The sequence below is a fragment of the Microcebus murinus genome, chromosome 19, assembly GCF_040939455.1.
Source record: "Microcebus murinus isolate Inina chromosome 19, M.murinus_Inina_mat1.0, whole genome shotgun sequence".
NCBI lineage: Eukaryota > Metazoa > Chordata > Mammalia > Primates > Cheirogaleidae > Microcebus > Microcebus murinus.
Window position 1 is genome coordinate 30141596 of NC_134122.1, and position 109229 is coordinate 30250824.

The following is a 109229-nucleotide window of genomic DNA, read 5'->3' on the forward strand; positions in this document are numbered from 1 at the left end:
TCACTCCTCCAAGCTTGGGCTTTTTCTGAGGCCTGGTTGGTGAGAGGGTGGGCAGGGAGGGCCTCTGCCAAGTCCAGTGTGAGGATCTGCTGCATGCGGGCCCTTCACCTAGCCTGGAGACGCATACCCCAGGGGTGGCCCAGGGAAGCCCAGGCTGAAGGCTCCTTCCCCACCTTCTGGTGTCTGCCTTAGGCCCCTTGTCCACCCCCAGTCTTGGGAGGCTCATTTCCTCCTCCAGAGGCAGCTGGGGCAAAGCAGGGCCCTCCACCCTGCCGAGCCTCCAGAGTGGCCCCTGGGGCCCAAACCATGGCTGATCTCCCCAGAATAGTACAACTGGCATGCTACGCCCTCCCCCCAGAGTCTTTAGCCTACCGTGCTCTGAGCCAGGCTCCCCTCCCCTGCCACAGGTTCTAGACCCCACACTGACCTGGTCACCTGCCCTTCTAGAGTGTAGTTCCCAGAGTGTACCCTACCCTGTACTCAGGGCTGCACAAAGTAGACGTAAACCAAATTCTCCCTTCTCCTGAGCATTAGAGTCTGAATGATGGCCACCCCCCCACGCCCCCACCCCCCACCTCCCCGCTTTGCTGGGCCACACTTCCCTGGGTTTTGGCTCCAAGAAGCCAATCAGCTCTGAATAAACACCAAAGGGTTCATTAGATGGCTATCGGGTGTGTCACCAATTCTCTGGAAGGGCCAGATAACCAGGCCCAAAGGCTGTATGTAGCCAAGAACAACGCCCCAAATCCTGTTCTACAAATGGCTTGGTGCAGGCGCCCCCACTGCTGGTGGCCCTGGCCCCAGGACCCCATGTCACACGAGTGCTGGACACCGGATGCTCGTGCTGCAGGTGCTGTACTCTGCATCCCACGCTGCACTGAGGCTGGGACAGCGGAGATGGGCTGTCAGCATCTGTGCTGGGAGGGGGAGCAGAGAGGCCCCCTGGACGGAGGAAGGGGTTCCTCTGCTGGGCAGCCCACAGAGTGACAGTATTCACTGCAGGATCTGGAATTTGTGCATGTCATACCCCAGATGACAGCCTTTAGCACCCACTAGATGTCACCTGGACTCTGGGCACCCACATAGTTTCTCATTTGATTCTCATGACAACCTGCGCAGTAGGTACCATCACCCTGTTTCCTTGAGATTCCTTGGCATGCCCGGACTCCTGCAGCTCGCTCCCCTGCAGGAGGAAGAGGGAGGCTCCATGCCTGGGGGCTGCCTGGCAGTTTTTCCCACTGCCTTTGGCTCCTGCCATTCTGCCAGTCCCTCTCTGCCCTTGCTGACAGTTGCCCTTCCCTGGGCATTGCCCCTGTGGCTTGGGAGCACAGCCTGTGGGACTCCTGGGGCAGAATATCATCAACACAGGATCCAGCCAGGGAGGTGAGCCAAGCTCTCAGCACATTCCCAGAAACTGGTCTCTGGGGAGGGGGTGAGTCAGAGGGTGGGGAAGGAGCAGGAGCTCGGCCCTGGCTCTGCCATTCCGTCCAGACCCTCCTTCTCTGGTGGGCCACAGAGGAGACAGACCACTGCCCTCATTTGCTGTTTCCCTTCTTCATTCATTCATTCACTCAGCATTGCTTGAGCACCTACTGTGTGCCATGCTTCATGCACCAGCCATGGTCCCTGCCCTGAATGGGGTTCATGGTTGAACTTGAACGGAAGGAAGGATGGATATGACAGGGTGGGTGAGTGCTACTGCAGGGAAATAAATGGGAATGTAGAGGAGGAAGGGGACTTCAGGACTCTTAAAAGAGGAAGTGCCATTGGAGCTGGGTCAGGAAGGATTGGAGCTGTGCACGATGGGGAGAGAATGCACAACATGAGGAAAGTGTGCAGGCATGATGGCAGCTGAGGTGTTCTGGAAACATCCAAGAGGCAGGTGCAGGGGGCACACGGAACATGAGAATGGAGAAGCAGACAGGACCCAGCCAGTGGTGGACTTGGCTGCCAGGGCGAGCTTGGCCTCTCCCAGGAAAGGGTTTGGAGCAGAGGAGGGATGTGGGGGTCTTGGGTTTGGGAACTGCAGTGGGTGGCACGTTGTGATGTGTTGCCATGTGTCTCTCCGTCCCACCCCCAACTTCCTGTGCCCCTCACCCATGTGGGCAGTTGACTGGAGTATCTCTGCCCACATATTTTTACAGCTCCACAAAAGCATTTTAATTTCTCTTAGGATCAGAAGGAAAAAAATAAATATAATTGTAATGACTATATAATAATGAATCCAGCCTGACTAGTATCTGTTTTTATACCAAAGCAACCATAAAATATAAATTCGAATATCTTGACACACGCAGGTCGTAAGTGCTTAGGGCTCACAAAAGTCACAGTGCACTCAGGGCACAGGACAGGGGCTAGCTCTTGGGTTTCCATGCATGCTTCTGAAATTCAAAGCAGACCAGTAACACTGAAAGAAAAAGTGTTTGACTTGCAAAGAGTTGGGGCTTTGAGCACCCCCCAGGAGAGCCCTGGAAGAACCTCCAGAACCAGCCCCCCACCCCCACCTGGGTCCTTTGGGGGAGCGACAAAGAGCCTTAGGCAATGGTGAGGGTGTGACTACAATTGAATTGAGTGGGTTTATATCCAAAAGAACTGAAAACAGGATCTTGAAGAGATATGTATATTTCCATGTTCATTACAGTGTTATCGCAATAGGCGAGAGGTGGAAGCGACCTAAATGTCCGACAGATGAATGAATCAACAACATGTGGTGTATATAGACACACAACGGAACATCATCCAGCCTTAAAAAGGAAGGAAGTTCTGACACATGCTACAACATGATGAGCCTTGAAGACATTATACTAAATGAAATAAGCCAGTCACAAAAAAAAAAAAAAACAAAAACGAACACTGCATGATCCCTACCGATGTCGGGTATCTGGAATAGTAAAATTCATAGCAGCAGAAGGTGGATTGGTGACTACCAGGGGCTGGAGGGAGGGAGAAAGGGAGTCGTTGTCCAAGGGGTGTAAGGTTTCAGTTTTGTGAGATGAAAACATTCAAGAAATCTGTTGCACAACAATGTCCATAAAATTAACATTACTATACACTTAAAAACTGTTATGATGGTAAATTTTATGTTATGTGGGGTTTTTTTTTTACCACAATAAAAAAATGCACTGATACCCCAACTTTCTCCATGTATTTTGACTGTAAAAATATTTGGAAAGAATTTTATAACATAGCTTTTGGAGCTATTTGGGGACAAGTAACTCATTTGCTTTGCTGCTGGCCTTGGTTTCTCTACAAACATCGTGCATTCCTGGGAATCTTGGGGATTCTTCCAGAGTGAGAAAATGTGACCTACAAATTGTTTTCCTGTGCAGTGAGGCGGTTTGAAATACTACATTGAACAGTGGCTGAAGTGGACATGATGTTACCTTTAGAAGACGTTTCAGTAAACATTTCCCAGTTTTTAATTTTGTGGTTTTAATATTTTGGTGCCAAGGCATTTTCCCTTCTTAGACCTCAAGGATTTTTAGGAGCCGGAGGCCTCGTGCCCACGGGGCCTGCTGGATACAACTGCCTGCTCCTGCCCGGAGGAAAGGCCTTCTCCACCTTTCCTTCTCCCTTATCAGGCTCCAACAGTGGCTCCTGGTGTCTGTCCTGCCTGTGCCAAGCCTTGGCCCAGGGCCCCCAGAGAGGATGTCAGGGAGGAGGCAGGATCTGGGAAGATGGGACCAGGGGCATTGCTGGGAAAGGGAAAGCCCAGAAGAGGGGATAAAAGAAGGAACAGGGGGCCGGGCGCGGTGGCTCACGCCTATAATCCTAGCTCTCTGGGAGGCCGAGGCGGGCGGATTGCTCGAGGTCAGGAGTTCGAAACCAGCCTGAGCAAGAGCGAGACCCCGTCTCTACTATAAATAGAAAGAAATTAATTGGCCAACTAATATATACAAAAAATTAGCTGGGCATGGTGGCACATGCCTGTAGTCCCAGCTACTTGGGAGGCTGAGGCAGGAGGATCCCTTGAGCCCAGGAGTTTGAGGTTGCTGTGAGCTAGGCTGACGCCACAGCACTCACTCTAGCCTGGGCAACAAAGCGAGACTCTGTCTCAAAAAAAAAAAAAAAAAAAAAAACATTAAAAAAAAAAAAAAAAAGGAAGGAACAGGGAATGGGGAGGAAGCTGGTTGACAGGTGCAGAAGGTGGGGGGGGGCACAGCCCCCTACAAAGACCACAGGGCGCCAGCTATGGGCCTGCAGATTCTGGGCACAGGGTTCTGGACTGGACCCAGGGGCACAGTGACCCCCAGCAGGCTCCGGGCTGAGTGACAGCCATGTCAAGAAGCCTGGGGAAGTCTGTGGGAAGTCTGGAGGGGCAGGCCAGGAGGCACTCACCAGCTGCAAGGGGCTGTCCCCGGCTTTCCGCTGACCCACCAATCGGGACTCCTGCCCCATTTAGACAGAGAGCAGTGAACACTGGTTTTAAAACCGAGGCCCACAGTGAAGAGTGTGGGCTCTGGAGCCAGACGACTGAGTTCACAGCCTGGCTCCACTACTATGACAGGACCTGCAGTGTGACTGTGGGCAAGTCACTCTCCCTCTCTGAGCCTCATTTGCCTAATCTGTAAAGTGGGGCAGTGGTGGCCGGGAACAGAGAGTGCCAGAGAGTGCCCTCTCCTCACAGGAGCAGAACTGCTGTCACCATCCCCTGCTCATGGATGTGGGAACCAGGGCTGAGCCCGACTCTGCGCCTGCCATACCTGGATGCCCTGGATCCTCACCAAGGACCCCGGAGCTAAATGCTGTCCCCTCCACTTCAGAGACAAGGAGCTGCAAAGTCACGTTGAGGAAGTCACCCAGTCCTAGCATGGCCCCCAACCTCCCTGGGAGGACAGACACAAAGACCCTGCTCAGAGAGAAAGACAGAGACACAGAGAGGGAAACAGAGGACAGTCAGGAGTAGAGACAGGAAGACAGAACGAGAAAATACAGAGACAGAGGTGGGGGCAGAGGGAAGGGAATATTGCCCCCAGTTCTCCCCAGGGACCCCTTGTGTGTAGGGGTGGCTGGTGGGAACAGGTCGTCTGTTCTCTGGGCATCCCCTGGGGTGGTGGAGAAGGGTCTTTAGCAGAGGCCAAGGTGGGCAGAGGCAGGCGCAAGGCAGGTGGCAGGTGTCACCTGAGGGGGTGCCCTGAGGAGCTGGGATCCCAAACGAGGGCAGGGTGTGGCTGGCAGGAGGAGCTCAGCCTTCCAGAAAGAGACATTTTCCGTGTGGTCTTGGGCTCTGACGCTGCTTTCTCTGAGGCCTCCCGGACCTGCAGTCCCTCAACCCCCTCAGCCCCAGCCCCTGTGGGTGGAAACTGCTGCTCCTTCCCAAAGTGGAAAACTGAGGCATGGAAAGGCAAGTAAAAAACCAGGAGTCCTGGGTGTTGCCTGTCAGCCCATGGCTGGGAATCTAAAGTCTTGAGTTTGGATCTCTGCCACAGTCTCTGGGTACAACCAAGGACACCTTCCTCCCACGGATGCTGGAGGTGCTCCCAGTGGGCTTCCTGGAGGAGGTGGTGCCAGTCCGGCTGGAAGGAGAAGGGCTGGTCTAGAAGTGGGGGCAGACGAGCCAGGCATGATTCTGAGGGCACTCCCTGAGCAGAGATGGCCCAGGACTGGGGGAGACAACATTGATTCCAAGGAGACCCTGGTGTCCAGCACCCCATGCGGGACCAGTCTTCATGGAGCCCTGGCCCGGCTTGTTCTGGCTCCACGGGAAGAAAAATGTGTGTGTGAGCTAGGGGACTTGGGACGGGGCCAGTAAGGCTGCTACAGCTGGAACATAAACCTGTCATGGCTGCTGGCGCCAAGGCCTCCCCCCAGCCTGTGACAGGGCCATGGCCTGGCTGACAGGAACCAGGAGTCAGGATGGAGCCATGGCGGGGCACGGGAGGGTGGAGGCAGTGGCTGCTGCCCAGAGAGCTCCCGTGCACTGTCACATCCAACAGCCCCTCTGGGCACACGCACTCCCCGCTGCTCCCACGGCTCCTGTGCACAGCAGTAACTGCGGCCCTGGCCTCTGGACGCTCCCAGCCCTCAGCTCACTGGGCCCCCTGCCCTAGCTGCCTCCATAGGACCTTCACTGTCCCCTGGCACCTCTGTCCCCGCTCTGCCCCCGACCTTCTGCACGGCTGTCACGGGACGCACGCTGGACGCCACCCAGTGCCTTGCTGACCGGCAGCTCTCTGGGCTGTTCCCCGATGCTTGCTGAGTACACACGGGCTCTGTTGCACACGCAACGTGCATGAGCCTCAAGTGAACAGCTCGAGGAAGTTTTACACATGCCTACACCTGGTCACCATTCGCAGATGACCACCCAGAACACGTCCAGGAGACTTCCTCATCCAATCGCCACCAACCCCAGGGATAGCCTCTCTCCTGACTTTACCATGGTTGAGAACTGTCACCTGCATTTGCTGTGTGTGTGGGAAGAGTCCTAGGGTGTACCTTCCTCTGTGCCTGGCTTCCTTACTCAACATCCATGCTGCCGTGTGTGTGGATAATCCACCCATTCTCCTTTGTGAAGCGTGTCCCACCGTGCGGGTGGAGGTCCCGCAGTTTCCTATCCATGCACCTGTGGATGGACGTTTGTGTTGTTTCCTGTTGGGGGCTGCTAGGAATGTTCTCGCATGTGTCTTTTGGGGGAGCTAAACACTCACTTCTCTCGGGGAATTGCTGGCTCGTAGGGCAGGCATAAGAACACCGAATCCTAAGCAGGCCAGCATTTCACACCTGTCCTTATCCCTTCCCCAGGGACCAACCAGGTCTCTCCTCCATCTCCCTCCAGGGTCCAGTAACAGAAACCCCAGATCCTTCAGCCTTTGTTTCGCAGAGCAGGGCAGCTTTCTGCCCCTGCCCCCGTGTGTCCTGGACATACCCCACAGCTGAAGGGCCTACTGGGTTGGCCAACAAGGAGGGAGACCTTTCCCCCAAGGGGACACAGAATGTAGGCCGAGGGCACCTCTAATGGCACTTCGGGACTGTCCACTTGGGGTCTATTCCTCTGTGGCCTGGCCACCCCGACCCCAGGACAGGAACTGTGGCCAAGCTCTTCTTGCACCCAGTGGCCACATGCAGCCTAGGACTCATGGAAAGGTGGGGTGGAGAGAACAGCTTAGGGACAAATGTCCCACTTTGGGGACTGAGTCTAGAGATGTAGGCTCAAAGTCCAGGCTCTCTGCTTGAGCCTGGGGCAGCTTTTAACTTCTTGCGACCTTAGCAGGGGCCTGGCATCTCTCCAGGCTCCAGGCGAGACTCAGGACCTGAGTCCATTCACCCTCCCATTCACCCTGGCCACCGAGCCTTGGAGCCAAGGCAGGTGAGTTGGGGATGACCAAGGCCACCTTGGCCACACCCACCCCTGCCCTGAGTGTCTACCTCCTGAGTGTTCTAAGCGGGAGAAGGGGCCTTCCACGCTGTTCGAGGCAGAGACGGCCCCGGTCGGTGTCTCTGACACTCACAGAGACCCCTCTGGGGTTGGTGGCTGGTCAGAGGGACCCGGGCAGGGCCTTGGGGCAGTGAGTGGACAGGCGCCATGGCCAGAGGTGCCATCCCCCACCCGCCCTTGGCCTTCAGCCCAGACCCAGGTTCCTCTCTTCCCAGAAGTTCGTCCCCCGGAATGGAGTTACGTGTTTTGCACTCGTTAACCTTCTGAACCTTCCAGAAAGGGAGTGGAAATGCCCTGCCTCCTCCTCCTGCTGAGGAAGCCGGGGGTAGGAGTGGGGAACAACAGGGGACCACCCAAAAATGCCGCGGGGAACCACAGATCTATGGGTCCCGGGCAGGGGGTGCTGTCCTGGGCAGGGGCTCAGTCCCCAGGGAGGCTCTGCAGGTCTGCATGGCAGAGTGGGAGAGGGCTGGACAGCTGGACCAGTCCCCTCCCCCCCATGGTTCTTCGGTCTGCTTTGCAAACTCCAAATGTGCACTCATGACTCACCTGCTTAAAGCCCCTTGGGGGCTCCCTGCAGCCTTCTGGGTACAGTCCTGGCCCCTAGACCCTTCCCATAGCGACCCCCACCTGTCCAGCCCCCTCCCTCCCCCACACCCAGGCTCCCGAGGGCTCTGGGACTTGTTCCTCAACAGCGTCCACGTGTCTGGGCTGCTCCTGCCACGCCCAGGTCTCTTCTCCATCTCCACTTGCTGGGCCCGAGACCCCCGAGACCCCTCAGCACCCAGCTGTGTTTCGTGTGTTCCCCACCCTGATGGCACTTATCCCCCTGGGTTTTGTCATCTGTGAAAGGAGGTTAATCATGAGATGGCCCCAAGGACTTCAGGGCTCACACATGGGGACTGCTCGGCCCAGGTCCTGCCTGCAGGAAGTGCTGTGCTGCGGTTGCCCAGGTCACCCTCACCTCCCTGGGCTCAGCTGAAGTTCCCAGGGTGGCTGGCAAAGGCGTCCAAGTCTCCATGTCTCTCTGTCTGCTGCTCCCAGTGTGTCTCCCTCAGTCCCTTCACCCCACCAGGGACAGATTTCAAGCCTGTGTCTTGGGCAACAGGAGACATTCTTAAAGTCGTGGTTCAGAGGAGGACAAACCACTTGAGATGGAAGGGTGGTGGGTGGGAGAAGAAGAGGGCTTTTCAGCTGGGCGTGGAGGGCGAGGAAGCTTGGGCTCCAAGTGAAGGGGGTGGCAGGTGGGTGGAGGGTGGCCCAGAATGGCCATCATCATGATGACACGGGAACCTTGGGTCTTGACTCCACACAGCTCAGACCTGCCCAGCAGGCAGGCATTTCAGCCCCTGCAACAGAGTCCCAGCATCCCTGAAAGTCCCCAGGGGGGTCCCAGGGACAGCCTGCATTTCACCCAGGGCTCACCAATGGGTCCTGGAAGGGGACCCCACAGCAGGGCGGTGAGACCCAGAGAGACCCCTCTCTCAGATCACTCCCCCTGCATCTTTGTGCCCCTGAGCTGGGGAACTGTCCCCAGGGAGGTCACTTTGATGGAGTCAGACCTGAAAGCACCCTGGTCCCTCTCCCTCACCCGGCAGCTCCCTGCCTGCCAGGCTTCTTCCTCCGCCCCTACCCCAGGCCTTCAGACCTCTGTGCGAGCCAGAGTTCCCAGACAGCCCCAGCTCCCATGCCAAAGACGGGGTGCAGTCCTGGCTGCTGCTCGGAGGAGTGGGGTGTCTGGAGAGAGGCTGAGGACAGGGACTGCAGGGGGAGGGGCTCCAGGGGTGACTCCCCCTCCACCCAGCTTCCGGGGACAGCTATGAATGGTTTCTGTTCCTGACACCTGTTCTTTCTCCCTTCTCATTCCTGCTTCATTTTGCCCCTTTCCCACCGTGCCCAACCCCAGAGCAGAGCAGCTTCCTGATTCTATTATGTCTTGTGTTTTTTGGAGACAATGGGTCGTGCCCGTGTCTGGGCCAGCTCAGACAGCTTCGCCCAGGATGTGAGACACGTTCCCATGGCTTGTCAAAGCTAAAAACAGGGACAAGAAAAGAGTGGGAGACATAGAGAGGGGACAGAGAGAGAGACAGACGGAAGTGCACCGGTCCCCCACCTTATTGTTTGTCCATTTATTAGACTGATGTCTGGTGACACATGGCACACTGAGTATCATTTCATGGCTCAAGTTCATATCCCTAAGTCTGTTTTCCCAGGTTTGTCCTGAGAATTTGAGAGTTGGAGTGCTGAGTGGGCTGGTGTGACCACTCCCTGTGGTCACCGGGAGGGAGCCAGTGTCACCCGCCAGCCCCTGCCACCCTGCAGTGCCCCCCACACCCCTCCACCTGTTGGCCTCTTACTCATCCTTCAAGACCACCCCTGTGTCCTTCCTCCAAGCAACCCCCACACAGGATCGGCAGACAGGGTGTGCCTCTCTGTCCCTTAAGGGCCCCCTATGCATATCTGGCTGTCACTGAGATGGGCTGGCCTTGAGGCCAGGACTACATGTGTCAGTGCCCAGCACGGCTGGCTGGAGTCAGTGACTGTCTGCTGAGTGTGGGGGGGGTGACTGAGTGAGTGAATGCCAAGGGACTGAGTGACCCGAGGGCCAGAGCTGGGCATCCTTTTCCCTCCGGTCCATCCTTTTCATGGGTGAGGAGGCTGAGGCCCAGGGCGGGCCAGGCAGGGCCAGGACTGGGGCCCGACATCCACCTTTCCTGGGAGCAGGTCCCACGACAGGGCTCCCTCCCTGCTCCATGGGGAAAATGGTTAGTGGCTTTAAGGGGCCTCGCACCCTGGCTCAGGCCTTTCCCTCCAGCCAGGTCTGGACTCCACACGCCCCACCTCGAAGTCCTGGAGCATGTGGGTAGGTTATACACAGGAGGGCTTCAGGCAGAAGGTGTTCTCAAGGGAGAGGCAGGGAAGTAGTGAAGGGGACATTTGGGGGCCCTATTCTCTGCAGCTGGCAAAATCACCCTGTCCTCTGAGACTCAGGGGTTGGCCCCTGCAGAGCCCCCTCTGCACGCCCCACCCAGGCTCTGCAGCCCTCTGTCTGCCCCCTCCAGTCTAGAGAGCAGAAGGCGGGAAGGGTCTGATTCCACGGGATTGGCACAAAGGCAGCCATCTCTCGCCCTTCTCTGTCCTGCTCTGTGCCCAGGGTACTGACCTCTATGCACAGCACCCCTCAGACCCCTGCCCTCTGGCCTCTGGCGAGGTATGGCTGGTGAAGGCCCCAGCCCGTGATCAGAGGCAGGAGGGCAGAGCCCTCGGGGGGCTTCATGCCTTTACCTATAGCCCCCGCTCCTGCCAGGGACTATCACCCAAGGCCACTGTTGGCTGGTTCTGGAAGCACCACTCCCTTCCTCCCCACAGCTCAGGGAGTGCTTATGGCCCCATTACAGCCAATCCTGGGTCACCATCTCTCCTTGGTTCCCCTGACGCTGCCCACACCCGTGCAGACGCTCTCGTTTGCCCAGCGAGACAGCGCGCCATCTGTTTCCTGCCAGGGCCTGACCCACACGGGGCGCGGGTGAAGGTTTGTGGAGTGCAGGATCTTATAGCTCACTCCACTCGACCTTTGGTGAGTTACCTGTCCAGGGACACCCAGGCCCAGAGTCAGGGCTCAGGAGTGCTCTGAAAAGGCTGTGGAGAAGCCACGGCTTAACTCATAGAAGCTGGAAGTCTGTTTGTCCCTGTCCCCTGCCTGCATCTCCCCACCTGGCTACCCCATGTGGTACTTGAGGATTTCCTCCAGGGCAGGAGCCGGATGTGTCTGCTCAGGATAATAAACCCATCAGGGCCATCTGCACCTCCCAGAGGCAGGCAGCTGGAACCCAGCCAGCACCCTCCTCCCCTGACCTTGTGCCCCAAAGGGCGAGGTCCCGCCTTGTGGCATGGGGTGCCTCCCAGCCTCTCTTCCATCCCTCACCCGCCCCAACCTGCCCACCAGCAACTTGTCGCTGTTTCTGCCTGGGCACCCTTCCCATGTCCACCCTGCCCAGGTGTCCTGCTCCTTCTCCAAAGCCACACCTGCCCAAGAAGCCCCCTCTGAAGCCCCAAACAGTCCAACCCTTTGGTGCCTGTTCCCTCCTCCCCTTGTACTGTCCTCCCCCTGCAGAGGTGGCACCTTGCCTCGGCCATCGTCAGGCCTGGCACGCAGCAGGGCTGTTGATCAACGCTGCGTGCCCTGCATTAGGTTTGGGGCTGGGGTCTGCTCAGGGCTGAGTCCAGGCTGCTCTTAGGAGCTGCAGCTTCACACATACTTCCTGCCCCCTCAGCCTGGGCTGCCCCACCCAGAAGCATGGACACATGTGTCGTGAGGTCTAGAAGCTGCACCTCTTGTGTGCTCCAGGGAGGAGTTGGAGGCAGGGGGGGCAGATGGCCAGAGTCCTCCAGCCAGGAGGAGGGGCCAGCTTGGGTGGGATGGACGACAAGTGCCAGACACGTGGCCTTTGGGTAAGAGGAGGCTGGCTGGGCAGGACAGGGGAGCACCTCTCACGGGTCTGTAGTCTTCACAGCTCCCAAGGCATGTCACCTTGGTTTAGCTTCAAGGCGTCCCAGGGGGCCAGGGTTACCATCTCATTTCAAAGACAGGGATATTGAAGCTCGCAGAGAGGCAGGTCCTGCCCCAGGTGGCTGCTGGCCTAGGATCCTGAGCCTTGTCCCTGGGCCTGCATCCCCTTGGGAACTCCCCAGGCTGGGGGCAGTGGCGCAGGAAGACTGCCCAGGTGTACAATGTCACACACAGGTGTTGGGGACATTTATTTCTAACAGGGACTGGCACAAACTTTGGGCTAAGGACACCTTCCCCCAACCTCATCTAGTAACAATCTTTCCCAGGGCTTCAGAAGCTTCAGGCTGTGTCCCAGTCCAGACTGCAGAGCCCGGGCCAGGGAGATGCTATGGGGTGGATGGCGCTCCTGGAGGCCCTCAGGAGCCCCCCACGGCGGGAGTGCTGAACGCATCATGGGTGGTGTATCTCCTCACACTCACTGTCTCTCTTGGGCCCGAGATGGGGGCGCTCCTGCAGCTGTCGAAGCTTATGTGGGGAGGAGAGGGGAGAGACATGGAGAGTGAAGGCAGGGCCGGGAAGAGGTCCTGCAGCCACTGCCTAGTTCCCCAGCCTGCTGCACAGGGGAAACTGAGGCTCCATGGGCCGGGCAGAATTAACCAAAGAGAGACCTTGCCAATCCCACCCCTCGCTTCCGGTCCACGGTCACGGCCAGGCCCCTACACTCTCTCCCTCTCCCCCAGAACCCCGGGATCCCTCTAAAACATTATCTGTCTCCCATGATCAAAACCCACCATTGGTTCACATAGGCTGCAGACACAGCCCAGTTCCTCACTGGGCACCCGGCCTCCCCAGCCTTGCCCGTCGGCTCTCCTGCCCAGGAGCCCCCACAGTTCCCCACCTCCCTGCCACTCCCTTCTTGGAACCGCCCCAAACCCCACTGGGGGCCAGGCTTCCCTTCTCCTCCTCCTTCCCTTCTCCATGGACACCGCTGTGCGCCAGGCCCCAGCACCTGAGCTCTGTCTGACGTCTTGCCGTAACACCTAGAGCTTGGCCTGAAAGCGGTTCACCTCCACCTGGGGCGTCCCTGCCCGCCCCCACGTGCGATCCCAGCTGCCGCCACCAGGGGGCGGGCGGTGTCCGCTTGGAAGCGGGGTGGGGGGGGAGGAGAGGGACAGGCGAGGGAAGGTTCATGGCCCTGCGGTCCCCACTCCCGACCCCCGCGGGCTCAGCCCTGACCACTCACCAGGTGTATATGAGCACAGCGAGGAGGGCGGTGAGGAGGAGAGCGAGGAGGATCGACAGGATGGCGATGATGACAACGGTGCCCGCGCTCTGGGCCCCCCGGACAACCTGGAGCTTCTGGGCTGAGGGGCGGTGATGGGGACCGCACAGCCAGGCAGGAAGAGATTTTATTTGATCCGAAAAGGGGACCTTGGGCAGCTTCCAGGCCAACGCCCTCCACCCCAGGCCAGGAGATGGGGTGGGGGCGAAGGGGTGCGGCTGGGTGGGGGGGCACCTGCAGATCCAGAATGGTCACGTGCCTCTGATTGACAGGCCGGTCTGTTCCCCCAGCCCACCGCAGTCCGCCGGCTCCCCTTGGGCCCCGCCCCCACTGTTCGACCCGAGCCACTGGCTCCCTACCTTGGGGCAGTTGGGTCTCCCGGGACCACTGTGTCTCAGCCACGGGTCCCCTGTCATTCATCACCAGGAACTTCACCCTGAACAGGACACCCAGCATTGGGGGTAGGATCCCCCAGATCCTGAAACCATCAGGCCCTGGTGCCTGTGGTCTGTCCCCTTGACTCCCAACACAAGGGGCTCAGGTGTGACATTTCCAGCTGTGTGACCTTGGGTGTATCCCTCACCCTCTCTGGGGCTTAGTGCCCTGATTTGGAAAATAGGGAGAGGGCATTAGACCTCCCTGCAGGGAACACAGTGAGTCAAGCACTTAGTGAGGGACACAGGGGCGGAGTCTAGTCACTGCCCAGGGGTTGGCCTAGTCTGGATGGGGACATTCCACCTGAGTGGTCCAGACAGCCATGGGGACTGCGGCTTGAGGTGGGGCCCTCTGCCCAAGAAAAATGAGACGATGAGCGAGGCCACCCGGCCCTGCCCCTCCTCACCCTCCCTTTGTCGAAGCTGGAACAGAACGGGGCGCCCTGCTTGGGCCGCTGGGAACCTCCTAGGAGCTGCTGCGGGTTTGGGTTTGAGTGCGGGCAGGAGCACCCCCACCTCCGCCAGGGCTTGGCAGAGCCTCTCACCTGTAGGGGCCCGAGTCGGGCAGGGGGCGGTTGCAGCCCCTAGTCGTCAGGGCACAGCGAGTGTCATTGCCCACACGGAGGACACGGAGCTGGCTGCTGGCCTGGCCCCCAGAGTAGAGCGCCCGGTGGGCCATCAGCGTGAGGTAGTAGCCACTCTGGGGGAAGTCGGCAGGGACAGGGCTGACCGCTACACTCTCTGGGGCCCTGAAGCTCTGGGTGGCTGAGGGTGGCACTGCAGTCAGACGGTGGGGGCCACGAGGGCAAGACCCCATCCTCACCCTACCAGGCCTGCCAGCCTTCCCGGGGCCCCAACCCCTACAGCACCGTCCCCTTCCCTGACTGCCCCCACTGCTGCCCCTCTCAGGCCTGTCTGCCCATTTCACAGAGGGAAGACCGAGGCCTGCCCCCAGCAGCACCCACCGTTGCTGCGGGCCACCACCAGCCAGATGGCGTCCTGGTCTGAGATGCTGGGGCTGCTGAACAGGCCCCGCGGCTGCTCCAGGGTGAAAGTGGACTGGGTGAGCCTCCCCGCCAGGGTGGCGCTCGAGAGCCGGGGCACATAATCGATGTGCTCTGTGGGGGTGGGAGGGAAGGGCAGAGGAAGAGGCTGAACAGGGCAACAAGCTCCCGCTGGGCCCCCAGCCCAGTCTGAGGGGGGAGACATAGAGCCGTCTTGGGAGCCCCAGTCTGAGGGAGGCGTTAGGGGAACTCCATGGGAAGTCGGGTCAGGCGTTGTCAGGACATCTTCCTGGCAACTCTGTGCCCCATGGGACATGGGTGGGTGGCCTGAGTCCAGCCCCTGGCCCCTTTCCTGGGAGACTGCTGGGGTGAGCACCATGTGAGGTCACAGGGAGGCCCTGCCCTGCTCCTCCATGTCACGGGGGTCTCCCAGGGAAGGGCAGGCATGGAGGCAAGGGAGGCTCCGCCCTGGTGGCAGGCACCTTCTTCTGGGACTTGCTGGGATGGGACTAGAATTTGGGGGGAACCTGTACCTTCTGCTGAACTCTGCCCCTAACATGCCCAGTGACCTTGGACTTGAGTCTCTCTGCCCCCCCCCCACCTATGTGAGGTTGGTTTGCTTAATGAGAGGAAAGAGCAGCTTGGGAGGGGTGCAGGGGATGTCACAGGAAGGTCCCCTGACTGAGACCCCAGGCCTGGACATGGACTGCCCAGAGGGGGCCGTGGGCTCTGGGGCCACCTCCCACCCCAGCCCCAAAGCATCTTCCCCTGCAGCGCCTGTCCCCTCTCAGGTCCTCACAGCCTCCCCTGGGAAAGGGTATGGGGCAGGGACAAGCACCGGGGGCCACATGCCACAGGGGAGTCATACCCCCTACCTGCTCCCTGAGCCCCCTGAGGGCAGAAACAGAGGCACAGTGTCCTCCTCTCCCCAGCCCCAATGCTGGGGCCGGGCACACTCTCCCCTTCAGTTCAGTCCAATTCATGCCTGTGGGCCATGGGTGGCTCAGACCTATCTCTGAGCCCCAGGACAGTCTGCATGCAGTAGGTACTCAATGTTTGGAAAGAGGAGGGGAGAGGCAGAAATGGGGGTGCTGTACTCTCAGCCCATCTAGTTTAAGAGCAGATGATGCCCGCAGCCCCACCACAGAGCTTCCTGGGCCAGCGCTGACCTCCGGCACTTCTTAACCCTCTCCTCAGGGACGAGAGGGGAGGGTGGGCAGCCATGTGTGTGAACTGGGGGTGAGAATCCCAAAGACACAGAGGCAGGACCATGGTGCCCAGTCTTGGTGGGGGATAGGTGTCTGTCTCATGGCAGCTTGTGGTGGGCTGTCCCTCTGACCCACCCTGGACCCGGTCCCCAGCCCTGTGCCAGTGCCCACCCGCACTCACCCAGGCCCTGCCGGGGCTGGACGAGGGTCAACAGCACCAACAGCAGCATGAGCAGCTGGGACTGTCCCCCGCTGTGTCCCATGGCCAGGCCAAGCACCCAGCAGTCTGTTGGTCGTCTAAGAGTCTGCAGTGTCCGCCGCCCTGGAGGCTCCTGCGCCTGTGCTGGGCTGGGGGAGGCCACTCCTGGCATCTCCCGGTGCCCCTCCCAGGTGCCCCCTCCTCCCAAACAACTGGTCCGACAGGTTTGGGGCAGAATCTGCAGGCCCGGGGATTCAGCATCACCAGGGAGGGTCTGAGCAGAACAATGGTTGCAAGATGAGCCCGACACTCCCACCCCCACCCAGGAGGGCCTGGCCAGGGAGGGGCTGAGGAAGGCAGAGGCTGCCCAGTGACAACGCTGCCACACCTACCCCCTCCAAGGCATCTCCTCATCCAAACAGTCCCCAACCTGGCAACCGGGGGCTCCTCGCAGCCCCCTGGGGGGAAGGGAGTTACCCCCACTTCCTAGCAAGGACAGGGAAGGGGGTCTTACCCAGAGCACACAGGCTGCCAGGGCAGAGCTGGGGATTAGATCACATGTAGTCCCCGCCCCTGGCTGTAGTGGCCTGGCCCTGGGAGGGGGCTCCCTTCCTCATCTCTCCCTGCTCCACCCCCAGACCCTGCCAGGGCAGGGCAGTCCCTCCTCCAGACAGAAAGTTACCAGATGGGGCCCAGGGCAGGTGGGCAGAGCATGGTGGTGGTAATGGCCTCTCACCTGGATTGCAGCACCTGCCCCCTCAGCCCAGCCCCCACACCTGGACAGAGCCACCCTCCTAATCACGCCGGGTGTCTCTCTGCTGAAAATCCAAGATTGTCATCACCCATGGCCCCCATTCCTGGGTGAAGAGGGGGCTTCCCCGAACAAGACACATCTCAGTTCCCCGGGAAGATGCAGATGTCCACCCCAACTCACAAGAAAAACTTCTGGAAGGAACTTCTGTTATAAGCAGGACACGCTGGAAACCTCAAGTGCATCACAGTGGAAAGAGGTTGAGAGTCACTGGCCCCCAGGTACTTAAAGTTCTAGATCTTCCCAATCAGGCTCCCTCCCTGCTCTTGGCTTCCTTCTCAGAGCACCCAGTGCTCCCTCACACCTCTGAGCCTTTGCATGTGCTGTTCCCCTGCCTGGGATCGCCTCCTCCCCAAGGAGAAAACTTCTACCACTACTGCAAAACCCAGCTCAACTATCGCCTCCTCCATAAAGTCTTCCCAGACACTCTTCCCAGCCTCTTCCCTTACCCCCAGAGTGACTCCCTTCTTTCTCAGTGTTGCTCTGGCCAGTGTCCTACCTGTTGCTCATGGACCAGCCAGCCATGCGCTGTCCACCCTTTTGGGGCCCAGCCTGCTCTGGGGCAGGTGGGAGGCTAATTGCCTTAGTCTATTCAGGCTGCTATAACAAAACACCATGCACTGCTTATAAATCAGAGATATTTTTTTCTCATAGCTCTGGAGGCTGAGACGTCACAGATCAAGATACTGGAAGATTTAGTGTCTAGTGAGGACCTGATTTCTGGCTCATAGATGGCACCTTCTTGCTGTGTCCTCACGCAGCAGAAGGGGCGAGGAAGCTGTCTGGGGTCTCGTGTGCAGGGGCACTAATCCCATGTATGACCTAAACACCTACGAAAAGCCCCGCCTCTTAATACTGTGACATTGGGGATTAGGTTTCAATGCATGGAATTGGTGGGGGGCACACAAACATTCAGGCCCTACTGCTGACCATTGTCAGAGAGTTGTCCTTGTCATAGGACCCAGGAGTCCTGTCTCATCCAAGGCCTGAGTTAGCGTAGAGAAGGCATCGTGGTTTCCAGACCTGAAGGCTGTTGCTCTTCATAGGAATGGACCATCCGTACCCCCGGCCTGGTTTCAAACATCACATGACACATCGTGACCAAGCTATTTACAACTAGGTGATCAAAGAGCCCTTCCCCATGGCAACAGTTCACAGTCCTTTTCTGGTTCACAAGCACCCATCGCCATGACAACACACATCCCAGGCCAAGCCAAGGGCATGTTCCGCAGAGAGCAACGCCATCTTCCTGTGTGACCAGGCTTTGAGGATCCCTCGAGCCCAGCCTCCCTCTGCACCTGCTCATCACCTGCCACACTTTCTGGCCTCGACACCATCTGTTTCCACCCTCAAGTCCCCTGGCTTGGGTCACAGGGTCTCATCAAGGTCACCAATGGCTCTGGTCCCCACACCCACGCCAGCTGAGCACCAACTCCCTCCTTTGGGGAGGCCTTTATTTTAAAATTTCCATACAACCATAAACGTTCTCTGATTGGTATAATGCATTTACGCTCTGTTTGATGGACAGCCCACACATGCTATTTTTCTTTCCAAAAATACTTGAGCTGTGCCAATTGTTTATTACAGTGAACTTCAAAAATGAAAAATACTGTATGTGAATCAACACGGCATAATTACCCAGTAGGTTTTTCATGACCAACTCTGTACTCAGACATGCTAGCTGAACGTTTCAGATTTTCCAAGTTTTAAGATGACTCTATTTCATCAGTGACAGACTCAGCCCCAAGGTACTAGAGGCTGAAACAAGGGCTGAGGCTCAGGAAGGCAGGTGAGGTCAGGGCTGGGGCTCCGGGGACATCGGATGGGGCAGGTGAGGCCTGGTGTGCCTGGGTGAGGCCCGGCCAGAGGCCACCAGACAGCCTGTCACAGTGCATGTGCTGCTTCTTGCACCTCTGTCCTCTGCCACTTTGCTATCCTTCAATACACGGCCACCTTTCCTCCTCCGGTTACGCCCCAGGAGGTGGCACTGCCAGAAATCATCCCCTAGTTGGCCTTTATGTCCACACCCTCAAATGCCCCCCAGCACCCAGCAGGCACCTCCAGCTCATGACTGTTGTAATGTGCTTGATGCATTTATTAATACAGCACATCCACCCCATGCACATCCAGTGTCTGCCCCTCCTCCAGCTGAAAGCTCCGTGAAGGCAGGAACCGGCCTTTCCAGCCTGGGGGCTCCCCAGATCTCACACAGGGCACCCCACAAAGTGGGTATTGCAGCACCCTGGCAGTCGCCGGCAGCTTCAGACACAGGACATCTGCAATCAGCATTTGGTCACAGGACACAAAGGTCAGATAGGCAGAATTTTAAGGGACTCAGTGGCCTCTGAGAGAGCAGAGCTCCTCAGCCCGGGCGCAGGCACGAAGGCAAAAAAGAGGGAGGACGTGAGTGTCAGTGGGTCTAGCTGGGGCAAGTCCAGGCCAGCCTGGGCCTTGCAAAGGCTTTCTTTCTAGCTCCTCGGCTTTTTATTCTACAAACACTCTTAGCTACAGAAAAGGCGAGAGACACGTGCACACCCAGATACAGCCTCCACTGGCTTCACAGCTGTTAACAGTTTGCTGTATTTGCTCTTTGGCCTCTCCTTCGTATATATAGATAAGACAGATAGATATATATATAATATTTCTGTGTGTGCATACACAGTCATGCGCCACATAACGACGTTTCAGCCAACATCAAGAATACTGCGGTGGTCGCATAAGATCAGAATGGAGCTGGAACATTCCTCTCGCCTAGTGGTTCATGTTACAGTCGCCTACAGGGTTCAGTGCAGTAACGCGCTGTGCAGGTTTGTAGCCCGGGAGCAATAGGCAGACCAGAGAGCCAGCGTGTGTAGGAGGCTACGCCGTGTAGGTTACAGTAAGTGCACCCTATGATGTGGTAACTGATGACAAAATCGCCTAACAATGCATTTCTCAGAATGTATCCCCGTTGTTAAGTAACACATGACTGTATATGTATACACACACACACACACACACATATATATATACAACGTACTTTTTTCCTTTCTCTCCTCCTTGAAAGGCAGTTGAAAGCAGATGCCGGGGAACATGGGAAGAGCTCGTTTCCCCTTTTGAAAGCACGTTCTTGCTCATCACTCATCGCCTCCATGGTCCTCAGACGTGGGCAGGGTGGGCACATGACTAATCTCATGCACACCAGAAAACTGTGCCCAGCAGTTCCAGAGAGGAACTTCCTGCAGCCCCATGGGGGTCAGTGGCAGAGCTGGGAATCAGCCCCAGGTCCCCTGACCAAAAGCAGGACTCTCTCTTTTCCTTTTTTCTAATCTCCATTGAATTTGGGATCTGCAGGAGCAAAGGATTCGTTTTATTTCTCAGTTTGTGGCACATTTCATGATTGCTCTGCACAAGCCCCCTCCCCACTCTGCACAAGGCCCTTCCTCCCTCCCTCCCTGACTTCCTTCTTTCTTTCCTCCCTCCCTCCCTTCCTTCCTTCCTTCCTTCCTTCCTTCCTTCCTTCCTTCCTTCCTTCCTTCCTTCCTTCCTTCCTTCCTTCCTTTCTTCCTTCCTTCCTTTTTCTCTTTCCAACATGGTCTCACTCTGTTGCCCAGGCTGGAGTACAGTGGCATCATCATAGCTCACTGCAGCTTCCAGCTCCTGGGCTCAAGTGATCCCCCTGCCTCAACCCTCCCCCCACCGCCCTGAGTAGCTGGAACTACAGGCAAGCATCACCATGCCTGGCTCATTTATTTAATTTTTTGTAGAGATGGAGTTCCTGCTAATTTGCCCAGGCTGGTCTTCAACCCCTAGCCTCAAATGATCCTCCTGCCTCAGCCTCTCAAAGTGCTGGAATTACAGGCATGAGCCATCGTACCCGGCCAGGATTTATTTTGTTTTTTGTCCTCATCTCCGTCCCACTCATGGTCTGTCCTCTAGGCACCTACTCCAGCCCACCTGGTGTATGTGTTTGTATCAGTCACCTGTGGCTGCATGACAAATTACCTCAGAACTGGCAGCTTAAAATAATACACATTTGTCATCTCAGTGACTCTGAGGGTCAGGAAGCTGGGGACAGTTTAGCTGGGTGGTCACTCAGGGGCTGTCACAAGGTTGCAGTCAAATAGTCGGCCAAGGCTGCAGTCATCTGAAGGCTCACCTGGGGCTGGAAGGGCCATTTCTATGATGGCTCACTCAAGTGGCTCTTGGCTGTCCGAGTGTCCACACGACATGGCAGCTGGCGTCCTCCAGAGTGAGTGATCCAAGAGAGAGAAAGCCGTGGAAGCATTGCATCTTTTATGATCCAGCCTTGGAAGCAACAAACCATCACTTCTGTGGAATTCTATTGGTCACTCAGACCACACCCCCCACACAGTGTGGGAGGGGCCTACCCCAGGGCGTGACTAGCAGGAACCAGGACAGGCAGGGTCACGTCAGAGGCTGGTTGCTACAGTTCTGGAATATGTGTGTCATCTTGCAAAATTGGTAAGGTTGTTTGGGTGTCTCTGGGTTTTGTGCTGCAGGCTTCATTCTGTTTTTTACGTTTTTCACTGAACACCATTTTTTTTTTTTTTTATTTGAGACAGAGTCTCGCTTTGTTGCCTAGGCTAGAGTGAGTGCCATGGCGTCAGCCTAGCTCACAGCAACCTCAAACTCCTGGGCTCAAGCGATCCTTCTGCCTCAGCCTCCCAAGTAGCTGGGACTACAGGCATGAACCACCATGCCCGGCTAATTTTTTCTATATATATTAGTTGGCCAATTAGTTTCTTTCTATTTATAGTAGAGACGGGGTCTCGCTCTTGCTCAGGCTGGTTTCGAACTCCCGACCTCGAGCAATTCGCCTGCCTCGGCCTCCCAGAGTGCTAGGATTACAGGCATGAGCCACCGCGCCCGGCCTCACTGAACACCATTTAAGCTCCATTGTGCATACATTGAATCAGTTGCTTCTCTGATAAAATTTCATACTGAACATGCTCCACATATCACAGTTCTATCCCCCGGGGATGTTCTCGTGTCCCTGTGCCACACACAGCCCTGCAGAAAGCATCTCCACGCAAGTCTCCTTAAGGACATGTAGAAAGATTTCTCTGGGACTTTTATCCAGGAGTAAGACAGCTAAGTGACCGGGCACATGCACACAGTCTTGCTAAATACTGCCAACCTGGTTTCTAGCAGGGAAGTACGAGGTTACCTCCCCAGCAGTAACACATACATGACAGTTCCTGTTTCCCCACCTCCTCCTCAGTACTATCATCCAACTTTCTAATTTCTACCAATCCAATGGAAATAAAGCAGTATCTTGTTTTTAGTTTTCATTTCTCAGCTTTCTAGGGAGATTAAACATCTCATGATATATGTGCCAAGCATTTGAGTTTATATTTCCATGACTTTTCTGTTCAGAACTATCTTTAAATGGGATTTTAGGCCTTTTTCTTATAGGAGTTCCCCGAGTCAGACTCACTGTGAAGCTTAAACCTCAGGTGTCCGGACCTGCGTGGGGCACAGAGCAGTGGGACAGGGCGAGGGTTGGAGACAGGCCTATTCGCGCATGAGAACGTCATACATAAAAGTGTCCCCGCAAGCAATGGAGGGGGGGCGTGGATTGTTAAACAGGACATGTAAAGCGGGACCCTTGCCCGACCCCTACAGGAGCACTGTCACTGTCTTTCTATGGTCATGCACGGTCCTTTACTTTCTTTCTCTTTCTAAAGCATTTTTAATTTTTTTTTTTTTTTTTTTTTTTTTGAGACAGAGTCTCACTTTGTTACCCAGGCTAGAGTGAGTGCCGTGGCATCAGCCTAGCTCACAGCAACCTCAAACTCCTGGGCTCAAGCGATTCTGCTGCCTCAGCCTCCCGAGTAGCTGGGACTACAGGCACGAGCCACCATGCCCGGCTAATTTTTTCTATATATATTAGTTGGCTAATTAATTTCTTTCTGTTTATAGTAGAGACGGGGTCTCGCTCTTGCTCAGGCTGGTTTCGAACTCCTGACCTTGAGCAATCCGCCCGCCTCCGCCTCCCAGAGAGCTGGGATTACAGGCGTGAGCCACCGCGCCCGGCCTAGCATTTTTAATTTTTTAAATTTCTTGTTAATTTTAATTTTTTGAGATAGTCTTGCTCTGTCTCCCCAGCTAGAGTGCAGTGGCGTCATCGTAGCTCACAGCAACTTTACAACGTGTTTTATTCTGTCACAATTGTAAGTCACTGGTTAATTTGTCATTCTTTGGACAAAGCCTCTTTTCTCCATGAAACTGTAACTTCACAGGGGCAGGAGTTGGGTCTGTTCACTTCCGACACTGTATCTCCAGCACTGGCCCTGGGTCAGCCACAATAGTTGTGCCCAACAGTAATGGTTTTTTTTTTTTTTTTTTTTGAGACAGAGTCTCACTTTTTGCCCAGCTAGAGTGAGTGCCATGGTGTCAGCCTAGCTCACAGCAACCTCAAACTCTTGGGCTCAAGCAATCACGCTGCCTCAGCCTCCCAAGTAGCTGGGACTACAGGCATGTGCCACCATGCCCGGCTAATTTTTTCTATATATATTAGTTGGTCAATTAATTTCTTTCTATTTATAGTAGAGATGGGATCTCGCTCTTGCTCAGGCTGGTTTCAAACTCCTAACCTTGAGCAATCCACCTGCCTAGGCCTCCCAGAGCGCTAGGATTACAGGCGTGAGCCACCGTGCCCGGCCCCAACAGTTATTTTTGACAGATATTAGGGACACCTCCTGCATGTCTGGCCAGGTGGCCCCTGGGTGCCACCTTGTCTCAGTATCAGGCTGAATGTCACAGCTTCCAGGCAGAAACCAGCTTCCCTGCTGGGTCCCATCTTCCTGACCCAGATGTCCCCGCCCAGCTCAGAAGTCCTAGCTTGAGAGAAGGACTCCATGGCTCTAAGTTTTCCTGCATTCCTGAAGCCTTCTGTGCTGAAGCCTAAGTCAGGGGACTGGGAGTGGAGCCCAAGTCCCACCAGGCACCCCAGTTCCCCAGCACCGACCCTGAGAGCAGCTGGGTGGGGTGTTCATGGGAGACACTGTCCCCCAAGGCCTGGCTTATGCCCACCTTGCCACTGAAGGTCTTCCTAAACCCAGTCTGTGGGTTTAGAATGTGCACCAATGCACATCCCTGCATTGCCCAGCTCCTTGGGGTGGCATTCAGGGCCTTCCACACTTTGCCCTACAGGTATGCCACCACACCCTGCTAATTTTTCTATTTTTTGTAGAGGCAGGGTCTCGCTCTTGCTTAGGCTGGTCTTGAATTCCTGAGCTCAAGGGATCCTCCCACCTCGGCCTCCTAGAGTGCTGGGATTATAGGCATGAGCCACCATGCCTGGCCAACTTCACCCTCTCGAACCCCAGTTCCATACCCCCTTCACCCCGGCCAGCTGAGCCACTTGATAAACTCTCTGTGCTGTCTGACTCACTTGCCTTCCTCTCCCCACCCTCAGCCCAGGCTGCAGCTCAGACGCCCTGTTGTCTCACCTGGGCTTCCCCAACCCGCCCACCTGTGTAGCCCCGTCATAGCTCCTCCCCCTGCACTGCACTTTCTAGGCCAGATCCCGCGCGGCCTCCAGCCTTGCCTGGCAGAGACCCCCCACCACCCTCCCATGGAAGAGGCACCCACAGAAGTCTGATGATCTCAGCCCCGAGGTTCCATGAAGCCTTCTTGGGGCCTTTGAGCCACTTGTGCTGGGGAAGGGAGGGCAGGGCAGGAGGAGGGAGGGAGAGGCCAGATGATTAATGGGATGATTAATGGGACAGTCTCTCTGTCCCTCAGGGGGACAAGTCAGGGGGAAGAATGGTTGTCAAGGGCAACACATTCTTTCCCATGGCTACCCTGGGGCTGCTTCACCCACAGGGAGGGGGTTCCGGGGAGGTTGGAGCACAGCGTGAGCCCAGAAATCTTCCCGGTTCAACATCTGCTTTGCTGAGGGGAAACTGAGACCAGGAAGACAGGCAGACAGCCTGGTGGGGCTCACACGGCAGATGAAGCTAAGGGAGGATCCTGGGCTCCCGGGAGTCAGGGACACCCAGGCCGGGAGCAGTAAGGGGGGTGGAAGGAGAGGGGCCCCTCTAGGACATGCAGGGAGGAGGCAGGGCGAGGAGGCCAGGGCCAGAGCGTAAGCAGGCTCCAGCCTGCACTGGCCCGAGTTCATCATGAAGCCCTCAACCTGCTCAGCTGTCACCCCAGGACCTGTTCTGCCTCTCAGCTTTTGTGCATCAGGTTCCTTCTGCCTGGAAGGTCCTGGCCCTCTTTGCCTGTGGCTGTCAGTTAACCACAGTTTCCATCACTGACACCTGCCCTGTCAGTGATCACTGACAGTGATCACCCGCCCTCCATGATCACTCATTCCCCCACAGGCTGTCATGGGGGTACATTAGTCAGCTGCGGCCACCATAGCAAAATACCACAGACGGGGTGGCTACAACAACAGACGTTTATGTCCTCCCAGGTCTGGAGGCGGGAGGTCCCAGATCAAGGTACCAGCAGGTCTGGTTCCTCCTGAGGCCAATCTCCTATGGTTGGTTTGTAGACAGCCACCCTCTTGCTGCCTCTACCCATGACCTTTCCTCTGTGCACGTGTGTCCGTGTCTCTTCTTACCAGGACCCCAGATTGGATGAGGACCCCCCACCCAGATGGCCTCATTTTAACTTGGTCACTGCTTCAAAGGCTGTCTCTAAACAATCACGTTCTGAGAGGTTCTGGGGTTAGGACTTTGACACAGGAGTTTTGAGGGGACAGGATTCAGGCTGTAATGGTGGGTATGCCTCCCCATGAGCAGGGTGCTCTCTAAGGACAGGGACAGGATCTGAGCCTTCTGCTGCTCCCATGGGGTCTCGGGGCGGGGGCTCCAGGCCTGCCATCCTGCCAGTAGTGGGTGCTGCAGGGGAGGGCACAGTCGCATGCGCAGAGGGAGTAGTCAGGTGTGGCCCTCGGCTCCTGTTTCCTGCCAGCTCCTCCCGAGAAGGTGGTGCCACCCGCCCTCAACCACAGGCCGGGCAGCTTCCCAGGACCCTGCGGGCAGGGATGAGAAGGGCTCCAGGGAGGCCACTGGCTGGGCTGTTGGTGTTCGCCACCTGGCAGGGTGGCCAGGAGCTGGAGACACCCACTCTGTGCTCTACCTGTGACCCCATATGGACAGTGAGGAGGGCTGAGCTCTCCTCAGCATAGAGGACAGAGCAAGTGCAAAGACCCTGTGGCAGGAGGGGTAAACAACAGTCTGTGTGGCTGGAATACAGAAGAGCAATGGGTAGATCATGGAAGGATCTAGATTCTGTTCTTGCAGCACGAAAGCCCTGCGAGTTGTGAGCAGAGGTGTGACTCGGTCAGGTTTATAACCTGGTCCCTCAGGATGAGAGTCAGGAACAGAAGGGGGGACCCAGTGAGAGGCAGCTGCTGCCATCCCAGCGAGAGACCAAGGCCATCAGCTTGGGGCTGCGTGGACGGTGGGGAGAAACAGTGGTCAGAGACACCGGGGAGCGGAAGTGAATGCAGAAGTGAGAGCAAAGGACGGGCGTTGCCAGCTGCCTGTTTCCACCTGCTGCCAACCTGATTCCGTCGATTTCTGCCCTGATGAATCATCCGCAAGTCATCACCCCACAACAGTGCTGCTTTTCCCTTTTAACAATGAACTTGTTTTTAACCGCAGAGCCATTATGTTGCAGGCCAATGGATTTCGTGGCACGTCCCCATTTACAGTCCTGGGGAAATTTTAAAACACCTTTTAATAAAAGATTCTTCACACAGTGATTCTACCCACGAGCTCTTCTCAGGACTGTCACGAGCCGGCCCATGTGGGGCTGGGGGCTGGCTGATGACTCTCTTGAGTGTGGCTGTGGGGCAGAACACCATGGCATGGGCCCAGTGTGCCCATGGCCGTGCAGGGCGGTGACTGTGGATTCTGTGACACCTTGGCGTGGTAGCCAGCACAGCCTAGGGCAGAAGCCACAGCCAGGCACCTCTCGAGGTGACTCCGGCTGACCCAGGGTAGGCTTCACAGAATATTAACAATTTGTTAACGTTCTGTGGAACACACCTGCTGTTAAGGTGATGTCCCCAGAACCCCTTTTCCTGGGGAGCTGCTATAAAGCAAGTGAGGTGGCACGCCCACTTGCATAGCATGGAGGGCCTGGATTTCACATTTCCACCCAGGCCTGCAGCAGAAGCCTCATCTCCCAACCCCACGGCCACCTCCCAGATATTTCTGGAACCCACCCCTTCCTCTCCCACCCCTGTTGTCTGCCCTGGTCCAGGCCTGGTTCCTCCCAGTCCCCTGGTCACCCATCGTGCCACCCAAAGCACTCAAGTACTGATGTTGGAGACATCTATCCATTGACTTAGGACTCGTACTTTCAACAGCAAGCTCAGCATATTCACTCCTTGCACCCCAACTGCACCCCATCTCAGCGGGAAGCAGCCAGATAGATCAACGCTCTGATTCCCCAAGATTGAGGAATGGACAAAGAAGGGAGAGTTGTAATCAGATCCATGAACAAACACAAAGTGGCCCCCGCCTATATATGTTCTCCTTGTAGCTTTCCTATGTTTGTAATTCCCAGGCCAGTAGGGGCTGTTGATCAGAACATTACAATCTTTCTGTTTAGCTAACCTTTTTACCTTTTGAGTTATTTCCAAGAATTGGCAAATTCTCCACAGGTAACAATGTTGAGAGTCGCCATTCATCACTAACTTGTGACTTCTGAATTAGACTCCTGAGCACCTTGATTTCAACACAACCTGCCCTAAAGCAAGGAGCTGCCTTCCTGAACCCATTATAAAAACCCTTACCCTCTAGGCTGGGCGCGGTGGCTCACACCTGTAATCTTAGTACTCTGGGAGGCCAAGGTAGGAGGATTGCTCGAGGCCAGGACTTTGAGACCAGCCTGAGCAAGAGCAAGACCCTGTCTCTACTAAAAATAGTAAAAATTAGCCGGGCATAGTGGCACGTGCCTGTAATCCCAGCTACTCGGGAAGCTGAGGCAGGAGGATCACTTGAGCCCAGGAGTTTGAGGTTGCAGTGAGCTATGATGGCACCACTGCACTCTAGCCAGGATGACAGAATGAGACTCTGTCTCAAAAAAGAAAGAAACAAAGAAAAGAAAAGACATCCCTATGCTCAGTTGGTCAGAGAGATGGATTTGAGGCATTCTCCCATCTTCTGGCTGGCGTCATCTGTAATAAATTCCCTTCCAATCTTGGCAATCCTCGTTGCCTCAGTAATTGGCTGTGTGGTGAGCAACCTGCCCTAGGCCAGAACCCCCTTGTGGGTTTGGTAACCAATCTTGGTGGCCCACATGGGGTTGGTTGCTTGTGGCTTAGTGGCCGGCCATGGTTAGCTTCCAGCAGGTCCCTGACTGCCTTGGAAGCATGAATTCCAGGGTCTTGGCATCTGCGTCCCGGTGGGCCAGTGCCATTTGGGGGCACTACACAACACCTCTCTCAATCTGGGGGACTCCAAGGTGATTCCTGTTGAATTTGGGGTTGGAAAAGCCCAATTGGTTGAAAGAGTGGGAACCGCTCTGACCATTTCCATCTAGCCCACCCCAGGCGCATGTGTTGGAACTGCGGCCCACTTGTTTGCCTTTTTGTGGGTGTCGAATGGTTGTGTGAGTGGTTGTGTGTGTGGCCGTGCCAAAACAGAATTCAATCCCTGAGGGTAGCCTTTTGGGCTGAATAGTTAGTAGCTCATGAAGAAAAAGAAAATGGTATTTTTCTGTAATGCTGTCTGGCCACAATACTCTCTTGGGTCTGGGGAAACTTAGTCCCATAATGGATCACTAAACTATAACATTGTTCTCCGCTGATATTTATTCTGTCACCGTGCTGGGAAATGCGACAAAGTCCCTTACGTACAGTCTTTTATGCTTCTTTATCCAAACAAGCAGGCCAGATTCAATGTGAGATTCTATTCTATTAATAGCACAGAGGACAGAAGACTTCAAAAAGGTTGGAGAGGCGTGGTGGCTCACGCCTGTAATCCTAGCACTCTGGAAGGCCGAGGCAGGTGGCTTGCTCAAGGTCAGGAGTTCGAAACCAGCATGAGCAAGAGCAAGACACTGTCTCTACTATAAATAGAAAGAAATTAATTGGCCAACTAATATATATAGAAAAAATTAGCTGGGCATGGTGGCGCATGCCTGTAGTCCCAGCTACTCGGGAGGCAGAGGCAGCAGGATCACTTGAGCCCAGGAGTTTGAGGTTGCTGCGAGCTAGGCTGACGCCACTGCACTCACTCTAGCCTGGGCAACAAAGCAAGACTCTGGAGGAGCATTCTTTTTTTTTTTTTTGAGACAGAGTCTCACTTTGTTGCCCAGGCTAGAGTGAGTGCCGTGGCGTCAGCCTAGCTCACAGCAACCTCAAACTCCTGGGCTCAAGCGATCCTTCTGCCTCAGCCTCCCGAGTAGCTGGGACTACAGGCATGCACCACCACGCCCGGCTAATTTTTTTGTATATATATTAGTTGGCCAATTAATTTGTTTCTATTTATAGTAGAGACGGGGTCTCGCTCTTGCTCAGGTTGGTTTCGAACTCCTGAACTCAAAGGATCCGCCCGCCTCGGCCTCCCAGAGAGCTAGGATTACAGGCGTGAGCCACCGCGCCCGGCCTGGAGGAGCATTCTTAATCTGAAGAGGCTGCTACCCGGCTCCAGCCCCAAGCACACCACTCCTTCCGGGAATCCCTCTCTTTTTTTTTCTTCTTTTTTTCTTTTTGAGATAGAGTCTCACTCTGTTGCCCAGGTTAGAGTGCTATGGCATCGGCCTAGCTCACAGCAACCTCAAACTCCTGGGCTCAAGTGATTCTCCTCAGCCTCCCGAGTAGCTGGGGCTACAGGCATGCGCCACCATGCCCGGCTAATTTTTTCTATATATTTTTAGGTGGCCAGCTAATTTCTTTCTATTTTTAGTAGAGACGGGGGTCTCACTCTTGCTCAGGCTGATCTCGAACTCCTGAGCTCAAAGGATCTGCCTGCCTCGGCCTCCCAGAGTGCTAGGATTATAGGCATGAGCCACCGCCCTCAGCCCAGGAATCCCTTTCTTATCTCTCCTGTGAGCGGGGACCCCTATTTCACCCTGTTGGCTCCTCCACCATCTCTTCTTAACTCTCCTTTTTCTGAGGACAGTCCTGGGAGGCATCACGACATAGTCTCTCCCTTGTGCACTGTTGGGGTACACAGTTTGGCCGGCTCCTCCCTCCCTCCCAGCAGGGAGATTTCCTCCAAGACAGGGTCCTCTAGGAGGACTGAATGAAAATGCACAACTGGGAGGATTGATGTGGGCTTCCAGCCCATCCACCCCTTCTGATTTATGGAGCTGGACACAGAAGAATCCTGCCCATAGGGACAACCTAAAGTGTACAAGTGATCTGTTTGGGTCTCTTTCCACCTCGCATGGCCCCACTGGGGCAGATGTCCTCCTTTGCTTGGAAGAACAGTTCATTAGTTTAAATCTCTCAGACCCTTGCTTTTTCTGCTAATCTACCCACATGCTGGATACACTACCTAAAATCCCAGTCAGTCCTACACCATCATGATCCCCTCACTCAATTGGTGTTTAACTTTTTCTGATGTCCCCAAATGTACCTTTGAACACGTCTGAAATAAAAAAATAATTGAATGCTGAGTAAGACTCACGTGGTCAACGACTGGGACTCAAAAGCCCCCTCATTTCTTCTTAGCCTCCTGATGGGGACATCTGGTCCCTACAAACCCTCGGAATCAGACTGATGGGAAACAAGTATATTTCCCTAATAGGGATCTGGATAACATGCCCTATAGCCAAAATGTTAGGCTCCTGGGACAGATCACCCCTAGAGGTCTGTGACTTGGCCACCCTAGACCCTTGGTTAGAAGAAATAGCTCTGCAAGCTTATCAGCCATGTGACTTTATAACTTGTGTCCTGAAGGGATATGTTTTTGTATGTCAACAAGGAGAGCCTTGGAGAGCCTTAAATGCACATGCATTAAAAAGGGAGATGATGGCCAATGTTTATTAAGCTATTCTACTGCTCCTTTCTCTGTACATGATGACTCAGATACCAACTGGGCCCCTTCTATAAAATTGTTTTCATGGGCTACTAGGGGAATTTTGGATGGAGAGTCCATCTGGGGAACACTAGGCCAGTATCTCCTGGGAAGGATCCTAGATGGGGATGGATATTTCTTTGGGTTTACCTTACTGCCATGGTGGGTGGTGGCTGATCAACAACCTATCCATAACCTTGATGACAATTGCTAATGAAACTGTAGCTATGATAGCTGCCCAGCAAAAATCATTAGACTAGGCGGGGCATAGTGGCTCACGCCTGTAATCCTAGCACTCTGGGAGGCCGAGGCGGAGGATTGCTCAAGGTCAAGAGTTCAAGACCAGCCTGAACAAGAACAAGACCCCGTCTCTCCTAAAAATAGAAAGAAATTAGTTGGACAACTAAAAATATACAGAAAAAATTAGCCTGGCATGGTGGGGCATGCCTGTAATCCCAGCTACTTGAGAAGCTGAGGCAGAAGGATTGCTTGAGCCCAGGAGTTTGAGGTTGCTGTGAGCTAGGCTGACACCATGGCACTCTAGCCCGGGCAACAGAGCAAGACTCTATCTCCAAAAAAAAAAAAAAAAAAAAAAAATCATTAGACATTTAGACTGAGTGGTTCTTGATAATTGCATAGCTCTTGCTTATATCTTAGCAGAACAAGGGGTGTTTGTGTTATAGGTAATTCCTCATGCTACAGGTATATAAATACTTCAGCAGAAGTAAAAGCACATACTGCTAAAATCAGACTGCAGGCTTCTTGGATGCAACACCCAGGAAAGGATAGAGTAGGGCTGGAAGTTTGGTTCTCAGAATCTGAGAATTCTCAGACTGTTCACTCAGATTCCTTAAGAACTTTGCTCTGTTCTTTCTGGGATCCTAAAATTTGTTCTCTCCCTTTACTAATTATTTTTCTAATTTACCTGGTAGCAAATATATCAATCCAATGTGAGTTAAAATGTTGCTATAAAACAATAGACGAAAGCACTATGATGATGTTGGAGACATCTAACCATCAACTTAGGACTTGTACTTTCAACAGCAGGCTCAGCATTTTCATTTCTCATACCCCAACTGCGCCCCATCTCAGCAGGAAGCAGACAGATTGATCAACGCTCTGATTCCTCAAGATTGAGGAAGGAATAAAAAGAAGGGGGCAGCTGTAATCAGATCCATGAACAAACACAAAGTGCCCCCTCCCCCTCCCAGGCATCTATGTTCTCCCTGTAGCTTTCTTGTGTTTGGGATTCCCAGGCCAGTAGGGCTGGATGACCAAAATGTTATAATCTTTCTGTTTAGCTGATCTGTTTACCTTGTGTTTTCTAGAAATGGCTTTTGGAATCCAGAAATGGATTCTTCACAGCTAACAGTGCTGAGACTCGCCATTCATCACTAACTTGTGACTTCTGGATCAGACTCCTGCACACCTTGATTTCAACACAACCTGCCCAAAGCATGTAGCTGCCTTCCTTAACCCATTATAAAAACTCTTGCCCAGGTTGAAAAGACAGATTTGAGGCAGTTCTTTTGTCTCCTGGCTGACATCAACCATACTAATTTCCCTTTCTTCCTTGGCAATCCCCACTGTCTCAGTAATTGATTTTCTGTGTGGTGAGCAAACAGACCTAGACCAGAACCCCTTTGTGGATATGGTAACACACGTGGTCTCTCTGAGGAGCTCCCTCTCCTGTCTCCTTCTTTCCTCCTCTGCTGACTGACTTCCACTTGCCCTTCCAGACTTAGCTTGGAAATCACCCCTAGGAAGCCCCCATGACCCTCAGTTGGGACCAGAAGCCTCCCCTAGGCCCCCATGGCCCCTGGGCTATGATTTAGTCTTGACCCCATAGTGTTGCCATGTCTATTTGGAGGCAGTTTCCAAGGTCAGGCCCCAGGCATCCCCAGGGGATGAAAGCAGCTCCCCAATGAGGTCAGGAGGCTGTGCCAAATGGAGTGACAGCCACAGGAGGAGCCACTGGGGCTGTACCTGGGAGCAGCATGGATTCTGGCACTAAGAGCAAGTACAGGAGGGACCTAGGTCACGAAAAAGTCTGTAGCAATGCCTGCTCCTAGCTGATCCTGGGCTCTGGAAACATTCATTTACATCTGCATTCAGCAAACACCAGGGGCCCCTCCTCCTCCCTGCCATACCCCTCCCTGGCCAGGCCCCTAGCTGGGTGTCTAGGGTGTGGACAAGACAGCATGAGATGACTCCGCTGGGGTAGCTTATGGGGGTGAGGATTTAACCCTCTCCCAATTCCAAGAGGCAGAAAGGGACCTGGGCTCCATAATGGAATTTAAAAGTGGCTGCCCAAAGGGCTGGCTCCCATGTCAGGATGTCCCCAGAGTATATGACTGAAACTGCTTCTGTCTACTCCTGCAAGGCGTATTTTGGCTGGGAGAGGCACAGGCAGGATCAGGGAGAGACCTCCAGGGAGGAGGGGTTTAAGGGCTTGAAGGTAAAGTGCTTGCCTGGGAGGGAGCACTGATGAATCCACATATACTGTGTTGGTAGTGGGCTTCCTGGCCCCAAGACATGTGAATGGGTCTCTCTGGGGCAGTTAGGAGATGGCGACACCCCAAAGTAGGCAGGGACACCAATCAAGAGACAGGCTCAGGGTAGCCCCAGAGCTGGGGGCAGAGGCCGAGCGGGGTGGCTGCGCTCCCGGGAGCAACGCCCCTGTCCTAGTGCGGGCACCACTCCGGGCACAGTGAAGGAGCCAGACCACCTTTATTCACCTCCAAAGAGGGCTGCAGCCCAAAGGCCACCATCGGGTGCTCCCCGCAGGCAGGGCCTGCATGCTGGCAGTGTGGTCAGACCAGAGGACCTGGGAGGGCGGCCCAGGGGGACACGGAGTCCAGTGGCAGGCGACAGAGTGCGGCAGGCAAGTCACCGAGCCTCAGTTTCTCCATCTAGAGAATCGCTGTGGCTGTATGGATTGGACGGCACATAGTTGGCTTTCAGGCGGGAGCATGACTCACGCCTCTGGCTCGGCAGAAGGCGGCCTGGAGTCCTGACTTCTGCAGACCTTGCGCAGCGGCGCCAGCTCCAGACTTCAAGTAGCCCGGGGTGGGAGGGGCCAGGAATAGGAGCGCGCATGCGCTCGGGCCGTGCGACGGCCTAACTGCGGTGCTCTGGCGCCTCCGTGTGGCGATGATGGGAACCACCAGCCCTGTGAACAGATGGAGCTTGGGGTTCTGGAATGTGTCCTTTCCGGTGACAGGGCCTCGGTGACAGGGGCTCGTGGGTCCCAGCGAGCACGAGCACATTGAGGTGACAGTCCAGGGTGCGACAGCCCCCCAACAACAGTAACAGGTCATATCTGGACATGCGGTCATCTGAGGTCCAGAGTGGTGAGCCACCCAAGGTCAGGACTAGCTATGCTTGAAGCCCCATGGCTAACACTGTGTGGCATACAGCAGGTGCTCAGTAAATGCTTGTGGAGTGGATAAGTGCATGAGCCATCCGTGTACATAAGGGGGTTAGAAGTGGTGGCCAGAATCAGTAGCAGACAGTCGTAACGTGCATCTGCACTGTCTGAGCTTCTGGCAGGTGGGTCCCCCTCATAAGGGGCTATGCCCAGGACAGAGGAGGTGCCTCTGAAGTCCTCACTCACTCAGCCTCAGCCACTGATGGGGACACAGGGACAGAAGGTGGCTCAGGCCTCATATGTCCCATGATAAGCCCAGCCCCCTGCATGGGACAGAGTAAGGTCCTCCACAAGCCTCCTCCTGGGGTCTGGAAGCTTCTATCCACTGCTCCAGCCTTGTTCGCAGGAGGTCAGGCAGAGCAGAGGTGGGGACAGCCCTCCCCCAAACTGTCCCACATGCAACCTTACAGGTGCTGGAGAGGGATAGAAACGGCCAAGCCAGAAGCCAGGCTGCTAAGGGGGATTGGGGCGGCCCCAGGCAGGACAAGGCTATGCTGGGGGAAGAGGCACACGGCTGGGGGACATGGGCGCAGGGCAGGGAATGAGGCTGTGCACTGGCTCCCCGCCTGCTGCCACCACCCCAGCCTCATGGGCCAGGCTAGGGGCTAAGGCTGGGCAGGGGGTCCAGGGCAGGCTCGCAGCCCACGGGCAGGGTAGCGGCCTCGCTGGGCGGGATGTGGTGCGTCATGTAGCGCTTCCCCATGAAGGAACCGATCCGCAGCTGCTCGGGGGCCTCCTCGGGCCACCACAGGCTGGAGCTAGACAGGGAGAGGAAGAAGAGGTGTGTGTCCCTGCCAGGTGGGGCAGCTGCCAGGTCAGGGCCTGCTCCCCTTCCCAGCTCCCTCATCTGCAGCCTCTGATCCCACCTTCCTCCCTTCTAGCACCAGCTGGAGGCCTGCCTCCTCCACGTGGCCACCCTAATTACGCTGGTGTCAGGTCACTAACTCGCCAGAGGGCCATGGGGAGAAGACAAGGCCCAGGAGGGAAGGGCCCTGGCCAAGGACACACGGAGGGACAGGCTGGATCGAGGCCACTCCTCCCTGAACCTGCTCTCAGGGGGCGCTGTGGGACCACCTCACTGACCCTGGAGGGGAGAGATACACAGTCCCTGGGAAGGGCACTGCTCAGCTCATATGGCAGTGTGAGTGGAGGGCTTCCAGGCTGGGGCCTGGGAGAGGGAAGGGGCTCTGTGTTGGCCAGGGGTTCTGGGGGCGTCACCACTCACAAGCGCACGGTGGAGGCTGCCAGGAAGGCCAAGAGCAGGAGGCCAGCCAGAGAAGAGAGGACGGAGGTGATGACGATCATGCCGCCACTTCGCCGCCCTGGCCACGTGTCGATGGAACCTGGGGCCTTCCCTGCACACACAGTGGCTGCTGGGAGACTGTCCCTGGACCCCAAGGCTGGCTGTCACCTCCTGCCCTCCCCCCCCACACTCATACCTCAAGGTCTGGCCAATTCGTGTCCCCAGACAGGCCCCTGAACCCACTCATCTGTCTGTCTCAGAACAGGATAGCATCTGTGCTCTGCCAGCCTGGCTGGTCTCACCTTCTAGGCTGTTCCCACCATGTGCTCACCCACCCGCTGCCAGCACGTGGCAGGCAGGGTGCTGCAGGCCTCAGGACTGAGTGGGGCACTGCCCGGCTCCCTGGAGGCCAATAGTCAAGGCCTTCAGATGACAAGAGCCCCACCCCACAGCCCAGGTCTGTCTCCCAGGCAACCCCCACATTGGACACCCGACACTAGGTACATGCAGTTTCCTCAGCCTGGTGACTCATGCTCACCTTTTGGGCTCTGCTCAGAGAAACCTCCAGAACCCGCTGTCTTCCCTGCCAGCCTGGACTCTGGCTTCCATGCCCTTCTCCTCCCAGCCAGCAGGGGCTGGCACAGGCTTGGCCCCCCATGTTTCACAACAGGACACCCAAGGGTTGGCGAGCACTGGGGATGGGCAGAGCTGGTGCCCCTGGCGATGGGGCTGGCCCATGACAGTTGTGCAGAGGGTTTCCGGCCGGAGAGGCAGGTGAGTCCACGGCCCATGGAAGCCAGGGCGCCCCTCCCCGCAGTGATACCTTGGTGGAGAGTGATGTCCTCCGACCACCTGGTCTGGGCCTTGGGTGAGCCCCTGGTGTCCATCAGGAGGAACTTCACGCTGGAGGCAGGAGGCAGTTGGGGAGGCGGGGTGAGGGTCAGACACTCAACTGCCCCAGGCAGGCAACCCCCTGTGGCCAGGCCCCAGGGAATGACCTGCCAGCCCTGCTCTGAAACCCTCGGAGACCCTTCCAGCCAGATGACCTGCACCAGAAGCCCCAGTCCACCAGGGCAGTCCCTCCTCAGACACTCAATCTGGGCTGGGCATGCTGGTTTAGTGGCCCTTTACTAAACGTCACGTATACAATGAGCAGGGTGAGGTAGCCCTGCAGGTCACATGGCGAGGAGGGGCCCCAGGTCTCCCAGACAAGCAGCACTGGCCAAGAGGGGTTTTTGAGACCACAGGAGAGTGAGCCCCCCCCCATGGGGAAGGACATGGCAAAGGGCCAGTGGGGAGTAGGGGACAGGGAGGGAGGCTGTGCTCAGTCACTGAGAGGCAGGGTCCCAGCACCAAGAACGTGGGAGGCAGGAGCCCTGGGAGGTGTGAGCACAGTGAGGGACACAGCAGGCTGGCACTGGTGCTGGTGGCTGCCAAGGACAGGGTAGGGCGGGGCTGGAACAGAGCCAGGGTGTAGCACAGGAGGGAGAGGGACGAGGAGGGTGGGTGAGAGGGCAGAGAGGGGCAGGGGCTCTGAGTTTCCAGCCACACCCACCCTGCATTCCTGCTCCCCCTAGGCCCTGACCCCTGAGGACACCTGGCCTCCTCCTGTGGCCAGACAGTTGTGATCTGGACACTGGGGAGACACCTGCTTTCCCCTCTCGGCTCCACCCCAACCTTGACAGGCCACTTGGCACTCTGTGACTCAGTTTCTCCATCTGTAAAAGGTGGTGGGAGCCATCTCTCCTGCTCTCTCTCTCACATCCCCTGGACTGGGTCTGCACCCAGCCCCCAGGCCATTTCCTGACTGCAGCTTTAAGTCCCCTCCCACCTTGACTAAGTTACCATCTCTCCTGGTACCCGCCCCCACCTCCTGGGCCTTGGGCCCCACTGACCCACCGGTAAGGTCCAGGGCTGGGAAGGGGGGCGTTGCAGTAGAGCGGCTGGTGGCAGCCATGGTCATTGCCCACCCGCAGCAGAGGGGCACCTCCACTGCCCCCCGTGGGGTCCTCACAGGGCAGCTGGTCCAGGGACAGGGGCAGCGTCATGTAGTAGCCGTCAGTCGGCAGCTGTGGGGAGGCCGGGATCTCAGCCAGGGTCTGCGGGTTCTGGAAGGCCCTGGAGGCTGCGGGACAGAGGAGCAGATAGATGGGTATGTAGCAGGGAGATGGGCCTTGTCATGCCGACTGGCTGCCTGTGTTCACCACCCTCCAGCCCTGACCCCCCTATCACCGGCTCTTTCGGGACCCCCCAGACACAGTCCGGACACAAATCAGACTTGGTCACCCTCTAAGAGTCCCATCGGGTTGGAGCCCAATCCACACCCACCCAGCAGACCTAACAACTACAGGTGCTAGTGAGAGACTCTAGGGCCACCGCGCCCCACATCCCCCATACTCACTGGGCCCTAGAGCAGCCCCTTACCATTGCTGAGGGCCACCACCAGCCAGACAGTGTCTCCGGCACTGGCATGTCCATCAAGAACACAGCGAGGCTGCTCCAGGGAGAAGGTGGTGGCCGTGACCTTCCCTTCCAGGTCCCAGGCTGTTATCTGCGGTGTGTAGGGGATCAGCTCTGTGGGCACAGGGCACAAGGGTGAGCGGTGGGGGCCTTGGAGACAGGTATGAGAGGCCGGCTGCTGCCCCTGGGACTGCCTCCCCCTGTCGCAGACGGCCCACTCCAGCAGGTGCCCCAGCCCCTTGGGTCTGGCCAGGCACATCCATCCTGGACCCCACTCACCTAGGCCCTGGCTGGGCCCAAGACAGCTCAGCACCACGAGGAGGACGAGGAGGAGCACCAGCCCCAGGACAGGCTGCCTCGGGAGGAGCCCCATGCCACCAGCCTGTATCCCTGAGGTCAGAGGCTGGTCTGTGCCTAGGGCTGCACCCCACCCCCAGCCTGGATGAGCTGGTTAGTCAGGCTGCCAGCTGGAAAGACCTGTAAAGCTCTCCCCACCCTCCCTGCAGTCCAGTCCAGCTAGTCACAGGGAGGGAGCTGGGTGGGCTCTGGTGTGGGGCAGGCCCGTGCCTGGCTCCACCACCAGGGCCAGGGCTGAGAGCCAGCAGCCACTGGACCCTCAGATGCCCACCAGGCCACTCCAGGGTCTAACATTGGGATTGGGGTCCTCTCAGCCTCCCATCCCTGGGGAGGACGCCCAGCCTCTGGAAACATGGGCTCAGGGCCACATGCCTGAGATTCTTGCCCCCCAGGTGCCAGGAGCCTCCCCCTGGCCTTCCCTCCCCACCCAGGGCAGCCCCACCTTCCTGGCTCCAGCCCTGCTGGCCCTGCCCTCACAAGGCCACATCGTCCCTGCTCACAGCCTGCTCCCTTGTACAAAGGAGGAACCTGGACTCGGAGGAAGGACTGCAGAGCCTGAGAGCCGACCAGCCCTCCACGCACACTAGCACTACGTGGACTTTTGAGATATAACTCACAGACCATAAAATTCACAGCTTAGAGGATTCTAGTACATCGTTGTGCAAACATCACCACTAATTGAACCTTTCCATCCCTCCAAAAGGAAACCCTGCACCCTTTAGTCACTCCCCATCCCTTGCACCCCCTCAGCAACTATACTGTCTCCATGGGTTTGCCTATAATGGGGGGGGGCATTTCGTAGAAAGGAATCACACAATGGAACATTTTGTGTCCGGCTTTTTACTGAGCACGTGTTCAAGGTGTGTCCATACTGTAGCTTCTGTCAGTGCTTCGTTCTCCTTAATGCCGGAGTAACATTCCACTGTGTGGACAGACCACACTTTTGAGCCATCAGCCAACAGATATTTGGGTGGTTTCCATCTTTTAGCTATGATGATGTCGCCATGAGCACCTCTGTACATGTGGTTTGCGAGTGGACAAGTTTCCAGTTTCCAGTTCTCTTGGGTCTATACCTAGGAGTGGAATTGCTGAGTCACATGCTATTTTCTAAAGAACTGTTTTCCAAAGCGGCTGCAGGCTGCATTTTACAGGGTCCAATTTCTCCACTTCCTCTCCACAGTGGTTATTTTATGATCGCTTGAAGCCAGTTCAAGGCTGCAGTCAGCTATGATGACATCACTGCACCCAAGCTGGGTGACAGTGAGAGCCTATCTCTAAAATATATACGTATGTTCTGGGTCCCATACCTTTACCTAGTATGTGACTTGTGAGCATTTTCTCCTATCCCGATTGTCAGTACCTCTTAATGGGGACACACCGAGGCCTGGGGGCCTAGAAGGGCAGCAGCCTCTCATGCTCAGAGGCTGTGTGAGCTGGCGGGCGAGTCTCAAATGTGGAAGCAAACAGGTGTAGGGGCCAGCCAAGCTAGGGTCCTCTATTAAGGCCTTACTGCCTTTTCCCCAGGACCAATTTAACACTAGACACAATGCCACAGGCCCACAATACTTGCAGGAGCCCATGAAAGTGTTTTTGCTTTAAGGTGAGAAGGAAAAAAGTGAACTTTTACATGAAAGAAAATGAAAATGTGTTTATCTCTTTTTTTGAGACAATCTCACTGTCACAGCTAAAACACATGGTGTTTTAGTGGTGTCATGATAGCTCACTGCAACCTCAAACTCCTCAGCTCCAGCTATCCTACATCAGCCTCCCAAGTAGCTGGGTCTACAAGTGTATGCCACCACACCTGGCTAATTTATCTATATTTTAGTAAAGACAGGGCCCCTAATTTGTCTATTTTTAGAAGAGACAGGTCCGTTCTTACTCATGCTGGCCTCCAACTCCTGAGCTCAAGCGATCCTCCCAATTCAGCATCCCAGAGTGCTAGGATGACAGGTGTGAGCCACCCCACCCAGCCCTATGTTTATCTTTATACCAACATATTATAAACAGAAGTTATTTTTAATGGAGAAATGGGCTCACAAAGGCAAAAGTGCCTCTGGCCATGACTGTCACACTGTGGCTCTGATCCCTCCTGCCCCAGGCCAGTACTCTACAGGGCAGGCAGCAAGGTCTTGACTGGGGGCAGAACTAGAACTTGGAGGGTTAGCATCAGACCAACCCTGCCCCAGATTCCAGCCCTGGCTCTACCACCTAATTAGCCTTGGACCCTCGGGCCACTCAACTGCACCTTTGAGCCTCAGTTTCCTTATCCATAAAACGGAGACAGCAGCACCCACCCTGTGTGTAAGGCATTTGGAAAGCAGAACCCTGGGGACACAAATGTAGGGGCTGCACTGGGATGTCAGGGTGGTGACTGCAGACTGCAGGAGAATCCGCATGAGGGCTCCTCAGCCCCACTGAGGCATGTTTCTGCATTCATCACATGGGGTGCAATGGGGCTTCCTGTTCTGATGCAGCCAGATGTGTGTGCTGCCTCTGCATAGGGGTCAGGTCACACACACTCAGCACTGCCGACACACCAGGGCCTTTTGGCTTTGGCTATAGAATATTTATTTTATTGCAAACAAAATCTGAGGTATGAGCAGCTGATCCAGAACCCACACCCGCCCAGGCTGGGGCAGTCTCCACTCACCCCACGCCAGGCCCTGGGTCCTATGGGCCCAAAACAGCCCCCTGGAAGACAGAAGGGCCCTGTGCACTGAGGTAGCTGCATCTTAAGCCCCCATGAGTACAACCCTCCAGGGCTGCCTGATTTCCACACGGATCAGTGCCCGATTCCCGTGCAGAGGGGAGGCAGGAGGCAGGCAGGACAGACCCAGGCTACAGGTGGCACACACCCCACCCTCTGCCCCAACAAACATTCTAGCCTCTCAGTATGGGCACCTTCCCACCTCCCACCTAGGGGCAGCCCAGCCAGCAAGGGCAGTGGGTGGCCACCAGAGGCAGGTGTGGGAGGCTAGCAGGTCACTGTTGCTCCAAGCAGTCCTCAGTCACCCCCTGGGCGGCCAGCTCAGCCAACACGTTGTGCAGGTAGTTGGGGTCAGGGTAGCCGTGGCCTGTCACGTTGCGGTCCATCTCCGTCTTGTGGTGGATCTCGTTCCATACCACCGTGTCGGTCTCACCGGTGGTGCTGGACGTTCCCACGGTGAAGATGAGGCGCCTCTTCCAGGCCACCTTCAGGAGTTCCAGGACCTGCCGGAAGGGGGAGGAAGAGGAGGGAGGTGGAAGGGGAGAGGAGGAGACAACAGAAGGAGGGAGAGGGAGGGGGTTGGGGAGGTAGGGAAGGCCCAGTGAGCAAGTGTGGACTCTCTCCTGGTGATCTCACCCAGCCCTGGTCCTCCATCCATGGGGACCCCAGCACTGCTGACCAGGCAGCCCAAAGATCCCACATGAGCCTGGCCCTGCCTCAGTGCCCAGTCGCTAGGCCAATACCCGGTATGTCCCTGAGTCCTCCTGCTTCCCAAGTTCATGCTGGGCGAGCTCCCTCCCTCCCTCCCTTCCTCCCTCCCTCCCTCCCTCCCTGCCTGGCCAGCTGCCAGCTGGGGCCTTTCCTCTCCATGGCAGCCATCCGAACCTCATGTCAGCAGCTCCACCCAGAAGGCTCCAGGAGTGCTCAGGTTCACCCCATTCCTAGGGTGGGCTTGCAGGCTGGCCCTGCCTTCACAAGCCCTCACTGCACAGCTTGTCCCTGACCTTCCCCCATAGCTGCAAAGTCCCTATCCGGTCTCAGTGTGGACATGACTCCACAGGCCATATTGGGTCACCTAGTCCCCCGATTCAAATCTCTGACTTTAAAGAGCTTATGACCCGGCCTAACAGGTTGCAGGGAGCCCTGTGCTATCCGGGCTTCTCTCCTTGCACCCATGGTGGGTCCTCAGGAAGGAGCAGGAAACACCAGCCCTTGTATCTTGTCCTCTCGCTGCACAGGCAGGGCTGAGTGTGGCCACCTGGCCTCCCACTGCCGGTCAGGGCCCTTCCCTGCCCTGAATGGGCGGAGGGAACTTTACCTTGCGGCCCTGGGTGTTGTCCGGAAGGTAGCACTGGCGGGGAAACCCTCTGGCGGTGAATGGCTTTCCAGGGTTGGGGTGCTCGGGGCCCTGCAAGGGGAACAGGCAGGAGGATGGGAGTGATCCAAGGGCCCACCGAGGCAGCCTCATCCCTCGGCCTTCCTGGCTGCAGTCCTTTCCTGTGCTGAAGTGACCAAATAAGTCCCGCACCCGCCCCCCAGACCTAAAGTGCACATGGCCCCCCAACCTACAACTGCCCTTCCTCAAACCTGTGCCACTCTGTCTGGTGTGAGACACCTGCTTTCTCCCCTGATGACACTGGGAACCCTTCAGAGACAGGGACAGACTCTCCTACTTCTTTGGCCTGAATGGAAGGACCTTGCTTGTGACCCCACACACACCACAAGTCACACCCTCTGCTCTCCTGTCGGGATGCACAGCCCGGAGAACCCTGAGAACAAGCTGGAGAGGCCCTGGGACAGCAGTGGCTCACTGGACAGGCGAGGGGCTGGAAGAGCCCATGGCCCCTGCTCTCTGCCCTCGGCCACTCAGGGACAGGTCTGTGTACAACTGGAAATTCTCCTCTGCCCTGAGGTGCTAGCCTGTCGGCAGTGTTTCTAAATTTCCCTGAGCCATGGAAGAGGGAACCAGGGGAAAGGCACGTCATTCAACAGGACAGACGGACCCCATCTGGCACCTGGTGCCCACTGCCCCCCGTCCTTCCCCCAGGCCCCAGGCACGGGACCCAGAGGATCAGGGCTCCTACCTCAGCCTCCACCGGGGGCCCTAGACCTGTGCTTCAGTTCCTGACACCCAGACCAGACCCTGCCGCTGCCAACCCAGGCCTGGGTCTCAAGAACAATGGTCCTGCCGGGCTCCTCAGCCCCTCCCACCCACACTCTGAATCCAAAGGGCTCCTCACTGCACATGCTGTCCAAGGGTCCCCAGATGCCCAGTGTCAGTCCAGCTCAGATGTCTCCTCCTCCAGGAAGGCTCCCTGGCTCCGGCAAGGGTTGAGGCCACCTCTTCATTTCCACAGCCTAAGAGCCTGCCCCAAGCCCCAGCACTACTGCCCCGGGTTCCCAGCCCTCCCAGCTCCGGCCTGAAGGGGAAAACTGGAAGCCTGAGTGTGGCAGCATAGGCGTCCTCACCCCCAATCCAGGGCGCAAACCGCTGAGAGAGGGGTGGGCTAGGAAAAGGAGTGCCTAGGAGTGACAAATTCCAGAAAGATCCCAGGAGGCTCCTCTTGTGCAGGGTCCCCCTTACCTGGATGCCGTGAGGAATGTTGTAAACGATGAGTATTGTCCCGCAGTCCTCATGGCCTGGGAGTGACATCTGGAACCTCATCACCTCCATCTTCCCCCGGGGCTGGGTCCCAGTTTTCTCTCCATAGATGGTTTTGCAGGAAGGACACTGCAAGCTTCCATCCTGGGATAAGGCAGATGCAACAGACTATGTCAGTGGCCCTTAGACAGTCACCTCCCTGTCTAGATGGGAAGAGGCCCAGGCCAACCCCGTTACAGAGTCGCTGGCAGATCGCCTGGCTCCAAGGCAGCCTCCTCTCTCAGAACTGGATTCTAACAGCTTCCTTAGAAAGCTAGTTTTGCACCAGAAACTAGTTATGCAATTTTCATGGGGGGGGGGAGGTGGACATCAGGAGACTGACATCAAGTAGGAAAGTAGGTTCATGAGCCAGTTTCCACAGCTGAATCATGTTAAAAATCAAACAAACTCCTGTACATGACCTGCTGGTGCTGGCCTCTGGCTGGTACAGGACAGCCAAGGGTCCTGGGGAGAGAGGCCAAGCCAGGCCGGAATGGCTCTCTCATGACTTGGTTCTCTCATCTTCCCAAACTCTGTCCGTTCTGGCTAAACTCCACTGGAGGAAGAGCAGCTGGTGTCAGCTGCTGAGGGCTCGAATGGGACTCTCCCCTTGGAGGCTGGCACGGGGCCTCTTCTTCATCAATACCGTGCTGACGGCACAGGGACATTATAAGGAAGAGTGAGCGCATGTAAGTGGCTAGGGGCAAGATGGTGCCCTGCTCCTCAGGAGCCCAGGAGACCCCAGGACTGGCTAGAGGGGTCAGGGGAACCAGCCCTGTTGGCTACCCTTCCTAAAGCATGGGGCAGGCCTAAGATAGCCAGCTGGGCCACCAAGGTCTCCATGCTGGCTCTACAGGCCCATGATCATCTTTTGCTGGAGGAGTGCTCCTGGAGTTTCCCCAGAGCCCATTAGCTACCCCTCCCTCAGGACCCTTAGGCCACTGTGGGGCCAGGACTGAGGACGACACCTCAGGAATGTGGGGTAGGCTACCCTGCTCCCCACTCCCAGGGCAGTGTGGGTACCTTGTTGCCATTGCAGTACATGGCCAGCAGGCACAGCAGGTGGAAGGCATGGCTGCACTTGGTGAGGTGGCCCACAGCTGTGGGCCCGATGGCCTTGCTGTCAGTCATGTCACTGTACCCAGATACCACGGACAGCTTCTCCATACAGATGATGCAGTCCTGGAAACAGAACAAACACAGGGCATGCTTGCCAATGTCTGCTGGGCTGAAGCAGGCCAGTCTTGTAGAAAAAGGCCTTCATCTGCTGAGATGCTAGAGTTACAGTCAAAGTCAGTTCAGTAGTCATTTGTTCCATAGGCTGGGAACATAGATGAGTCACCAGGACCTGTGCCCTCAAAGGGCTTACCAGAACGCAGGCCTGAGACAGCAGTAGGAATAGCCAAAGGGGGAGGATGGAGGAGGGTGGGCTCCTCAGGGCAGAGGCTCCCAAGCCAGGCCTTACAAGGGAGGCAGAACCGCCAGGTGGACAAGCAGAGAATGTGTGTTCCAGGAAGAGGGAGAGAATGTTCTGAAACACATAATCAGCTCGTGGATACCTAAAGTGGGCAAGGCCTGAATGGGGGTGGGAGATGAGACAAGGGCTGAGAGAGGACGGGATCCTAGAAGGTTCTGACGGCCACACTCAGGAGCTGAGGCCTCATTTTTGGAGTCAAGGGACCCTGCTGAGGAGCACTGTGCAGGGAGCTTGCCCACAAGCCAGGCTGTGTGTTGGCTGTGTGGATGGCAGCTTGCAGGGAAACCCAGGCCAAATAGCCCCGTTATGCCAGACGGGCACAAGGACAAATAGACAGATTTGAGTGCTGGGAAACAGGAATATAGTGAGGGCTTGAGGAAGGGTGGGACATGCCACGACGACTGTCAGGCTTGTGTCCAAACCTGTGCTAACCATTCTTCTCACATATTCAGCTTGCAGGAGGAAGATGCAAGCGAACAGAGTCCTCGGCAGAGGGGTTTGGGTTCTACTGAAGCTGTGGCAGTTTGGTGGGGCCTAATCACAGGAACCACGACCAGCTCTCCCAACAGCTAGAGAGGAAGGGCTGCCACCTGGACAAGGCCACCTCACTTCTACACCACCATCAGCCCAGGGGTAGAGTAGACATACCCCACTCTTGTCTCCAGGACCCCCGGGCCCTTGGGCTACACAGAGTCCTGGACCAGGAAGGGAGAGCTTCGCTCACGACCACAGCTCCTTAGTGGCAAAGCTCAGACCAGAACACACTGTGGGCTCAGGAGCTGTGGCCACCACCTGCAGGAGGCTGGAAGACTCAGACAAAGGGCCTGGAGCACGACCCTGGCACCCAGGGACACCTGGGAAGTGCCCTTCAAACAGAGAATGGCTGATGTCCTTTCCATCTGGAGCCAGCCCCTTTTCCAAACAAAAATGAAAGCAGCCTGGCTCCCAGGACACATACCTCATCCGGGGGTGTTTTTAGCTCTTCAGTGTAGTTTTTTATCACCTGCTCTGGCTCTGGCTTTGGAGACCCTCCTAGAAGAGAGAGGAACATAAGCAGTGTCCCAAAGAGTACGAACTGCAGAGGATGCCAGAGAGGAAGAAAGACAAGGGAGAGTCCAAGCTGCCAGGAGGAAACGTTAGAAGGGCTGAGACGGGGAAGGTTAGCGTGCAAGACAGGAGAGCCTCAGCGCCAGGCACAGAACACTCCAGAGCTCTGCCAGGCAAAGCCCCGTCCAGGCCCAACCATGTGGGAGCCTGGCCCAGCCCCAGGAGCCCTGGAGGAGGCAGAAGAGGGCAGAAACAGAGGCGCACATCTCTTAGGAGCTGCATCCCAGCACACACACAGTCAGGAAGCCTGACCTGGGCTCTTCTGACAATGCCCAGGAGAGTTACAGAGCAATTTTGAGAACAAACTACTCCAGAAGTTCTGGCCACATTATTTTATCCAACTTTCATTATTCTCAGCAAGAGAAGAAAGTTTTGAGTCCAGTGTGTACCGGGAACCTACTCCATACAGGCACCTGCATGCACGCCAACTGCAGACATGAGCCACACTGACCCTACTGTGGTAAACAGCCTGTTTCTGACCGTGGGGGCTCAGTCACATGCCTACAGGTTCTTAAGGCGAGCGACTCTGGGGAGGGGCTGAGATACAGGAGTACCCCCTGGCTGCCCTACTCCTGTCTATGCACATGCGCACAGCTGGCTTGGAGCAGGTGCTATGTCTCTATAAACACCAAACTCTACACCAAATAGGTCCCACCTAATGACTAGAAACTCCCAGGACTAGTGAGAAAATTGGCATGGCCTGGGGATTTCTCCAGGCAGCAGGAGCAGCAGAATCAGAGAATTGGAGAATTGCAGCCAAGCCCATGAGGGAGCAAAAAGAGGGACCAGGAAGAACAGGGCAGACCTGAGAAAGTGACTGTGGCAGGGATTCTAGTTCAGGTCACCATGGACTGCTGGGCCCCTGCCTCTGTGACCAGAGGGGGCTCTGGTTTGAATCTGAGCTCAAAGCCATCAGCCTTGGGGCTGCAAAGACTTGTACAGCTGAACTCCTTGTAGACTAGAGGCAGCCAGGTGGACAGCAACCCGGGATGTGGCTCAGGGGAGCAGAGGGACATCAAGTTTGATTCTGGCTACTGCTATGACCAAATCACACCACCAAAAGTGAAAGCTTAATACCTAACAAAGCTGTCACTGCTATAAAGGCATTAGCTACCATCACCTGAAAGGCAGCTATAGGCAAAAGAAGACCACACAGTCCCACAGCCCACCCACACCCATATACACCAACAGACTTCCAGACCCCATACCCTGGGCACTACAGGGATAAAGCCAGACCATAAACTGACTACTGACACAAGGTGGCCATCTTGATGGCTGGGACACCTTACTCAGGCTAGGGGAACCTCTTTTGAAAAGCCTGCTGGCTCTAGGACCGTCTCCAGGTGAGCCTGGGACCGCTGCCCCGCCACGGCAGCTCAGCATCCATTTCCCCTGCCCACCCCAGCCCAGGCAGCCTTTCAGAACCAAGGGAGCTTTTCATTAGCCACATTTCTCAAAAGGAGCTGGCCAGGTGAACATCAAAAGGGACTCACACAAAAGGGACATCTGAGCCCACGTAGGCCAAGAGCCTGTGTCTTTCCCAGGCATACTCGAGTGCCAGAGGCATCTGCCAGCCTGGCCTGCCACAGATCCCTCTCTACCTCCACAGCAGGGTAAGAGCAGACTGTGCAGAGCCCTGGGCTGGGGTCAGGGGCTCCAAGGCCAAGCCCTCCATGAGCCCAGATCCTTGCCTGTGGGGCGGGGGCTTGACCAGGCAATGGACACGACAAACAGCCACTGTCACCACATGCCAGGTGCTTCATGTGTCTATTTTCTATTCCTCACCAAGCAATCTAAGTAGGAGGCACCGGCTCATGAATGGAGAGGACCTGCATAAGATCACAAAGCTGGGGGGGGGGGCTGGGGGAGCCAAGCCCCCTCCCTACACACCACCAAACTGGGCTCGCAGGAGTCCGTGCTTCTATAGCCCAGTGAGGGAGGCACGCCCACCACTAGCTTAAGAAAGGTCCAGAACTTACTACCATAGGCCCCTCCACACAAGTCTCATTAAAACTCCTAACACCTACAGTGGTTCTGAAATCTTCTTCCCTGGCCACGCAACAGGCAGGGCAGCAGTCACTGGAGGACCTCTCTCAAGTAGCCCACATGTACAGCCAGACAGGGCTGGAGAACAGGGCAACAGGACTAGGCTGCTCTCTGGGGGTCTTACCTGAGACACTGGTCCCATTGGAAGGGACAAGTTGTCCCCATCCTGAGCTAGGCCCCACCCCTTGCTATACTTTGGTGTTTACAAAGCCGCAAGGTCTGAAGAAAAAGCCCCTCTCATCCCAGCTATGCCAGGAAGGGGGAGAAGCTGAACACTGGGTCTTGAGTGGAAAGTTGGATCCCAGATACCGCCTCTGCTGCTGAGCAAGGGCCACAGAGCCCGTCCCCCCAGGGGACAGGAAGCGGAGAAGGAAGAGCCATCCATGTGGAGAGTCAGAGGCAGCAAGACTTGGAGGCGGCTTAGCAAAGGCCAGAGAGCATTTGTGACAGGAACTACCTTTCACGGACATTTTCCTCAATCTCTTAACTGAGTTGTGACTTTTAGAGGCCAGACAGGAGGCGGGAGGGCTGGCGGGCTGGGGTGCGCGGCTAAGACACACAGGGAGTCCAATGGCTGACATCAGAATACTCGTCATGCCTATACAGGGTGTGAGATCAGACATGCAGAGAGGGGGAGAAACATTAGAAGGGGTCATTTGGCACGAGACGTCAACAAACTCTGCTGAGGTCAGGAGGTAGCTCTGTGAATGGCCACTGGGACCCATGAAACTCCCTGGGGAATCTGGCCTCTGGAAGCTGCCAGGGCCAGCCCAAGCTGGCAGGATGGAGCTCCAGGCCAGGAACCAAAAGCCACCGGCTCTCATCTGCATCCGGCCCCAGGTCACACAGGTGTCTGTACAAGTAACAGACCAGCCCAGGCCCAGAGTGTACAGATGGGAATAGTCATTTGCTTCAGAAGAGCAGAGAGCAGAGGGCAGAACACCACCCTAGGAAGCTGCCTGTGAAGTTCAGGGTGGCGTCCCCTGTGCCAGCTGCAGGGAAGGGAGCAGAAGGGGCAACAGGGAAGGACACAGCCAAGCTCTGGAAGCATAGATGGGGTCACCTGTACAGGGCTGGCTTCAAGGGCTCACCCTTCCCCAAACCCCTAGAGCCCCCTGGCCTGACCATGCCCTCTTGTCTCCAGGTCACTCTGCCTCCAGTGGGGCTCTGTCTGTCCATGCCCCATCTGGCTTTATCTAGGTGCCACGGCCTACAATGACATCGCTGGGGTGGGCAAGCAGGACCACTGCCTCTTGAGATGGCTCCCATGCTGAGGTGCCCCCACAGCCCCTGGGAGACTCTGCTGGGGCAGCAAAGGCCCCAGGCTGTGGCTTCCTTTTCTGGTGCCCTCAAGCAAGGGTGGACCCACAGCAGGCAGCTGTACCGACATGGACAGCCTCTGCTTCCAGAACCTGGTGCCCACGGGGACAGGCCTGGCTCTTCAGCCTGGTGACCCACAGGTGTCCTGGCTGGACCCCACCCCCACCCCCTCCACACTCCCTGATGACCCAACACTCCCTGGGACACAGTGTGTCCTCCTGCTGGACATCTCTAGAGGCGACTCAGAGGGGTAGGAGGCAGCCAGGCCAGCCACTGGGCCTCCACTAGAAGAACAAAACCATTCATATTCTGGCAAATGTGCCTAGAAGGGGACAGAAGCAGAGGCTAGCCACAAGGCTGGGCAGCACACCAAGTCACGCAGGGTGAGTGTGGTGGCCCCTCAGCATGGGTCACTGAAGCACATGTCAGAAGACTGAGGTTCCAGCCTGGACTCCATGTCAGTTAACAGAATGCCACCAACATCCCAAGGTTGTTCCTGGGCTCAAATGCGGTTCTTTTGGAAACTAAATATCAGGTGGACAGAACAACAAGCAGGCAGAGGTGGCAGAAAGATGGGAAAGAACAGGAACAGATGCAGTTTTCTTCACAAGAACTCGGAGGGGGGAGGAGCGCGAGGCAGGCGGATCGCTCAAGGTCAGGAGTTCGAAACCAGCCTGAGCAAGAGTGAGACCCTGTCTCTACTATAAATAGAAAGAAATTAATTGGCCATCTGATACATATAGAAAAAATTAGCCGGGCATGGTGGCGCATGCCCGTAGTCCCAGCTACTGGGGAGGCTGAGGCAGGAGGATTGCTTGAGCCCAGGAGTTTGAGGTTGCTGTGAGCGAGGCTGATGCCAGGGCACTCACTCTAGCCTGGGCAATTAAGCGAGACTCTGTCTCAAAAAAAAAAAAAAAAAAGAACTCAGGGGGGCCTTTGTATTGCCCACATCCTCTGACTGGAACGCGCCTTCCCCACCAGCTGCCCCCCAGATCTCTCCTCCAGCATCGCCTTAGTGGGCAGGCCTTCCCTGAACACACTCTGAGTCATCTGTTCTACCCTGAGCTTACGAGAACACCCTCTCTAATAGCCATGTCCCTCCACCTCGCCAGCCCCTCTGCCCTCTTCCCGCCTGAGTCACTCTCGCATCTGTTCCTGGCATCCCTCAGCACGAGCTCCGTGAGGTGAGGACACTGCCCACGGCTGTGTCTCCAGCACCCAGTGCCCGGTCTGCTGAGGCCCATGGTCTATGTGTGCTGAGGAACGAAGACGTCCCCGAGGCAGCCATCAGCAGTTCCCAAGAGGCCAGCACAAGCACCACTCCTGCCCTTTTCAACACAAGACCCACTCCCTGGAATTCAAGCCACAGACACACAAGTCCCAGTCCAGAAGCCTGGAGGGAAGGCAGCCCCTCTGCTGAAGGTCACCTCCGCAAGTAAGCCCGATGACCACCCACACCCACAAAGCTGCATCAGATGGGCAGGATGGTGGGTGCCACCAAGGGTTCACCATCATCTTCCTCAATAGCAAAGGCTCAGGGATAGCTCCAAACTCCTGACACCCCTAAATCACCTAAAGAGCTGGGACAGCCACAGCTTTTTCTCCACTCATCAGACAGGACTCCTACTGTCAGAGTCCCGAGAGGGAAGCCCCATTCAGACCCTCATCTCCCAATTTGCAAGCACCCCCTTTCTGACAGCAAGGGCCAGTCTTTCATCTAGTAACCAGGGCTGAGATCAAAGCCTACCCTCCTTCCACTCTTCTGGGATCAGGCAGTGCCCTTACTCTCTCTCAGGCAGGCTGCTAACCCCTCACCCCCATCCCCACAGTAGTATAAATCTGGTGCCGAAATGCCCATCTCCCTGAGGTCACGGCCCCAGGTGACAAGACACTGGGGCTGGACACAGGCTTCCAGGGGCCGGCCAGGTTCCTCTCATTCCCTTGGGGCCCCAGACTTTGGTCCCATCAGTAGGTCCCAATCCCTAAGCTTCGAATTTCAGGGAGACAGTAGTCTGGCCACAGGCTCCAGTCTCCCTTATCTCCTAGCTGCTACCAAGTTCCTGAACTTTGAGAGGCTGTTTCTCCCTTAAATAAAAGGAGGTTAAAGCCGGGCGCGGTGGCTCACGCCTGTAATCCTAGCACTCTGGGAGGCTGAGGCGGGCGGATTGCTCGAGGTCAGGAGTTCGAAACCAACCTGAGCAAAAGCAAGACCCCATCTCTACTATAAATACAAAGAAATTAATTGGCCAACTAATATATATATATATAAAATTAGCCGGGCATGGTGGCGCATGCCTGTAGTCCCAGCTACTCAGGAGGCTGAGGCAGAAGGATTGCTTGAGCCCAGGAGTTTGAGGTTGCTGTGAGCTAGGCTGACGCCATGGCACTCACTCTAGCCTGGGCAACAAGCGAGACTCTGTCTCAAAAAAAAAAAAAAAAAAAAGGAGGTTAAGATAGAAGCCTAACTCTAGGATTGCCCCGAGAGCCAGTGTGACAGGGAGCGTGATGTGAAGGACAATGTGGGAGGCAGCCTGGAGAGGGTCCTCAGCCTCTGAGCAGAGCAAAGGGAGCAGGTGCCATTCATGACGCAGGGCACCCTAAGAGAGGAGCCATTTCGCTTAAGAGAAGTCACTGCGACATCTGCATACAGCCTTAGCAGTTACACACAATCAGGCCCACAAAGGCTCGAGAAAGCCCCAGAGCCCACAGGTGGAAGGGGCTAGGCCATGGGAAGCCCTGCCTGTTTACCAGCAGCCTTTCTCTAACACCACTGCACACATACACACACGTAGTCTGACTTCCCTGTGACTCCCAATGCCACAAGGCAACCTCAACTGGGCAGGAAATTTCCAGTCAGCACATCTTTGCTCACTCTGTTCTCTTGGCCCAGGCAGCTGAAGCAGGTTCGAGAAGGCCTGCTGGACAGGGTCTCCCCTCCCTGGCTTCCCACCCCCACCTCTCTGGCTGTTCCTTCTGTGTCCCTCATGAGCTCCTCTTCCCAGCACACCGCCCATGGTCCCTGGAGGCTCACACACGCCCCTGGGGGGCCAAGGGCACCCGTTCCCCGAGATGCTCCTCTGAGATGCACACCCAAACCCCTCACTGCCCTGGGACAGCTACACCTGCCACATCACAGCCATCGCCCCCTTCCAATGCTCCCACCAGACTCAGAAGCACCCAACAGTGACGAGGAAGAGCCAGATCTAAAGCCAGGATGCCTGGGCTGTGTCCCAGCTCTGCCACAAGGTGGCTGCCAGAGAATTTTAGCCTCAGCTTCCTCCAATTTAAAATGGGAACAAAAGCCCCCACACCTCACACTTATTTAAGGATGAAACAAATCAACAAACATGCAGAGCCCTGAGTGATTTCCATGATGTGAAAACTCATCGATTTCCATGTCGTGAGAGTACCAGGTCAAGGTCACTCACAGCAGGCCTCACCCTTGTCCTCTCACAGCCAACCCAGCTGCCACGACAGAAGGCTCTCATCTCTGAATGTCTCAAGCCAAGCCCCACCCCCTCCATCCCACTGCCATGAACCTAGTCACTCCACTGAAGTGTGAGGTCAGCCCCACATGGGCCTCCCTGTCTCCAGGGCTGTCCCCTCTAAACCACCCTGCACTATGACAGTGACTCACTTAAAACACCAACTCTGGCTATCTAAGTCCTCTGCATCAACCTGTGACTGATGGACACACACTATTCTGTCCACCTTTTTATACACTCTGCATTTCCCATAAGCTCACCCCAGTGGCTCTGCAGCCTCAGTGGCTCCCACTCCCACCCCCACCCCAGCAGCAGTGTAAACCTGGTGGCTCAGCAACACCTGTAAAAGGACTTTTAAAAACAGCTCCAAGACCTTTGGGCAGAAAAAGGTCTAGCTGGGCCCAAAGGCGTTTATTTAAGACAAGATGTCAACCACAGCCAAAACAGTTCTAGGGAATTCCCCAGAGGGACCCTTTGTGTAAATGCTTCAAGCATTTCAGGACAGAGAAGTGACTCTTTAACCATAATTAAATTTGATGCAAAAATTTTAAATGACGTGAAAGAACCATACCCAGGCCCCCATAGTCATCAGGCCCGACATCCCCAGAGCCAAAGGAAGGGGCACCCAGGCTCACTCTAAGGGGACACCATAACTGAAAAGAGGTACAGCTCCTCCCAGGGAGCACCCTGGGGGTTTTCCCTGAGGTCGGAGGGTGACAAGACCCCCACCCCACAGTGTCCTTCCACCAAGATCCATGGGGCACAATCTGTTCTGGAACACAAGAGCAGGGCACCTACCTGCAAGCGCTTGCTGGACCCTGCTGGGCTTTGGCATCTGCACAGGCACAGTGGCAGGGGTGCTCCCAGGGCTGCTGGAGGGACCACTGGGGAGGGAGGCACTTGGGGAAAAAAGAAAGCAAAGCTTAGTGGAAATGAGACAAGACCAAGAAATAGGGTGCCACTGAGGCTCCTTCCCACTCTCTCTTTCCACAGCTGCCTGTGTGAAAGCAGCCTTTTGTTTTGTTTTCCTGGGCAATTCAAAGAAACCCTGAATACAACCCTAAAACAAGAGTTCCCACAGTACCTGTACAGAGAAGAAATCTGGCAGAAATCACATTAACAAAGGGATCAAGACCAACATCACTGGTAAGAGGACAAATCAACATCCTGAACTCCATGATACGGTGCTCTGAGACAGGATTTATGTAGGATTTATGTAAAAAATGCATTATCTCATTGGGTGTGGTGGTTCACGCATGTAATCCTAGCCCTCTGGGAGGCTGAGGCAGAAAGATCGCTTGACCTCAAGAGTTCAAAATCAGCCAGGCACGGTGGCTCACGCCTGTAATCCTAGCTCTCTGGGAGGCTGAGGCGGGAGGATCGTTTGAGCTCAAGAGTTCGAAACCAACCTGAGCAAGAGCGAGACCCCGTCTCTACTATAAATAGAAAGAAATTAATTGGCCAACTAATACATATTGAAAAAATTAGCCGGGCATGGGGGTGCATGCCTGTAGTCCCAGCTATTCGGGAGGCTGAGGCAGAAGGATTGCTTGAGCCCAGGAGTTTGAGGTTGCCGTGAGGTAGGCTGATGCCACGGCACTCACATTAGCCTGGGCAACAAAGCAAGACTCTGTCTCAAATAAAATAAAATAAAATAAAATAAAATAAAATAAAATAAAGAGTTCAAAACCATTAACATTAAGAGTTTGAGGCCGGGCGCGGTGGCTCACGCCTGTAATCCTAGCTCTCTGGGAGGCCGAGGCGGGTAGATTGCTCGAGGTCAGGAGTTCGAAACCAGCCTGAGCAAGAGTGAGACCCCGTCTCTACTATAAATAGAAAGAAATTAATTGGCCAACTAATATATATATATATATATATATATATATATATATATATATACACAAAAAAAAAATTAGCCGGGCATGGTGGCGAATGCCTGTAGTCCCAGCTACTTGGGAGGCTGAGGCAGGAGGATTCCTAGAGCCAGGAGTTTGAGGTTGCTGTGAGCTAGACTGATGCCACGGCACTCACTCTAGCCTGGGCAATAAAGTGAGACTCTGTCTCAAAAAAAAAAAAAAAAAAGAGTTTGAGACCAGCCTGAGAGTGAGACCCTGCCTCTACAAAAAATAGAAAAAATAAGCTGGATGTGGTGACACGCACCTGTAGTCATAGCTACTCGGGAGGTTGAGGCAGGGAGATCACTTGAGCCCAGGAATTTTAGGCTGCAGTGAGCTATGATGATGCCACTGCATTCCACCTGGGGCAACAGAGCAAGATTTTGTCTCAAAAAAACCCCAGCATTAGCCAGGTGTGGTGGCTCACGCCTGTAATCCTAGCTCTCTGGGAGGCTGAGGCGGGTGGATTGCTCAAGTTCAGGAGTTCGAAACCAGCCTGAGCAAGAGCGAGATCCCGTCTCTACTATAAATAGAAAGAAATTAATTGGCCAACTAATATATATATAGAAAAAATTAGCCGGGCATGGTGGTGCATGCCTGTAGTCCCAGCTACGCGGGAGGCTGAGGCAGGAGGATCACTTGAGCCCAGGAGTTTGAGGTTGCTGTGAGCTAGACTGATGCCACGGCACTCACTCTAGCCTGTGCAAGAGAGTGAGACTCTGTCTCAAAAAAACAAACAAACAAAAAAAAACAGCATTATTTCAATCCAATCATGGGAAAACATCAGAAAGACCCAAATTAAGGAACATTATTTAACAAAGAACCTCTTCAAAAGTGGCAAGATTATGGAAGAGGAGGACAGACTGACAAACTGTTACCACCTAGAGGAGAAAGGAGAATGAAAACTGGATATAAAGTGGGGCCCTGGACAGGAGCCTGTGATACAAAGAGGATAGGAGTAGAAAAACGGTAAAAAATCAAAAAAAGTCTCTAGTTAACAGTATTGTACCAACGGTAGTTTTCTGGTTTTGACAGTTGTACCATGTTGCACATGGTGTTCACATTTAGAAGAAGTCAGGTAAGGGAGATATAGAAACTCTACTATTTTTATAACTTTTATGGAAATCTAAAATTAGCACAAAATAAAAGGTCTTTTATGGCTTGGTTGTGTTTTGTGTTTTTAGAGACAGGGTCTCACTCTATCACTCAGGCTGGAGCACAGGATCATAGCTCACTGTAGCCTTGAACTCCTGGACTCAAGCCATCCTCCCACCTCAGCCTCCTGAGTAGCTAAGACTACAGGCACCCACCACCATACCTGGCTTTTTTTTTTTTTGTAAAGATGAAATCTTGGTATGTTGCCCAGGCTGGTCCTGAACTCCTGGCCTCAAGGGAGCTTCCTGCCTCAGTCTCCCAAAGTGCTGGGATCATAGGCCTAAGCCACTGTGCCGGCCTTTTTTTTTTTTTTCCTTAAATGAGGGTTTTGCTTCCCACAGTGACTATGTTCAAGCTAGCCCTTTGGTTTTATGTCATCATATATTTTTAAATGATAACAAATGCATGCCATTATGGTTTGGGAGGGAGCCCTGTGTTGAAAACAGTTGGTATAGGTGGCCAAGATCCTGCTAGCTCCTACTCCTTCCAGTTCCTGGGTTCTCCCATCCATCCCTGCCCATTTTAAATGATGGATTATGAAGGTTATGAAACCCTCCCACGTAGGCCCAGCACTAGAACTCCCAAGACAGAGCCTAGGCCAAACCAGGAGCAGGGAAGGCACTCAGGAGGTGAGGACAGCTCCCGGCTAGTGCTACCCTCACAGCTGCTGCAAACCAGTCACAGCTTCGATGCCTCTCCAGGCGGCCCCAGATCCTTCCCCACCATCAGCCACAGGTCACAGATCCCACTGGTACAGAGGAGCTAGCTGGTTCCCATCTGAACCAGGAAACCTCACACACAGCAGAGATGCAGCAGCCAGGGCCTGGTACAGGGTATGGAGAACAGGTGCCCAGGCTGTTTGCTAAGGTGAAGAGGGAGGTTGTTTTGTTTGAGTTTCTTGATTATTCTTCCTAAACAGGTTCACCTATGTGGCTGTGCTACTCAAAAAGCAGCTTCTGGACGGGCGAGGTGGCTCACACCTATAATCCTAGCTCTCTGGGAGGCCGAGGCGGGCGGATCGTTTGAGTTCAGGAGTTCGAAACCAACCTGAGCAAGAGCAAGACCCCGTCTCCACTATAAATAGAAATAAATTAATTGGCCAACTAATATATATAGGAAAAATTAGCCGGGCATGGTGGCGCATGCCTGTAATCCCAGCTACTCAGGAGGCTGAGGCAGCAGGATCGCTTGAGTGCAGGAGTTTGAGGTTGCTGTGAGCTAGGCTGATGCCACGGCACTCACTCTAGCCTGGGCAACAAAGTGAGACTGTCTCAAAAAAAAAAAAAAAAAAAAACAGCCGGGCGCGGTGGCTCACGCCTGTAATCCTAGCACTCTGGGAGGCTGAGGCGGGCGGATTGCTCGAGGTCAGGAGTTCGAAACCAGCCTGAGCAAGAGCGAGACTCCGTCTCTACTATAAATAGAAAGAAATTAATTGGCCAACTAATATATGTATATAAAAAAAAAAAAATTAGCCGGGCATGGTGGCACATGCCTGTAGTCCCAGCTACTCGGGAGGCTGAGGCAGCAGGATTGCTTGAGCCCGGGAGTTTGAGGTTGCTGTGAGCTAGGCTGACGCCACGGCACTCACTCTAGCCTGGGCAACAAAGCGAGACTCTGTCTCAAAAAAAAACAAAAAAAACAAAAAAAACAAAAAAAAAAAAACAAAAAACAGCTTCTTGCCCTCCTCATCTACTCCTAGCCTAAAATGAAGAATGGCAGTGGACCTAGGGGGCCCTGATAGTGCCACAAAGAAGGGCTGGGAGCCCACAACACCTGCACTGAGGTCTCAGCTCTACCAAACATTGTTTCATTTTGAGCAAGCCCCTCCCATTCCTGAGCCTCAACTTCTAAGATGATGATAATTCCCAAAGGCCCCAGGGTGGTGGTGAGGCCCAATACAAATGTCCATTGGGACCCAGTCTTGGAAGAGCAGAGGGAGGCAAAGGGAAGCCATACGGGCCCACCAGGCACCTTCCTGCAGGGCCCTTATGACATCCTGAAAACCACAGCAATATTACAGCAAATGGCATCTTCAGAAACTGACCAGTCCAACTCCCTCATCTCAAGAGAGGAAAAGGACTAGGGCTGACCAAAGCCCCGCCTGGAACCCATGATTCCAGTCTCACAAGCTAAAAGACAGCTGGCCGCTAAACCAGCCTGGCACACAGCAGGAGGAAGAGGAAGTGGGGTCCTTCTAGAGGCAAGGAGAATAGCAGCAAGAGCACAGCAGATGAAAACCATGGAGGAGAAACACTTTGTAGCGCCATGTAGTGCAGGGGCAAAGCGTCCACAGGCTTGACCACAGCACTGAGCTGTGACAGACAGCGGGCCTTAACCACCACCCCAAGTCATTAAAATGTTAAGCCCAGTGTCACACCCTCTATTAAAGAAGACAAGGGTGTACATGACACGTTTTGGAAAGTTTTCCATCCGACATCATTACAACACTAGTTTGGATGCTTAAGGGATAAACTTCAGCCACTAGTAAATCTACCTGTACTCAGCAGCTCAGTCACAGATGACACACTTCCTTAAGGTATTACTGCCTTTACCCAGGGGGCACAAGGAAATCACTCAGACAGTGTTTTACCCAGATTGAGCAAGTCACTTAGAACCACACTTTACAAAAGCAAAACCAAACACACATGGGATCCCCAAAATTTCTCGATTTTGCTTAGTCAAATGCTATTTCCCATGGCTACCAGTAAAGGGAGCTGGTTCCTGGGCTTCCTCAGCCCAGCACTGCCTGGCCCCAGCTTTCTCCCTCGCATACATGCTAACTTTCACCTAATGATGTTGACATTCATTTGGCTTTCAGGACTTTACCACAGCCCCCAAGAAGAACAAGGTGCCAAGTGTTTACAATTCTCCCAGCACCTGCCAGGTTAAAAGGTCAGGTATTTACTAAGCCCCCTCTGGCCATACAACCATCAGAGGAAGGTTAATTTAGAAAGGCCACACTACAAATCAGGCATGGGAAAACCCTGGCTAAGCCATGCAAATAAATCACACCCCTCCCAGCTCCAGAAAAGCCAGAGGAATCGGGCCTCACACCCAACCCAGGAGGCAGGCCCCTTTGAGGTTGTTTTAACTAACAAAGCTGGCTAGCCCAGTTCCCTCCTGGCTCACATGCAGGGCAAGGGCAGGGGCAGGAGCAAGAAGCAGCACGTGTGGGGCCAGCCATCTTCCTTTCTGTAATTCGCCTGGCCGGCACCCCCACATCAGGCTGGGGAAGAGAGACCCCAGAGAAATACTGGGGGGAGAGATGGTTTAGGGGATACCAATGGAAGCCTCATACCAGGAAAAAGAAGCAAAGCCCCATTAAGTGGCCTGATTTATTTTTTATTTTTTTATTTTATTTTATTTTATTTGAGACAGTCTCGCTCTGCTGCCCAGGCTAGAGTGAGTGCTGTGGCGTCAGCCTAGCTCACAGCAACCTCAAACTCCTGGGCTCAAGCAATCCTCCTGCCTCAGCCTCCCGAGTAGCTGGGACTACAGGCATGCGCCACCATGCCCAGATAATTTTTTCTATATATATTAGTTGGCCAATTAATTTCTTTCTATTTATAGTAGAGACGGGGTCTCGCTCTTGCTCAGGCTGGTTTCGAACTCCTGACCTTGAGCAATCCTCCTGCCTCGGCCTCCCAGAGTGCTAGGATTACAGGCATGAGCCACCACGCCCGGCCTGTTTTTTATTTTTTTAAGACAGAGTCTCACTCTGTAGCCCAAGCTAGAGGGTAGTGGTGTGATCACAGCTCACTGTAGCCTCAATCCTGAGCTCAAAGGATCCTCCCCGCCTCACCCACCGTACCCAGCTAAATCATCTGACTTAATCCCAGAATCCCAGCTCAAGCACTACTAGAAATGTGTCTCAAAATAATTCATAAGAACTTAAGAAGCCCCATGAGGCTGGGTGAGGCAGATCCCACGGAAGTTCCAGCACTGCCAATAACCATTCTGGGCTGGCAGACAGAGCACACTGCTCTCTGGATGGTAACAAATGGACCCCCATATTCACAGTGGGAGGTGGGGAGAGAAGCTCCCTGAGTCATGCTTATGTCTATGTTCAAGTCTACAGAGGGACCAAATGATACTTCCCCGTACACCCAATTCCCTTAAAGACCTCAGATCCACATTTCTCAACTCCTGGAAGGAGCAAAAACCATAACCCATCTAAGGCCTACCATCCCCCATCTACCAGAATCCTCCAGAGTCCCTCAAGATACCTTCTCCTTCCCCATCACATGTCCCATTCTTGTGGCCTGGGTTTAATCCCAGCTCTGCCACTTGCTGGCTGCATGGCCACCTCAGTGTATCACCTGAAAGTTGAGGACACTACCCACCTTAAGACCATACGAGCATTAGTGAAAGCACTCACGTACCACTCAATAGGGCCTAGTATATAATGTGTACTCAAGAATGGGGCCCGGCGTGGTGGCTCATGCCTGTAATCCTAGCACTCTGGGAGGCCGAGGCAGGCAGATCGTTTGAGCTCAGGAGTCTGAGACCAGCCTGAGCAAGAGTGAGACCCCATTCTCTACTAAAAATAGAAAGAAATTGGCCACCTAAAAATATATAGAAAAAATTAGCTGGGCACAGTGGTGCATGTCTGTAGTCCCAGCTACTTGGGAGGCTGAGGCAGAAGGATTGCTTGAGCCCAGGAGTTTGAGGCTGCTATGAGCTAGGCTGATGCCACGGCACTCTAGCCCTGGCAACAGAGTGAAACTCTGTCTCAATAAAAAAAAAAAAAAAGAATGGGAGTTGCTCTCACTATGTCTTTAACAAGCTGGCAGGGTCCCCAGAAACCCAATTTGAACAAATACTGGAGGCCCAAGAAGCTGCCAGGGAGGTCTCAGTCACAGTGGGAAGCTTCAGCCCTCAACATGGGGCATTGGGCATGGAGGGGACGAGTGAGCAAGGTAGCAGTGAGAATCTGACTGGCCAACGTCAGTACTAATCAACAGGATATTCTCCTCCCTGGAAACCAGGGCAGCCACAGGCCCACACGCTCCATCACAACCGCCCCCCCCCCCCAGGGTACTCTGAGAAAACAGCCCTACACCATCTACCACTCTGAATTCTTCAAATGCTCTCCAAGCCCAACACTCTCAATCATGAGGAACAATGAAGTCCCCTGGTCAGCTGGACCAGTTGCAGGTCCACAACCAAGCTGAGGATGTTCACCCACTGGCCAAATCCAGGGGATTTTCTCACTTTAAATGCCTCCTAGTCTTGACTGGACCCATGATTTCATTATCTTTCTCAAGGAGCCGAGAGCTCTACAAAACACTCTGGGCTGGGCTAGGTCACCTATGCCACCTATGGCTACCTGCCACACACCCAACATTTTGCACTGTCCTCACAGCCCTCTTCTGTACTAGACTATGGCTCAGGGGTAGGAGCTGTAGCTTTGGTCTCAGTGTCTGGCACACAGCAGGAGTCAACAACGCATTATCGCCGGGCACGGTGGCTCACGCCTGTAATCCTAACACTCTGGGAGGCCGAGGCGAGAGGATTGCTCAAGGTCAGGAGTTCGAAACTACCCTGAGCAAGAGCGAGACCCCCATCTCTACTATAAATAGAAACAAATTAATTGGCCAAGTAATATATATAGAAAAAATTAGCCGGGCATGGTGGCGCATGCCTGTAGTCCCAGCTACTCGGGAGGCTGAGGCAGGAGGATTGCTTGAGCCCAGGAGTTTGAGGTTGCTGTGAGCTAGGCTGATGCCATGGCACTCACTCTAGCCTGGGCAACAAAGCGAGACTCTGTCTCAAAAAAAAAAAAACAACGCATTATCAGGCACACCACCAGCCAAGTGCACAGGCAAAAACCCTTTAACTTTGCTCCAGAGGTCCCTATCACTGTGAGAAATGAAAGGATTATACATTTTAACCTGCGTGGTGACTACCAGGACTCAAGTCCCAGAGGTGAAGACTCTGGGGGACACAGGGCTGGGGATGGCCACGACACTTCAGCACCCACGTGGCACAAATGGAATGACATGGCACAAACAACCAAGGGAGCAGGTGTCCAGGCTGCAGATATCGGGTGAGTCTTCCCAGCTGCGTAAGAGCAGAAAGCCCAGCCTACTGACAGGGCACATGGGCAGACAAGATGCCCAGCAGGGACACACAATACCTGGCTGCACTGGAAGTGGACGGTCCTGGGGGCAGGTGCTGCAGTCCCAGGTGGGAGAGGCTGGAGCGGTAGAGGGGCTGGCTAGCCAAGGTGGGAGGGGCCCCACCCCAGGGGTTGGTGGTGTTCAGCCTGGGTGCAGACCTAGCCCCAGAGAGGGAGGGTTTGTTGTATGGGGCAAAGGCCTGGTGGGCCCCATAGACGACAGCAGTCCTGTGGGGGGGCTGAGGGACAGGGTACGCAGGAAGGTTGGTCATGGAATGGCGGTAGCGGCCTGACACAGGGCCAGTTCCACTGCCGCTGAGGCACTGATGGCAAGAGCAGGCAACTCCCGTGTGGCCTGGTGGAGCGATGACGGTGGTCACTGGGTAAGGGGGCCCTGTCTGGCGCCGCACGCTCCGGCAGAAGCTGGATGTCTTGTTGGTTTGCGTTTGTGTGGCGTAGTTGACAGTGTAGTTGTACCCCAGGGGAGCCAAGTCCACAAGCTGGTTTCCCCTGGCCACTTGCTGCTCCAGATAATCACAAATGCTGGCTTCATAGCCGGTCCAGGTACCATCGTCACTCAGCCACTCCCAGACGATGCCCCGGCCAGGGGCAGAGTGCTGGGGGAACAAGTGCCTCCGCACAGCCCGCATGGTGCCTGTTTTAAAAGGAGTATTCACATAGTTAATCTACTAGACCCCCCCCCAAACATAGGGGATTTTCAAATTCTTTTTTCAACAACAAAAATAAGCAAATATTATCACTATCATGCTGCTATTTCATCTAAGGGCTAGCCACTGGCTCTCCTTTTCCAGATTTGGGGGTAAAGTATAGACACTCTAGACAAAAAAAACTGTGGCCCAAAAGGATGGAGTGGCAGAGGGCGACCCATACTCCTTGGCAGGAGGTGATATCGGAAGCTTTGAACAAAGAATATGGCTCAGACTTGAGGCGTTTCAAATGATATTTCTAATAACGAGTCTATATAGCCTTACTTTAAAAATTGAAAGAAAATAAAATGGTCTAATCCAGCCACCAAGAGGAAAGCACATAATTTACATTGTAATATATTTCTTCCCTCCTAGTCTTCTAAGCATGTGTATTTAAGGAGCTGAGAGAATGAAAGTGTTTCCTGCTATTTTCTTGTATGATGCCATAAGCAAAAATAAAACTCTTTATTGTAGGCCGGGCAAGGTAGCTCATGACTGTAATCCTAGAACTCTGGGAGGCCGAGGTGGGAGGATAGCTCAAGGTTAGGAGTTCGAAACCAGCCTGAGCAAGAGTGAGACCCCATTCTCTACTATAAACAGGAAGAAATTAATTGGCCACCTAAAAATATATAGAAAAAATTAGCCGGGCATGGTGGCACATGCTTGTAGTCCCAGCTACTTGGGAGGCTGAGGCAGGAGGATTGCTTAGCCCAGGAGTTTGAGGTTGCTGTGAGCTAGGCTGATGCCATGGCACTCTAGCCCAGGCAACAGAGTGAGACTCTGTCTCAAAAAAAACAAAACAAACAAACATAGTGCAGAACAAAACACCAAACACACAAATGTACAGAAAAGTATGGCAACCTGCCTGGGTTACACAGCTATTGAGTGGAGCCAGAGCCTCTAAATGACCATGGTGCCACCTGTGTGTCAGCCTGCATGCCAGAAAGACCCTTGAATCTCTGCAGGTCGAGGCAGGCATTTTTGGTTTGGGAGACAAGAAGAAAAGGGTGGGAGGGCATGGGCAATGTGTTCCCACAGCACCGCTCCTACTACATGGTACACTCACCCTGTGTGGTGGCTGTTCTCACTCACAGCACCCACCTCCCACCATGTGTTTCAGGGGCAGGGAGGAAGCTGTGCAAATCACTTCAGTAACTCCAAAACCTCTCACAGTGCTGGACCAAAGCAGGCGTTCAGATGTGTGCTAAAGGCAGAAAGTGTCTTACCGGTGTCCTGGCGGAACTGGGTCCAGCTGGGGAGGTCGATGATGTACGGGGCCAGTGAGGGGTCAGCCTGGCCTAAGGGGATGCTGTGGGCCAAGCTTCCGAACCCAAAGCGCTGGCCCTTTTGCTGGACAAACTGCTGCTCAATGTAGCTACAGACAGTGGCACTGTAGGGGTGCCAGATGCCCAGCGCGTCCTGCCATTCCCACACGGCCACTGCCACAGGGCTTGTGTACACCTGCGCCAGGGAAGGGCCGGGGGCCATGGCCATCTTCCCCAGGACTCCCTCTGCTTTCTCAAATGGCTCAGACCACTCTGGCCTGGAGTCTTGGGTTCATCGCCCAGCGCCTCCAGCAGACCTGTGAACAGGACAGAGGCCAGCAGTCAGCCTTGTGCACCAGCAGCCCTGCCAGAGGCAGCCTCAGAGCAGGGGAGTCATGCTTTCCACAGCTGCTTTTCCCCAATACCTTAAGGGCATCGTGAATCAGGTACCTGATCCTTTCTCTTTGCTCTGGAAGCCAGGAAGAGTTCAAAGTCAATCCTGCAGCCTACCTACCTCTGCAAACATTCAGGATGAGGTAGCAGAACCCAGGTGCTAATCATTAGCCCAGCTTCTATCTCATTACCAATAATTTCCCTCTGACCCAACTACCTAGTTTATCCTTTCGCACTCTCCAGTTTCCAAAACAGGTTTGTCCTTAAAATCTGTACCCCCATAATATGCCGGGGAAAAAAAAAAAACAGGCCGGGTGCGGTGGCTCACGCCTGTAATCCTAGCTCTCTGGGAGGCCGAGGCAGGCAGATTGCTCAAGGTCAGAAGTTCAAAACCAGCCTGTGCAAGAGCAAGACCCCGTCTCTACTATAAATAGAAAGAAATTAATTGGCCAACTGATGTATATAGAAAAAATTAGCTGGGCATGGTGGCGCATGCCTGTAGTCCCAGCTACTCAGGAGGCTGAGGCAGAAGAATCGCTTGAGCCCAGGAGTTTGAGGTTGCTGTGAGCTAGGCTGATGCCATGGCACTCACTCTAGCCTGGACAACAAAGCGAGACTCTGTCTCAAAAAAAAAAAAAAACAGGTTTGTGAGGTTCATAGTATTAACACCTATTCTCTAACAGAGTTTCAGAAAACACTGTGTCTCAGAAAGGACCACGGGCTTAAGGACACCCAGGGAACAGTGGCAGAGTTGGCCTTGACACACAGGGCCTGGCTCCTCCATGTCCCCTGTGTGCCCTGTAAGCCTCATGACCCCAAGGGAAGTCCTAGATAAACAATGAACGCTCCCCCTCTGGCCTCTCTGCACTCCATTCCCTATGCCTGAGCCTTGCTGACCAGTCACCAGGTCCATAGAGCTCTTCCCCACATCCAGGGCTCCCTGCAGCCCCCCTCTTCTCTCATGAACACTCAGCATCGTTAGACTCAGCCTGTGTCCTCAGAAAGGCTTGTCCTGAGCACTCATTACACACATTCGTGGCCCTCTACGCTCTTCCCAGCACCAACCAGAACTCTAAAGACCACCTACACACACGTGTGGGTTCCAGCAGGTCTTTGCCCCACCAGATGGCAGCAACCCCACAAACCTCCCTTGTTCACAGCATCAGCGCCAAGCAGAGGACATGCCCTGGGGTGAGTGCTCAATACAGACAACTTCAGAACACAGCTGATGAGCATAGATGATGATTCTATTCCGCGCCGCAGTGTCTGAATGAGAAAATCTGCAAATGTGCCAGATCACGCACCAACTCTTGGAGTACAAGAACAGGGTCCAACACTTAGTGACAAACACCAAACGTACTTGTCTCTTTTAAGCCTAACAGACTGACAAGGTGACACTTCTACTTTATGGACAGGAAACCAAGGCTCAAAGAGGTCAAAGACTTATTTAAGGTTACACATATACTAAAAGTGGTGACACAGAAAACAAACCCAGATCAATGTGGCTCTGAGGCCCACTTGCTGAGAGAGGAAGCTCAGCCTGACCTCTGCCTTGGGCTTTGCTCACAGGCCTTACTTAGGGAGGAGGAAGGAGGCAGGGAGAGGGACCCACGTCTCCAGCACTACCATCCTTGGTTGCTACCACACGCCTATCTGTGCAGGGCTCTGGGCTAATGGGGGCCCCACTCATATATACTTCTCATTCCTACAACCACTCCTGTAGATACACACATCATATTTTATGTCCATTTGGCAGATGTGGAAACTGAGACCCAGTAGCTGCAGTGACTTGCTCACAATCATAAGGCTAGTGACAAGGCTGGGGCTCTGGGCTTCCACTGCTATCTCTTAGAGCAGGTGTCCTTAAACTTTTTAAACAGGGGGCCAGTTCACTGTCCCTCAGATCGTTGGAGAGTGCACACTGTGGGCCCGGGACTAGTCAGCTGCTAAGCAGAATAGGCAGCAGCGGCAAAAACACCTAGCGGGGCCGGTCGCCGTGGCTCACGCCTGTAATCCTAGCACTCTGGGAGGCTGAGGCGAGCAAATTGCTCGAGGTCAGGAGTTCAAAACCAGCCTCAGCGAGACCCCATCTCTATTATAAAAATAGAAAGAAATTAATTGGCCAACTAATATATACAGAAAAAATTAGCCGGGCATGGTGGCGCATGCCTGTAGTCCCAGCTACTTGGGAGGCTGAAGCAATAGGATTGCTTGAGCCCAGGAGTGTGAGGTTGTTGTGAGCTAGGCTGATGCCACAGCACTCACTCTAGCCTGGGCAACAAAGCGAGACTCTATCTCAAAAAACAAAACAAAACAAAACAAAAAAACACCTAGGGGGCCAGATAAATGTCCTAGGCAGGTGACATGTGGCCTGCAGGCCATAGTTTGAGGACGCCTGCCTTAGACTGAACTACACCATGAAGGTTTCAATGAGAAGGGCAGGGCCAGCTGCCCTAGAAGGCAGACAGATCTGCAGCAGTCCATGAAATGGAGCAGGCATGGGCTCTGGCATCAACATGCTGTGTACTCTTCCTACCGTCTTAAGTACCCAAGCTTTCCTGGCTCATTTTCTTTCAGAAAATGGAGATATCGACATTTCTCCTAAGTGCTTTCCATAGGGATTAAGGCAGACAGGTATGCATAAAGCACCCACGCAGCATCAGGCACACAGCCGACACTCCACAAATGTTGGCCTCCCCTCCCTTCCCACCCCCTCACACCCAGCACCCACCCATCCCTCAAGTCTGGGTGAGGAACGATGGCAAAGGGAGGCATCAAGTACACAGCATGGGAGCAAAAGTGAGTCAGGATGGCAGTAACTCTGCACACACCTGTGCGGGCCAGGCCTGCCCACTCCTCCACAAAAGCCCACCTCCCACCCTGGAGGATTAGATCTGGGGTGCCCTCGGGTGGGCTGGCTGGCTGAGCTCAGTGTCTGCAATTAGAAGTTTCTATAACCACATTGAGGTACAAATCAGAGGACTGGTTTTCAAGCCAATTACTACTGAGGTGTCACTCAGCCGCAGGCAGCTGGGGCCTCCCTTATCTTCACCACACAGGGTGTGTCCCAGCATGTCCATACAGCCCCAGATGAACCAATTTACAGAGCTCCACGAAGCAGCCTGAGAAATACATCAAGAACTTCCGCTAAAGCTTTCCATAAAGATGTGCATCGTCCAGAGCAAGGGCCCACCATGGGTCCAGCCCCTGTCGGAGTACTAGAGACCCCAGAGGAAATGACATGGCACACAACCACTCCATGACCAACCACTGTCCCACTCATACCAAGCCCTTCACCTTTGGTACCTTATGTTCAACAACATCCAATTCTAGCAAGTCCCAGAACATTCCAGGCCATTTCCCAACCCGCAGCCATTGATCCTGTTGGTGCAGAGATCCAGACTCCTTTCCTCCATACAAACCCCCAGGCAAACGTGCCCATCCTTCCAGACCCAACCACAGCCATCTTCTCCTAAGCTCTGGGCCCCACACCCTCACCAGAGAAGACTGACTCCACCCTCCTGTGTGTTTTCACCCCACAGGCCTCTTCTCCAAACGCAACTGCATTTACTGGTTCCACTGGAACAGGAACTCCCTGAGAGCAGAGCTGGGGCTGCAGCTCTTCAGATGCCCAATATCCCAGAGGGTCTGAAACACCAGAGGACAAAGGAGGGGAGAACCTTCTGCTCCAGGGGCACGGGCACATTTGAGTGGCTGCCCAGAAACGCCCACTGGCGTTCCACTTGAACTCAGCAATTATGCACAATACAACAGCATGTCAGTGCACCCATTCTCTGCAACAGCCTCAGCCATTACTAGGCTGCAGTTCAAAACCTAATTTGTTTCAGCTCCTAATGATGGGGGCTATTTAGGATGTGCTTAATTATGAAAATTATTACTATTATGATTGGCCATGGAAAAAAACCTCAATCTGGAAGCAACTTATAATAATGTAATTCTTATATAAAGTATGGAACATCCTAATGGTGAAATATGAATCAGTCTTTAAAAATGTCTAAGAAAGGCTTATAGACATGTAACCGCACACATAGTAAGCTCTCAGGTGGGTGGGTGTGCCACTTACCAAGCACCACCTATGTGACAGGCACTCTGCTTGGTATTTCTGTCATCTAGTTCTCTCAATCCTCAACTACCCTCAAAGGTAGGAATTATCCTTATTTTACATACAAGGGAACTAAGGCCCAAAGAAACTAAGTATTTACCCAAACCATAAAGGCTATGTTCTTTCTACTTTATATAAGCTAATTTTAAAGAGGCTGAAAGAACACTGAAATATAACTGGAATGCTAGAATTGTGGACTGTTTTCCTTTACCTCTTTCTGTACTTGCAAATCTTCTACAATAGTCATTTTCATTTTGACAATTGGACCAAAGTTTGTTTTGTTTTTTTAAATATCAACAACTTTGACCAGGGAAAACAACATCCTGCTTTGCCCTTGCATTGTCTTATCAGACCTAGCTGCAAATCCCTGTCCACAGCATCATGGCTGAGGCACTGAGGAATGCTGTTCTATTGGAGAGAAATTTTCATCCAAAATAAAAAAGTGACATGCACAGAGGACTTAGAAAAGCTTTAGGACAAGATCTGAGCAGGCACAAGAATCTGAGTAGAAATCACTCTGCCCAGTTGTGAGCCTTGGGGTGGGAGAGCCACACATATGGACCCCACTACAATTGGGCCTTGGGAAGAAGGCCCTGAGTGTGATTTTAAATGGGTATTCAACTCAGGCTGAGCCATTTTCAACTTGCCAACACTGTGAGACACCCATTTCATCCCTGCAAACCTACTGAAACCTGTTACAGCTTGGCAGGCCACCCTTCAATCCTTGTGAGTATAGTGGCTGTCCTCCCTCTGTTGTCCCTAGTGGAGATGAAGGCCACTTGGTGACTGTGGGACAGCTATGGCCCATTCTCTAGGCTCTGGACTCGAGAGTTGGATGGGGTTTCCAGTCCCTGAGGAGCAGAAACCATTTTCCAAACATGGTCATATGCTGCCTATCAATATGTAAAGTGCAGAAACACGGGGAGCCCTTTTTAACACAGAAGTAGCCTCTATTCTCATTTATCCTCAAGGGGCCCATGAAGCTCCTTATAGAATAGGGAAATTCTGAGAAGTGTGGCTTGGAAAACAGACTAGATGACTTCTAGAACCTCTTCCCAGCTCTGCTTCCACCAACCTGGGATGAATTTTCCAAACTCGATCCACTTCACTGTTCAAGTCCTATTTTCTAAGCTGCTTCTCTTTTGGGAGCTCTCCAAGAAGCCTGGGCCTGAAACTTCACATCCCACCAGCTAAAGTAGTGAATTTAACCTGTAACTAGAAATGACCTTCAAAGACCTCACAGTGCAGATGGCCACCCCGGGACCCTATCAGAAAGCCTCTCCAAGACCTTGGAAAGTCTAATCCTGAGCACAAACACATCAAAGAAATGTTCTACTCTACTAGAAATTTTGTTTAGAACAAAAGACAATTCTTTTTACCTATCAAATTAATAAAAATAACTTAATTTCAATACTCAGTGCTAGTAACATTAGAGACTTCACACTGCTGGGAAGGATAAAAACTTTCTGGAAAACAATTTGGTAATATGTATCAGGAGATTTAAAAATGTTCACTTTCAGGCCGGGCAAGGCGGCTCACGCCTGTAATCCTAGCACTCTGGGAGGCCAAGGCGGGCGGATTGCTCAAGGTCAGGAGTTCAAAACCAGCCTGAGCAAGAGCGAGACCCCGTCTCTACTATAAATAGAAAGAAATTAATTGGCCAACTAATACATATATAGAAAAAATTAGCCGAGCATGGTGGCGCATACCTGTAGTCCCAGCTACTTGGGAGGCTGAGGCAGGAGGATTGCTTGAGCCCAGGAGTTTGAGGTTGCTGTGAGCTAGGCTGACGCCATGGCACTCACTCTAGCCTAGGCAACAAAGTGAGACTCTGTCTCAAAAAAAAAAAAAAGTTCACTTTTAGGCCTGGTGCAGTGGCTCACGCCTATAATCTTAACACTCTGGGAGGCTGAGGCAGGTGGATCCCTCGAGGTCAGGAGTTTGAAACTAGCCTGAGAAAGAGCGAGACCCCGACTCTACTATAAAAATAGAAAGAAATTAATTGGCCAACTAATATATAGAGAAAAAAATTAGCCAGGAATAGTGATGCATGCCTGTAGTCCCAGCTACTCGGGAGGCTAAAGCAGTAGGATTGCTTGAGCCAAGGAGATTGAGGTTGCTGTGAGCTAGGCTGACGCCACAGCACTCACTCTATCGTGGGCAACAAAGCAAGACTGTCTCAAAAAATAATAATTAAAAAAAATAAACATGTTCACTTCTTTTGATCCAATAATTAAGATTCTATCTTAAGGAGATTATAGAAAAATTTCAACATAAAGATACTCACCATAGCACTATTTCTACTACATGAAAGAGAAGCATAGAGAAAACTCAATAGAAATGTAACAAAATGTTAACAGTGGCTGCCTTTGAGTGGAGAAATTATAGGAGACCTTTTGTTTGACTTCCTCATATATCTAAACTTTTCATATTTTCTAAAGTGAGGAAGTATTACATCTGTTATGAAGAAAAAAACTCTTTAAAATGTCAAACACTTTTAAAAGATCATAAATATACACCAAAGCACCACCACCTCTATTACTCACCATCATTACTTTAAATGGCTGCTACCATCCCAGTGGAGTTTCACTAGTAATAGGCCTTGTCAACTTACCATGGCACCCCCTTGTCAATGGACACATCCCCCAACCCTGAGTTCCAAGAAAATGTAACCAACAAACCATCCAGGTGCCTAACTATTACAGCAGTCCTGTTAGAACTGAGAATGGGGTTGCTGTCTTGAAAAGAGATCATTTAAGCCAGTGCTACCCAGTCCTTAACTAGGTTTCTAAGATAGTGAGAAACTAACATGTGATTTGTCCCTTGCTCACTAGGTGGCTGGAAAGGAAGTGACAACTCCTCTTCTGGCTAGGGCCTTACTTGAGCCCTCCATGAATATGTCAGAGTAGAATCTTCCAAATGAGATTCAGAAAGCCACAAGGTAGCCAGGGCACAGGCCCCAGCAATCTATAATCCCCTTTTGGGTAACCACCCCCTCCAGAACAAAAGACCTGCTGGCTCCTTCTTGGCCAAGAGCAACCTGACCACCTGCAGCTAGTCAGAGGGTAGAACTCTGGTTTAAGGGTCTACCCAGGGGACAAAATGGGGAGTAGTGGATGCAGCAGTAGATATAGTAATAACAGCAATGGCTACCAGGTACCAGGCACTGTGCTAAGTACCTTATCAGTGTTCTGGGTGATCCTTACAATTGGGAGGTAGGAGTTGTGGGCACACAAATATTCTCTGCATTTCATAACTGATGAAAGTGAGGCAAAAGAAATAACTTGCCCAAGATTACACAGGGACTAAGTAAACCCAAATCTGTTTCCAGAGTCCTTGTCCTTCCCTACCAAGACAGAAGAGGTAAGCTGATGTAGAACAAACCAGCCTGCGGTGTGTTTTGCTTGGCCTATGCAGGTTTTGCCTTTTTAAATTGAGCTGATATGGCCAGGCATGTTGGCTCATGCCAGTAATCTCAGCACTTTGGGAGGCCCAGGAGAGAGGATCACCTGAAGCCAGGAGTTTGAGACCAGCCTGGACAACACAGTGAGACGCTGTCTCTAAAAAAATTAATTGAGCTTATACTTAAAAATTGGAATATCTACCATAAAAAAAAAATCTAGATTTCCAGCTTCTCTTGAAAATAAAAGAAGATGGCAATATACGCAGGCCAGACCTAGACCTGTGATCCACCCTGTAACAATTAGCTGAACCACAGTGGTGGCTGGGTACTCTCTGGGTAACTACAGTTACCACTACTCCCTATGGCAAGGGCCAGCAAACTGTTCCTACAAAGGGCCAACTACTCAACTCTGCCACCATCCTGCAAAAACAACCATCAACAATGTGTAAACTGGCAGGGCACCATGGCTCACACCTGTCTGTGATCCTAGCACTTTGGGAGGCCAAGGCAGGAGGATCACTTGAGACCAGGAGTTTGAGACCAGCCTGAGCAAGAACGAAACCCCATCTCTACAAAAAAAATAGAAAAATTAGCCAGGCGTAGTGAGTGGCATGTGCCTGTAGTCTCAACTACTCTGGGAGGCTAAGAAGGATCATTTGACCCCAAGAGTTTGAGGTTGCAGTGAGCTATGATGATGCCACTATACTCTGGCCCAGGCAACAGAGTTGAGACCCTGTCTCAAAAACAAAACAAAATGTGTAAACTAATGGGAGTGATTGTGCTCCAATAAAACTTTAATAACAGAAACAGCAGTAGGCTGGATTTGGCCCATGGGCCATGTCCTATGCCCATGCACTCCTCCCAACACTCATCACTGTACTTCCACTCTCCTACAACTGAGAAATACTTCTCTGAATCCATGGCTCTATCAAAAAGCGAGAGAGCACTTACGCCTCTGGCTAACCTTGCTAACAATATGCCCTGCCCTCTGCAAACAGGTCAGCCTTTGCCTAACATCCAAGGATGAAACAGAGCATCCAAAAGCACAGCAGGCATTAGGGCCCACACCTGGGAACCTTAAGTGATCCCAGGAGCCACATCAGGCATTGACAACTTTCTCTGCATCAGGATTTCAGGACATCGCCAATTTCTCCTCCCTTTCTACATTCCCCCGGACTCTCAGTACCTGATCCCATGGCTTCAATAATCCTCAGATCACCCAAATGTGTCTTCATAATGTTCCTGCCTCAGCCCCTCAAACTCTTGACTCTGGCCATCTGTACCTCCCAACAGAGCTCAGAATGGGCAAGGCCGTTTCATGCCCTTTAACAACCCCTAGAAAATGTCCACCCCACCCATCTGCTTACTCATCTCTTAATCGCCAGCTTAAGACTCTCTGCTGTATGAAATCTTTCCTACATTCACTCCTGCTCTGTAGACAGAAGTAGCCACTTCTAACAATCAATGCCCATGTGACATCTGAGTGCAATTATCTATCTAGCTCCTCCATTAGCAAAAGCATAAGCTCCTTAAAGGCAAGGATTACGTTCAGGAAAAGATTTTTCAAAGACACAGAACACTGAGCATAAATGAAAAAACACATTTCACTATGTTAAAATTAAGAACAGTTCAACTTATGAGCAATGGTAAAAAAGTAAAAAAAAAGAAAAAAGAAAAAAATTAAAATAAGAAGATAAAGTATAAAACATAAAAAAAAAAAACCAGTTGATCAACAAGACACCTCAAAGTGGAAAAATAAGTTATGAGTTGGGAGAAGATATTCACAATATACACTAAGGATTAAAATATATATATAAAGAGCTCCTACAAATCAATAAAAAGCACCAAGAACACAGAAAAATTGGCAAAAGACATGAATGTTTCACAAGAAACACATATGCCAATAAACATAGAAGAGATAGTCAACATCAGGGCTCAGGGACCCTGAGACCAAGATCCCAAAGATCCCACTCTATACCCCTTCAATTAGCCAAAACAATATATGCCAATAGCAAATGATGACAAGACTTGAGCAGCTACAAGGCCCATACATTGCTGCTAGTCAAGTGGATATTGGAACAAGCACTTCAGTAAACAGCCTGGCAATATCTATGAAAGCTGAACACTTATTTACCCCCTATGATCCAGCAAAACACCATCCCCAAGTTTATTCTCTTGTATGTGTACGAGACACGTATACAAATGTTCAGAGCAGGACGCTAGCAAGAATAAAAACCTGGACACTAATAAGTGCCCATCCATAGATATCAGATGAATAAACTGTGGTATGTTCACCCCGTGGAATGTTATTCAGTAGTCAAAACAAAAGAATGTGATGACATAAAATAATATAGATAAATCTTAACAACCTAAAATTTTTTATTTTCCTTAGAAATGCATGGGTATGATAAAACTATGTAAAAATGAACATGAGGGGATACTGGTTCCCTCAGGATGAGAACAGAAAGAAAAACCAAATGAAATGAATGATTAGATGTATAGCTTTTGTTTCGGGTGGCTGGACTGCAAGAGAGCTTACTACATTTATTAAAAATAACTTACTAAATAAAGTGGGCCAAGCATGAACACTGATGAGTATGTATTAATCTAGTTCTCATAAAGCAAATACCAAAGTGACTGCTGAATTCATCTTTGCACTCCAAAGTGCCAAACACAAGCCCTGGCACACAGAATTTCAGGAGGTATTTGTAGAATGAATGGGTTTCTTTTCTCCCTAGCTCAAGGCCTCTTAAGAACCTTCAATAGCATCTTAAGCACCTTCAACGAATCTGAAGCCAAACTTATCTTCCTCCCTAATTGTCCTTGTCCCTGGATTACCAGGCTCCACTCTGCCCCAGGCAGCCAGGAGAAAAATCAGAGACTCCCACTTCTCCTCAACCTTCCCCACAGCCCAGCAGCTGTCTGGCCTGCTCTCTCCTCACCTCCTCAGCCCCTACTGCTAGCATTTGGTGGGGACCTTTCTGCTTTAATAAAGTACTCCCTCCCCAAGAGTTCTCCAACTTTTTTTTTTTTTTTTTTGCAAGCTCTGTTGCCTGGGCAACAGAGGCATCAGGCTAGCTAACAGCAACCTTAAACTCCTAGGCTCAGGCAATCCTCCTGCCTCAGCCTCCCGAGTAGCTGGGACTACAGGCATGCACGACCATGCCCAGCTAATATTTTCTATATATTTTAAGTTGTCCAGCTAATTTCTTTCTATTTTTTAGTAGAGATGGGGTCTCACTCTTGCTCAGGCTGGTCTGGAATTCCTGACCATGCCCAGCAGTTCTCCAACTCTTCTCTCTCCTCCTAGTCCACTTCACACACACATGGGTAAAAAACTAAGCTTCCTGGAATACAGTTCTGATCCTGTCTCTTCCACACCTCTCCAGAATAAAGTTCCAAGTTCCAATTCCTTTGGTCGACAAGTCAAAGCCCATCACAATATGGTCCCTCCCTCCCAACAATATACAACAATGCACTTCCCTCCAATCCCTCTCACCTACACCCTTCTCTCTACAATACCCCCCCCCCAGAGTTAAGTGACTAAGACCAGCTACTCCCATCTAAGTCCAGCGTTTCCCCACCTCCATGTCTCTGCTCCACCTCCCACCCCACCCACTTGGCCCCTACCCTTACCTTATCCACATTTAAGGCCCAATTTAAACAGCACCTCTGTGATGCCTTGATGTGTGTCCCACAGAAAGAAAACACCCTCTTAACTTCCACAGCATGTCTGTCTGTCCTTTGCAGTTCTCTATGTTCATTTTATCTCTTCAATTGGACTGTGAGGAACTGAGGGCAAAATTTCTCATCTACTTCTCCTCTACCAGAAGCTATGGGGACAGTCACAAAGAGAATAATCCAATCTAATCCATTCCACACTTTGCAGCCAGTATGCTCCTTCAAAACACTCATCAAGGAATTCTGCTGAACTCCTCCTGCTCCCCAGAGCCTTGGAATGGCCCACAAAACCCTCCAAACTCAGCCCTCTATCTACCTTCCTGGCCTCCACTGCCCTACCCCTTGTTGCCCCAGCCACAATGAGCTACTTACAGTAGCCCAGCTGTGCCCTGGTGACTTCATGACTTTGCAAATGCTCACTCTTCTGCCAGGCTACTTTGCCCCACTTTCTAAGTCATATCACAATGACAACAACCTGTCACTGACCATGGTTTGTCTATCATTTCCACCAAATGATGAGCTCCCAGAAGAAAGAGATCTTGTCTAACACCCAGTAAAGGTTTATGCAACAAAAGAAATGAAAATTTTCAGTTCAAATGTGAAAATCATGACCTGTGTCCTTCATCCCATAAAGCATGTCTTAAAGTGAAAACCATGTGGAAAGCATCCTCTAAGACTGGTTAAACAGGAGAGGCAGTTGGCAAGAAGCCACCTGAATTTATTTGAGACAGTTGGCAATCAACAATCAACTCCCAGGGCTCACTTTCATCCTGGAGACCTCAAATTCCACCCTCCCCAGGCCCCATCTTCTCTACTGAAAACCAGATGGACAAGGCAGCAAGGGAAAGTCCCCATCGCTCTCACCTTTTCTCTCTGGAGAGCTGGCACAAACTATCTCTTCTTGATGGAGACAGCAGATCTTTAGGAGGAATGACTTGTTTGAGTTCCCATCTTGATATAAATCGCAAATGTGAAAGGCTTGCTGACTCAGCGACACAAATTATTCCAAGGCACCTTTGCCAACAAGGAAGATGATGATCAGATTTTAAATCGAGAAACGGCAGTTAGTAAAAACGAGTGCACAGATGTTGGATCCATGTGCTGTGGCTGGGGACTAAAAACCACCTGATTTATTTTCCAACAGCCTGGGCAGAGCTGAAGCTACAACAGTCTTCCTCAGCCCACTTAATCGAAGAGATAGTAAAAAAATAAACCTGAGCCCTTTCACAGAAAGACCTAAAAGGACTTCATAAGCCGGTCTGGCAGCGTAGGCATCTCGGAAATAGACACACCAGAGAGGATAAATATTTGGCCAAGGTCACACAGCAAATGAACAAAAGGCCTAGTTATCCGGGAGGCTTAAGTAAGATTTTGGCTACCAAAAAGTCTACTTTTTAGAACTCTAGAGAAGCTACAATGGAACGCAGAAATATTTTTGAGTTGAGTTTCCCACGGGCCCAAGCGTCTGTACACATCCTAATTCCATCGCGCTTAGGGAAGTGGAGCCAGTGTGGAGCACCGCGGCTGAGAAAGGCGGGATCATGAGAGCGCAACTCCAGAAAAAGGAAGAGTTCTAAATCCTCTTCAGCACACATCACGCACCCCCAGAAGGGAGGCAGAGCCCTGGGAAACAAGAGCTTCCGGGATTGGGGACCCCACTTGAGTGAAGCAGAGTTAGCAGGCAAACTCCTCCAAAGTACAGCCCCCGGCCCAGTGAGTCTTCCCCTGGAGACAGACCCCAGCAGAACACACGTCCTCGTCAGGTAGCCGGGTGGCAGGATCACCACCGCCTCCCCCCACGTCCTGTGGGAAGAAGTGCACGCCTCCCGACTGACCCGAACTCCCAGGAGCGGCGCCCTTCTCCCTGAGATCCAGTCAGCTTCCACGCTCCCCGCCCCAGCACCCAGTCCTGTCCTAAACTCCTCGCGCCTCCCAAGTCGCCCAACTCCCGCCTCCAGGACCTCGGGCCCGGAGCCAGTAGTCCCACTCCCATGGGACCCCGAGCCTCTTCAGCCGCCCGGCCCTGCCCTCCCTCCCTCCCACACTCCCGCGCCCGCCCCCTTCCGGCCCCAGCTCGGCTTGGTCTCCCCCCAGTCACCCCCGAGCTCGGGACCCCAGCCCTGGCGACGAGCAGGTGGCCCGCCCGCCCTCTCACCGAGGCTGAGGAGGGCGAGGGGACGGGCTAAGGGCACCGCCGCGCTCGGGCTGCAGCTCCGGCTTGGCCTGGGGAGGGCTCCGGCTGTGGCTCCGACTCTCTGAAGAAGGCAGTCAGAGTGAAACTCGGCGTCGCAGCTTCCGAGCTCTCCGCTGCGCGTGCCCGGGGCGCGGTGCCTTCTGGGAAATGTAGTTCCTGCGGAGCCGAGGGGGCGGGGCCGAAGGGGGAGGTGCGAAACGCAAGGCGCTTGGGATGGTCAGGTGTAGCTACTGTTACTCGGCCTGTACATTCATTGACTTACCCCTTCATTAATTAGTGATTCATTTAAAATAGTTTTTACAGGTACATACATGGTCCCAGGACCTGTGCTACTGTGTACTGGGGATTAAAAGATGAAGCAGACATTTTATCTCATGGAAGAGCTTCCCATCTACTTGGGAAGACAGGCACTTAAAACACGCAATTACAATATAGTGGGGATATTGCTGTGCTAAAGCAGTGAGAGCACAAAAGGGTGTGCCTAGCTTGGCTGGGGGGTGGGGACAAGACAACACAAGGGAGGTGACCTGCCTGGGTTGGAATTTGAAGCTTGCTGAGGGGTTTGCCAGATGGAGTACAGGGAAGCCCTTTCAAAGGAAGAGAAATGTGAAACCCTAATGCATTCTGGAAACAGTGAAAAGTTCAGTGTGACCAGGACAGAGGGCACTTGGAGGGGATGAGGAAGGAGAAAATGGGCCAGCTCACCACAGGATATGAGGAGTACGGGAGAAGGCTGGGTAGGATTATCATGGACTTTAGATGCCCCGCAAGGAATTTGAGCAACTGGATCCAATGGACAGATATAAACAGAGGAATGACAGCATCAAAATTTGTAAAGATACTCTGGTGGAAAATACATTACAGAGAAAGAAAAAGGAGGTGAGACTAATTTAGAGGCCGCTGCTATAGTCCAGATAGGTGATGGGGCCTGAACTAGGCTGGTGGCTAATCTTTCGCAATCACAGACCTCCTTTGCAAAGGTAAAGAAAGCTATTTCCAGAAAATTGCTCAGATGTGAGTATTCACACGTGTGTACACACATGTTACCTGTGCTGACAATCTTGCAGACAGTTTCAGGAAGATCAGGATCTGCTGAATCTTGGAGGACCAAGTATCCAGTTAAGGATACTTAACTGTCCTAATGTCACTGATCCCTTGTCAGGGATTTAAGACAGATTCAGACATATAGAGTTGGAGTTTGGAGGAAGAGATCTTCTCTATCATTAGGTCCCATTCAGTTCAAAAACATCATTTTATAGAAGAGGAAACTAAGGACTAGAGAAGGGAGAATAATCTGCCCAAGGGTAGTGAAGGAAGAGAAAACCCTATAGCCCAGTCTCTGATGCCCCAGGTGGGGATTCTTTACAACCTGAGAACTGGCTTAGGGAACACAGGCCTTGCATCTGAGTAGGCACCAAAATAAGATTTGCCCAATCATGCCCAGAGCTAGCCTTCCTCAAAAAATGAAGTGTAGGCCAGGCACAGTGGCTCACATCCGTAAGCACTTTGGGAGGCTGAGGAGGGAGGGATTGCTTGAGGCGAGGTGTTCAAGACCAGCCTGGGCAACCTAGCAAGACTCCATCACTATGAAAAATCAAAAATTAGCTGGGCATGGTGGCACACATCTGTAGTCCCAGCACCTGGGAGGCTGAGGAAGGAGGACCACTTGAGCCCAGGAATTAGAGGTTGCAGTGAGCTATGATGACACCACTGCACCACTTGACCAGGCAAGAGAGCAAGATCCCCCTCCAAAAAAATGAAGTGTAGTTTTTTTTGTTGTTTATTTGTTTTTTGAGACAGAGTCTCTCACTTTGTTGCCCAGACTAGAGTGAGTGCCATGGAGTCAGCCAAGCTCACAGCAACCTCAAACTCTTGGGTTCAAGTGACCCTTCTGCCTCAGCCTCCTGAGTAGCTGGGACTACAGACATGTGCCACCATGCCCGGCTAATTTTTTCTATATATATTAGTTGGCCAATTAATTTCTTTCTATTTATAATAGAGACGGGGGTCTCGCTCTTGCTCAGGCTGGTTTCGAACTCCTGACCTTGAGCAATCCGCCCCCCCTCTGCCTCCCAGAGTGCTAGGATTACAGGCCTGAGCCACCGCGCAGCCAGAAGTGTAGTTTTTTTTTTGTTTTTTTTTTTTTTTTGAGACAGAGTCTCGCTTTGTTGCCCAGGCTAGTGTGAGTGCCGTGGCGTCAGCCTAGCTCACAGCAACCTCAAACTCCTGGGCTCGAGCGATCCTTCTGTCTCAGCCTCCCGAGTAGCTGGGACTACAGGCATGTGCCACCATGCCCGGCTAATTTTTTATATATATATCAGTTGGCCCATTAGTTTCTTTCTATTTATAGTAGAGACGGGGTCTCGCTCTTGCTCAGGCTGGTTTTGAACTCCTGACCTTGAGCAATCCGCCCACCTCGGCCTCCCAGAGAGCTAGGATTACAGGCGTGAGCCACCAGGCCCGGCCTCAGAAGTGTAGTTTTTAAACTGTGATTTATAACAGATGACTGCAATAGCTACAGATTAAGATGAGGACGTTTCCCTTCCCCTTTATGTTGCAGTTTTCTCAGCCATAAGCATCTATGACATTCCTAAAGCACTTGATATATGCCAAGCACTTACCATGCATAACCTCATCGAATTCTCTCAATGGGGTAGGGCCTATGGCTATCTCCATTTTATTTATTTATTTTTTTTGAGACAGAGTCTCACTCTGTTGCCTGGGCTAGAGTGCTATGGCGTCAGCCTAGCTCACAGCAACCTCAAACCCCTGGGCTCAAGCAATCCACGTGTCCCAGCCTCCCGAGTAGTTGGGACTACAGGCATGCACCACCATGCCTGGTTAATATATATATATATATATATATATATATATATATATGTATATATATATTTTTTTTTTTAGTTGTCCAGATAATTTCTATTTTTAGTAGAGACAGGCTGGTCTTCCTCTTGCTCAGGCTGGTCTCTAACTCCTGAGCTCAAACAATCCACCCGCCTTGGCCTCCCAGAATGCTAGGATTACAGGCATGAGCCACCATACCCGGCCACTATCCCCATTTTAAAGATGAGGGCCTTGAGGCACAAAGCTTCAGCAATGTATCTTAGTTCACACAGTTGGCAATTGGTAGAGCTGGCCTTTAAATCCAGATGGTGTCTAACTCCAGACTTGAGCACCCCTAGATGACTGGCCTCTTGAGGTGGGCTGGGGTGGGGCTGTAAATGAAATGGTCTGAAGCAATAGAAAAGACATTCAAAAGATATTTTCTTAAGTGCTTCCTTTTTCCTCAGTGAAATGCTGAAATGATGGTTATTGTCTAAATATTCCACTGTGCACACACCTGGAGACTGAAAGAGATAGAACAACGGTGGGAGGCTGGGCTGGAAAAGTTCTGGCACCTAGGCTCTGGGGAGATGGAGGAGACTTCCCACCCAGAGAGTTGATGGATCTGGAGCTCTGGGAGGCTTGCTGGGGCCCTCTGGTTCCAGTTCCAGTTGGCTAGGGAGGCCAAGACTGATGACCAGTGTGGGTGCCGGGGGAGAGGCCCATGAGGTGAGGGGTGGAAGGACAGCCAGGTGTGAACTCTGGAGAGATCTGGACTAGAGATGGGGAGTTTGGAGTCCCAGGCAATGAGATGGAGCTCACTCAGTATGTCTTAGTCCCTTGAGGCTGCTATGCCAAAATACTATGGACTAGGTGGCTTATAAACAACAGAAATTTATTTCTGACAGTTCCAGGATCTGGGAAGTCCAAGATCAAGTTACCAGCAGATTCAGTGTCTGGTGAGGGCTTGCCTTCTGGTTCATAGATGGCTGTCTTTGGGCTGTGTCCTCACATGGCAGAAGGGGTGAGAGAGGACTCCACCCTCATGACCTAATCACTGTCCACTGTCCAAAGGCCCCACCTCTAAAGACCTTCACATTGTGGATTAGGTTTCAACACGTGAAGTTTGGGGTCTGGGGAACACAAACATTCAGTCCATAGCATGAATCCATAGCATGAGACCCCAAAGGGTGAGAAAATGTAAGGCCAGGGCTGAAGAACACTGGCATTGGAAGCACAGAGAAGGTGGAAAGAGAGGTAGCTGGAGAGTGGCTGAACTGGGAGGCACCTGGTGATATCAGAGCACCCAGGAGGGGAGGGACCCAGGAAGAAAGTGGTCAGTGATGTCAGACACACCTGAAAGGCCCAACAAGCTGGTCCCCTGAGAGGGGAGCCTATACCAGAATCCAGGGTCCTGCCTCCTAGTCCAGGGCTGTCTCATCTTTCAGTCTGCCAAATGACTTTAAGAAAGTTCCCAAACTTCTGACTTAGCTACAGGGAGGCCATTGGTGACCATACAGTGGTTTCCCTTGAGAAGTAGGGGCTTGAGCAGATGTTTGTGGGTTGTGAAGGTTAGGAGTGAAGTCTAGGAGTGGAGACAACTCTTCCAAAAAAAAAAAAAAAAAAGAAAATCCTTGGGTTTTACAATTATGGTGGGAGGAGAGAGTAGAGGACAGATCCACACGTGTGGAATAATGTCATCAGGCTGCCCTGCCCTAGCTGTGGACAGACATGAGAGCCAACATAGGAACATCCAAGGGCTGGGATCATGGGTGATTTTTAGTTTCTTTGTATTTTTCCTGTTTCATTTGAGCATGCCCCAATGAATGGATTCCATTTTTATAACCTGAAAAGACTGACTTTTTTTATGTAGGAAAAATGAAGAGTGCAGGTTGTGAATAAAAGCAAAATAGGGCAACAGCAAGGGGAGAAGGAGGGGTTGGACTTTTATTTTTTAGGTAAGAGAGAGGCTGAGTGTGCAGAGTCCTGAGGCTGCAGCAGGATGTCCCTCAGGAACCTGGAAATGAGGGAAATGGGATTGGCCACTTGCAAACTGCACTTTAAACTAATATACATAGCAAATGACCAGAGAGGAATGAACTGGCAGCAGGAGGAAGCTGGCTAAATTAGCCTGGAGCACTAGGTAGCCCTTAGAAACAATGAAAACTCTTAGGCGCTTATCAGAACAGGTGAGCCAGATCTATTATTAAGTAAAAAAGAAACTTTCAGAATAGAATGTGCACCTATTTGTATGTGTGCGTATATGTGTGTGTCTCAGTGTGTGTGTGTTTTTTTTTTTTTTCTTGAGACAGAGTCTCGCTTTGTTGCCCAGGCCAGAGTGAGTGCCGTGGCGTCAGCCTAGCTCACAGCAACCTCAAACTCCTGGGCTCAAGCAATCCACCTGCCTCAGCCTCCCGAGTAGCTGGGACTACAGGCATATGCCACCATGCCCAGCTAATTTTTTCTGTATATATTAGTTGGCCAATTAATTTCTTTCTATTTATAGTAGAGACGGGGTCTCACTCTTGCTCAGGTTGGTTTCGAACTCCTGAGCTCAAACAATCCACCCGCCTCGGCCTCCCAGAGAGCTAGGATTACAGGCGTGAGCCACCGCGCCCGGCCTCAGTGTGTGTTTTTAATTGCATGCTGTACACAGGCTTGCAGACATAGAAAGTGTCTGGGAAGAAATCCAAGAAGCCCCCAGAAGGTAAGGAATGAACTAAGGAATTTTTTTTAATTTACTACATTCTTGTAAGGGCCCCCTCCTCTAGGGCAGACCCTCACACACACATACCCAAAACACAAACACACAGTAGGGAAGGCTGCTTCTTGCACATGTTACTGCTTGAACAAAGGCACAGGGAAATGTTCCTAGCAGGGGCTCTTTATCCTAAATTTTCTGCCCAGAGCAAGTCCTTCTTTTTTTAAAAAAAAAAACCCTGAAAGGATGGGATTTGTGTGGCCAACCCAAGGATCTGCAAGTGCTCCTCCCAAGCAACTGAGAATGAATGAGTTGGCCCAAGAAAGAATGTGACTGTTGGCTACAGAATGGGGAGTGGTGTTAACAAAAGAAACTTAGACTTTAAAAAGTCCTTAAACTCCACTCCAGATAGCAGCTCTTATTGCCTCTGAAGGCTCTAATCCTGGAACCAGCTCCCATCTCACCCAGGAGCAAGAAAAGATCAACGCAAACTTAAGAAAAAGGGAAACACTGAGGCCCAGCATGGATGCTAAGGGGCTCGAGCATTTTCTGATGTTTTGCTTGGAAAGGCAGAATTTCGTTGCTTGGTGCTGCAGTTAATTGGCCTCCATCTGACACTCTGGAAGGATTGTCTGATTAGAAGCTACAGCTGCTTTGCTCATTATTTCTGATGAATGGACAGCACCTGGCATCTCCCAGTGACTGTGCCTGCTCGAGCCCCAGGTGTGACCTACACACCCCACAGAAGCATAGGGCTTTGCAGCGCTGAGAAACAAACTCGTCTTTCCCCCCAAAGCATTACCTTATGTAAGTCCCGGTCCCCTGGAACAAGTTTTGAAAGGGCTCATCCTTTTAACTGGTTCCCTTGTGATAAGTCTTCAATAAGGAACATGTGCTCACAGTCAATTCGTCTGAGAAGTTTGTTCTAGCAGGAGGCAACAACACTCCACCCACCCCACAGCCCCAGTTATGGTTCTCCTTATAAATGAATACTCCAGTGCCTGGTCTGGGATATTTGAGTTGTTTAAGAGAAGAGATCAATTGTGGCCTGTGGACAAGCCCAGATTCTTAGCCTAAAACTGAGGGCAAGAGGCCTCTTGGGAATGCTAAATAAAATGTATAGGAGGCCATGGTTTTGGGCCAAGCTCAGGTACTAGGTTCCAATGGACCAAACCAAAATGGACTTGCTCATGCTAAGGGTTTTGAGAGATAGGGCCTCTCTGAGTTGCCCATGCTGGAATGCAGTGGCATGGAAACAACTCACAGCAACCTTGAACTCCTGGGCTCAAGTAATCCTCCCACCTCAGCCTCCCAAAGTGTTTAGATTATAGGTGTGAGCCACCGCACCCAGCCCACTCCTGCTAGGATTTTTGTTTTGTTTTTTTTTTGGTGGGGAGGGGGTTTCTTGAGACGGGGTCTTGGGGTCTTGATCTGTCACCCAGGCTAGAGTGTAGTGGCATGATCATAACTCACTGCAACCTCACACTACTGAGCTCAAGCGATCCTCCTGCCTCAGCCTCCTGAGTAGCTGGGATTACATGTACATGCCACCATGCCCTGCTAATATCTTGTTTCTATTTTTAGTTGCCTGGCTAATTTTTTCTATTTTTAGTAGAGACAAGATCTTGCTCTTGCTAAGGCTAGTCTTAAACTCCTGAGCTCAAGCAATCCTCCTGCCTTGGTCTCCCAGAGTGCTAAGATTACAGGTGTGAGCCACCATGCCTGGCCCCCCTTTACTTTAAACCAGGGGTCCTCAAACTTTTTAAAAAGGGGGCCAGTTCACTGTCCCTCAGACCGTTGGAGGGCCGTTGGAGAGTGTGGTGCACATTCCACACATGTGCACTGTGGGCCCGGGACGAGTCAGCTGCTAAGTAGGACAGCAGCAGCGGCAAAAATACCCTGCATGCCAGATAAATGTCCTCGGCCAGATGAATGTCCTCCATGGGCGCATGTAGCCCCTCAGGACCATAGTTTGAGGACCCCTGCCGGTTTAAACCTTTCAAGTATCCAGTAAAAATTATGGAGGTCATTGTTTTCGACTGAATTTTATAGGAGGCCATGGTTTCAGGCTTTTGAGCTAGCTCCCAACTGATCAGCCTAAACATAAAAATGGAGTCACCCATGCTAAAGTTCCAAAACCCCAAACCCAAACCAAGTTGTCTGACCTTCTGAGCAATCAAAAGACAGAGGTAACAGCTCATTGCAACCTCAAATTCCTGGCCTCAAGCAATCCTCCTGCCTTGGCCTCCCAAAATGCTGGAATCACAGGCTTGAGCTTCTGGGCCTGGCCGGGGCTGCAGTTTTGGAGGTGACACAGTAGTTGCAGCGAGTGGTTATTACCATGGGACATGTGAGCTCCAGAGTTCAGAATTCACAGGCATGTGTGTTCTTGCACACTTAGGTGAGGGAGGCCTCAGGTATCCAACTGGGTCAGACAGAAACTGGAAAATCACTGATTAAGTTGGTCAAGGAGATCTGGGAGCCAAAGCCATCTGCACTCTGAGACAGCCAAGATCCAGCACAAAAGAGCGGGATTGTTACAGCGGGTGGTCCAGAGGACAAACCAAGGGGCACAAGGGCACAAGGAGAATTGGAGAATCAAAGTTTATTCAGGTTCAGAGTGGTCACACCACCAAATTTTGAGCCCGGTCTACACAATTTTTCCCACTTTTATTAAGTTGGGGTGGTTCGAAGGGTGAGGTCTCAGGTAAATAGGTTAGTATTATGTTGATGCTCCAGGTAATAGGTTTAGTGTTATGCTGATGCAGGTCTTCCCAGATGGGTGAAACCAAGTGATAGATGGGGGTTTTCCTTATCAGGATCCCTACTCCACCTTCTGGTAGCCTTGTCTTCTTTCAAGTATAAAATTTCTGGCCCCAGAAGCACCAAATAGTCATTAAAGATAATTCAGAATTACAATGCCCATGATGTAGAACATTCCAGATGAATAAGATCGTTCACCTAATGAGTGAATCCCAGGCCTCTTGGATTCAGGAGAGAGCATGGAGTTCTTTTGGGCTTCAAAGAGACAACAGGATTCTAAAATGTCTTTTTTTTTTTTTGAGACAGAGTCTCACTTTGTTGCCCAGGGTAGAGTGAGTGCCGTGGCATCAGTCTAGCTCACAGCAACCTCAAACTCCTGGGCTTAAGCAATCCTCCTGCCTCAGCCTCCCAAGTAGCTGGACTACAGGCATGTGCCACCATGCCCAGCTAATTTTTTCTATATAAGTTGGCCAATTAGTTTCTATTTATAGTAGAGATGGGGTCTCCAATTAGTTTCTTTCTATTTATAGTAGAGATGGGGTCTCACTCTTGCTCAGGCTGGTTTTGAACTCCTGACCTTGGGCAATCTGCCCGCCTTGGCCTCCCTGAGTGCTAGGATTACAGGCGTGAGCCACCGCATCTGGCCTAAAATGTCTTTTAAAAAGATTCATTGTAGAAAGCTAATCATAGGCTAAAAAGGCAAGATATTCCTCACACCAAGGATGAGAGAACCACCATGCGTCCTGCCACTCCCCTCTGTCCTACTTTGCCTGAATATTCCCGGTGTACTAACACTAAATTGCCTTTCTTCTCTGAAAAAAAGAAAGTTAAACGGTTTCCTTATTATAAGATGGAACCACCCCAAAATTCAGGAGATAATCTCCAATGGACTTACACTCCATGGACAAAATTCAGGGCTCAGAGGAATAGTTTAAAATTTTCCTAAACATGGGGAAGATTTTCAAAAGTTTTCTGAAGAAATTGAGGTCTTTATTGTAACTTATGAGGCTAGGGTACCTGACTTCTGCCACCTAACACACGTGTCAGTGGGACCTGTACAGGCCCAGAATGGATAAAAGGGGAAGAATGGTTTTCTCCTGAGAATGACATCAAGGACCCAAGTGACAAATCCCACCCGGCCTACTTAGAGCTCACAAATGACCTTTTGAAAGCCATCCCCAGTATTTCAGCTCCATGGCAACCCGCTTCTCCAATAAGCAATGCCTAAAATAGCAGTTTCCAAAAATTTGTTGCCATTTGTGAAAAACGCCAGGACTCGGAAGAGGGACTGCCCCCCAAGATTTACAGGAAAGCTTCTAAAAAACGGACTCCCGATCCTGTGCTAATAATCTCCTCGTTAACCTAAAGGACAGCAGGACCTCCTAGGGAAGCTCTGATCAGTTTCTACTGGTTATTCTTTGCCCGGCCCTGAAGTCCATAATCTAAGAAACAAATAAAGTTGAAAAGATTGCCTGTCAAACTAAATGATCTCCAACAAACAACTTTTCAACACTTAGCTGGCTATTTAAAAACTCTTTGTAAAAGAAATTTTCATCTATAAAGGAAATCTCCATTTGTAAGGGTGTCTCCCTCTCTGTACCCAAACCACTGGAAACTTTTACTATGGGGGATGTGGTTGACTTAATGTTCATATATTAAATAACAAACCTTACCTTTGTTTAAGGTGCTTTTCCTAGCCATTTTCTCTCAACTGGGCTTGCTTTGTTTTGGCAAACAGTAGTGTTTAGATCTAAGTTCTGTAAATTGTTTGCTTTGTTTCGTCTGGGAGTCAATCCTTTGGAAGTGCTAATTTAGGGTTGCCTGGCTAGCAATTCTGCAGGGCCATGTAGTAAGTAATTAGAAGATTGAGGCCAGGCGCGGTGGCTCATGCCTGTAATCCTAGCTCTCTGGGAGGCCGAGGTGGCCGGATTGTTTGAGCTCAGGAGTTCGAAACCAACCTGAGCAAGAGCGAGACCGCATCTCTACTATAAAGAAATTAATTGGCCAGCTAATATATATAGAAAAAATTAGCCGGGCATGGTGGCACATGCCTGTAGTCCCAGCTACTTGGGAGGCTGAGGCAGAAGGATTGCTTGAGCCCAGGAGTTTGAGGTTACTGTGAACCAGGCTGATGCCACGGCACTCACTCTAGCCTGGGCAACAAAGTGAGACTCTGTCTCAAAAAAAAAAAAAAAAAAAAAAAAAAAAGATTGATAGTTAAGAGGAAGAAAAACTACAGTTGGCCCTTGAACGATAAGGATTTGAACTGTGTAGGTACACCTATACTGAGATTTCTTTTCCATACTTACAGCTCTCCATGTCCTTGGGTTCCACCTCTGCAACCAAATATGGATTTGGCTAGGCTCACACCTGTAATCCCAGCACTGGAGTGCAAGCCAGGAGGATCACTGGAGGCCACCTGAGTACTAGACCACCCTGGGAAACATAGTGAGACCTCATCTCTACAAAAAATTTTATAAAACCAAAAATTAGCTGGGTGTGGTGGTGCATGCCTGTAGTTCCAGCTACTTGGGAGGCTGAAGCAAAGGAATCAGGTGTGGTGGTGAGCACCTATAGTCCCAGCTACTCAGGAGGCTGAGGCAGGAGGGTCACTTGACCCCAGGAATTTGAGGTTGCAGTGAGCTATGATGCTGCCATTGCACTCTAGAGCCTGGGTGGCAGCATGAGACTGTCAAAAAAAAAAAAACCCAAAAAAACCCCACAAACCTTGCTCTGAATACAGTATAGACATCTGTGCTTTCTCAAGTCAACACATTGGAGTCCCTACCCTCAGCCAGTTGCTAGGCCAGAGACAAACAGCCATCCTTGTAGCTGCACTCGAGTGCTTTCTGGCTTCAATTTATGTCCGAGAACCCCGCCCAGCAGGTACGTGTCCCGTGTTGCCCACAAGGACCAGCAGGCCCACAGCTAGCCAAGGTGCAATGCTACAAGTGAAGGTGAACTTCACCCAATAAGAACAGAGTGGCTTGGGTCTAGGGCAAGATTGGAGCCATCTCAGGGTCCCCCTGAATATGGGGGGCCTTCATACCCCCCAAGGGAACATGGCCTGAGCACCTCCCCCTAGAGAAGGGGTCATAGCTCCCTGGGCAGCTCCCAGAGCACCATTCCCTTATTAAATACTCCTGGGGGCATGGCTGGGGCCAGGGGCAGGCAGCTTATAGGGGGAGAATGAAGGGCAGAGGAAGCTGGACAGCAGCGTCCCCTCCATGACATTGAGACCAGAGCAGGTCCCAGCCTTCCTACCTCCTACTCACCGAAGCAAAAGGCACCTGCCTTAGAGCCAGCGACGTGGCTATAGCAAGTGTACACCCCAAGCATGCTCAAGGGCAGCTTCAGGGCAAGGTGATGGCCTGAGATCAAGCAAGAAGCTGAGCTCAGATCACTGCCTTGTTGGGACCCAATTGCCACTGGCCTTTGAGCTTCTAGTATCTGGCCATGTGGCTTGCTGCCTGCTATTAGGGAAGGGGTCAGATCTGTGGGGCCTAGAGACACAAGATTCCTGGCTAGCCTAGGAGACTCAGGCCGGTTGGGCCCAGCCTGCTTTTGCTCCAGCAGCTTCCACCTTGCCCTTGTAGGGGCACCAGGTCCTTACAGTGGGCTCCAGGCACAGCAGGACTTTCCGGGTCATGCTATGTGTATACGGCCTAGTTTCCCCGTCCCTAGGCCACCACTACCAGTTCTGACCACCTATCTAGTCACTACACCACTCCCAGAGAGTGCTTTCTTCTTTTATTGGGAAGCAGACACAGAATGGGAAACAGAACCCCGCCTGGTGACAGCCAGGACGATAGCGGCCAGCATCAGGGACGCCAGTGCAGCCAGGCTTCCACCTAGCGCCATGGAGGAGGGAGGAGAAGCCCATCTTTCTGTGTCACGGTCACTAGCCTTTCTCAGGAAGATCAATGGCCCCACGGTGACGTCTGCTTCTTCTGTCACTACAGGGGAAAAAAAAAACAGCTAAGGGTCACCTTAGTCCCTAACTAAGAATCAGGTTACCCTGCCTCAGTGGGCTGAACTTGTAGATTATCTTGACATCAACGTCATTATCCCCATAAGCCCCATTACGTCTGAGGCCTGGGACAAAAGCTGAGCCTTTTGTCCCACTAGGTGGGGGCTTGGAGCCCCCCTACCCAGCCAAGACAGGTTTAGGAAGCCTGAAACTGCATTCTCCTAGGGGTAGACAGCCTGCATGGGGGACACGGAAGAAAATACCACCCAGAGTGACAGCAGATACCCTGGACTGAGCAGGGGCTTTCCTAGGACATACCGTGCCTGCGTTTGCGAGAAGTGGACTTGGGCCACGGGCTCATCACATGGGGCTGTCTCCTGGAGTAGCCCGAAATGCCACAGTTACCCTTGTTACAGCAGTCACAGATGTCAGCACTGCCTTCTACCGGGGACCAGCTGGGAAGGAGAGACGGGCAGCTTAGGCTTTTGTTGCCTGCAGGAAGCTGTTTGCTATGATATATTGGGGGGAACACACACACCTGTTGGAAGTCTTGCTGAAGGAGCAGGCTTTGTTGAGTTGGTTCGGGTCCTGGTCAGCCAAAGTGACCTTCAGATGACAGGTGATATATATCTGGAAGTAACAATAGCTATTTCTAGGCTGTGCCAGGGAGTTTAAGCTCATTTCCACATAACCCTTTGAAGGCAGGGAGGGAAGAGCTCCATCTCTGAAGTGGTCCAGAGGTTTAACTTGCCCAAGGTTGCAGAGCAAGCGGCAAGTCTCATTCTAAACTGGAATCCATACCTTTATCTCCCAAATTTGCCCGATTACTGAGCGTGTTCTACCTGGGCTTGTGAAGTCAGAATCCTCTGATGGAACTAAAGAGGTAACATTGCGAAGTGGTCCTGCCTACCCTTAGGTGACAGATGGTAGACACCTTACTAGCAGGCAGCTTGGCTGGGCTTCCAAGATTGCACTCAACTAGTTGACAAGCCACTTTTCCTCTCAGGGATATAGTTATTGGGTATTGCCCTCTTTCAGCTGGAGAGAGGAGACAAGTTGGTTCTATAACCTGAGGTCCTCAGGCACATCGAAGTCTTTTAGACTAGCTCCTTTAGAGCTCCCATCTCAGATTTGAAAATCAGCTTTCTGGTTGTTTCCTTGGGCAAGCTTCTCTGAGCTTCTTCTTCCTTAGGCACATGCCTCCATCAGTCTTGTCTGTCCCAGGTCAGGCTTCCACGTCACCTGTTCTCACCTGACGTGAGAACAAGACAACCCCAGGCTGGTGCCCTGGCACAGCCCCAGCCCCTGGGAAATGCTGCCTGCTCACCCTCATTTAGCAAGTGTTAAAGGAAGGTGACACGAGCCCCTGCTGGAAAGAGGGCCCTGTGTCCGGCTGAGCTGTCAGCTGCCCTCAGCCTTCTAGTCCCAAACGGGCTGATATCCGACTACCTGGTGAGGGGTCACTTTGGCAGAGCTAGGGTTTAGTGTGGTTCTGGCCTCTTGCCAGGCAGAGTCTCCCTTTATGTTCTAGGTACGGGCTTCAATGTCTCCCTGTTCAACTCTGGAAGGGCGTAGAAATCCCATCAAAGCTGCAGCTTCCTACAGAGCCACGAGCCTTGGGTACCACCTAGCGGCCAAATGTATCAGCAGGGAAGCCACTTCGGAAGCCATTTAAGTTCAGACTTTTTTTTTTTTTTGAGACAGAGTCTCGCTTTGTTGTTCAGGCTAGAGTGAGTGAGTGCCGTGGCGTCAGCCTCGCTCACAGCAACCTCAAACTCCTGGGCTCAAGCAATCCTCCTGCCTCAGCCTTCCGAGTAGCTGGGACTATAGGCATGTGCCACCATGCTCGGCTAATTTTTTTCTATATATTAGTTGGCCAATTAATTTCTTTTTTTTTTATTTATAGTAGAGATGGGGTCTCACTCTTGCTCAGGCTGGTTTCGAACTCCTGACCTCGAGTGATCCGCCCGCCTCAGCCTCCCCGAGTGCTAGGATTACAGGCGTGAGCCACCACGCCTGGCTAAGTTCAGACCTTTCAACAAGCCTATTGGCCTGCCTATTGGCCTGCCTATTCTGTCTACTTGCCCTGCAAGAGAAAGTGGTCTAGGCCCTTTAAGAGCCCATATCCCAGGAAGGGCTTTTGTCTTTAGCTTCTTCCAGTACATTCTTGTGCTAACTGGAACCTAAAATCCCTGGGTGGTTCCCCTGTCATTCTTCACTAAGATCATTCCCTTTCCTTTGATCCTTGGGCCAGTCTGCAGAGGGGGAGCCCTCCGAGGGCTCAGACCACCTTCTGAGCTGTGTTGCCCTCTAGTCTTGGTTACCCCTCAATCCCTGGAGAGGCAGAAGGCAGCTCAGTTTGCACTGGTACCGACGGCTCCGTTTTCTATGAGACCTTATCCTGATCCTCCTTCCTGACTGGACCACTTCTGAATTCAACATCGACTCTATCCAAGTAGGATCTTCTACTCTAGGTAGAAGATCTACCCTAGGTCCCACAGGTCACTAATCAGAGACCAAGCCCTTTCTCTAAATCTGTGCATTCTCCCTAGGCCCATTCAACCTAGGACCTGCCATGAAGAGCTTCAGGACTTTTTTTTTTTTTTTTTTTGACAGTCACACTGTTGCCTGGGCTAGAGTGCCATGGGGTCAGCCTAGCTCATAGCAACCTCAAACTCCTGGGCTCAAGTGATTCTTCTGCCTCAGTAGGATGGGACTACAGGCATGGAGTAGCTGGGACTATAGGCATGTGCCACCCATGCCCGACTAATTTTTTCTTTTAATTGGCCAATTAATTTCTATTTTTAGTAGAGATGAGGGTCTCGTTCTTGCTCAGGTTGGTTTTGAACTCCTGACCTTGAGCGATCCACCTGCCTCTTGGCCTCCTAGAGTGCTAGGATTACAGGCATGAGCCACCTTGACTGGCCCAGGCCATCTTATTTTAGATTCTTGCACCTCCTGCCATCTGCTAATCTGCATGGATCTTTTCTCACAAGGCTGCTGGAAGAGGTAGGGCGGCATCCATGTAGTCTCTTCCAAACTCCTGATTTCGACCCTTAGCACTGCCTTGTCACACAAACCTCTGCTTCAGTGGTTTACAAACCCAGCTGTTTACTAGAATCACCTGGGAGCTTACATGGCTTTTGATGCTTTTCCAAGTAAAAAAGATGGACCAGTGGATGGACAATACAGTAGAGCACTAATGGGAGGACCTAGATGGTAGGCACATAGGTGCTTGCTGTAGAACAAGATTTTCATGTGTTGGAAAAAGGTGATGCCAGTATCTCAATTAAGTGAATATATAGGATTATCTAGAAGCACCAGTATTTGATTTTTTCCAGGTGATCAGTATAGAACCAGCATTGACAGACCTGTTTTAGTGACTTCTTCCTGACCAGCTATTCTAAGCTTCACATCCCCCTATTCCATTCTCAGGGAGTTTAAAAGTGATTTGATTTTTTACTCCTAAGAGCCTACCCACTTTCCAGCTATCAGTCCTGTCACCTGTGCTTCACCCCTCCACCATTCAAAGCCATCAGGAATCATCTGCATTTTGTTCCCTTCTCCAGCCCCCTTAGTTTCAACCTGGGCTTTCTAGCTTAGTGGTTGTCGAGGTGGGCTCCAGATTAGTACCAATGTCACCTGGACACTTGTTAGGAATGCAGGTTCTAGGTTCCACGCTGGACCTGAGGGGGAGGGGGAAGCAGCCTGTTTCAACAAGGCCTCCAGGTGATGCCACCTTCAGAATCACTGGCCTTGCCTATGATCAAGTTCAAGAGGCTACCCTGGTTAGGAAGTTCATACCTGCTTTCCTTGCCCCTGGAGACAGCCTCCAGGAAGACTGAGACCTGCGTTTTGTCAACTCCTTCATTCAACTCATCTGAGTTCTTGCCCTGCTGACCTTGGCAAGGACAAGGTCAGCAACCTGGCCACAAGACCCAGCAGCTGTTGCTCTTATTTAAGCTGTCAGCTAGATCTTCCAGCTCCCTGTTCTCTGGTCTTTCCTGTTTCTAAGCCCCGACTCTCCCCACCCTGGGTGGGTTTTCTACTTACCCCTTAGGGGTTTGTGTCACTCATCCTCAAGGGCCTCACTGAAGCCCAAAGCATTATCCACAGGTAGGTTTGTTGTGTTGTAGGGACAGAACTATCAGTCATTTGCTCAAGGAGAGAGCCAGGGAGCAACCCAGTAGGATAATAAGGCCAAAAGCTCAGCCTCATTGTAGGTTATTAGAAGGGGCTCTTACCACGTTTCTGGAGTCATTAACAAAGCTGAACACATCCACTGTGAACTGGAGCATGTCCGGCCTGGCTCTGGGGGCCTTGAATGCAGAAGAGGCATCCGCGAGACGACCATCGACAAGACAACTTGGAAGAGAACGAGTGAAGAATGGTGTTAGGCCAGCAGGTGGCTCTAGGGCCATCCCAACAGGCAGGTGCCCTAGGAAGGGAGCCCAGTCCTCACCCATGGAAGTCCACAATGGTGTGGTAAGGGGAGGCGTTCCGGTCTGGCGTTGGTGTGGCCACACAGCGGTCCACAAACAGCCGCAGTGGCACGTGGCTGCCAGTGTGGATTTCTGCCTGGAGGTGAGCTGTGTCTCCCAGGTGGAAGGTGGGGGACCTCTTCTCAGTGCTCCAGTTCTCTGGAAGAGATGGCCAGGGGTTCAAGACTGCCCAGCGCTTTCCCCGCAGCTGCCAGCCCAGCCCCCCTGCTTACCCTCCATCAGGCGCAGAGAGAAAGCCAGCTTCTCCTCCGAGAGCACCGTGGTCCTGAAGGGCACCCAGGTGGGCAGGATGACCTGGCTGCTCACATTGCCCTGCCTGGGAGGAGAGCCGCAGCTGCCCACACCTGCCCAGGGACACACCCCACGTGGTCCCCCATTGGGGGGGCATCTCATTTCCGCCCCCTTGCAGAGCCTGCAGCTGTGCCCCAGCCAGGCAGCTGAACAGTCCCCTTTGCGCTCCTGAACTTCTGCACCTGTGCATGGCACAGCCAGCCCAGCCATGACAACATCTGGGCTGCAGTGTGAAGTCAAGTACCTCTGATGTTAGAAGTTCAGTTTCTAGACTAAGATCTGTTCCTTGTTAACTTTAGCCCTGGAGACTCAGGTTCCAGGTCTGAGGCAGCAGCCCCTGCATGGTACCCCTCAGTATGGTGGCTCTGCCCAGGCACACTGGCTCATGCCTTGTGTCCTGGTGTCAGCACTGCCCACTTCACCTCTCCGACCTCCTCCAAGACTGGTTCAAGGGCGGGGACTAAGACCCTGTGTGATCCTGGCACTGGACCCAGCATTGTCTTAGAGACACAGTCACTCTCTCCTTCCGCTTCGGTGCCCAAATTCACAGGCACATGCTTGATGTGCTAGGGCCACCAGGAGAGAACAGGTGGCCAGGGCCTAGCCTAGTACCACCCCCTGCAAAGCTGTGCAGCCTACAGCTTCCACTGAGAGACAGTGGAGCCCCTGATGCGTTTCTGGGGATCAGACTAGACTCAGCAGGCCCCACCCAACCCCACCCGGGGCTGGGGGAGTAACCACAACCACAAGCACTTCCACCCCTCACAGCTGTGCTGTGAGCTGCTGCCCAGAGCTGACCCACCTGGCTGCAGCCACAGCCGAGTGGCCTCTGCACCAGGAGCTATGACCCCAGTCCCATACTGACCTGGGGTAGCGGCACTCGATGGGAACCTCGGCACGGTTGGTCCTGAGGATGGACAGGTTCCCCACAGGGCGGGGTTCATGCAGCAGGAAGGTGCTATACACCAGGGAATCAGCAGTCACCTGGAGGACAGGTGAGAGGTTAACCTTACCAGTGCCACCTGCCCAAGGTGTGCCTGACCCACAAGAGGGAGTAGCCAGCCCGTTGGGAGTCGCAAGAACACAGACTGTGCTGCTGGCAGTAAGGAGAGCCCAGGCAGGTCCTCCCTCTGCAACCACAGGGCCCTTACCCAAGATGCTGACACCACCATGGGGGGCTGGATCAGCCAGGGCAGACACCAGAAGCATCAGGATGTGCACCCCCTTCCCCCGCACTCCTCCCCCAGTACATACATGATTTCCTTCAGGGGAGGCCTGGGGCCAAGCAAGCCCTAGAATCAGCCAGAAAGTGCCAGGAACTTTAACTTACCACACAGCAGTTAGCATTTATCACCCTCTGACCTGTTCCCAAGCCCATTTCATGGGAGGAACTGGCTGCATGAGGCAGTGAGAGGTTCGAAGCTTCCAGTTGGGCTGCAGGAGAAGGGGCCTGCCCAGGGGACCCGACCTGGGGCCCAGGTGGCCTCCTGGCCCTGCCCTGATTCGATCTCCAGGGCAGTCTTAGATCTATCAGCAAATGCCCCAAACAGGACCAGCAGCACGGTCTGTGAAGCCCCTTGTTCAAATGTTAGTACGGATTTCAGAGCAGGAGGGCAGCGCCCTGCAGGATGGCACCAGTGGCATAGCTGGGAAGCCAGGTGATTATTACTGGGCAAGATCGAGAAACACTGTGGAGAGCGGGCTGTGTTCCACATTGGGGTCACCTGGGATCCTTAAAGAGACCCATGGCTGGCTCCCACGCCCATCTGATTTAGCATCTGTACAGCTGAGCAGGATTTTTAGCAGCTCCCCAGGTGACTCCAATGTCTAAGGCTTGGGCGTTACTAAGCTAGAATAATTATTCAGATAATTCCTGCAGCTCTCTGGCCTCCATCCCAGGGAAGTAAGGGCCCGAGTCCTCAAGGTGAGCTCTAGGGACCACACCTAAGACTAGAGCTCCAGCTGGAGGGTGTTGGGGCTGGATTTGCTCCACTGCAGCCAAGCTACTGAGTCCACTGCCAGGGGAGGAGCCAGGGCTCCACGTCAGAGGACAGGACAGGCCCTCCATGAAGCAACGGGAACGTGGTTCAGGGCATCAGGGACGATCTGGGGAGCTGTGTGCCTAGCCCTGTGCTGCCGGAAGGGCCTCTTCCCAGTGTCAGTATCCACTTCCTGCTGGCCTGGTGGAGGGGTCTGGCCTGGATTGCGCGGGGTCTCTTCCTGCACCTGCCTCCCAGTTAACCCCTTGGAGTGGCCCCGAGGGACTCAATTGAAACCTGTAAGGTCTTCAGCATGAAGGTCAATGTTGTGCCCCCCAATACCACTTTTAGTCAAAGCTTCAAGCCATTGAATATGAAGGAGGGATGCTAAGATTCTGGGGTATTTCCTGCGATGATTATTCTGAGCTTTCTAAGATAGCAAAAGTCTGTCTCTTCAGAAAGAGTTTCTCATGCCCCAAGCAAGTGCCTGGGCTACCCCCTAGGGCTGTCCTATTGCCCGCACCTGTGTGTGTCATAAACCCACAGGCGTCACAGTGGGGGTGTCTGGACTGGCTCAGTGCACACTGCCACCTCAGGACTCTCTGCTGCCTGCCCAATTTGAGCAGCCAGAGACAGGAACTGGCCCCCAGGGCCAGCTTCAGGCCGCAGCCACGCCACCTCCCTGCCCAACCCCACCTCCCACAGGTTCTATGGCCACACTCCCCGTCACCAGCCACCTCGCACATCCTTCCACCGAAGCTGGGGGCCCCAAGCCTCACCTGCAGGCTGTTGCCACACTCGTGTAGCCCAACCTCGAACCTGACCACATCATCTGTGTCCGCAGAGACCAGGGGCTGACAGCCCTTAGGGCCCAGGGTGAGGTCAGCAGGCCTGACCAACTTCCCGGTGCCAAAAAGGTCTTTGCTGACAGTGACCAACAACTGGGCCTCCAGACACTCCACGATCACCGGTGGTGCAGACGGTGTGGGGCGGCTGGCTCCCCCCTGCAAGAGCCAGAGGGGCTGGGGGTAGCACAGCTCTGTGCCTCCCCAGAGCAGGAAGCAGATGAAGAGCCCGTAGCTCAGCTCCATGATGCCCGAGAGGTGGTGGGTGGCCACCACCCAGCTATCTTATATCCCTGGGATGCTGGCTGAACCCACCTGAGAGCCCCCCACCTGCCTCCCTTCCCCAGTCCAGCGGCACCAGCAGCACCTGCAGCTCGTTAGAGACACAAACTTCAGCCTTCACCCCAGGCGGACTGAATCAGGACTTGGTTTTTCAGCTTGGAAATCCCCAAGTGATCCGTATTCACATTGAAGTTTGCAAAGCATGCACTGGCAGCCTTGTCAGACACAACTTGTCACCCCTTCCCCATCCATCCTGCCCTCCATGCCCACCCTTTGCTGGCCCTGCCCTTAGGCAGCTCACAGTCCAGGGCGGGACAGTGGTCACAGGTCTGTGGGGGAGACAGGAGAAAGGTCATTATTGAAGGGTGGGGAGGGTTAGATCAGAGATGGCAGGGGGCTCATTCCAAGTGCAAGAACAAGGAGGAGATATCCATTAGGAAACAAGAGGAATTTTATGGGCCTCTGCCCAATTTTACAGGGGGATGGAGGGATGGGAGGTCAGTTCAGGCAGAGGCAGCTGTGTGGACAGAGGTGAAGAAAGGGTGCTGGGGGGAGGGGGCTGGGGCAATGTCCATGGAGCTCAGAACTGCCAAAGCCTCAGGTCCTTGGGGCCAGAGTGGCAGTTTAGGAGGCTGGGGAGGGTGGGCAGGGCAGGGTCCTGAAGGTGCCAGGCTGAGATGCTGGACTTTGCCCTGGGGGTGAGGGTAGCCACCACGGAAGGGTATTGAAACAGGTGAATGAGCTGCTCAGCTCTGGCTGGGAAGAGGGACTGATGACAAGAGTCAGGGGTCTACTGTAACAGTCCAGGCAGGAGATGGTGAAGGACTGACGGGCACAGCACTTCTGATGCCGACTCTGTGCAGGCACCCAGGTGAAACTCCTTTAGGAGAGGAAGAATAATACAAAAATGAATGGCCTTTAATTCCTAGGGGCAGTTGTGTACCTTCAGGTGCAAATGTTTCTTCTAAAGTAATCGAAGCATACATTTAAGTTGCCTAATGTTTTCTGGCGTTTTTGTTTTGAATCCTACTCTGGTTAACTTGTTGGAAAGTAAATAAATGGGGGGGAAGAGATGATTCCCTCAGTTTCCTCTGATGGATGGGGGGGGGGGTGGGCAGCCAGCTGGCAGAAGGGACCAGGTGGAAGCTCAGAGCTCAGGGCCTTTGTGTGCGTGTTACCCACAGCTGTGTGGCTGACGGTGCTGGGAGTAGAGTGTGCTGGGCTGTGGGTGGAACATCAGGGCCTCTCTGAGGCTTCTTATCACCCCATCCCTCTAACCTCCCAGAGGGCTTCTGACAAATAAGATGGGAAGAAATCAGTGAGTGATTCTGAGGAACAAGGCATGTACCGGTGGGGTGGGGATGGGAGAGTCTGTATGCACATGAGGTGGATGGATGGATGGGGCCTGTGGTCCCCTTTTTTGGGGAGGAGGACTAGAGACCCCTGGGGAGTCGGGGGGCGGGGGGGGGGGGGGGGAGTGCCAGTCTAGCTCCAGCCCAGCCCAGCCCAGCCCAGCTTCTGGGTCTTTTGTATTTTTCTGAAATGTGCTGCCTCCTGGTGGCCAGAATGCACCCACAGTGTGAAACTCCACCCAAAGGATTTTCCTTAAAATTTCTTAGAGCCCAGGTATCAATTGCTAAATATTGTACTATTTCCCACTACAAGCCAGACCTAGGGCTCCTTGGAGAAATGGCAGATTTTGAGTTAGGATCAGGAAAGTACAAGGAACGTCATTTTATGCCCAATAAATGCTCACAAACTGATCAGGACATGATTAGACAACACAGGAGCCAGTTGGAACAGGGGTCCCACTGGCCAAACTGGGGACAACTGTGCACTGAAATAAATGATGGCAATAATGGACTACACGTGGAATAAAATAAGAATCCAAATCTATCAGACACCGCTTAAGCCACGTCGTCACAGTTAACATAACCATTAGTGGGATAAACTGATGTCATGTGACTACTGATGGGGGGCAGTGGGAAGGACCCCAAGTCACTTCTGTGGGATTCCTGACAAAATATATAACCTGGCCGGGTGCAGTGGCTCACGCCTGTAATCCTAGCACTCTGGGAGGCCGAGGCGGGCAGATTGCTCAAGGTCAGGAGTTCGAAACCAGCTTGAGCAAGAGCGAGACCCTGTCTCTACTAAAAATAGAAATAAATTAGTTGGCCAACTAAAAATATATAGAAAAAAATTAGTCGGGCATGGTGGCACATGCCTGTAGTCTCAGCCACTCGGGAGGCTGAGGCAGAAGGATTGCTTGAGCCCAGGAGATTGAAGTTGCTATGAGCTAGGCTGACGCCACGGCACTCTAGCCTGGGCAACAGAGTGAGACTCTGTCTCAGAAAAAAATTTTAAAAATTTAAATTTAAATTTTAAAACATAAAAACATTGCAGTCAAGCAAAAAAGAGAAAAAAGAAAGAAAGAAAAAAAGGCAGTTTTCTGGCCAGAAGGGTCTGCCTGTTCTCAGAATGTGGCAGATGCTACCAGAAGGTTCCTCTGAGTCTTGGTTGGTGGATATGGGAGCTCTTGGGATGGTTCTGCCTTGGCAGCGCTTGGGCCTGCTGCTTCTGAAAGAAAGTGCTGGACAGGCCAGGCACGGTGGCTCATGCCTGTAATCCTAGCACTCAGGGAGGCCGAGGCGGGCGGATCGCTCGAGGTCAGGAGTTCGAAACCAGCCTGAGTGAGACCCTGTCTCTACTAAAAACAGAAAAAATTAATTGACCAACTAAAAATATATATACAAAAAATTAGCCGGGCATGGTGGCACATGCTTGTAGTCCCAGCTACTCTGGAGGCTGAGGCAGTAGGATCGCTTGAGCCCAGGAGATTGAGGTTGCTGTGAGCTAGGCTGATGCCATGGCACTCACTCTAGCCTGGGCAACAAAGTGAGACTCTGTCTCAAAAAAAGAAAAGAAAGTGCTGGACAAACATAATGGCCCCTGGTTCTGGTCCCAGAAAACTGTCCTTCACCCCGGGGCTTCACAGAGCATGTTCCTTGAAGTTGTCTATGGAAAAGCCAAAGAAGGAAGCTTGGGTGACTCAAGGGGGAAGTATTTGGCACTTTTCTTCTATCCTCTGGAGTTCACTTTTGTGTGTTCTGTGGAAGCTGCATTATGGATAGTGCCAATGAATTTCACAATGAGACTTTCATTTTATAACACCGGGTCTCAAGTGAATGACCACATTGCCAACTTGCCTAGGTAAACACACCACGGAAGAACAGAGATGGAGGCACTCTTGTCAGATTTAATGAAGCAAATTTCCCGAGGATATGGAGAATGCTTAGAAGTGCATGAGGAGGTCTTTTCATCACTGACCTAAATGAAGTCATCAAAGCACTTGAGTGTTACTGGCCTCCCAGGGGCGGAAGTGCTGAAGAGGCTCACATCCCATAATGTGGAAGCCCAGTGGCAACTCACCTGCAATACACCAAATTTCCCCACTCTCCAGCCAAGCTCAGCTGCTTACGAAGGATCTTTGAGAAGGTAAATCAGTAAATCAACCCTGGGCACCTGCAGCCTCTCATACCAAGAAAAGCCACTTGTCAGAATCCATTTTTCACACCTCAAGATGGTGATTTGGAGAAATTCTAAAATTGTTTGCTTTCATTTTTAGATGTGAGTCTGTTTTGTTCTTGTAAATCAACTGAGACTTTCAAAAAAAGTTTTATTTTGAAATCATTATAGATTCACAGGAAGTTGCAAGGAAATGTATTGGGAAGTCCCAGATACCTCCCACCCAGTTTCCCTCAATGGTGACATCTTATATAATTATAACACAAATAAAAATCAGGAGCTTGGCATTGATATAATATGTATGTATGGCTCTGTTATTTTATCATATGCAATCGATACAAAACTATTCCATGATCACAAAGATCTCTGTTGTGCTACCACTTTATAATCATACCAACCCTCCTCTAGTCCACAATCCCCAAACCCTGCACATCAGTAATCTGTTTTCCATCTCTTCAATTTAAACATTTCAAGGACATTATATAAATGGAATCATACAGTGTATGACCTTTTGAGATTAGCCTTTTTTACTCAGTATAATGCCCTGAGATCCATTGAAGTTTTTTTTTTAGGTTTTCTTTTTTTTTTTTTATTTTAGCACATTATGAGGGTACAAGTGTTAAGGTTACATATATTACCCATGCCCCCCTCCATTGAAGTTGTTGCATGTATCCATAGTTATTCCTTTTTATGAGAAGTCACCCATGGTATAATTTATGTGCTGTGGTTTGTTTACCCATTTACCCACTATAGGACATTTTGATTGTTTTCAGTTTTGAGCTATTACAAAGAAAGCTACTATGAACATTCAAGTACAGGTTTTTGTGCAGATGTAAGTTATCATTTCTCTGGGATAAATGCCTAGGAGTACAACTGCTGGATCATGTGGTCAGTGTTTGTTTTTTAAGAAACTGCCAAACTATTTTCCAGAGCGACAGGGCCATTTTACACTCCCGTGAGTGAATATGAGGAATCCAGGTTCTCCATGTTTTCATTAGTATTTGGTATTGTCACTATTTTATTTTTCCCTCCAGCCATTCTGGTAGGTATCTGGTGACATCTTTTTTGTAAGGCAGGGTCTCGCTCTGTCACCCAGGCTAGAGTGCATGGTGTCATCATTGCTCTCTGCAGCCTCAACATCTGCCTCAGCCTCCCAAGTAGCTGGGACTACAGGCGTGCACCACCACGCCCGGCTAATTTTTACATTTTTGTTAGAGATGAGGTCTAGCTATGTTGCTCAGGCTGGTTTCAAACTCCTGGCCTCAAGGGATCCTCCCTCTTCCGCCTCCCACAGGGCTGGGATTACAAGTGTGAGTCACCTAGCCTGGCCTCATTGTGGCCTTAATTTGCATTCCCCAATGGTTAGTGATGTTGAATATCTTTTCATGCTCATTTTTTCTTCTTCTTTATTTTTGAGACAGAGTCTCGCTTTTTTGCCCAGGCTAGAGTGAGTGCCATGATGTCAGCCTAGCTCACAGCAACCTCAAACTCCTGGGCTCAAGCAATCCTGCTGCCTCAACCTCCCGAGTAGCTGGGACTACAGGCATGCGCCACCATGCCCGGCTAATTTTTTCTATATATATTAGTTGGCCAATTAATTTCTTTCTATTTATAGTAGAGATGGGGTCTCGCTCTTGCTCAGGCTGGTTTCGAACTCCTAACCTGGAGCAATCTGCCCTCCTCGGCCTTCCAGAGTGCTAGGATTACAGGCATGAGCCACCTCACCCGGCCTCTTTTCATGCTCATTTGCCATCTGTGTGTCCCCTTTGGTGAAGTGTCTCTTTATGTCTTGCTCATTGAGTAATTGGATTGTTTGAATTTTTTTTTTTTTTTTTTTTTTGAGACAGAGTCTCGCTTTGTTGCCCAGGCTACAGTGAGTGCCATGGCGTCAGCCTAGCTCACAGCAACCTCAAACTCCTGGGCTCAAGCAATCCTTCTTCTGCCTCAGCCTCCTGAGTAGCTGGGACTACAGGCATGCACCACCATGCCCTGCTAATTTTTTCTATATATATTAGTTGGCCAATTGATTTCTTTCTATTTATAGTAGAGATGGGGTCTCACTCTTGCTCAGGCTGGTTTCGAACTCCTAACCTGGAGCAATCCGCCCGCCTCGGCCTCCCAGAGTGCTAGGATTACAGGCGTGAGCCACCTCGCCTGGCCTGAATTTTTTTTAATGTTAAGTTTTGAGAGTTCTTTATATTCCAGAAGGAATTTATCTAATCACATTGGTGGTCTATCCATACAGTGATCTATTAGTGAGCTATAAACAAGAAGAGTACTGACACATGCTACAAAATGGATGAACCTTGAAAACATGCTAAGTAGCCGGGCGTGGTGGCTCACGCCTGTAATCCTAGCACTCTGGGAGGCAGAGGCAGGCGGACTCGAGGTCAGGAGTTCGAAACCAGCCTGAGCACGAGCGAGACCCCATCTCTACTATAAGTAGAAACAAATTAATTGGTCAACTAATATATAGAAAAAAAATTAGCTGGGCATGGTGGCACATGCCTGTAGTCCCAGCTATTCGGGAGGCTCAGGCAGGAGGATATCTTGAGGAGGATAACCCCAGGAGTCTGAGGTTGCTGTGAGCGAGGCTGACGCCAAGGCACTCACTCTAGCCTGGGCAACAAAGCAAGACTTTGTATCAAAAAAAAAAAAAAAAAAGAAAAAGAAAAAATTAGCTGGACAACTAAAAAAAAAACTATATATATATATATATATATATATATATATATATAGGGTTTTTTTTTTCTGGTGGGCTATACTATTGTTCAGCAAATATTCACTGTCTCCCTTCTTCCCCTGTGGGGAGGGGTATGCTTCTCCTGCCTTATCGAGATAAGAGTGGCTATGTGACTTTAATTAGACAATGAAACATGACCAGATTGGATATATGTCATGCCCAAACAGAGGCTTTCAGTATGCTTCCATGGTTTCTCTTTGTCTTTGGGGTTTGTGCCTTCCACGATGGAAGGACCATATCCCAGGTAACTGCTGCCCCTGAGTACTAGAATAAAAGCCCACATAGAGCAGACCCAAACCACACCCAGAGCCTGACATAGATCCAACCAGTGAACGTGCAGAACCACAGAAGAAAAGTGTTTGTTGTAAACCACTGTGATTTGGGGGTTGTTTGTTACGCAGCACGTTCTCACAGCAAAAGCTGACCAAGACAGGTGCCCTGTTCTAACATCAGGGCCTGAAACTAACCAAACGAAGGAATGAAAAATGTCCCTTGAATTTCATGACATGAAGGTCACTGGTGATCTTACTGAGTTGCCTCCCTGCCCTGGTGAGGACCGAAGGCAGACTGGGGTCAGCTGGGTAGTGGGCAGGGGAGAGGAAATGGGGATGTGTGTGCAGACAGCTGTTTGGAGAAGTCTGGCTGCAGTGGGGAGGACAGAGAAGGGATGGACACTCGCCAAAGAGGGAAGCAGAGTCTCGTGACAACTGTGGAGATGCCGTGCTCAGATCTCCCTTCCAGAAAGAACTGGTGGAAGATCTGTGAGGAGTGCAGTCAGCTGACAGCCTCCAGCTGTGGCACCTTTGGGATCTCTTACAGCGACGGAGCTGAGGCCACTTTCTTCCTGGGCATCCCCAGCCTGGAGGGGAAGGATGAAACCTCATCGTGACCAGGGTCCCTAGGGTGTGAGGCAGGCGCAGGCTGGAAGGGTCAACCTTGGAGCTGGGGGCCGAGGCAGGCATCACAAGGCCCTTGGAGGGCTCTGGGGTCAGCTGGGATTTGAGGTCCGTGAGGGGCAGGAGCAGAGTCATTCTGCCTCACTCCTGGGCTGGGGTGGCAGAGGTAGAATGGAGGTGAGCACTATGTAGGGATGCAAGGACCTGGCCATGTCTGCCCTGAGGATCCAGCTGACACAGGGGAAGAGGGGTTTTTGCTGCTTTTTGCTTTTATTGAGACCAGAGCATGCTTAGAAGGCTGATGTGAAAAATCCAGCTGGGAAAAAGCAGCTGAATGCGGGAGAGATGGGCAGATGGAGAGAAGCTTCCTAAGAAGGAAAAACAGTGGAGTCTGCACTGCAGGGGGCAGTCTCCCCAGGCCAGGGGAGGACAGAGGCTCCGAGGTTGTTTAGGTTTGATGGCAGGGTGGTGCAACCTCCCTTAAGAGTTTTCTTTTTCCAAAAAGGGAGAGGTAAGATCAGGCCTGGGAGTTGGGATCCTAAGTCCTGCGGGGCCCATGGGCTGTGCCACTTGTTTTCCTCTCTTGGTCTCCATCTTCCCACCTGTACCATATACAAAAAGCTTGGACCATGGCCAGGCTCAGTGGCTCACATCTGTAATCCTAGCACTTTGGGAGGCCAAGGCAGGAGGATTGTTGGAGGCCAGAAGTTCGAGACCAGCCTGAGCAAGAGTGAGACTCCATCTCTATAAAAAATAGAAAGAACTAGCTTGGTGTGGTGGTGCATCTGTAATCCCAGCTACTCGGGAGGCTGAGGCAGGAGGATCACTTGAGCGCAGGAGTTTGAGGTTGCTGTGAGCTAGGTTGATGCCATGGCACTCTAGCCTGGTGACAGAATAAGACCCTGTCTCAAAAAAACCCACAAAAAACAAAAAAAGCTTAGACTAGACCACACTTGTTCCCAAACTTGTGTGATTCCCAGGAACTTTTCAAAAATACACTTTCAGGGCGACCCCACCTCTGAGCTACTAGATTGGAATTCCTGGGGCAGGAATCTGTGTATATTTTAAAATCATACCTGCTCCTGAGAATGCATAGCCAGGTGTGGAAACTGCCCTGCGAGGGCTCTAGGGGCTGTCCTCCACATTCCTGGTAGGGTCTCTGGGAGCTGTCTGTCCTCACACTCAGGGTGGGGGCTGACCTGGCCTGGTGGGCCAGTGTCCCAGCAGCCTGAAAAGTGGGTGGCCCCTAGGCCGGGAGGTAGGGTGAGGCCCAGAGAATTTATGGTTCTAGAGAGAAGAGGCGGAATCCCAGCACAGCATTTTATTGTAACTCCAAACTACAGAATAAGCCACCTGTCACTTCCTGTCACCTATAACTACAAAAGCCCAGAGGCACCAGAACTCAAGAAGAACCAGACAGTAAGGCCAAATCAGCAGCACTTGAGTGAGGTTGTAAGTCCTGCCTACGTGGGAAGCCCACCCCATATGTCGTAGCTCCTGTGATGATTTCTGAACCTCCAGCCAAGGCACAGGTCAGGACATAACCAAGGGGACTCCCCAGGTTGGATCAGGGCCCTCTCAGAAAATCAGGATGCTTGGCTGCCCTGCAAAGGGGTGGAGACTGTCCAGGCCTTTTTGAAACCTGAGCTCTGGGCTGGGGGAAGAAGGGAGGGGTTGCCTGGCTGGAGAGGCCATGCCCCCCATGTGGCTCCTCCTCTGCCTGGGTGCCCTTTCTCTGGGGCCACTCTAGGTGGTGCAGGCCACCTCCACTCTCCCTTTGCCTCCCTGTGCCCCTCAGGTTGGATGGGGACAGGCTGGGGCCACCAGCCAGCTCCATGGACTTTGCCTCTGCTCACCTTCCAGCTTTGGAAAGAAAAGAAGAAAAGCCTGTGTTGATTTGTATTTGGAAGATTCCTCCCCCTCCTAAACTTCCAGGGCCTGAGAAAGTGATTCAACCTTGGATTGACTGTAGAAGAAGGGACATAAAGAACCCAGAACATCCCCCCAGGTATGAATCCTTCACTTTTGCTGGTGTGTGTGTGTGTGTGTGTGTGTGCGCGCGCGCGCGCGCGCGCGTATGCGCAACTGTTTCCCACTGGTCAGTTAGGAAGTTGTCCTTGATAATCTCCCAGGCCCCCCTGACTGCTTCATTCTATGATTCTGCAGCCATGAACTTCATTTAGTCATTCAACAAACACTTCCTGAGTACCGACCCTCTGCCAGGTGATATCATTGAATAAGATCTGGCTTCTCCCCTCAAGGTCCAGTCTAGATAGGGAAACAGTAATAATAACAATCGCTACCACACATACGGTGCACCAGACACTGGGCTAAACCTTGTACAAACATTAGCTCATTTAAGCCAGCGAGAACTATAAGAGGTAAGTGTATTACTAACCCCACTTTACAGATGAGAACAGTGAGGCTTATGGAGCTGAGGTCACATAACTGGTAGATGGTGGAGCTGATGCTTCTAAACACTTTGTCATGCTGGCGGGTGATGGCTATATTTACAAAGGGTGGAAAGGGAACACAAGAGCTTTTGAGAGTCCTAGTCACCCAGGGCAGGGAAGGCTGAAGTCTCATCGTGGCCAGGGTCGCCAGGCAAGGAGGCAGGAGCAGGCTGGAGGGGCTCAACCTTGGAGCTGGGGGGTGAGGCAGGCTTGGTGGAGGGCTCTGGGGTCAGCTGGCATTGGAGGTTCATGGGATCAGGGTCCTTCTCCCCCAATCCTGGGCCAGGGTGGCAGGGGAGGGAGTCGGGGACTCTGAGGATTCCTGGCAGGGTCTCTGGGAGCTGTCTGTGCTCACACTCACAGGGTGGGGACTGATATGACGGGGGGGGGGCAGTGTCCCAGCAGCCTGAGAAGTGGGGGGCCCCTAGGCCAGGAGGTAGGGGGAGGCCCAGATAACTATGTGTCCCCCGCACAGTAAATATTGGACTGTGGCTCTCCCCCTCCTCACGATGCTCAACTCCCATCTCCCAGCTGTCCCCAGTTCAGGCAGAGAGAAGACAAAAGCTGATTATTCCACTGGGGGCTGCACTGGGCCCCATGAATGGGGTATTGAAAACCCTGTGTCCGCATCCAGATAGGTTTTCATCCTCTCCCCAACCAGACTGTTTGCATGCCAGGACAGAGGCAGAGCCAGGGGGAGACCAGGAGTGGGTGGGCGACGGGGAGTTCCTTCTGGGACGGGCACCCATGTCCCCTGGGTGCCTCACTTTCAGTATATCCCAAACAGAACCATCCTTTCCACTGCCTCCTCCTCCAGTCCCCATCAGGGGGCTGGGAGGCAACTGGCTGCATCTCTGTCCCCGCCCTCCACCAACAGAAGCCCAGTCTTGCCAGCTCAGTTTCCCAGATACCTTCTGCACCTGTCCTTCCTCTCCGCCCCTCATGGTCTGGAGTCTGGACTGCATCAGCCTCTAAACCAGCCTCCTATCTTTCCTGGACGTGTCCATCCACCACGCACTGTGTCAGCCTCCAGCCAGAGTCTGCAAGGGAAGGGGACATGCAAGCCCCTGCAGGAGCTTCTGGGACGCTGGTTGCATGGTGTGAATGCTCTTTCAGCTCTGTGCTCACTATTCATGCACCTTTTTGTTTTTATACCTGAATCCAAAATTTTTTTTTAAAAGTCCAGGGCTTCTCATCCTAAAAGGGCAGAGTACCCCACATGGCATTTACTCTCCCAGAACTCCCTGCACCATTTTTGCATATTTGTGAGCCAGGGGAACTCTTGTTTTTGTTTCCTTAAATGGACTCATTTCTTTTGACTTAAATTAATTTTAAAGGGAAACTTTATATTGTTCCAGTAAATGCAAAGCCAGAGTCCTTTGCCCCAATAGAAAGTACTATTTAAAAAATCAATGAAAATAAA

At 52.5% G+C, this 109229-nt stretch overlaps 4 protein-coding genes across 6 annotated transcripts; all 4 read right to left on the reverse strand.

The window, feature by feature from the left end:
• Nucleotides 1-12114: 12114 nt before the first annotated feature.
• UPK3BL2 (uroplakin 3B like 2) lies at nt 12115-16149 on the reverse strand. Its single transcript, XM_012759083.2, has 6 exons — nt 15995-16149; nt 14567-14719; nt 14147-14366; nt 13527-13603; nt 13129-13249; nt 12115-12410 (listed from the first exon to the last, which is right to left on the reverse strand). The coding sequence occupies exons 1-6, from the start codon at nt 16074-16076 to the stop codon at nt 12302-12304; spliced, it is 762 nt and encodes a 253-aa protein (XP_012614537.2). The 5' UTR covers nt 16077-16149; the 3' UTR covers nt 12115-12301.
• A 17382-nt stretch (nt 16150-33531) lies between these two features.
• UPK3B (uroplakin 3B) lies at nt 33532-38396 on the reverse strand. Its single transcript, XM_012759073.3, has 6 exons — nt 38233-38396; nt 37918-38067; nt 37393-37618; nt 36317-36396; nt 35476-35605; nt 33532-35008 (listed from the first exon to the last, which is right to left on the reverse strand). Exons 1-6 carry the CDS (start codon nt 38324-38326, stop codon nt 34849-34851), a joined length of 840 nt encoding a protein of 279 aa, XP_012614527.1. The 5' UTR covers nt 38327-38396; the 3' UTR covers nt 33532-34848.
• A 2461-nt stretch (nt 38397-40857) lies between these two features.
• DTX2 (deltex E3 ubiquitin ligase 2) lies at nt 40858-78139 on the reverse strand. Of its 3 annotated transcripts, XM_012759070.2 has the most exons (11): nt 77995-78139; nt 76704-76853; nt 64201-64556; nt 62286-62922; nt 53895-53995; nt 48749-48889; nt 46097-46170; nt 44685-44843; nt 43605-43766; nt 42339-42428; nt 40858-41523 (listed from the first exon to the last, which is right to left on the reverse strand). In XM_012759070.2, the coding sequence occupies exons 3-11, from the start codon at nt 64466-64468 to the stop codon at nt 41296-41298; spliced, it is 1860 nt and encodes a 619-aa protein (XP_012614524.1). In that variant the 5' UTR covers nt 64469-64556; nt 76704-76853; nt 77995-78139; the 3' UTR covers nt 40858-41295. The 3 variants fall into 3 exon arrangements, with proteins under 3 accessions (XP_012614524.1, XP_012614525.1, XP_012614526.1); XM_012759071.2 differs by lacking the exon at nt 76704-76853; XM_012759072.2 differs by lacking the exon at nt 48749-48889.
• An 11922-nt stretch (nt 78140-90061) lies between these two features.
• On the reverse strand, nt 90062-98268 carry ZP3 (zona pellucida glycoprotein 3). The gene is made up of 8 exons (XM_012759494.3): nt 97842-98268; nt 95949-96067; nt 95005-95108; nt 94753-94930; nt 94535-94655; nt 90829-90920; nt 90609-90745; nt 90062-90276 (listed from the first exon to the last, which is right to left on the reverse strand). The coding sequence occupies exons 1-8, from the start codon at nt 98151-98153 to the stop codon at nt 90071-90073; spliced, it is 1269 nt and encodes a 422-aa protein (XP_012614948.2). The 5' UTR covers nt 98154-98268; the 3' UTR covers nt 90062-90070.
• Between the last annotated feature and the right edge of the window lie 10961 nt (nt 98269-109229).

What these genes read in the sequence shown, in the direction of transcription:
- UPK3B (XM_012759073.3), bottom strand. Translation starts at nt 38,326, where the DNA reads ATGGGGCTCCTCCCGAGGCAGCCTGTCCTGGGGCTGGTGCTCCTCCTC. An exon ending in GGTGGTGGCCCTCAGCAATG is followed by an intron (nt 37,619 to 37,917) that starts GTAAGGGGCTGC and finishes TCTGTCCCGCAG; the next exon opens with CCTCCAGGGCCTTCCAGAAC. An exon ending in CCCAGCCCTGGACCTTACCG is followed by an intron (nt 36,397 to 37,392) that starts GTGGGTCAGTGG and finishes TCCTGCCTCCAG; the next exon opens with CGTGAAGTTCCTCCTGATGG.
- ZP3 (XM_012759494.3), bottom strand. Translation starts at nt 98,153, where the DNA reads ATGGAGCTGAGCTACGGGCTCTTCATCTGCTTCCTGCTCTGGGGAGGC. An exon ending in ATCGAGTGCCGCTACCCCAG is followed by an intron (nt 95,109 to 95,948) that starts GTCAGTATGGGA and finishes CTCTCCTCCCAG; the next exon opens with GCAGGGCAATGTGAGCAGCC. An exon ending in TTAATGACTCCAGAAACGTG is followed by an intron (nt 90,921 to 94,534) that starts GTAAGAGCCCCT and finishes TGTTACTTCCAG; the next exon opens with ATATATATCACCTGTCATCT.
- DTX2 (XM_012759071.2), bottom strand. Translation starts at nt 64,468, where the DNA reads ATGGCCATGGCCCCCGGCCCTTCCCTGGCGCAGGTGTACACAAGCCCT. An exon ending in CCAGTTCCGCCAGGACACCG is followed by an intron (nt 62,923 to 64,200) that starts GTAAGACACTTT and finishes CTTTTAAAACAG; the next exon opens with GCACCATGCGGGCTGTGCGG. An exon ending in TGTACTGCAATGGCAACAAG is followed by an intron (nt 43,767 to 44,684) that starts GTACCCACACTG and finishes GCCTTATCCCAG; the next exon opens with GATGGAAGCTTGCAGTGTCC.
- UPK3BL2 (XM_012759083.2), bottom strand. Translation starts at nt 16,076, where the DNA reads ATGGGACACAGCGGGGGACAGTCCCAGCTGCTCATGCTGCTGTTGGTG. An exon ending in CCAGCCCCGGCAGGGCCTGG is followed by an intron (nt 14,720 to 15,994) that starts GTGAGTGCGGGT and finishes CCACCCCCACAG; the next exon opens with AGCACATCGATTATGTGCCC. An exon ending in GGAGACCCAACTGCCCCAAG is followed by an intron (nt 13,250 to 13,526) that starts GTAGGGAGCCAG and finishes ACCGCCCCTCAG; the next exon opens with CCCAGAAGCTCCAGGTTGTC.